The sequence below is a fragment of the Dermacentor albipictus genome, chromosome 8, assembly GCF_038994185.2.
Source record: "Dermacentor albipictus isolate Rhodes 1998 colony chromosome 8, USDA_Dalb.pri_finalv2, whole genome shotgun sequence".
NCBI lineage: Eukaryota > Metazoa > Arthropoda > Arachnida > Ixodida > Ixodidae > Dermacentor > Dermacentor albipictus.
This window is the reverse complement of record NC_091828.1, coordinates 57,261,043-57,383,760: the sequence shown is the minus strand read 5'-3', so window position 1 is coordinate 57,383,760 and position 122,718 is coordinate 57,261,043. Positions and strand designations below refer to the sequence as shown.

The 122,718-nt window shown below is 47.4% G+C and overlaps 2 protein-coding genes and 1 long non-coding RNA gene across 3 annotated transcripts; all 3 read right to left on the bottom strand.

Annotated features, from left to right (window-relative positions):
- Nucleotides 1-14,255: 14,255 nt before the first annotated feature.
- On the bottom strand, nt 14,256-67,310 carry LOC139048441 (sodium/iodide cotransporter-like). Its single transcript, XM_070522828.1, has 7 exons — nt 67,228-67,310; nt 65,811-66,201; nt 58,382-58,447; nt 55,779-55,830; nt 34,979-35,046; nt 18,679-18,730; nt 14,256-14,391 (listed from the first exon to the last, which is right to left on the bottom strand). The coding sequence occupies exons 2-7, from the start codon at nt 66,150-66,152 to the stop codon at nt 14,279-14,281; spliced, it is 693 nt and encodes a 230-aa protein (XP_070378929.1). The 5' UTR covers nt 66,153-66,201; nt 67,228-67,310; the 3' UTR covers nt 14,256-14,278.
- LOC139048440 (uncharacterized) lies at nt 40,506-47,687 on the bottom strand. The gene is made up of 4 exons (XR_011507704.1): nt 47,286-47,687; nt 46,191-46,295; nt 43,376-43,519; nt 40,506-40,615 (listed from the first exon to the last, which is right to left on the bottom strand). It is a non-coding gene; the product is annotated as an uncharacterized lncRNA (long non-coding RNA).
- LOC139048793 (uncharacterized) lies at nt 48,285-53,092 on the bottom strand. Its single transcript, XM_070523447.1, has one exon. It carries the CDS (start codon nt 53,070-53,072, stop codon nt 51,756-51,758), a length of 1,317 nt encoding a protein of 438 aa, XP_070379548.1. The 5' UTR covers nt 53,073-53,092; the 3' UTR covers nt 48,285-51,755.
- Nucleotides 67,311-122,718: the final 55,408 nt, after the last annotated feature.

Genomic DNA, 122,718 nt, shown 5'->3' with positions numbered 1-122,718 from the left:
TACAGCTCTTCGATGTCCACAGAAAATGCCGTGTTCGCTGTTAGCACTCCCGATCTCAAAGCGTCGATCACTACCCTTGAACTGTCAATGCCGAATGGGTCCTCAGTGGCAAGGGCATTCAAGGAACGTTGCAAGAACCTTCCAACAGGCTTCTGCCATGAGCCTTCTTCTGTCACTATGGTTCTCATAGGGAAGTCAGGCTTGTGAGTTTTTACAGTGAAAAAAGCGGAAAGTACATCACCCTTGCTCTTCTTAACAGTCTTTTCTAACAACTCCAGGTTAAGCCTTTTTAGCAGCTCCAAGGCACTTCTTTTCACTTTTTCTGGTTTTACGCACACAGCCTTGAAGTTTTTGCTCAAAGCTTTTCTAGCTTTCTTAGTAAACGAAGTATTCGGGAGGACAACAAACCCACCTTCCTTATCGGACTGCAGAAGTCCAAGGTCATTGTCCACGCAGAAACGTACGACAGGCCGCATGAGCTTTTCCGTGGGACCACGGGAAGGTCCTGAATGCTGGAGTTGTTCGATACCCTCTGATATGCACCTTTCCTTCTCCTCGGAAGGCGCTTTTCGTGACATCTCCCGGACAGTGGCTAGAAGCTGGTGACCACGCAAGCTCGGTGCCAAGGCGAGCTTGGGTCCCTTGACCAGTAGGTCGTGCACTCCAGCTGGAACCGTAGCGTCGTCGAGGTAGATGACGCGTCCAGTACCCGGGTTTACCTTGCTCCGCTTCGGAACATGACGAAGCACGTCACGCCAAAAGGCTTCAACCAATAATCCAGCTCGGTGGATGTGTTGACGCAACAAAGCTGGTCCCAAACAGGAATCATGACCTTGAAGGAACGTCAGCCTCAGCCAGTCTTGCCAGTGCCTGACTTGTCTCCATGTCTCCGAAATTAGAATCTTCACAATCCTCTTCCAGTGTCCCTCAGATGGCGGAAGTGCACCGAATAGCGCTATCACATCACCGGGTGGAACACCTTTCTTGATGCACTTGGAAAGGTATCGTGCCTTGATCGTGTAGTAAACTATGCCGTCCACGCACACGCTAGTACGGACTCAAGAAGGAAAACAACGTAGGAAAGAGCCCAAGGAACAAGAAAATGAGTTCATGAGAGTGGCTTGTTGGGCTAGTTGGTACATGGTTATGCTAGGAGAATGCCAGCAAACTTTAGAGTAGGAAAACATCGAGAGGCAGACATAGACAAAGAGACAGGAAGGTGGCTGGACTAACAACTGAACTTTATTCATGAAAACGACGTCCCCCAAGTCGCCTTGTAAGCTTGCAAAACTTTGCAGTAGGGTCTCACAGCACAGTTCGCGAAAGAGTACGTGCACTACCAAGCATGTTGTGAAGCACCGCACGTGCGACACATGTGTAGTGTACAGTATCCCTTTGACATGTGGTAGAGATTATATAGGACAAACCGGTCGCTGTGTCAATGATCGCATGCGTGAGCATGCAAATCTAATACCCACAGGCACAGGAGGTAATCTTCCGCTGCATTGTAAGGAGTGCGGTTGTGATCCTATCTTCAATGACGTTTCAATCTTGGCGAAGGCGAAGACTCAGCAAGAAAGAGAACTGATTGAAGCCTATCGCATCTATAAACTTGGCCCCGAGAAGTGTGTAAGCGCCCCATCTGTGTTCCTAACCAAGAAAGAGCTTTTATTTCTTGATAACTGTAGACGTGTATAGATAAGGTGTTGACCGTGTTTTTGTTTTGTTGTGCCTGCGCATGTTCAGTACGGACTTGGGGGACGTCGTTTTCATGAATAAAGTTCAGTTGTTAGTCCAGCCACCTTCCTGTCTCTTTGTCTATGTCTGCCTCTCGATTTTTTCCTACTCTAAAGTTTGCTGCCATTCTCCTGGCATAACCATGTACCAACTAGCCCAACAAGCCACTCTCATGTACGGAATCTACGCTTAGGGAAAATGAACAGGATTGCCCGTTCCTAGGAGCTGTGACAACATCGCAAATGGCTCAGCATCAGCGATCCGACGCGGAGTTATGCCTGCTCATTGATTACCTAGAAGGACATCCTGTCGACATCCCACGAGCTTCTGTCCGCAGCTTGCCGTCGTTCGTCCTGAGAAATAATGTCCTGTACAAAAGAAATTTTGAGCATAGTGCAGAGACATTTCTGCTCGTCGTATCTTCAAAGATACGACTCGAGATATTGGAAGCATGCCACGACGACCCCTCAGCAGGACATTTAGGAGTGAGCAGAACATTCGCTCGCATCCGCATGAAGTATTACTGGCCAAAGTTACTGAATTCTGTGCAACACTACGTAAGAATCTGCCGGGACTGCCAAAGACGTAAAATACCGCCACTCAAGCCAGCAGGTCTCCTACAACCAATGCAGCTACCGGAAACTCCATTCGCACAAGTGGGAATGGACTTACTAGGCTTCTTTCCCACATCGTCATCAGGAAAGCGTTGGATCGTAGTTGCAACTGACTACCTAACTCGATATGCCGAGACACGGTGTCTTGCCAAGGGAACGGCCAGTTAAGTAGCTGATTTTTTCGTCACTAACATAGTACTACGGCATGGCGTTCCTAAAGTTCTCATCACGGACCGACGTACCATATTTACTGCCCATTTGACACAGGCCATCATGAAATTGACGCACACCAGTCACCGAAAAACCACCCCATATCATCCGCAGACAAATGGGCTGACTGAACGGCTGAACAGAACGCTGACTGAAATGTTGTCAATATACGTGGCCATGGAGCACTGAACATGGCACAGGATACTACCTTACGCAACGTTCGCCTACAATACCGCTGTGCGACAGACGACTCAAATGACACCTTTCCAACTCGTTTTTGGCCGGACCGTCACCACAACCTTAGATGCAATGCTACCAGTAGATGAGACCTTCGAAAATGACAATGACGTCAGCGACTTCACACAAAAAGCCGAAGAAGCACGGCAGCTGGCGTGACACCGCATTCAGCAGCAGCAGCAAACTGACGCGGACCGATACAACTTACGACCAAGAGACGCTCAGTATGCACCTGGAGACAAAGTATGGGTGTGGACTCCCGTATGGATGCGCGGCCTGTCGGAGAAGCTTCTTCGTCGTTATTTGGGCCCGTATAGGGTAATTCGCCGAATTAGTCCATTGAACTACGAAGTTGCTCCAGAAAGTCAAGTAACCCGATGACAATGGCGGCATCGAACAGAAATCGTTCATGTCGTCCGAATGAAACCATACTACGACAGGTAATAACTGCTTCCGCCTACAAACATCGCGAGTTAATGACAGTCTAGAAACCACCGCCTTCTGTATGAGCATCGGACGATGCGCTCTTGGAAGGGGGACAATGACGCAAGGTGATTTCAAATTACGCGCGCCAACCACTTCCTGCGTCCGTCCAGCTGTTTACTGCTACCTGTGAAAGATAACGGTAGTACAGCGGGCAACACGGGCTCGCAAGGCACGTGCAAGCGGAGCAACTTGCCATCAGCGCGGGACACGAGGAAAGAAGAGGTGCGGGTATCTTGCAAAAAGACTGTGGACGTTCTAGCGTGGCTCTCGTTTTGCTGTTTGTCGGGCACAAGTTCGCCCAAGGTAAATTGATTAAAGCAGCGTCACTCAGCTGCGCGTTACAATATTGTTTGCGGGTAGCCTTCAGCCTTCGAAGCACCTCGTGGGCAAGTTCTCATGTTCGGCGTCACCATTCTTGCAGCTCCACAACGTAGCTGTACGTTCTTTATGTCTCGTTATGTAGTTGACTTCCCGACCATAGCGCCTCGAGGTTTAGTCCACGTACGTAGCGACCATATAGCAAATCAAAAGGCTAGAAGCACAAGCGTGTCTGTGGGCCTTCCCTGTATACAAATAACTGTGGGGCTAAATGTCGGTCCCAGTTTTTCAGGATTTCTTCACACATTATCCGCATCATTTCTTCAACGTTCCGTTAAAGCGTTCCACTAGACCATTCTCCATTGGATGGTAAGGCGTGGTCGGTAGCTGTTTAAAAGAGAGCAGACGGCTCAACTCTTCCATTAGTTGTGAGCTGAATTGCGTACCTTGGTCGGTTGCTATTTCTCGTGGAATTTCAACCCTGGAAAACGTCTCAAGCAATGCCTCGGCAATTCTTTCAGTGGCGATGCTTGGCAACGCAACCGCGTCTGGATACCGGGTTGCAAAGTCCACCATACTTAGAACATATCGGTTAGCACTGATCGATGTGGGTGACAGGGGTCCAATGATATCGATAGCGACACGCTGGAAATGCGTATTTATGATGGGCATGTTTATAAGACGTACACGTCCTACAAGATGTTTTAGGACGGTCCTCTGACAAATGTCGCAAGACTTCACAAACTGCGTGGCTTCCGCTCCAACACCAGGCCAGCACATTTATGAAGTCCTATTCGCCGTCCTTTATCCATTGGTGACCGGAAAGTATGCCTTCGTGCGCGATCTTCAGGACGGATGCTCAAAGGACCTTCGGAACAACCATCTGTTCCACTTCTCTCTGTGTTTAGGGCTTGTAACACCGACAGACAAGTCCATTCATGATTACGGAACGGCAGGGGTCGATCTTGTCGTTTTAGTCTTGCCCACTTCAGCGAAGCAACCACTGAGGCTTCGATGCTCCTTTTGTATCGCCGCCAATCTGTCGGAACCAACGTCCAACGGGTTTGGCATGACCGCTGGCTGTTTTGGTGATTATTTGCCACTGAATCGTGATACGGCTGCCATAGCATCGTCGCAAACAGGATCGGTGTTATGCTTGCATTGTGTTGTACAGCCAGTACGTTCTTCAGGCTTTAGCGCGGCTTCGTTTCCAGGCAACTCGAGAGAGTGGCAGACACCGTTGATATTGCCTAACACAACACCATACAGAGGCCGCTACATGCATACGACATGTACTGTGCCCTTGAAGAAGGGGCAGTCAGTATCAACTTCTGCTTCTAGAAGGTATTGAGCACAACTGTCCAATAAATAAACAGTCCGTGATTCCCCAGTAAGCTTCTCGGATGGAACAAGAGCGCCTTTTAGAATGACAGTGTCGCAACCTAAATCTCTGAGAACGGTCGCAGGTTCACCTTCCAGACAGCCTGGCTCTGCAGGCATTCGTTCTGTTCGAAGCTTCGGGCCGACGGGGCTGTCCACAGTCGAACTAATCTTGTCACATTCGGCGTCTTCAGTGCCTGTTGCAATTCGGCACTGTTCGCGCAGAGTGCTTTCTTGCGTTGTTTGGTCACGTTCAAAACTGAACACAAAGCCTCGTTGCGGTCCTCCGTGTTTTTGGGAAAGCTCTGCGGCTTCTTCCCTTTCACATTGCGCACGGATGGACTTCCAGTGGCTCCTAACCAACAAACAGACGGCTTGTGGCCTCGTTTATTGCCTGTGAAGCAATGGGGCTTTCCTTGAGCGCTTGTTGGCTCTTCTGGCGCCGCCCCACTTTAGCCATATGTGCCTCTAGCCACACATGTAAAGCCTTGGGCTTCAAGATAATGATACACTGTTGCGGCTAAACTGCCCAAATCCTTACAACCTCGCTCCTTCAAAAATACCGCAAGCTTCTGGTTGCATCAACGCAAAAGTTGTTCCGAGACGACCCTGTCTTTCAAGGCTTCATATGTCCTTTCGGTTTTGGCCAGCTCTTGCCAACGATCAAAATAACCAAGCAGTCTACCTGCAAATCGACACCCTATTTCGCCATTATCGGGTTTGGCCTCTCGGAAATTGATTCGGTAAACCTGAACCTCCGAAGCAATGTCGGCTTAATACCTTTGACAAATAAAGGCCGAATGTTACTGTAATGTAGATAGCGGAGTCACGTTTGTTGACGTGCGTTGCGGTGAAGGATGGTGCCGTGGATGTTTAGGCTTGTAAATAACATATACTGCGACTAAGTACTATATCATACACTATACAAACGGTATGATGCCCGCGTCACAAATGAACTCAAATAGATGTTACACGTTCTGGCTGTCCCTACGCTACAAGTCCTTGCTTGCGCTCATGTACAGCGTCGATCACACTTGTCTAGAGTGGCCCGAAGGCTGCTCCGCACTGCGCCTGCGACGCCTAGCGACAAGCACCGGGTTCGAGATGTGTTGGCCGATAGCGCCACGCGCGTGGAAGCTGCGGCATTCGCGGGCGGACAAGATACAGGCCTGCGTGATTTGCGGGTCGCGAGCCCCGGCTTTTTAGCACTGGACGAGCACTGCCAGCTGAGCGGCGAACGTGACACGCTAGAATGCTGCGGCCTGTATCTTGGCCGCTCGCGAATGCCGCGGCGTCCACGCGAGTGGCGCTATCGGCCAACACATCTCGAACCCGGTGCTTGTCGCTAGGCGTCGCAGGCGCAGTGCGGAGCAGCCTTCGGGCCACTCTAGACAAGTGTGATCGACGCTGGACTCGTCATCTTCAGAAGGTCGCGCAGGTGGCGGCACGATTTGGTCGCTGAGCAGAACGTAGCGTGTCGACTTGCCAAAGTGCTGGGTGAGCGGTGGTGGCGGACCGAACGTTCCGGAACGGCAATAGATCGAGTCGACCAGGAACAGTACTGGCCGGGAACAGTCGCAGCTCGGTGGTAGCCGCACTGGACACGACATCCGCAGGAGCATAAATGGGCAGGAGGCTGCACAGTGGATCACCCGGGTAGCCCTCTCGAACCCCGACTGCTCGAACACCTTGCAGAACCAGTCTTCTTTTCCCTGCGTCTGCTGCGCTCGAGCCTGCCACCTCCTCTTTCTTTTCTTTTCTTTCCCTGCCGCCACCCACTCGTGCTCTCTTTTCATGCGCGACGCGCCGCACAGGTCGTCACTGTCGTCGTCGTCTTCGTTGTTGTGTTTCGCTACAGTTACGTACACTTGCGCCATGTTAGCATACGGTCACGATCACCAATGGAATTCTTCAAGAACATAATGGCAACATCTTAAAATAATGATTATAAATGCGTCTGTTACTGTTACATATGTGCATAATAAAGCGAGAGTGTAAGGGAGCCCGTGTCGCAGAAGATCCACCGCTGTTGCCCGGCGTCCGGCGCTGTTTCCGAAAAGATTTTCGAACCACGCATACCCAGGCGAAAATACATGGAAAAATCGTAAACTATGACTTGCGCGCAACCTACAATCATGGTAGCAGTCGGATTGTAATTTGGCTATGCAAGAAAACATAATTCCCTTAAGCACAAACTCAAAGAAACCCATTTTTCTGGGTTTCTACCACTCACAGACCAGTCGCGGCGTGCGCCATTAGCGCGTGCCGGCGCGCGCGTGTCTCGGGGCCCACGGAGCGGCGCGCCCGGTTCCTTGCAATACCTTGAGCTGGCACTCGCCTCCGTCGCATCGCGGCCTACACAAGAGCCCGCGTTTCTACGAGAAGGCCCGCCTCCGTGCAAGGCGTTCACGGCCAGCGTTTCCTGGTAAACATTACAGTTACATACGCCCCACTTTCCGGGAAGCGTGAGAAACAGTCAGGTATCTTTGAATGCTATCGAGTTCCACACTTCAAGGCGATGATTAAGCATCCTCCAAGTTTTGTAGAATCCGTGCAGCAATAGCATACACATGAAAAGAGTAAGCAAAAGAAACCTTGGAAAGAAGAATGACCAGCGCGCGTGCTACCGCTATGATGTAAATCTTGCAGGTAGTGATCCCTGAAAAAAAAAAAGCCTGAACTATCAACATTGAAAAAATAGGTAACTTACCACACGACCGCTGGGCGCGCTAGTAAATAGATACCAGCTTGCGGGTCTCAGAGTTTATCGAAAGGTAACGCTACTCTAAAGGCGATGAAATTACTTGCTTGTTTTCAATGTTTCCTCGTTTCAACTATCGGGCTCTTGCATTGCCAAGGGGGCGCTGCGAAAATGGTTCTAAAAAGCGCCCTGTATCCTGAACTGGGTAGTACCAAGCTCGGTCGTCTTCTTCGGGAAGCACGTTTCCAATATGGAGCAGCCACTTTCGGTTTTGTTGTACCACGGCTTGTGGCGAATATTGGGCGCCGAAGATTTTTTCACGGGTGGTCGCTGCGTAAACTCAATAAATTATGCAAAGCCGCATACGTGTACGCCGTTCAAGAAGTACGCGGCGAAGTTTTAGCGCGGTGTCAACCGCAAGTTAAGCGAGTCGCGTACGAAGTTGAACTGCAGCTAATGTTTGCACGCTGCTAAATTCAGGCGCACAAACGCGAGGAAATGCTGGCTATAAATGAATTCACAGCAGCGATAAGCAGGCGTGATGTGTACGGAACTGCTTGAGCGCACGATGGTACGCGCCGCGACGACAGCGGTCTTTCGACATGCCGGGAAATCTTTCTGCAATCTTTGCTGACTGCATGCCGCTAGACAAGTAGTTGTCGTAGCGCAAGCTTTGTGTGTGACACCTTGTGATATCTACCTATGCTCTGATGTAGTGATGCCACACGACCCCGTGACGTCATAGCGTTTTCTGTATAAGAACAAGCCGTTCTTGGCAATAAAGTTAGTTGCCTTTCTGCTCCTGGACCGTTGTCGCTCTTCTGAGTTAGTACATCTGGCGACGAGGATGGGATAGGACCACCGTGACCTGGCCTACTAGACAGCATCAACGAACACGCGGCGGCTCAACGAGGCCACACTACTACCGGAGGCGTCGCTACCATAGGCTAGCAAGAGATACGGAATCCAAACAAGTAACACTTTTACTTCTTCTACCAAGCCATGTCTCGGCTCGGCAGACTGGACGAGTACGACCCTAAGGTTCAGAACTTCGAATCTTATGCAGAACAATTTGAGCATTACGTCAGGGCAAACCAGATGGCGGAAGTGAAGAAACTGCCTGTTTACTTGACAGTAATTGGTCCAGAAGCATATGAAATTCTCACAAACTTGGTTGTTCCATTGCTACCAGGAGATAAGACCTTCGCGGAAGTAAAGGAGCTCTTGCAAAGCCACTACAGCCCGAAGACGTCTGTAATTGCAGAAAGGTGCAAATTCAACTGCCGAGTGCAACTTGACCACGAAAGTGTCGAAGACTTCGTAGTAGGGTTGAAGCACCTAGCCCGCAAATGTAACTTGGGGCCATTTCTCCTGGACGCTCTACTGGACAGATTGGTAGCTGGGATCCGAAGTGAAGAAACGCAGAAGGCGTTGTTCACGGCTGACGCACTCACGTTTGAAAGGGCACGCAAAATAGCTTTTGACAGCGAATTGGCCGCCAAACAAACAGCCGCAATAAAAGCAGGAACCCGCGCGGAGAGCATATGCGCAGTGGAAATGAAAACTAACGAGCATCAGCGCAGCGACCGTGACCAAGCGAAGGGTAAAAGCTCGGCGCGAAACAGGACCAAGAAACAAATGTTACCACTGTGGCAAGACACACGCGCCAGAACATTGCTGGTCTAAAAACTACTCGTGCAAGCTATGTTCAAAAGTTGGACCCCTTCAAAACATGTGTCGAACGAGCAAAAGTGAGCTGAAGGCACATGTAGTAAGGGAATCGTCAGACGAAGACGAGCACACTCTGTACAACTGCACAGTCGACACATCTGCGAAGAACGGTTATGTGGTGACTAAACGTGGAGGGCCAGAAAGTGTCATTGCAGGTGGACACGGGGGCCGCAGTGACAGTTGTACCTGAAAGTGTGTACGAAGAGAAGTTTGCGCATGTGCATTGTGAACCACCTCGGGTTGTTCTAAAGACGTACACAAACGAGAAAATGGACGTTATAGGGCAATGCAATGTAACCGCCACCTATGAAGCGCCGAATGCAGTTTCACCGATCGTTGTTGTGAAAAACCGTGAACGCGAGTTACCTATATGGCTGGGAAGACCTGTCTTAACAAGCTTCGGCTGAATTGGAAATCGCTTCGCAGTGTGCGCAGCGAAGACAGAGTAGATGAGATTCGGGCAAAGTTTCCAAACGTGTTTTCGCAATCGCTGGGTGCTATCAGGAAATTCGAGGCGCAAGTTGTTTTGCAACCGGGTTTTACGCCGGTGTTTTGTAAAGCATGCCCGCTTCCTTTTTTCCTTGCGCGAAGAAGCACAAAAACGCCTCGCTGAGCTCGAAAGCCAAGGCGCAATCACGCCTGTGAGTAGAAGCGATTGGGCAACTCCACTGGTCGTGGTCCCAAAGAAACAAGATGATCAAATACGCCTTTGTGGTGATTACAAAATCACTGTAAATCCGGTACATAAAATAGACCACTACCCACTACCACAACCAGAGGAATTGTTCACAGCACTGTGTGGAGGCAAAGTATTTTGTGTCCGAGATTTGTCATCGCCATACCAACAAGTGGTACTGAGCCCGGAATCAAGAAATATTCTGACGGTTAACACACACAAGGGGCTCCATCAATATAACAGACTTCCTTGCCCCTGCTTTGTTCCAGTGCATGATGGATAAGGTTTTGCTTGGTATTCCGAGTGTTGGTTGTTATATTGATGATGTCATAATTGCATGCCAGGACGTGGACGATTGACAAAAAACGCTCGAGCGGGTGCTAGGCAAGCTTCGGAGAGTAACATAACGTTAAAGCTGGAAAAATGCAAGTTTTTCCAAGATTCTGTCTCTAACCTTGGGCTCATGGTCAGCGCCGATGGCATCTACCCGACAGAAGAGAAAGTGAAGGCAATCCTGCACGCTCCGGAGCCAACAAATGTAACCGAATTTAGAGCATACTTAGGGCTGCTCAATTTTTACAGCAAATTTATGAAGAATCTGTCATCTATAGCAGAACCAATGTACAGATTGTTACGGAAGGGAGAACGATGGCTGTGGACGAAGCAGTGTAGTAATGCTTTTAAAGCGACGAAGCATCTGCTGGTAAACAGCCATGCTCTTACCTACTACGACGCACGCAAGCCGCTCGGGTTGCAATGTGACGCGTCTGCGTACGACGTTGGAGCTGTTATTTTTCACGTGCTACCGTACGGAGAAGAGCGTCCGATAGCCTTTGCTTCACGAACTCTGACGTCAGCTGAGAAAAATTATGCTCAATGTGAAAGAGAGGCCCTAGCGCTTATCTTTGGGCTTCAAAAGGTCCACAAGTTTCTTTTCGGTAGACAGCTTATGTTGTACACAGACCATCAGCCACTCGTAAGCATCTTGGGACAAAACAGAGCGACACCGTCGCAAGCAGCTGCGAGATTGCAAAGATGGTCCTTGATAATGTCCGCGTACCGGTAAACGCTCAAGTACCGCAGAGGGGCTGAAAACGAAGTGGCTGATGCTCTGTGTCGTCTACCTCTACCGTCTTGTCGCAAATCTGAGAGTTCGGAATCCTTTTCCGTGTTCGAAAGCACTCCGCTGAACTCTTCTGACGTAGCTAAGGCCACTGCACGGGATGGCAAACTGCGCATAGTGGTCGAGTACACGCGGTATGGTTGGCCTTCAGAAGTGCCTAATGAGCTCCAGCCATACTACGTTAGACGTCTAGAGCTATCACTCGAGCAAGGTTGTGTCACGTGGGGCACAAGGGTGATCGTGCCCGAGGCATTGCAACCAGCTGTGTTGTCCTTGCTACATGAGGACCACCCAGGCACCTCAAGCGTGAAAATGCTAGCTAGAGGCTTCATTTGGTGGCCAGGTCTCGATAAAGCAGAAGAAGATTACGTACGAACCTGTCGGGTTTGTCAAGTCGCGCAACCAGCCGCACAGCCTGTACCACTACACCCTTGGCATTATCCGTCCAATATTTGGCAAAGGCTGCATGTTGACTTTGCTATGAAAGGACAGCTTAACTTTCTAGTCTTAGTGGACGCGTATTCTAAATGGATTAAAGTATGGCTAAGGACCTCAACCGCCACAAGACAAATGATTTCCAAACTTCGAAGTGTCTTGGCGGCGTACGGATTTCCCGACGAAATTGTAAGTGATAATGGGCCGCAATTTGTATCATAAGGGTTCGAAGACTTGGCTAAGAATAAGATAAAACGTACAAAGAACGCCGCCCTATCACCCAATTTCGAACGGGGCAGCCGAACGTCTAGTCCAAACAACGAAGCGTGCATTGCTGAAACAGCTGCTATCAGATGTCTCGCAAAACCGAGAATCGGTGCAAACCGGGTCAGACAGCTTTTTGATGAGCTATCGGAACACGCCACATAGTGTGACAGGCAGCACTCCTGCGCAGCTCTTCTTAATGAGGCAACCTACGACCAAGTTGTCATTCCTCAAACCGGATTTTAAGCAAGATATGCTCAACAAAAAGCTGAACAGCAAGCGGCAGAAAAATAAGCACCGGGGTACTGAACGTGGATTCTTAGTGAGTGACAAAGTGTTTGTTAAATGCGTTCGTGGTGAAAATGTGGCTTGGGAAGACGCCGTAGTTACTCGGATTGTAAGCCCAGTGACATATCTTGTGAATGTGGCGGGTGAAGTGCGCTTTGTGCATGCTGACCATTTACGTCACACACAAAGCTCGCGCTACGACAGTAGTAATGCCTGCACTGCAGTAGCGGCCCTGTTTCCCTTTAGCCACTGATAAATAACTGATGCGATGCATATGAGCTCTCAGTAACGTACGTGCGAATCGCGCTGCAGCGCAAGCTCGTGCGCTACTCACTTGATGTATCTTTTAATGACAGCGCTCGAACGCCGATGTGCGGCAATCAATGCTACCTTGCTGCGCTGCCTCAACGTGCTCAACGGTCTTGAATCGTGATTCACCAGCCATGCCTGCTGCTATGTTGCTCTGCTGTCGGGGCTGTAGTTGCACGAGACCAAATTTTAGAACGCAGATAAGCAAGTTTCAAAGCAGGCGAAGCATTCAGCATGGCGCGAAGTTTCGCTTAACCAGCGCGACAAACTGCAGCTAGCCAGGGCGCCTGACACTCCGCTTCGTGAGGCCTTCAAGGAAAACGGTAGAATCTGATGTTCTAATTCAAGCCTTCTTGTTCATGGCAGCCTACGATGCAGCAGTATCTACGGCGACGCTTTTTTGAGGCTGCAGCTCATGAGCTAGGTCTCTCCGGATCGGCGTCCCCGGCTCCTTCTGCTTCCAGCATTACGTCTCACGTAGAGTCCGTTTTCGTTTAGCTATAGGCTGCGGCGAACTCGCAGCGTGGACGGCGTGGTCTGTGAGAAGTGACGAGCTTTTTCGCACTCGCAACAGGGGAAAAAAAAGGGCGAATCGATGCAAAACATGGGCTAGAAACGCGTTTCCCTACAGCCAGGGCTCAATACTACCCAAGCTGGTACTACCCAGATAACATTTCGCGCGCCGCCACCAGGCGCCGCTACTATACCTCAAACTCCAGCGAGGGACGCCCATTTTGGGGATTATACTCATGCAATACTCATGCAATGGGTGACCAGGACCATGTCAGGATCTTGCCTTTTGTCTTGGCGCCCTCTTTTCGTTGAAAAGGAAATAAACTTTCACTTTCAATTCCAACTAAATATATGTTACTAATTATAACTCTGTTTAAACACGACTTTTTCTTTTCTTTTTGTTAGTACTTTTTGTTTAATCGGCATTGACGCAGCGCTGTATAACTGGGTATAAACACTGCAACCGAATTCACCAGTACATGTTTGTCAATCTTAAAATCAAGCCCCGCAAAAATTTGTCGTCGTCTATTTTCTGATACATTCCAAGTTTCCCATAATGAATTTGCCCGTATAATTACATGCTCTGGAGTATCTAATTAATCATAAACCCTACCTTCCTCAACCCTCTGCTGACGTCAAAACTATTTAGTTGTATCTCATGTTTAAGATTCTGATTTCGAAACACATGATCCATAATAGCGGTTCGTAATAAGAGTCCATTTTTGCATGGCAACCAGCGAGTTTTAGCTTTCGCATAACGTTTTCTTATTGAGTTGAACTGGCAGTAAGACGTGCCAGTTGTCCAGGTGCAAATAGTAGCGTCATTACTTTTTAATCTGTCGCAACCTGTTTTCAAAATCATTAGGCAAATACAGAAAATAGGAATTAAAAGTGCTATCTTCAACGCCTCTCCAAATTTTCTCCGTGTGCCGCTACTCCTCGCTCTCCAGACAAAAACAAAAAAGAAATCACACACGAACTCGATCGAAAGAGCAAAAAGAAAACGCAACAACAACAAAGAAAAAAGAGCTAGTCACATTTGGGCATGCACTATGCGCTCGCCAACGTGGACTTAACAGGTGGTCAGTCATCTACTTACACTCTGCTAAAGACCACTATATTAGACGAGCGGCGAATTCAGCTTCCTTTCTTCAATAAGATATATTTACCTATATTCTGGTTTATGCAGTTATTTCAACTAAGGAACATATTGGGCACGCAATGTTACCTTTTGGCATCTTTGAGTGTTCTGGACGCTAGCAACCTCTGTGCAACAACTTGGTCAAAGCATAAGCGGCACATTGCTGGAGCCGCTGCACCGAAAATATAACTCCATACATTTTCTTCGCTGGTAAAGTCCAGGCTGTATCTGTTAAGGCAAGCAGATTTCAATGTCATGGCTCAGAATGACTTCCTTTTTTTTATTGTGATAGCAACTATACGGACACGCCTCGCGAATTTTTGCCATTGTCGAGGTGGACGTTGTCCATATTAATTGTTCCATATGAAAGATAGACGCTGTATTATCGAAACACCAAAGTTGTATTATCAAATTCTATGTACCTGACTGGTTGATTCCTCAGAATTTTCGCAATAGCAGAGTGCAAAGAAAGGCCTCAATGCATTTCGTTTACAGTGGAGGCATTTTAGTCTAAACCGTTAATGAAAGAGCACTGGCCAGTGCTATTTACGAATTGAGGCCACTATTCAGACAACTCTCTTTCCCTAGAATTGTTCGTAAGAGGAAATTCGCACTAATCCTGATGCTTGACATATTATTAGCTAAGTTGGCCGGCCAATGGTAAAGCACACTTACGAATGAAAGGCTTTGTGAATCGGGCCCCTGATATTTCACTGGGCGCTGACCAATCTCGACAGCTTCCTGCCGGTCTCGTCCAGTCTCCGCTCGTGCAGCATCGAGGTGCACCGCATGAAACGCCCCTGACACGGCTCATGACGCTTGCATTCTCAGACGCCTGGTACCTGTCAGGGCGCTGTTTCTCATGTTTAGCGGAAGTTGCCTTGCGTGCTACTTCGAAATTTGTAGCACCCGTATAGAGACACAACACCTTCCGAGGAGTTTAAACAAAACGCGAAACCTGGATATCGCTGTAAATTCGTCGCCCTTCCGACAAAATGGCGAACTTTTTTTATTATGCGAAGCACATTACGAGTGCTCAACCCAGCTCCTCAGGCGCGGCGGTGTCGCCTTCAATACCACGTGACACCGTGACGTCACGACAGAGGAGAAACGATGCTCCAATTCGCGCCGTCGCTCGCGGCGTCGCCCCCCGCATCGGACGCGGTGAGCGTCGAGCAACGTAGCGTTCGGCGCGACAACGAAATGTGCGCCTGAGCTAGCGCCGCACGCCTGAGCCGACGCCGACGACACCGGCTTTTCTGCGACACGAGCTCCTTAACGCTGTCGCGTTAAAATAAAGGCTAGTATGCTTCGCATCCTGGGCTTAACCTTAGCTAAGCCACAGCCATTTTTTTATTTCGCTTGAAGTTTATTGCGTCATGAGAGACATGTCTTTCTAAAACTGCAGTATTTCTGAACACTGACGCAGTGCCACTGAACTGTTTCTCCTTTCTACATTTCGGTGACCTAGCTACGAAACTGTGAGGGAATAGCCCTACCGGGTTTGAAAAGGCGCATAGAATGAATCTCTTTCGGAAGACGCAAGTTTTGAATGTGAGATATGCAAGTGCTCCGAATTCGTTTCATACACAGAAGGTGGGATTTAAAACCAGGTACAACTCAGACAGGCCGCCATTGGAAGCTGAACCTGGCAACGTTTAACGTTAGAAGGTTATCTAGTGAGGCGAGTCTAGCAGTGTTATTGGAGGAATTAGAGGGTACTAAATGGGATATAATAGGGCTCAGTGAGGTTAGGAGGACAAAAGAAGCATATACAGTGCTAAAAAGCAGGCACGTACTGTGCTACCGGGGCTTAGCGGAGAGACGAGAACTTGGAGTCGGATTCCTGATTAATAAGGAAATAGCTGGTAACATATAGGAATTCTATAGCATTAACCAGAGGGTGGCAGGTCTTGTTGTGAACCTAATAAGAGGTACAAATTGAAGGTGGTACAAGTCGATGCCCCTACATGCGGTCATGATGACCAGGAAGTCGAAAGCTTTTATGAAGGCGTGGAATCGGCGATGAGTAAAGTCAAAACAAAGTACACTATACTGATGGGCGACTTCAATGCCAGGGTAGGCAAGAAGCAGGCTAGAGACAAGTCCGTAGGGGAATATGGCATAGGCTCTAGGAATAGCAGAGGAGAGTGATTAGTAGAGTTCACAGAACAGAATAATATGCGGATAATGAGTACCTTTTTCCGCAAGCGGGTTAGTCGAAAGTGGACGTGGAGAAGCCCGAATGGTGAGACTAGAAATGAAGTCGACTTCATACTCTGCGCTAACCCTGGCATCATAGAAGATGTAGACGTGCTCGGCAAGGTACGCTGCAGTGACCATAGGATGGTAAGAACTCGAATTAGGCTAGACTTGAGGATGGAACGGAAGAAAGCGATACACAAGAAGCCAACCAATGAGTTAGCTGTGAAAGGGAAACTAGAGGAATTGCGGATCAAGCTACACAACAGGTATTCGGCTTTAACTCGGGAAGAGGACCATAGTGTTGAAGCAATGAACGACAATCTCATGGGCAGCATTAAGGTGTGCGCAATAGAAGTCGGTGGTAACGCCGTTAGACAGGAAACCAGTAAGCTATCGCAGGAGACGACAGATCTGATCAAGAAACGCCAATGTATGAAAGCCTCTAACCCTACAGCTAGAATAGAACTGGCAGAACTTTCTAAGTTAATCAACAAGCGTAAGACAGTGGACATCAGGAACTATAATATGGATAGAATTGAACAGGCTCTCAGGAACGGAGGAAGCCTAAAAACAGTGAAGAAGAAACAAGGAATAGGCAAGAATCAGCTGTGTGCGTTAAGAGACCAAGCCGGCAATATCGTTACTAATATGAATGAGATAGTTCAAGTGGCTGAGGAGTTCTATAGAGATTTATACAGTACCAGTGGCACCCACGACGGTAGTAGAACAGAGAATAGCCTAGAGGAACTCGAAATCCCACAGGTAACGCCAGAAGAAGTAAAGAAAGCCTTAGGAGCTATGCAAATGGGGAAGGCAGCTGGGGAGAATCAGGTAACAGCAGATTTGTTGAAGGATGGTGGTCAGATTGTTCTAGAGAAACTGGCCACCCTGTATACACAATGCCTCATAACCTCGAGCGTACCGGAACCTTGGAAGAACGCTAACATAATCCTAATCCATAAGAAAGGGGACGCCAAAGACTTGAAAAATTAGAGACCGATCAGCTTACTGTCCCTTGCCTACAAAGTATTTACTAAGGTAATCGCAAATAGAATCAGGAACATCATAGACTTCTGTCAACCAAAGGACCAGGCAGGATTCCGTAAATGCTACTCAATAGACCATATTCACATTATCAATCAAGTGATAGAGAAATGTGCAGAATATAACCAACCCTTATATATAGCTTTCATTGATTACGAGAAAGCGTTTGATTCAGTCGAAACCTCAGCAGTCATGGAGGCATTACGGAATCAGGGTGTAGATGAGCCATATGTAAAAATACTGGAAGATATCTATAGTGGCTCCACAGCCACCGTAGTCCTCCACAAAGAAAGCAACAAAATCCCAATAAAGAAAGGCGTCAGACAGGGAGATAAGATCTCTCCAATGCTATTCACAGCATGTTTACAGGAGGTATTCAGAGACCTGGAGTGGGAAGAATTGGGGATAAAAGTTGATGGAGAATACCTTAGGAACTTGCGATTCGCTGATGATATTGCCTTGCTCAGAAGACCAATTGCAATGCATGCTCACTGACCTGGAGAGGCAAAGCAGAAGGGTGGGTCTGAAAATTAATCTACAGAAAACTAAAGTAATGTTTAACAGTCTCGGAAGAGAACAGCCGTTTACGATAGGTAGCGAGGCACTGGAAGTGGTAAGGGAATACTTCTACTTAGGGCAGGTAGTTACCACGGATCCGGATCATGAGACTGAAATAACCAGAAGAATAAGAATGGGTTGGGGGGCGTTTGGCAGGTATTCTCAAATCATGAACAGCAGGTTGCCACTATCCCTCAAAATGAAAGTGTATAACAGCTGTGTGTTACCAGTACTCACATATGGGGCAGAAACCTGGAGGCTTACGAAAAGGGTTCTGCTGAAATTGAGGACGACGCAACGAGCTATGGAAAGAAGAATAATGGGTGTAACGTTAAGGGATAAGAAAAGAGCAGATTGGGTGAGGCAACAAACGCGGATAAATGACATCCTAGTTGAAATCAAGAAAAAGAAATGGGCATGGGCCGGACATGTAATGAGGAGGGAAGATAACCGATGGTCATTAAGGGTTACGGACTGGATTCCAAGGGTAGGGAAGCGTAGCAGGGGGCGGCAGAAAGTTAGGTGGGCGGATGACATTAAGACGTTTGCAGGGACAACATGGGCACAATCAGTACATGACCGGGGTAGTTGGAGAAGTATGGGAGAGGCCTTTGCCCTGCAGTGGGCGTAACTAAGCTGATGATGGTGATGATGACAACTCGAAGTGAGCTATTATAGAAGGTGATGTCTCAATTTTTGTCCACTTACCCTGCGATATATTTCCTGATGTCCAGGTCATTGAGTGGCTGAATTGCGGCACCTGGTGACATAGAATCAATTATTACCTTAGCGACAATGGTTGCTGGGGCACAAAGGATCATCAGGAACTGCGCACAGTCGGTCCAAACGACACCTCGAAGTCCACCCTTAAAAGGAAGCAATCGTGCGGTGTACAAATAGCATCAATTTTGTTTTTCGTTTCTTAAAATAATCGAAATCTTCAAACTATTAAACAAGCAAACAGGCTGCTGAGCACAAGGTTGCGGGATCGAATCCCGGCCATGGCGGCAGCATTTCTATGGGGGCCAAATGCGAAAACGCCCGTGTAGGTGTACGTTAAAGAACTCCAGGTGGTCGAAATTTCCGGAGTCCCCGACTACGGCGTGCCTCATATTCAGAAAGTGGTTTTGGCACGTAAAACCCCATAATTTTATTTTTTTAAACAATCAAACTCTTAAAGGAATCAAATTGCATCGGTGGCACGGTGCTTAAGGATTCAGAGCTATGTATATATGTTTGATTAGATAAAGTAGTTGTGAGTGACAAAAAGATTAACGGAAAGGTAGGTTGGCGAGCAGCTAAATACCGTACAAGATTTTACCAATATCTTCGCGATATAGCGATCTCCTATTGATATCGCAGTAACTTAATAGCATTTTGTAATGAATGGTTTAAACTTTCTGCGCTCATGAGCTCAAGCATGAAACTTGTAACGCCTACATCTGCTTTATCGCTCGCCAATGTTAAAAGTGGAGGTGCCCGGTGCAGAAAAACATTCTACCAGAGTTTAATAAATCAAGAGTATCAAACTTTCATTGGAACGTAAAATTTTTGAACTCGCTCATAAATATTTCCGCTTAGGAATGAAAGGGCTGTAATTCAAAACAGTATAAGGAAACGCCCTTTGTGTAGCCAGTGATTATTGAAATATATAAGGCGTATAATCGGCTTAAATAAGAACAAACATTCCTTGCGATACTGAAGCAAATCTACGGTTTTGTAATTCAGTAGTACTAAAATTTGTTTTTTTGAAGCATGAAGATATGAAGAAAGTACGAAGAATAAGAGATCTGTGCAAAATTGAAGTAGGCATATATATATATATATATATATATATAACGTCAGCACAACGCCACTATACCCCCCCCCCTCCCTCCGAAGAAAGAAAATGAAGATTCGCACATGTAGTTATTGGCAGTTTTTGTTAAACCTTCGAAGACATTCCGTGCCTCACCAGAACACATGAAAATCGTTACAACCATCAAGAAATATCTCGGCTGGTTGCTTGGCGCCTCCTGGCTCTTCCAAGCTTCATTGAAAATTTCGTTATGAATTTCAGTTCGAGTATTTTATTGCGTCGGCATTTCACCGGTACATCCGCAAGGTCTACTCAACTCCTGCAAGCTCGGCCGGTCTTCTCTCGTGCCCGAAGCGCTCATTTGAAAATCGCCCGCAAGTTCATCAATGCGCAGTCAACAGCTCTCACTGTTTTGTGCCACAGGTATCACATGTGCATGTCATTGACAAGCATTGCACCAACGCTCCGAACTCGTTCAATAGCATGTCTTCCAAGTCGGGACGGCGCGCGCGGGCTTGGGACAATCCGATATAAGCAGGAAGTTCACCAATGCATTATTTCGCGCTAGTTGATTTGCCGTACTAAAGAAAAACAAAGACGGACACGCTAATGCTCACAAAAAATGCGCTGCTTTCCAACTATTCGTATGAGGAGAAACTCTGCTCTACGAATGCTAACCCGTGAGTTAATTGGTGGTGTTAAAATCCACGCTTTGTCCACTCTGCGTAAAAAAAAAAGGTTGCGGTTCCTACCGAAAGGTAGCGATGGCAAATTATTAGACACCTTTACAAGGTAAAGATAGTAGTTTTATGCCGAATAAACTTGAAAACATTAGCCTAATAATTTAATTGAGAATCGTAGTACCAGCGGCCACAAGCAAACATGAACACAGCACACTCCGTGAGCGCGGACATTCTCTGCAATGTGCTGGACGCTGGTATGAGCAAGTGCGGCAGTACTAGCGAACAAAGCGACCTTCGTGCGGTCTATCGCCACACCTCAAAAGCGGCGAGAACATAGCGCGCACAAAGATATGAGCCGTGTGCAAAACCCTTTCAACACGCGGCGCGCGTCCACGCGCGGCCACCCAATGTACGCACTTGTTGGCGGAGTCGAAGACCCCCCCCCCGCCCCCTCTTCCCTAGCTGCCTCCCCACTTTCTTCCATATATGGCGCGCGAGATTGAGCCACGACCGTCAATTCCTTTTGCGCCCGACCGAGAAATGCGCAGTAGCTACCGGAGCACAACGCCGAACACCCGCCCTTCCTCCCGCCCCGCCATGGTTTTTCGCGCGACGGAGAGATCGCCGCTAGGGGGCCGTGACGAGCGGACGTGTATCACGTCGGCTCTGTCTTCCTGCAGTGATTTCTAGCGGCAAATGTTGACGGATCGACCAGAGCTGGTTAAAATCATCAATCGGAAGCTGCGAGGACTCTGCGGACACCAGCGTTTGGTCCGTAAGTGGATTTTTCGCCACCTTAGAGCCACACGTCTGCCAGCCGTGGTGCCGACGCGCTAACACGAACGCCGGCCACTAGGCCTAACGTGGGCTAAGGCTTACCGAAGCCCCCGGTGCCGCCGCGTCAGCTGTGCGGCAGCCAACAGAAGGAATGAATATCACCGTGGAAGGTCGCAGCGCCGAACAGGGCGAGCTCGACGCCCCGGATTGGATCACAGTACTCAACAAATGCAACCTCGAGGAGAAATGGGCACGGAACGCCAAGCGCGTCTCAGAAGACACCCCACCACCATCAGCGAAGCGCGACGGCAGACAGCAAGCGGAGAAATCGATCGCCTCGAACCAAGTCAAGCTTCCCGAAAATGGATGGAGAATCATTTTCCGCCCCAAGGGAGGCATGGTAGTCAAACAGTACGATGGACCAACCCTGACCGAAGCCATACATGTAACTGCGAAGATTGAATGGAACAAGGCGTGCCAGCTCGTCAAGAACGAGAAGCAAGGAATTTTGGTCTTCTTCACCCCCAGCACGGAGGCAAGAGACAAGCTCCTACGCCTCACAAACCTGGAGATTGAAGGAAAAGTGCACGAAGTAACCGTTCACCTGGCAGTACCCGACGACTTCTCGAGAGGCGTCATCCACGGCATAGGACTAAAGACCTCACTGCAAAAGATCACGCAGGGGATAGCAGAAGATGAGGAGAACTCCAAGGTGCTGGAGATCAGGCGACTAGGACAGAGCAAGACCATCATGCTCACATTCGCCACCAAGGAGGTACCGAGGAAAATCAAATGTCTAGGTGCCATCCTGAACTGTTATTTGTACAAAAAAAAGTACGACGTATGCTATAAGTGCGGAGACCTGGGACACCGTTCCGACGTTTGCGAGAGCAAGGAAGAGAAATGCAGAGGCTGCGGCATCCCCAACCCAAGCGAGGGACACGACTGCAACCCCACCTGCAAGCTGTGCGGCCAACCGCACCCCACTGGCGCCAGAACCTGCAAGGGGATCTTCAGAACACCATACATCGTTAAGAAACGACAATGGGAGAAGCTGCAGCAACAGGAGGAGGAGGAGAAGAAACTACCAGAGCATCGCAGCCGGCGGGACGCTAGCAAGACGCGGGCCACGAGCAAGGAGCGCCGCCGGTCAGCATCCTTTCCGAGGCTACCACAGCAGGCCACCCCCACCCCGCCAAAGAAGCAAGGGACAACAACCATCAAAAAGGTAGGCTGGGAAGCGGGGAATTCCCATGACTCTGACATAGTGAGGGAGCTCAAAGAGCAAATGAAACAACAACACGAAATGATGAAACAGCAACAGGAGCAATGGAAACTTTACCAGGAGCAAACAGTAGCTCAGATGCAGGAGCTCCGTAATCACGTTATCGAGTTGCAAAGGGAGAACACTGAGCTCAAGGCTCAACTCATTAGAAAACCGGCAGCGCGTCAGGATGCCATGGACGATAAGTCGTCCGAATCCGAGCAAGAGGTATCTGCACCACCAAAGAAAAAGCGAGTTAAAAAGACCGCTTCGGGCCTTGAAATCGCAGAGGGCAGGGCAGAAAAACTTGAGGTAGACATGCAGCAACTCAAAGAGGTAGTACAGCAGGCGGCCATAGCTACCCAGCGTAACGCGGAGAGGATAGACCAACTCTCAGCCCAGCTCAGCCAACTAGTCATCCCAATGGGAACTCGACTCGATCAACTGGCAGAACAGCAAAACCAACTCCTTCTGCGGTTGAATCATGGCCAGACTCAACACTAGGGCAAACACAATATGGCAATGGAACTGTAGGGGCTTTATAAAAAAAAGAAACGTTCTCCAAGCCTACCTTGCGGGATGCGATGGTCCCGACATCATCGCGCTGCAAGAGTGTGGGAAAAACGCTAAACTCAGCGGATACAAAACATACCCAGGCCAGTCGCCAAACACTCAGACTGCTACCCTGGTGAAGAGAAATATCACCGTCATACAGCATGAGGTAGGATGCACGCAGATTGACTATGTGTTAACGGAGATTATTCCGCAGAGGCGGAAAGAACGCAGCCTGCTAGTCATAAACGTCTACAGCTCTCCTAAACTAAGGAAAGGCTGTGGCTTCAGGGAGCTCTTTGCCAAAGCGCAAGCATTAGCACAGGGTAAGCAGCGTCTCGTAATACTAGGGGATTTTAATGCTCCCCACCAAGCATGGGGATACCACCACTCCCAGATAAAGGGAAGGGAATTATGGGACGCTATGATAAAATGCAATTTAACACTCCTCAACGATCCGCTCGCACCGACAAGGCAGGGGAACAGCGTGTCATTCGACACCTCCCCCGACCTGGCCATGGTCGGAGCGGACGTTGAGGCTACTTGGCACAACACGAGAGAGAACCTAGGCAGTGACCACAGAATCATAGAGATCGTTGTCCAAAACGGAGTAAACATCAAACGGGAGAGAAAAACCCTAAAATCTATCAACTGGCAGTCCTTCCGAACCAATGGAGCGGATTGTGGGGCGATCACCGACATAGTTGAATGGACCAATGGCATCAAGCGGGCGTGCAAAGAGGCTGAGGAGGAAGTAGAATTAGGTGAGGAACAAAACTGGGTTGATAGCCACATGAGACAGCTGTGGCAGATGAAAAACGAAGCAGAAACCGAGCTAGCCCAAAAAAGGGGCAACCGTAACCTGAGAAGAAGAATAGCAGCTCTCAACAAGGAAATTGAGAGCCATGCCCAAACCCTAAATAGACAACACTGGAACGACATCTGCGATAGACTAGACGGTCAATTAAGCTCCGTCACCACCTGGAAACTATTGAGACACCTCTTAGACCCAGACAACACCAAAGCTGAGACCAGGAGACAAATGCAACGACTAACCCACAATTTCCAGGGGTCGGAGGAGGATATGATAAACCAGATTAAAGACAGGTACATAGGAGAAACAAACACCGAAACATTGCCCGACTACAGTGGCGAAAACAACGAAGAGCTGGACCAACCAATCACCTTAAGAGAGGTCCAAGCTGCCTTAAACAGGCTCAGCGGAAAAACCGCGGCTGGCCCAGATGGGGTCACCAGTAAGATGCTTAGAAACCTCGATGACAACTCCCTCCAGCAACTGACAGCATTCTTTCAAAAGTGTTGGGAACGGGGGGAGATACCCGGGGAGTGGAAGACAGCAAATCTAGTCCTCATCCCCAAATCAGGAAAGGAACTCAAACTTGAGAACCTTAGGCCAATATCGTTAACCTCCTGTGTAGCCAAGCTCATGGAACACGTCATACAGACTAGGCTCAACGATTACTTGGAAAGTAAGGAACTCTACCCAGACAGCATGATTGGTTTCAGACAACAACTGTCCACAAATGACGTCATGCTACAACTCAAAGAACAAGTATTGGAACGGAAGACTAGCGACTCGAGAGTCATAGTCGGACTGGACGTCAGCAAAGCATTTGACAACGTCAAACACAGAGCGATCCTGTCACACCTCAGTCACCTAAATGTTGGAAGCAAGCTATACAACTATATCAAAAGCTTCCTCACGGACCGAACGGTGAACATAGAAATCGGGGGCACAATAAGAAAAAACATTAAGCTAGGCAACAAGGGAACACCGCAGGGATCAGTGCTCTCCCCTACCCTGTTCAACATTGCAATGATCGGGCTGCCAGAACGACTCAGAAAGATAGAAGGCCTCTGCCACACACTCTATGCTGACGACCTCACCCTTTGGGTCGACAGAGGGGGGAGCGATGGCCAAATAGAAGGCACCCTACAAAGGGCAATATGGGAAACGGAATGCTATCTGAGACCCATAGGGCTAAAATGCTCGCCGGAAAAATCGGAGATGCTCATCATGGGCAAGCAGCAGGTCAATATCCAGCTCCTGGTCAACAACACCCCGGTACCAAGGGTGGACAAGATCAGGATACTGGGTATGTGGATACAACAAAATGGGAGAAACACCGAAACAATTAACCGACTAGAAGCCACGACCAACCAAACATGCAGGCTTCTCAGGAGGATAGCAAACAAAAACGCGGGGATGAAAGAGGCAAACCTACTTAGGCTCGTTCATTCTTTCATCATTAGCAGAATCACCTACGCTATCCCGTACTTAAAAACAACTAAAGCAGAGAGAGACAAGGTAGACATTCTCATCAGGAAAGGTGTCAAAACAGCACTAGGTTTACCAGCATGCACATCAACCGAGATGATTCTGAACCTAGGAGTGTCGAACACCCTAGAGGAAATGTGCGAGGCGAAACTCACGGCACAATATATCAGACTAACTGGCAGCAAAACGGGCCGATCCATCCTCAGAAACCTGGGCTATCAAAACCCAGAATCACGTGATAGGATAACCGTCATCCCCAAAGAAATTGCTAACAAGTTAAGAATAACCCCTATCCCAAGAAACATGCACCCCATACACAACAAGGAACGCAGGAGAAGCAGGGTCCAAAGACTCCAAGGCTCCCTCCTCCAAAAACAAGGGGTAGTGTACACCGATGCGGCAGAATACCCAGAAGGGCATTATGCTGCAGTAGTAGTGAGCGACAAAGGCGAGCTAGTCTCTAGCTGTAGCGTACGACACTCTTCACCAGATGAGGCAGAGATGGCGGCGATTGCCCTGGCAATCACACACCTATCAACTAGAATAGTCATCACCGATTCTAAAACTGCAATCAAAGCCTATGACAAAGGTAAGGTTTCCAAAGAGGCCGGCAAAATTCTGCAAGCAGGCAAGGAGAACGTACCTAACGACCTAATTAGGATAATATGGGCACCCGCTCATAGTGGACTCACAGGGAACGAGATCGCCAATGAGGTCGCCCGAGGACTCACACACCGGGCCCCAGCGCAGGCAGATTACTTCCTGTCCAAAAAGCGAGAGTTAACCACATACAGAGAAATTCTAGAACACTACAGAATGGGGAGGAGAACTCTGCCTCCCCCCCATAGATCTCTCACAAAGCAGGAAGAGGTAATATGGCGAAAACTGCAGACAGGTACCTTCCCAAACCCGTATATTCTGCACAAATGGCATCCCGAGATGCACTCTCCAAAATGTAAAAACTGTGAAGGCACAGCAACGCTAAATCACATGCTTTGGGCTTGCCCAGCACTAAACGGCCTACATGGAAACAGAGAGTCATGGGAATCCTCCCTCCATAGCCAGGAAGAGCAAGCCCAAAAACAGGCCATCCGTCAAGCCCAGGCCGCCGCCGGAAGCCAACTGATTCCGGCCGACGTCTAGGGGGGAGGTAGACGGTGATAGGGAGAGCTGCGTCTCACCCGATCACCCATACTCTCTGACGGGTGTAAATAAAGTGCTATCTCTCTCTCTCGCGCGCGACGGAAGACAGCGCGTTTGCTCTCCGCTTTCTCCTTCGCGTGCGCCAGGTTCAGCCGCGATCGTAGGTTTCCTTCACGTCCTTTCACTCGCACGTACATCAAACGACGCGCAGCGACGGTGTCATCGCCTTGGGACTTCGTATGGAACGCCACGCTGACGGCAAAAATGCGCTTGCTGTGTCCATATAATTGCTTTCGCAAGAAAACAAAAAATTGGCAGAAGCCCTTAAGCCTGCTTACGTGTGGGTATGCGGAAGCATTTATTCCCATTGGTGATATGTCTTTTTCCGCGCATTCCTTGTCCGCGCAAGCTCTAGCTTGTCTTCTAACTATGCCTTGGTAAGGCCAAATCAAAATGCACCAAGCGTCTCAACGCGCTCGCTCGCCCGCGCGGAGTGCATAACCAGAAGGACCGCTCTGCGCCGTTCAATTGGTCATTAATGCTGTTTAAAGCGAAAGCTTCACTTGCCGCGAACTTGGGATTATGCCGTGGCCGTGCTCCGAGGAGGCACATGACGTCACACCGCGTTCCTCGTCACAGCGCGTTCCTCGGCATTGCGCTCGCCTCCGCTTGCCTCGCGAGCTGCGTCGCATGCCTGATAACTTGTCGGAGGATTGAAAAGGAGAGCTCGCGTGCGCCGCAACCACAGTTGAGGCGGCAGTATGGACGGCGACAATCCTGATAAGCAGGAGGAGGCCTGGAATCGACATCGGAACGAGATGAAGAGGCAACAAATCGCCGAGGAAACAGACGAACAGCACGCCGAACGACTGGCTAAACCCCGCAACATAGCTAGACAACCAGAAAAACCTGGACTCGCAATCAAGATTAACCAAGGCTAACCATGCTATGCCTTAGCTTTCGCTACGTATATCCTGGCATAGCCGAGCTAAGCCACTGCAAATTTTTCATTTTATGCACTCATTTTATACACGCATGACGGGACGTGAGAGGGCGCGACGTGTCCAGTGACGCACCTGACCATTACGCACAGACATATGCCTGACCTTTAGTCAGGCAGACGTCTGCCACCTGATGGGTACAATAACGCAGGTACTGGGCACACCTGTACGCATCGGGAACCGCGTAACTGCTTTGGCGTTGACACCAATGCTTCATCACAGTCATTCGTCTTGCTTGATACTTTAACCCATATAAAACGAGTGTGATCTATGATCACAAACTCTTCTGAGGCTTGTAACCAAACTGAAAGTAAAAAAAAAATTGAAAAGCTGCTGTGGGGTGGGAGTAGAAGCCACGTGGAACGGCTGTGCTCGAAAATGCTCTCTGCTGGAAACAGCGTATTGGCCCCAGGCCGAGGATCCTCGAACCCGTTTTTGACCGAAGATGCAAGTTACAAAGTTGTCCTCCCACGTCTGCCAACCGGTAACGATGTTTTGAATTCTATTTTCCTTCATGCGCACTTGAGTGGCAGACCATACCGTGCTCCTGACTTCCGAGATGATCTGCTTGAGGATGAGAATACTTCAGATATAGTAGGTGTCGGACAGTATCAAATGAGCCATGTATGGATAGTTACTTGCGCTAGTAGTGCGGCAAAACAGACTCTCGTCGCCTGTAGTGAGCTCCGTGTCAAAGGGCTAAGGTGCATGGTAATAGATCCGGAGACTAAAAACATCAAGCTTGAATTACTATTGCTTCTACCTCACCTTGAATCACGTCGGGTTGAAGAGGCGTTCCAGGCCTATGGTCAGGTGAAGTCGGTGGAGAGAGAAGTATGGAGATGCACTGGTACGGAACAGTAGGTGACGACAAACCGGGAGGTTTCCTTGGTGCTCAAGGACACTATCACCATAAGCTCAATACCGCACATTATGTCCATTTATGAACACCAGTGCCTCGTACTTATCCCCGGTAGGCCTCCGCTGTGCCTTCGTTGCAAGCGTGTGGGACACGTTCGGCGGCAATGCAGAACACCGAGATGCTTACAGTGCCACCGATTTGGTCACTCAGCGGACGCCTACGTGTCCACCTACGCCAATAAGCTTCGTTCTGGGCAATATAGCGCAGCCGAGCCACAACTGGGCCATCGCATAGATTCTACAGAGGTAGTAGATGCCACCGGTAGAGACTACAGATGGCATTACAGATGAAGACCAGGAGTCCTTGAAGCCAATGCCAAGCAGTCACAACAGCGCAAGTAATACTAGCGAAGCTACAGGCGGCGATGACTGTTTGCCCACCTGGCCTAGCAAGCCTTAAAGAAAAGCCCCCGCATGATAAGGAAGAAGAGGAAGAGCCGATGGATTTAAGTGAGGCAAGGAAGCGTCCGGCACCATGCAACGACGAACCAACTGAAAGTGCACTACAGGGGCCCGAAACAGTGTCTCCTAGTGCTCAGCGAGCTCCCTCTCCTGGTGATAATGTGTCACGCCGGTTTTATTACCGTAGTTTTATTACGGTTTTATTACCGTACCGTAGTCACGCCGGTTTTATTACCACAAAGATGTCCAAAGGGAGCAAGACCACAGATTTAGCTGTGGCCAAGGGCGATGAAACACAAAAGCTTTAGGTGAGCAATATGGCCACCGCCTTCACCCTCCCCTTATGTGTAGCGACACTCAACGTACCTGGACTTTGGAATATAAGGCGTCAGCAGCAGTTACTATACGTGAAGGGAATTACGGTCACTGACCAAGCCCGATAAATAATCTGACGTTTCGGAACCGCGTACGGGTTCCTTGTTCACTGAGTTGGACAGGAAGTCGTCGTCACTTATATAGCCAGCACCTGACGTAATGAACGTGCGTAAACGGCAGGCATAGTCCCTGATGTCCGCTTCATCGTAGCTGGCGTCGATTGAATGATTAGAGATTCTAGCAGCCGTCGGGATGACACGTTCTTTTCTTTGGCAACAACAGTGGCATTGTCCCAGTCAATCGTGTGATTATGTTCCTACGCATGCTCGGCAATGACGTTCGTCGTGTGACTATTATTTCTTACGTGACGTTTATGTTCCTTGAGGCGTCTGGAGAACTTCCCTGTTTCACCAATATATACTCTGTGGCAATCAGCGTATGGTATCTTATACACAACACCTGGGAATTATTCCATAGGTAGTCTGTTTTTCACATTCATAAGCTGGTTCCGGAGCTGGCTGGTCGGGATGTGGGCAATGCGAAAATTGTATTTTGAAAATACGCGCGACAGTGCCTCGCTCATTCCTTGAACGTAAGGGATGGTTGTACGTGCACAGACTGTCGTGTTGTTCTCTGAGCTTGGCTCTAATATCCGCTTCGCGGTCCTGCACATGAAACGACTAGGCTAGCCGCTGCGGGTTAGTTCACGGTGGATCGTCCGTAATTCCTTTTTCAGTGCATCTTCGCCTGAGCAGACGCGTACGGCGTGAGTTATCAGGGACGACACTACGGATGTCTTGTGGCCGACAGGATGACAAGAATTAAACTTGAGGTAGCGACCTGTGTGTGTAGGCTTCCTGTACCCCGAGAAGGCGAGAGCGCCCTCATCCAAACGAACCAGTACATCAAAGAAAGGCAACGAGTTGTCCCTCTCGTGTTCCACACTGAATTGTATGCGTGCATTTTGGGCGTTCATGCAGTCCAGGAAGCGTTGGATGTCTTGTCTTCAAAATACAGAAACAGTCATACACGTAGCGGTAAAAAACGTTAGGTGCCGGGTTGAATGTGGCCAGCACTTTCCCTTCCAAGGCTTCCATTACTAGACTGGCCGTGGTGACCGATATTGACGCTCCCATCGCCGTGCCATGCGTTTGATGATAAAGGCAGCCACCATAAGAAAAATAGGTGTTGCTTAGACAGAACTGCAGCAGCTCGCTAAGTTCGGGGACGTCGAAGGGCCTGCGACCAGGGAGACCACTGTTTTTTTGTAGGGCTTCTTTGCACGTGGCTACTGCCAAATCCACTGGGACACTAGTGAAAAGCGATGTGACGTCGAACGAGACCAAGGCGTCATCTTCACTCAACGTGATGTCCTTTATCTTTGCTACAAATGCGGATGAGTTTTCTACGTGCGTTGAGGTCTTACTGACAAGAGGGCTCAACAATTGGTGAAGGTAGCCCGATAGTCGGTATAGCGGTGATCTGGTGAAGTCGACGATAGGACGAAGTGGGACGTCAGGTTTGTGGACTTTCGGCAGGCCGTAGATTGCAGGGGCTGATCCGTTCGTGCAGAGCAACACGAAGACCATCATACGTACGCTGGTCTCGAAGACTACCATTATCATCGAACGTATGATGGTTTCGAAGACTTTCATACGTACGCTCCTCTGGCTTATGATCCTACAAGCAGACTACAAACCAAACTCCAAAAATTGCTGACCAGGCTGTTCAAGTTGATCCCTCCGCACCACGTGGGTCTCTATCACCGTTCGCTCCTCACCTCGCTCGACAAGGTCTATCTTCCGAGAAGAGACTACTCAAGTCCGTAGTGTGGTGGCTGACGTCAGCGACCTTCCGAGTCGGGGCCGTTGACGTCAGTTTTCCCAGCGTAGACTTGGTGATCGCCCTTGCGTCGTCCTCGAGGTGGTATCGCGAGCAGAGAAATATCGCCGCGGTGAGGGTCAGCGTGACTGCCGCTGCGATGGGCCCGGTCTGCGCTGCTGTTCAAAGAATCTGCGATGTCGGGTGGTTTTTGGCCGAACCTAGGTCGAGGTGAATCGATAGAAAAGCCCCGCAGTCCGAGTCGTTGGTAGGGGCACTCCCGATACACATGACCAGCTTCGCCGCAGTGGTAGCACAGCGGTCGTCGATCGGGTGCTCACCAAGGGTGCGATCGGAGATGGTTGTTTGGCGCGTTCGTTCGGTTACCGGCGCGCGCGATTGGCCTACTCCGCGCCGACGTCGCCTGCCGCGGGGCGCCGCCCCGTTTTTGGCGACGTCAAAATGACGACACGCTCCTGTCAATCATCCGCCTACCGAGCATTTCGTCCGAACGCGACGGGAGTTGAGAAGTTTGGAGCGATCATACGGCTTCGCATGGCGCGTCTGGTGGATTGGATTGGATCCAACAGGCGGCCTTTTCGGCTGCGGAATGGCACGAATGGCACGTTTGAATCCGATCCATAGTTTAATTCTAGAAAATGGCGCTTGCGTTGGAAACTTCGGTTGTTTCGCTGGCGTTTCTAGAGGAAGGAGGAGAGTGGGTGGCGGTGCGAAACGCGTTCGAAGAAATGGCAGAAAGTGAATTCTGGCGTCGTTTTTGTTTCTCGAAACAAATAATTCGTTGGTTGTACAGAGAAATCGACAACATCATCGGTGCCAGCGAGCCACTGGGATGTTGTGGCTGCCTCTTGAAAAGTGCGCCACTCTTCTCATCGTTTTTTTCTTTTTCCTTCTCGCTGTGCGCGACACCACCTAGGGACGACGCAAAGAACCTAATAGTTATAAATTGTAGTAGTCACACGTACTGCTATTTGAAAACGTGTTTGGGCTTGAGAAGAAAAAATACGTTTTTTTAGACAAAGATTTCATTCAATTGGAAGACGAGAAACATTTGGCTTTGTAGTATACTGTTTGCAAGCAGACGACAAACGACGGAGGTAAACTTCCGGGGAGGTGACCGCTTCCTGATTAGCTGCTCTCTCCGCCCCGCTGTCACAAATTTTGCATACTGCAACTTTGTGACGTTGCAGCAACTGAACAGAACGCGTATCGAACAAAATATCTCCGATCGCGCCCCAAACCTCTGATTTCCTCGCGGGTGTTTGACGATCGTCGAAATACGGTAGCGGGGCTGTCGGAGCGGCTTGCGCCGATTGCAACGCGACTGGCGCCACCGCATAAGTAGGTGCGAAAGCGTGGACGGGGCTCAGTAATGTTTCTGCGTACGTCTTGCGCCGGGATTCGCTTGGCAGAGGTGGTGCTTCACTGCTGGAAATAGATGCCTGCAGTGCCTGCTGTACTTCGTTGCGTACGACGCTGACGAGGGAGCTGACTGGAGGTGGCGCGGTACCGGGGTGCCTCTGCAGCTCGTCGCGAACCACTGAGCGAATCAGCTCGCAAAGCAAGGCGATGTCCCACCCTAAGCCTACCGACGTATCCGGAGTGCAGGCGGCATTTACTTTTCGGTTGTACAAGTTCGACCATTGCTGAAGGGTCTTCTCCATCGCGGTGGCTTCGGTGAGGAACTCCGCAACAGTCTTGGGCGTATTCCGAACAAGATCGCCAAAGAGCTGCTCCTTTACGCCTCTCATCAGATGACGCACCTTCTTCTCTTCCGACATGCTCGGATCGCCACGCGGAAAGAGACGCGTCATGTCCTCCACGCACATCGTGACGCTCCCGTTGGGCTTTTGGACGCGTGACTGAAGGGCCCGTTCCGCTTTTGCTCGGCGATCGGGGCTCGAGTAAGTCTCCAGTAGCTTGCCCTGGAACTCAGGCCAGGATGACAGGGCACTTTCGCGGTTCATAAAGCACGTGCGAGCACCATCCTGGAGGCTGAAGTAGACGTTCCTGAGTTTGGCGTTGTTATCGCACTCGTTAAACGCAGCCACGCGCTCGAACTCTGCCAGCCAGTCTTCCACGTCTTCAAATGTGTCGCCATGAAAAGCCGTCGGGACTTGAGGGTTCAGCAGCGTTAGGTAAGTTGGTGTCACCCGTTCCGTAGAAGTCGCAGTGGTCGCAGTCACGACTTTTTCCTGCAGGTTTCCAAACTCTGGGGCGAGGCCTCGGATTCGCCGGCTTGTGCGGTGAACTGGAGTCAACTCCAACTGTGGGGCGAGGTTCTTGCTGCCCAGTGGGGTCTCCTGCATAAGTTTAGCGTACCCAGCAAGCTCCACCAAACTGTCGCGTATACCCTGCTGGGGTATACAAACTGAATCAGATACAGGCGGTTGCGCTTTACAAAAACGCAAGCGGCGACGCACGATGCCGAGACGAACCTCGTTCTCCTCTTCTTCAGTCTCTTGCTGCGCCACACCATGTGGCGCTATGATCCCGTTCCTGAATGGATTTCGCGTCTGGACGCTTGTGTTTGTTTGCCAGAATTTTGAACTGTCATTGGACTGCATACTATGTGTGAATTTGTTTCGTATGTATGTTCATATGTATTGTAACTGCATTGGTTTGACACTACCGAAAATTCCATGCAATAAAGAAAGAAAAAAAGCCGCAGTGGCGTTGGTGAAGCGAGCTCGTCTCGCGTCCCGGAGGCCCTGGTTCGATTCCTACCCACAACCCAATTCACCAACTTTTCTTTTCAAAGCCATTCTTCATTTACAGGAACCTCCCTGCGAAAATTTGCGTCAATATGAGCATTTCTTTTTTTTTTGCTGTTTTCGACGTACGTCATTTTCGATACTATCATTCGGTGATGATCACTATCGACTACGACGCCGTGTATTCGCGTAATGGGGCATTTCACGTTTTCGAACTAAAACAGATATTGAAAATTATGCTCTTGCCAGCTGCATTCTCTGAAAGCGATTGCGGAGCCTGCAATGCGTCCCAGTCACCATGGTTTAGACATAACCTATTGAAGCAGTAAACATTCATCATTTAGCAGACAGTGAGCATTGCTCTTTCTATAACTGTTTGCAACAAAACTGGTTTTGTGGAATGGCAATGTACGCACGCCATCTTTGACATAATATCATACCTTCATATAGTACTGTAGTATTGAAGATGCTGTAGGACGAGTTTTTTGTGTGATATTTTCTATGTATATTCAGTGAATGTATCGACGCCTTGTCATAGTTGTTTTCTATGCACAGAACTAGTGTATTTAATTTTATATCAAGATGTGCATTTGGTATAGACGCGTATTTTGTTATATATGCACAGGATGTGTGTACTGCTATCAGTAAGAGGGAGCCAAGGCCCAGTCAGGCCTAGCTCCTCTTGCCTTGGCTTCCCCTTTCGATTATAATAAACAAACATCCAAATCAAAATTGTTAACATTTCAATTAGATTCGTATGAAAAATGGGTACGTTTCTCGAAATAAGCAGTTCAAGGTTATCGCCTTATGTTGTTCTATGTTGGTCCTCTTCTTTTTTATCGGTACTCAGTTTCCGAATAGATCGGAAGACAGGGACATGCACAGTAAAGGAATAAGGCACAGAACTCTTCACAAAAAAGCATACCGGCAAGCATTTTGCCGTCTCCGTTCATTTTTTATCTAACTGCTTTCCATCAAATAAGCAATATGATTACTTCGTTTGTGCGCCAGAAGTATGCGTTTAAATAGGAGTCTCATTTATTGGCGCATAAATATTTACGTGCTAAACACGTCAGCCCAGTTAGGAAGCCCAAAATTTATGTTTCCGCTGATACAGCTAACTCTTCTGTTTGCTAGCATCTAATACGCTAAAGAAGGAAACGCACTACTGCTATGTAACTGTTATTCAGCAGAGCTATAAATCTATTCTGGTAGAACCAGCCCACGGAGGTCTTACCAGTGCTGTATAAACAGTTCCTGATAATCCGATTGCGATGTTGCACCAGAGGACAGGTGCATGGAACACTGAAAAATAGTTGGAATGCAATTCAGTAAGAGCAGCGACAGTTGTGCAGTGGGACGACCACACAGTCTGGTACTTACAAAGTCACCATCGCAAAAGAAAAAAACTTGGAGCAGAACGCATCTCGCGATGACTGGACAGTAATGCGTTAGGGTAGACTCAATATAGCGACTAAATGTAATGCTCTCGTGGAAACCAATTATGCATAAGGCATGCACAGCAGCGGGACTACTCTTTCTCGCTTCCCTTAAAACACTCGGTGCTATCAAGCGACGCCGCCGCGAAGCCTGTGCGTGACCTCCGACATGCACAGCGCGCCGGTGCGTTCGAACGCAAACAAACACGTCATGCGACAACCGGTTTCTTCTCTCGCGCTTCTTTCTGGACACGCTGCGCCATCTAATGGCGCTGATGAGAAGTCCGCGCAGGGCCTGTGAGAGGACAAGCGTTGCGTTCCGGTGCCTGCGAACGCTGAAATCTGTTCCCTCGCTTGTCGCCCATTCAGTGGCCCAAACACAGTGACATATCTTGGTGAAACGTTCGATGAAGAGGGGCACATACCCAGTGCATTCAAGGCGCAGCTCATTGAAACGTTGGCATGAAAGGCATTCATTCTAAAACCGGCACATACTCGGTGGAATCCTTCGGGAACCCTTGAGACGTGGGTTCCATTCCGCTCAGCATCGGAGAAATTTAACGGATCTTTTACGTCATTGTAGACCGGCACATTTCCAGCGGCACATACCTAGTTACCCAAATTCGCGTCACAGACATTCAATCAGGAGAAGCACACACCTAATGTCACATGCCCAGCGACGCAAGCTGGCGTGAGAGATACATTGAAGGACAGCAATGACCGCGTGGTGCATGCCCAGTGCTCCAAGTAAGCGTCTAAGAGTCTCTTCGAACAGCTGTACGTACCCAGTCTACCATCTACAGTGACACTGGTCGGGGTGAAAGAGGTTCACCGAAGAGCGGCAGTTTGCATACATCGCGACATACTCAGCGAGGCAAGTGCGTCCGATGGTTGGTATCAAACCCTGTTACCTCAGTCCAGCAGCCGGATGTGCTGCACCGATTGGATCACGCACATGCTCTGGGAGTGCGGGTCGACATAGCCCCAAGTTAATCAAGGAGAAGTGGGACACGCTTCTGCTTAGCCCCGCTCTAGAAAAGCCAATTCTGGCTGTGCGGCGTGCCCTCGACCGGGCCGGTGGGCTAGACCTGCCGGTCCCGACGTAGGACCAGCCGGGTGTGCGACGAGTTCGCGTCCTCGCAACACCTGCAACAAAGTTTCTTCACTCAACCAGACAGACAGACAGACAGACAGACAGACAGACAGACAGACAGACAGACAGACAGACAGACAGACAGACAGACAGACAGACAGACAGACAGACAGACAGACAGACAGACAGACAGACAGACAGACAGACAGACAGACAGACAGACAGACAGACAGACAGACAGACAGACAGACAGACAGACAGACAGACAGACAGACAGACAGACAGACAGACAGACAGACAGACAGACAGACAGACAGACAGACAGACAGACAGACAGACAGACAGACAGACAGACAGACAGACAGACAGACAGACAGACAGACAGACAGACAGACAGACAGACAGACAGACAGACAGACAGACAGACAGACAGACAGACAGACAGACAGACAGACAGACAGACAGACAGACAGACAGACAGACAGACAGACAGACAGACAGACAGACAGACAGACAGACAGACAGACAGACAGACAGACAGACAGACAGACAGACAGACAGACAGACAGACAGACAGACAGACAGACAGACAGACAGACAGACAGACAGACAGACAGACAGACAGACAGACAGACAGACAGACAGACAGACAGACAGACAGACAGACAGACAGACAGACAGACAGACAGACAGACAGACAGACAGACAGACAGACAGACAGACAGACAGACAGACAGACAGACAGACAGACAGACAGACAGACAGACAGACAGACAGACAGACAGACAGACAGACAGACAGACAGACAGACAGACAGACAGACAGACAGACAGACAGACAGACAGACAGACAGACAGACAGACAGACAGACAGACAGACAGACAGACAGACAGACAGACAGACAGACAGACAGACAGACAGACAGACAGACAGACAGACAGACAGACAGACAGACAGACAGACAGACAGACAGACAGACAGACAGACAGACAGACAGACAGACAGACCCCCGAAAAGTGCTTGATGTGCCCACATAATGTAATGCATTAAGATTGTGATTCACTTCCTATTCGAACAATAATATAAATAGCATTATTTGCCCACTTATCCGTTTTGAGCCCATGCATCTAGTCTGTTATGCCCACGCAGTGTCCGAAGTAGCCTACCGGCTTGGGTCACTAGGTACGTGCTCGGGGTCGTGATGCATCATAGTCCTTTCATTGTCATCATTCTAGCTTCCCCAAGTTATTCAAATGCTTGGACCACTGGGCCTGTGGTCCGCTTGTGGTCGTGATGCCTTCGCGGTCATTGCATCGCCGTCGTTCCAGCTTTGTCATCCGACACTCGTCATGCCGTGGTCGTCACGCCATCGTCGTCATACAGTTGGTGAAAATTCGTTGTTACACTAACATAGTTATACAGTCATGGTAGTCGTGATTCCAGCTTAGTGGCTCTAGTCTGCTTATGCGTCCGTCGTCAGTCTTGCTACTCCGACCGAGTGGTCCAAGCTCTCTAATAGCTTGGGCCACTAGGTACTCGTATGTATTTGGGGCCGTGATGCTGCCCTACTCGTAGCGTCGTCGTCATTTCAGCTTTGTCATCCGGCTCGTCATGCCGTCGCCATCACGCCATACTGTCTGTCTGTCGGAGTACTGTCGCAATCGTTTCATCATCATCGTTATACCGTCGACGGCCGGCTCGCTTTATGTCGTTGTCCCAGCGTTGGCGTCAATGCAATCGTCGTCACGTTGTCGTTTCACCATTGCCATTACTTCAGTATCTTCATCCAATTCTCGTCATGCTGTGGTCGTCATACCACCGTCGTCGACCCATCAATGCTATTTCTTATTTGTTATTCTGTTGCAATCATACTGTCTCATTTAGTCGTGATCATGCCGGCGTTGTCATGTTATCGTCGACATTGTGTCATCGTCACACAGACGCTACTATGCATACGCTGTGCAAGTGCCATCGACATGCCGTCTTGGTCGTGCTTTCGTTGCCATTCTCGCTTCTTCATCCGGTTATCGCCATACCGCCGACGTCAAGCCATTGTCGTCATGCAGTTTTCGCCATCTCATTGTCCTCTGTAGTTCTCATGTTGTGTTCCTTATCCGATGGTCATAAATGAAATAGCGAGTATCATTTTTGTGATATGGTCGTCATTATACGCCTTTCACGTTTGATCGATATCATGTCTTCGTCTTTCTATCGCCACTGCATAGGCGTCATTCAGCCGTCGTCATTCCTTTAAGCTCACGACCAAACTTGACAAGCGAGTGCCATAGCAAAGTGCGACGATATTGGAGTATGTGGCACATAAACGAAGCAACAGATGTATCAAAATTATCACTACACGTGTTTACTAAACCTGACTTGAAGTCTAGTATCCTTCGCTACTTTGCTAAATGGCTATTCGCATTACCATCGACCGTCATCGTGACATGAGCTCCGCCGTAATATTTTTGTTGCGAAATGAGCCTTGCAGCAGATTTCGCCTACCGTTCTGAAACTGAGACTTAACCAAAATGTGATACTGCTATGTTCTGGAATAGGAGTAAAATGATTTAGCATTCCAGCAAGAAGGCCGCGCGAATAAATTGATAAATTATTTTAAGCGTGCTCACGTGCGGCGAACAGTCATGAGGCTCACGCACGATGTTGCTTTCTTACTGTTCGACATTAAACAGCCATGCTACCACGGGTGGCCTAAATTATTTTGGAGTGTCCCACTACGGCGTGCCTCATAATTGCAGTTTTGACACGTGAATGGCCAGAATTAAGATATTTCACACAAGGGAACTCATGATGTCATGATGACAATGATCAGCACATATGTACCAGACTTCTACGTGACGAATTACATGTAATGTTCACTGTTGTCAATAATGGTGTACGGTTTGTGTCCAAGGAAAGATACAGGTGTCTTCAAGTTTTTGAATTTGCCAAACTTCACTTCCCTGGTTTGTCGAAAGTATTGTAATTAAACACTTCGGGAATAATGATTTTGAGATAGGGTATACACCAGCCCTTTCCTTAGAAAGTACTGTATGTGATTCCCAAGACGGCAACGAAACATGGAGGAAGAACGCGGCAATATTATTTTGCATAAATTCTTCAGTGTTTCGTTCCGACCCGCTAATAGCTAATTCCGCCAATAACTGCGTGCTATTTTCTGTGACCTGACTGTCAGGCACTGCCAGTCAAGCCCTCTGAGACTTTGGCAAGCCTGCTATCTGTATTTTGTTTTTCTTTCTGCGCAATAAAGATTGTATTGTATTGCGTGGTATTGTATTGTATGTATCCGCACCAACTCAACCTAACAGGTGCTCTTATGAACCTAATCTCCAATGCCGTAGAATAATCAAGCGCTGTCCCTACTAGAAAATCCTATTTGTTTTCAAACGGGTTTCATCAAATAGGGTTATGGAACGGGACCCCGTTTGATCCTGTTCAGTCCTGACCTGTTTAAATCCTGTTTATTCCTGTTTAAACCTGACCCGTTTAAATCCTGTTTAAACCTGACCCGTTTAAATCCTGTTTGATCCTGACCCGTTTAAATCCTGTTTAATCCTGACCCGTTTAAACCCGTCCTATCTAAGCCAGACCTGTTTGCCCCTGTTCAGACCTATATTTTGCTGCAATCATACCTGGTCCTTTCAGAATGGATTGATGTTGCTTAATATAATTTACTCTTAAACCTATTTTGTACATTTGTGTATTTGCGATCAGCATTGAAGAGAAGTAGATCTGCATTATGTTTGCAACAAGAATGCCACTTTCACATGTAGGTTTGCCTGGCACATTGCTTGATACGAAGATGAACACAATTTTCGGCATAAATTGATTAGCACTACCAACACTGATGTGATACATCATGAACAAGTTTTGTACGACCCACGAGTACGTTCTTTATGTATGACCTACAAGAAAATGCACCCTGAAGAAGACTGTACCTCATTTTCATATTTACTACAAGTATGCAAATGTAATTCTTGCAGATTAAGTATTTGTTCGATTACTTGTACTCGTTTTAATGCAGTGCTTTTCGTTGTAATGGTTTGTTCACAAATCCACAGTAAAGCGTAATTTTGGGGTGAAAAATGTCAGGCAAAGTATTGGCATGTACTTGTAAGTGAAAAAGACAAGTATACTTTACGTAGGTATTTCTGTACACCAACTTGAGCTTTCATTAAGCCTGAAGTCATCCGGCTTAAAAAAAAAGCATGTCATAAATGTCCCAAGCACTGTTTATTGGACCTTCTAACGGTATTTCGATGCATCCAGTCTGCCGAGAGAAGACCGCTGGAGTGGGTTGCTTGGGTGAGAGCGAGCAGGGCACCTGAAAAAGTAAAGCCAATAATTTATCTTGATTCATGCAACAGGTTGGCACATAGGCAAATTCGCCTATGTTTCCACAGATAAGAAAGGTTCAGCATTCCGGTCATAGGAGATAATGAATAAATCTTATTGAAAAATATGTGGTTTCATGCAATGCCTATGTTTCAAGGGAACATGAATTACTGTGGGAGAATAAGCTGTCATAATTAGCAGGCGATTGAAGCAAGTGTTATAGGAAAAAGATGGACACATCGCTTGATTAGCAATAATTACTAGTATTGAAGCAACAGAATACAAACATGAAATACCTTTAAAAACAACACCGACAGGTTGAGATAATAAATTATTCAGAAACTAAACCCTTCTGCCAGCAAAATACCGTAGTGTACTGGCTTTGACATTGCGCTGCTCAGGCAGAGGGCATGGGGTTGAATCCCGGCCACAATGGCTGCATTTAGATGGCAGGGAAATGCCAAAACCCCTATGTAAGGTCTATTGGGTACACGATAAAGGAGACTAGGGATCCCGCCAACTTGAAGTTATAAAAACCGGGGTAAATTTCGAGATAAGCAAACTCACAAAAGTAGAAGGCCCTGGCCATGCGAAGACCATATAAAGCCTTTTAAGGTAGGTGCCAGCAGCCGCAAAATTTCTTGCAAAAGCGAAATATAGCAGAAGCGGTATTTTTCCGTAGATCACTTTTGCAAGGTATTTTACAACTTGACACCCGACATGTTGGGCATCTACGGGCAACAGCAATTCTTGCACAGATCATAGCAAACACTGTTGCACCTAGGTATACATAGACACATAGGTATAGGTACAGTCGCCGACTGATTTTCCGGACTCCAAAAATTCGGACTTGATTACTCGGTCTGCTTCACGGCACCGCCATTCTCCCCATGGACCATAATGTATAACAACTTCCGAAAGTTCGGACGCCTTGCAACCTCTCGTCTGGTTTTTCGGACACTCCTTGAGCCAACTTGATCGAGAGCACCATGCACCGACTCTGACCGTTGCATCGTTCTACTTGCTGAACGACATTTTTGTTTTGAACAGAGCCTCCTTGCTGCCCCACGAAGTGGCGCTACTGCAAATCCCTGCTCATCATCATCGTCTCTGCCTGGTTTGTAGCTACAGCAGTTCCGGTCTCAGCTTAGTATGCCATGTCAAGACAATCCAGCAGCTGATTTGTTTGTTTCTTCGTGCACGACGCTGCGAGTAGGCCAGGTTTTTTGTTTGTGCAACTGATGTCGGCGTGACGATGTTTGATGAAGCAAGATGGGCCAATTCATTCCACTAATATCTAGAATAGCTACCTGTAAGCACCACCTACCTTTCAACAACATTTGCAAAGCAAAAAACCTCATCCTGAAAAGTCTGCACATGAAGACATCGGTAGCAACTTCAGCGTGGGGCCTCAAGATAATTCGGCAAGCCAAGAAATTACTGACAGCCCGAGTGCAAGCATGCCAACAGGAAATCAGTGGCTGAATAATGCACCTTCTACCAATTGGTAGACAGTGCATTTTCGCAAAGCCCTAACTACAGCAGATCATTGTTCAGGAGTTCCCGAATGCACAGCTCTATGCCATTTTCACACCGACTCTAGGGAAGCACCTCTGCACAGTTGCAAGAAAAAAAGCTAGATGCCCCAAGAGAAATGAGCCCACTCAAGCCATGGAAGTTGTGTTTACCTTGTCTTCCTACAACTACTCAAAACCTAGGACTGCTGTTTTGCACAAGGGAACAAACGTCAACATTGGTGCCTCGCCCAACACAAGTGGTCTGCGCCGTAGAAGGTGCCATCAGTCAGCCCACAGATGAGGCCCACACCAGTGCTGTCAGTGTGCTGTACAAATTGCAGAAGCAGAGCCTACAAGCTTGTCTGCCTTAGTGTGATCGCACCAATGAACGAAAACTAACGAATCAAGTTTGTTTCGTGCCGAGAACAGTTGCCTCATGCTGGCTTGGTTTGTTGTGTAGGCATGTAAATAATGAAAAGGCCTGCATCACTATCTGAGAAAAAAATCATGTAACAAAGCACGTACAGTACACAGGTGCAGTGTCTGTCACATACCATTTCGTGCAGTAGAGGCTACTTCGGATAAACCGGCCAATGTATAAATGACTGGCAGCGTGACCAAGCAAACTTGATGCATGGGTCAGTTAGCAGTGGTAGTGCACTGCTCTCGGCGCACATGCACCTATGTTTGAAAACTGCTTGATCGTGACAAAATATAAAGACAAAAGCGCTGGAGATATCTGAGGCTTTTCTTATATGTATGACGAGGAACCTAGCGCTAGCTCCTCATGCACAGAATTACTAGACAGTGAGACTGCTTCTTATCATTGTAAAACAAGTGTCACGCTCACCATGTGATGCGTCCTTTTCGTTTCTGTGCGAACAGCATGTATTCAGATCTATTCTCCCCCTTTCACCTTTTGCACAATATCACTGTGCGAGCAATAATACTGAACTGTTAGTAGCACTCTGTCCTGTTGCTTCCTTTCTTTCCTTGTGAATTGTGTGCTAAATAAGGCTTTTTTTGGTGAAAGAGTGCTAGTTGAACGCATAAACTAGCGCCATGGCACTTTGCAATACAGGACTGTTATAATTCTCTAAAAATTTGTCCATGCAGAACAGTGTCAAAAGAACACCTTAAAGAAAGAACATGAGTGTATCTATCATAAAGACCAATCCTTGTCTTTTTTCCTTAACATAATTTTCAATACCGATATTGAAGTACAAGCTCACCATATTATATCACCTTGTCAATGAAGCAAGGCACAAGGTGCCCAACTGTCGCGGGACCAACTTGGATGTGGAGATCAGCGCAGATCAGCAACATAGCATGGTCTGCTTACACTTCTTCTCCAGGTCCAGCCATACCTACAGCAGCTATAAAACAAGTGAGCTTAGAATCACAAGCGAAACAATATAAAAAGTGACACTGAACAAAGCAACTTTCGTTAAGCATAAATAGGATCGAAATGCTGACATTATGCCCATAAGTAACTTCACTTTGAGCAACAAAGCATCCAATTTAAGAAAGATTATATGTATCAGCTATCTATGTGAGAAAGATTAATCGAACGCCCTCTATTTGCCATACCCCTCCCCTTATGCATGGATGTCTCCCTGACTGAGTGAGCTGATCCCAGGTATAGTGTAATTAAAGGTTGCCACTTGGTGGGCCAATCCCGATACCATTGCATGACTTGTACAATAATTTTAATGTGTTGTAATGCTGGCCATCCTGCAGGCACTGCAACATTATAGCACCCATAAGGCTAATGGTATTACCTGATAAGGTTAACTAATAGGTGTCCCCAGAAGCATAACTCGGCATGTATACTCGGAGGCCATTATTATAAGAGAAGCAATGGCAGAGGTGAAGCTTTATCCTGTGCCATATGCAAAATGGCCGAGCACGCCCAGCTTCTGGTTACATTCTCACTTGTGACCACTGCAACAGGCTGACTGACATGCGTAACCAGCAGTTTGTAGGACCACATTTTCATAACCTGCAATTTGTTTTACATCTGAAGAGATCAACCTCAAGCTCCATGATGCGCTGCAGTCAAGAAGCATTATAAACTGGCAACATTTAAATGCTATGCTGCATGGTTTGTTGCATGCTTTAGGAATTTACTTATTTATTATACACATAGCTCATAGGCTCCAGTTGGAGTATTGCATGAGGTGGCAAGAAAACAAATTCTGAACTAACAAGGAGAACATTCAACAAAACAAGTCAGACCAAAGAAGAAAAAATAACATACTCTCATAATGGGACTATGTATCTGGCAGCTAGCTTCTAAAAAAGACAATTAGGAATGTTTTACTACTGGTAGCGCTTTAGGGGATGGAATGTAGAATTCCAAGCTTCATACACTTTTAAGCCATCTTTCGTGGCTTTTTGTTTTGAACTCCTATTCTCTGTACTATTATAGAAATGAATACCCCCCTCCAAAATAAAACAAAGAAAATCATGTAATGCACAGTAATGTAACACAATAATGTAATGCACAACAGTGAATACTTAGAAAAATGTAAATAAGAACATGGAGTCTATGTGGGCACACATGTTAGAAGTCTACATGAAAGCATAATAATAAAGGTGGGCAAAGCATTTATGCTTTTGTCGGGCAACCTGCATCAAGACATACAGGTAAAAGGATATGCATGCCTCACAACACAGTCCCTAAAAATATCTGTCACAATACAGTGAGTAGGTATATCATGCATATCTACAATAGCTCCTAATTATATTTAACTCAGAGGGGGCTACCTATGTAACTTGATCAAACTGAAGGTGGGCCAAATTCTAAATATACGATTCAAGTAGACAGAAAATGGACGTTATGAAAATGCATCTACAGCAAAAGTGTTGTACATTATGTCATACCTGCCAACCTGTGAACATAATATTTTGTAAAAATGCTGCAGACACTAAATTCTTTGTTGGGGACATAGCACACATTATTTTAAAGCTTGCTCTCAGCACCCCCATTGTTGCATACACACACACATTATTAATAAAGGGAAAATCGCACATCTACCCGCTCGTAGCAATTGCTACAAAAGAAACCCGTACGGATTCCTCGAAAGGAAAGCCTCACAGTTGAAAAAAAGAAACCGTCCAGGTCTGGGACTCAAACCCGGGATCACCGCCTTTCCGGGACAGCCGCTTTACCATCTAAGATAACCAGGCGGCTAGCAGATGGCCGGGCCAAGTCGAATTTGTCGACAACATGAAGCAAAGGCAAGGGTCTGACGTAATAGTTCTGCGGAAACGCGCAAGGTGTAGAGAAGTAATTAATAAAGGAGAAAAAATATTACGTCAAACCCTTGCTTTTGCTTCGCGTTGTCAAGTAATTCGACTTCGCCCTGCCATGTGCTAGCCAGCTGGTATTCTCAGATGGTAGAGTGGCTGCCTCGGAAAGGCGGTAGTCCCGGGTTCGAGTCCCGGACCAGGACGAATTTTTCTTCAACTGTGCGGCTTTCCTTTTGAGGAACACATACAGGTTTCCTTTGTAGCAAATGGTACGAGCGGGTGGATGCCTGATTTTCCCTTTATTAATTACTTCTCTCCACCACGTGTGTTTGCGCAGAACTATTACGTCACACACACATTATCAACCATTATTTAACTTGTCGTGCAGCACGAAAAGCAGCAGCGAACTTGAAACCAGTAACTGACAACATTTTTTTTTTATATTACAGAGCTTTACGCTGCTTCAGGAATTTATCTGACTAAACTTCCTAAAAGCAAGTGCCCCTCTGATGTTCTCGTTAGAGATATTGCATCGCTAATAATAAAGCAGTACAAGTACCATTACAATTAATTTTTTACATGCATTTTAACAATGTCATGCCGTCAATCTCTCAACAGCTTTAAAACATCTTAACCAACAGAACTTCATTGTCTTTCTAAAATGACATTCATAAAATTGTAAAATGAGCCCACATTTGTAAACCCACGAAAAATTCAGGAGAGTTTCCAAACATGGATGATACCAACAAAATCTGCAGCTCGTGTAAGTGGCAGCAACTACTTTGCACACACCTTGTCACAGCATGCACATCAGGTACTTTTCCGTGCTGTTGAGGCTGCAGAAGTGCCGCAGGTGCATATGTGGAGGTGCCTCTGGTTCACAAAATCTTGCCATCCCTAAACAATAATAAATACTTATTTATTGTAATCCCTGCTGAAACTACAAACTTGTGATATAAAAAGATCACGTCATATTTTGAAAAAAGTATCATACAACCAGTTACATGAAGCTGCAACTGGTTGTGCAAATATCTGATTGTAACATCACAGGCGGTTAAATAACACGTAAATCGAACTGTAGAGAACGTGAATCTACTATGAAAAGGTTCGCACAAACGTACAGCTGTATAACGTGAAATGTGAATTGTACTATCAAAAAATTCCTTAGGACATGAAAAGCGTTCCAAAACCTAACTTGTCTATGCGGCGCAACAAAGCACTACTCCCAAAGGACGATGCGCTTAAAATTACAACAGGCCACCTCATTTCTGGAGGGACAATACAGAAAAGAGAAAGATTTTTCGATTAAAAAGAAACATTGCTTATGTAATTTCGGCTTCTCTGCTAGATCGGAATCCTTTACAAGTACACGAAAACACACAGGACACTAATACACGTCATCTGACGACACTCTATAAACAGAAGAATTTCCATACAAGCTAAAAATCTGGCCATGCGTCGACGAAGAAATCGGGTGCCATCTCGCGCAGCTGTTAGCTGTGACGACGACACATCGACGTACTACTTCTAGAAATGCCTATACCATTTCTTAATGAAAAATTATGTACACAAACAGTAACTTTCTTTGCTTGAATTTTTGTGCCCATTTAGATCAAAGAACCACCCGCGCTAGCGTGCTTCATAGGTGAAAGTAAATAAACCACAGATAGAGCTGTTGGTAACATGAACACGTTTTAGGGCAATTTCCATGGAACTTTTTGCTAAATGTGCACTGCGACATGAAGAACAACCATTTGAAAAGCACATTTATAATTCTTGCTGCTTTACAAATCCGGATCCGGTTGTTGTACGGATCTTGCGATACGTACAACAACGCACACTTCACGAACCATAGACAGGAAGAATGCGCGCAAGCGCCGGACTTACCTTTCTAGGCGTACTCGGAAAACGCTCCTTTTAGTGTCGCAGGTGCCGTGGCATCGACTGCACCAACGGTCCTTCCGGCGCACACACTGTTGAATTGCGGATCAACTACAGGATGTAAGAGCACAACTTTCACCAAATTCTTCCGTACAGCGCGATACGATGCGACAGTGCCAGAGGAGGAGATCCTGTTCATGAGCCCGGAACAAAGGAAGCGCGAAGGGTCATATCTTCGACATCGGCGCACCACACGAAGGATACTGCGGGCTACATTACGCGGTCCCAGGGGTTTTGTGATTCTAAATGCATACAAAATGCACCACAATTTCTCTCGGCACAGCGTACACACGATTAAACAACTACATCGGACGGCGTCAATGCAGCAAGCATTCACATGTGGCGACAACTGAGGACGGCAAAATAATATCACCTGTAACTTTACCGGCGCTCCCTGTGCTGCCATCTGTAGGCCGCCACCGAAAGCGACCGTGCTTTCGGTGATCTCATGGATGGTGACGGCGTTGTATTTCGATGTTATGCGAGTCGTACAGCGTCTTGCACGACGTGTTTCAGCAACGTTGCTTTTAATAGAGAGGACAGCAATCTGCGTACACGCCGTATAGACGTCTCACCCACTTGAAAAACACAACAGCAAATTTTCAGTCTGTCGTATTTTGGGACGTTGTGACTGTCGTTCTGTGCTCTGTAGTGTGACGCCCTGTAGTCGAAAATTCTGTAGTTCCTGATCAATATTTAATAAAAATTGACAGAGGCCAGTTTAAGGATATGTAAAATTATTAATACGAAATAAAATAAAAAAAACAAAGGTAGAAAAAAAATGCCTTTCGCCAAGGATTCGAACCTAGGACCTGACGGTTCCGAGACAAGCATCTTACCACTGCACCACGCCGAATTTTTTTTTTTCTTTCTTTCATGGTATTTATTATAGTTGCATTCAACTAGACGTTCACCAGTTCTGCATAGTCAGAGAATCGAGGGCACAATGAAAGTCACACAGAAGAGGCAGCGTTCATACTGTGAGTAGAAACGTTCGTGTCACTTTAGAAGGGTGGCAAGGATAAGCACCTCACCAAAATAGGGTACCAGTCCGGTTGCACACCGAGTCCATCATAAACCTGCTTTAGGTGTAGCGTCATTTGGATGAAATTTGCCCTTGTAGGTACAACCGTTTCGGCGTTGCGGTCCATCATTCGCGTTTTCCACAAACTGTGCATTCCCATCACAAAAAACATATCGAAAGGTGCACTATTATCAGAGGTTGGCAGCAGGTATCGCACAGTATGAGCGTTAATCTCAAAGTCTTTCTTTAAAGTCCGTTGGAGGACATCCCAAAAAAGGATGGCGTCGGTACAGCTAATAAAACAATGTTCAATTGTCTCTGGTACATCACAAAGGCGACAGTTAACAGAAGAGACAAAGATACCCTTTTTTTGTAGCCATGCTTTAACCGGTATGGTTTCACTATGAACTTTATAAAAGAATGTTTTGCAGCAAGGGGATAAATACATTTTGCGAACTCGCTTTAGCACATCGTGGCCTGGCAATTTAATGTATATTGATCGGTAAAGTGGAGGCGGGAATAGCATGGATAGTAAGTCTTTGTACAACGTTTTGCGCGACACAGAATACAAGTATTCAGTGGAAAACCGAACTGTCAGGAAACGAACCGCCAAGTAAACTTCTTGCATGAACCCCCACAAGCATAAGCGCGAAGAAAAACTTGAAGAAACAACTAAATCAGGTAACGCATTAACAAGTGTGACTTGCATGTATGAAGGAATTACAGGATGGGAAGTATCGCGAAAAAAGAAGAAACGAGACACTATCTGCCGCACATAAAGGTGTACTAAGCCCAGCCCACCTTCGCTAACAGGCCTAAAAATGTTGTCTCGCCTCATGGGCTCAAAAGTTGAAGACCATACGAAGGTCGCAAAGATACGGTGAAAGCGTTGGATGTATAGCCTAGCACAATGGATAACTTGCAATACATAGAAAATTTTTGTTGCCAAGAACTTATTGCAGGCTTCGGCTTTCCCAAAAATAGAAAGTCGTTGTGGAACGAATGTCTGGGCGTAACTTTGCAGTACCGAAACCCGTTCTTTCCAATAGTGTGCGCTTAATTTATATGCGTCTAGCGGCACGCCAAGATACTTTGGCGGGACATCAGTCCACTTAACGCCTGCAAACTGTTCTGGTGTATAGCACCATGAGCCAAACCATAAGCCTAAACTTTTTGAGGAGTTCATTCGCGCTCCTGATACACTGCCAAATTCTTCTATTTTCGATACTACTTTTTCAACACTGGACTTATCCGTGCAGAAGAACGCTAGATCGTCTGCGTAAGCTAAGACTTTAACTTCATTACCCAGTATATTGAAGCCATGGATGTTACTCGACTGAATTACGCTTAAGCATAGCGGTTCCAGGTAAAGGGCGAATAGTAGTGGGGACATCGGGCATCCTTGTTTTACTGATGAGCAAATAGAAATGGGTTCGGAGAGTTGGCCATTAATAATTAAACGAGTAGTACAACAGGTGTAGCAAAGCCTAACGCCTTTAAGCACAATGGAGCCAACATTGACATGCTCCAAAAGAGAAAATAAATAGGAGTGGCTCACACGATCAAAAGCTTTAGCAAGGTCTACCTGGAGCATTGCAAGCTGCTCAGTGGAACCATAACAGTATTGAAGAAGGGTACGGGCGATATGTATGTTGGTTTGAATTGATCGGCCCCTGATTCCACACGTCTGATGGGAACCAATTAGAATTGACATCGCAAATTGCAATCTATTAGATAGAACTTTCGCAAAAATTTTGTAATCCACGTTTGACAATGTGATTGGTCGATAGCCTTCAACAGAACGCAGTTTCTCTTTATCTGAACTTTTGGGAATTAAAACTGTGTGGGTTTTGCAAAAAGACTGCGGAAGGGCGCCAACTTCTAAACTTGTAATAAAAATATCCAATAATATGGGGCTGATAATTGATTTGAAAGCTTTGTAAAATTCACTTGAAAGTCCATCGGGGCCGGGTGTTTTCGACAGAGGCAGCTGATCAATAGCTAGCTCAATTTCTTGAATCGTAAGGCTACCACTGATGACTGCACAGTCATCATCCTGTAATGGTTTTACAAGAGATACAAAACTCTCTAAAACTTTTGCATCGTGATCATTCGGAGGGGCACTAAACAACATAGTGTAGAAAATTTCGAACTGAGAAATGATGTCATTAGTATTTGTTAAAAGACTACCCTCGGAGTATATTTCCGGAATTACTTTGGAAATACCGTGACGTCGCTCGTCAAGTAAAGCTTGACGTGTTGGTTGCTCAGATTGCAGAGCGCGCATGTTTCGAGATCGAATTCGCGCACCTCTGTAACGCAGTGCGTCATACTTTTGTAACTCACATTTAATGTTTTCTATGTCAACAATGTAAGTGCCTGGCATTTCGCATTCAATCTCATAAAGGCTACATAGGCTCTTAAGAAGCGTTTTTTCTTCATACTTTCTATAGAATGATTTCACCGATCCAATTTCTATAGCCACTGTACGAACCTCTTGTTTAAAGAGTTCCCAAGCAGCAAATAATGGCAAGTCACTAGACAGAGAATTGGTTAGAGCCATGCGCACGCGATTAATAAATTCCTGATCATTTAGGAGCTCAGAGTTAAGCTTCCAGAGTGCCCACTGTGGTCGGAAATTAGTTACAAATTTTTCACCAATGTTTGCAATAACCATACAATGATCAGAGAATGAAACGGGGATAGTAATGCAGGATAGTCCTCGAGAGAGGATTGATGAAGAAACATAAATCCGATCAAGGCGGGCGTAGGAATGACCTTGAATTCTTGTATAAGAGCGAGCTCCCTGTCCCGACACTCCTATATCAACGAGCCCTGCATTTTCTATTATGTTAGACAAAACTTCACCACTCCTGTCCCGCTGAGTGTTATGGCCGCTTCGATCGTTCGGATCGCATACACAATTGAAATCTCCCATTAAAACAATGCAGCGATCACAGTCCAATAGACTAGACTCAGTATCAAATAAAAGAGCTCGTTTTGCAGCGTCATTAAATGCATAGGCGTTGACTATGCGCCATGGCACACCCTGCAACACAAAATCACAACATATATATCGACCTTCAGTGTCGACATGATAACTAAAAGCTGAATAAAGTAGGCTCTTTTTCAGAAACAGGAAACAGCCCGCGGATAAACCAAGAGCGTGTGAAACGCAAACATTATACTCAGACAGAAAAGGTCGCAAAGCCCTTTCTGTCTCGTCGTCACTCTCAATCTTCGTCTCCTGCACGGCGACGAAGTCGAGGCGCTTCCTAGACAAAAGCCGGCGAAGCTGCGCCTGTTTCTGCAAAGACCTAAGGCCTCGTACGTTCAAGGTTGCGAATTGAAGTTGCTGGGACAGGGCCATGGTGACTACCAAGTATTTGGACCTAATGATCTATGTGATCGGTCCTAGAGGGCAACGGTGAGGCTCCCTCCGAAACCCCACCAGGCCTTCTGGACCGTGATCGTCGGCACTTTCCTGAGTGTTTCGATGTTTTGCGGCGACGTGCTTTTCTTGTGGTACTGGTCGTCTCGCTGTCTGTGCTTGATTCCGATCTGTTGGTCGCACGGCGCTTCGGAACTGAAGTATCCGCGTTACTTCGGCTGTCCTCTGCCGGCTCAGTGCACGTGTCGAGTTGCTTGGGTGCATCAGATGAGTCATTTCCGGCTCCCTCATTCGCTTGCTGGGCAGCAGCTGGCTCCGTGGTAGCGGGTGCTCCTTTGGGTTGTTGCTTCGGTTGGTCATCTTTCTCTTCGCTACTTTCTTTATTCACGGGCAGTTGGCATTGTTGGCAGTTGGCAGTGGGCAGTTGGCATTCACGGGCGATGGCATTGTGACTGTCTTCAACAGGCAGAGGGGCCTTAGTGGCACAGCGGGTCTCCGCTGAAGAGGGAACGTCTCCCGTCGCGTCAAGAACCTCCGTAATGTCCATTATGTGTTCTTGCAAGCTTTCATCCGGAGGCTTTGTTCTGTGTCGTAACTTATCGGCGTATGTTACGACACATTCTTCAGCTGTGTGACCAAAGCGCCGGCAGGTTTCACAACGTGGGGTTCTGCAGTTTCGACGAATGTGCCCCACCTTGTTACAGCGCAGACAAAGTGGGGGCCGGCCTGGAATTAATACGAGACTCTGCACTCCACAAACAGGTAGTAGATGTGGAACGTCCCCCACGCTCACTCCATCGGCAAGAGTCAACACCACGTCCCGATTTAGCGTACGCATTTGTTCCATCTCCGATACTCTCCAGCTTTCTGCTGAAATAGACTTGACTTTCCCGTAAGCCTGGAGCGCATCTCGTATGTAGTCGTCTTCCAAACGCTCAGGAAGCCACAAAAGCTTCATTTTAACTTCCGTGGGCTCAGGATCAATGACGACACAGCGTCTACCTTTTACGGATAATTCCCCGCATGCGACTAGCTTTGATTTTGTCATCCCTGATTTGCACGTCACCATCCACACGTGCGACATCTGAAATTGTCCGATGGAACTTATTTCCTTCAGGTCAATAACGGTCCGAAGGGCGTCTCTGAAGTCTTGGGCTCGGTACGGTCGACCACTTAAGTCAGCATGCAGGAAAACGGAGTCTACAACCAGCTTACCGGTAGGAAGACGGGGTAACACAACACGGTAGTCATTGCTGCTGGCTGAAGCCTGAGTAGCACCTCGGCCAGGGGCCGATAAATCCTTTGAAGCGGAGAACATGAGAAAAGCGACCGTTCGGAACGCCGTCTTCTTCTTTCTCCACTGCACTGCACCACGCCGAACATCACTGCCAGTACGTTTAAGCTATGTCAAGAGTGTAAATTGCTGTCTGGGTTGCTGTTTACATTTGCATTTTAAAAGCCATGATGCGCTTTCACTTCACCGCGTCAACTGCCGCATCTCGAAGAGATGAGCAAAAGCGTTGTTACCATCGACAGGTACATCGTGGAGTGCTAGACCATCGATTGTGCTGTAACGATATCCATATTTCATACGAAATTCAGAAATAGACGAGGGTGACCGGGGACACTGAGGGTTGTTACTGCTAATTTCGACAGTTGTCTCTTGCTCTTTACACTTTTGAGCTCGCATATAATTCGTGTGTTCAATGCAATACAGCTACATAAACACTCGTGGGTGAGTCTTCATCTCGACAGAATACTGGCTTCTCACGGCAGCGCTGTACCAGATTAATGAGACCCGAGCGAGACAGCTTTTCACGCAACTTTGTGGAACAATCCAAAGCTTCTTTTCCGCTTCGCATATACCTGTGCAACATTTCTGGGAAATTAACTAATGTGTCAGGGTAACCGCACATGCAAGTCCACAGGCCTGTGTGCCCCATCTTACCAAATAAAACAACGCGGATACGCAGCCATTCCCGCAGATGGTATGATTTATATCAGCGGCCGATTTTGAGGAGGCCGGTAGGGCCAATTGGTAGGGCGTTGCTGGTGCCGCGTCGTTACGGCACAATTATAACAATTGGCAACGTCGACTTTAATGCCGGTGTCGGTGCTATCAGTATTGCCGGCTTCTTAGAAGCACGATTGAATACCGCGCAAGAAAAAAAAGTACAGTGTACACCACCGATGCGAAGCTGACATTTTAAAGGGCCGCGACGGAAAGTGCTTCTGTTGCGACTTCACAACTCTTGGCCGTCGCGACCGAATGTTTCTGTTGCGACGTCAGAATCGCTGTCGTAACGTCAGAAATGTCTGTCGCAACTTCAGAAACGTTAGGAACCTCTGTCGTACAACAGAAATTGCTGTAGTTGCAGCAGGAATTCCTGTTTCTTTTTCAACTGGGCAGGACCGGGAATCGGTTTGAAATTCGCAGCTAGCATATCGCAGTATGGTCTGTGAATGTTCCGAGGTAGTCACGCAATTTCTGTAGAGCTTAATAATGACCCCAATTTAGCACTAGTGGCTGAATTGTCAGGATGTCGAACAATAAAAAGTTCCTCCCCAGTTCTATTCAAGCATTAAACTCGTATGCATGATACCATCCAGTATGGTTGCCACAAAGCTCCAGAATAAACCAGCTTTTGTGCCAAACAGGCGACCCTATATGGTGCCACTGTGTCCAGTATAAGCCAGTTTAGTTGCAAACAGGGCCCCTGTTAAGACCCGTTTCTGCTTGAACTGGTCGTGCCTATAGCTGCTTGCATGCCAAACGGGACCCCGCTCAGCCCTGTTCATGTGTGAACTGGTCCAGTTTATACCTGTTTGCATGCCAAACGGGACCCCGTTCAGACCTGTTCGTGTGTGAACTGGTCCAGTTTATACCTGTTTGCATGCCAAACGGGACCCCGTTCAGACCTGTTCGTGTGTAAACTGGTCCAGTTTATACCTGTTTGCATGCCAAACGGGACCCCGTTCAAACCTGTTCGTGTGTAAACTGGTCCTGTTTGTACCTGTTTGTTGCTAAACAGGTCCCTGTTAAAACTAGTTTAAACCTGTATAACCCAGTTTGAATTTAAATAGGATTTTCCAATAGGGCGTGCTTCACAGAAGACCCTGATGCTGACTAACCATAATACCCTGCGTAATAGCTGTATATGTAACAACACTGCCCTACCTTCCAGCGCGCACGTGGACCAAACTGGCTAATCTCCCTGCATTTCGCTCATTTTATTTCTCCTGGATAAAGTTTCAGTGACGCTGCCAGATGCCTTCACAACAAAAGCTAGGGACGACGACCTACGAAGTTTTATATTGCAATTGCTCGCGCCGATGAACATTATCAAGGGCTGCCGAGGACGCACTGAAACTGCCAAGCCAACTGGTTCTTTTTGCTGTATCTGCGCAATGCTGATAAAGGTTCGTACGAAAGTCACATACAAATTTTCGATTACTATTGATAAGTTACTCAGTTTATTTCTTGGGGCGCTAATTGGTAACTGCGTTCAACCATATTTTTGAATGGAGTAATTGCAGTCGGTTACTGGGCTTTTCTGTAAAGTGTAAAAGCCAGATATGTACACATGTTAACATACCCGATGAGCAAAGCCAGTCCGACTGTCGGATTCGAATCCTGTACTCTGAGCACACGAGTCCGTTGCCGTACCCATTCAACCACGCAGTTCCCAGGCTCCCGGGTAGGCGGGAAGATGGTTACATACAAACATAGATATTAAGACAGATAGTTGACCTCCTGAAAGTGCGTGAAGTACCTTATGTCTGTTTTTACAGAAATAATAACGCTGCCATAAAAAAAAGCTCCTATAGTAAAATATCTAGGCCTTTACATTTCGTCAGATGTGCCATGGCACCAGCATTTACTTTATCTTTTCTAACTTTTTAGTAAGAGTGGTAAGTGTAACCATATTTTATTGTTATTCTCAACGGCCTGTGCTATTCCCGTAACAGGCGTTTGGGCTTCGTTAATAATAAAAAAAAACACGTGAAATAAGATGTACTCTACCTGCTTCAAGTGCCAAGGACGCTGCGAAAATAGAGATAGCACCGACACTTTGCTGAAAGAAGCAAAAGGGAAGATGTTTCAAACGTATGCATTAACGTGCTTCGGTGAATAGCACAATTTGCGCGATAGTAGGGCTACTTTTACACTCGCCGTTACAGTGCGCTACTTGACGGCGTGCGCATCGCGGTGACGTAATGGCTTTGGCGTTGCGTTACTGAGCCCGAGGGCGCTGTATCAAATCCCACCTACAGTGGCAGGCACATTTTGACGGGAACTAAATAAAAATACACCCTTGTACCACTCATTCAGTTCACGTTACAAAAACCCAGTTCGTCAAAATTAATCCCGAGTATGCCTCTACGGGATACGTCATGATCATATCGGGCTTTTGGCATACGAGTCTCACAATTTATTTAAACTCTACGGCCTGCGATATTGACCTGCTTACATTGTAGGAAAACACCTTCAAATGTACTTCTTGGGCCTTTCGCGAAAAATAGCCTGTAAAGCGCTGCGCCAGGTCAACTAATAATGTCTCCAAGGAACCAGAAAAAAAAATGAAAGTGTAGTGTTAACAAAGCTTCCCCAGTAGTCAGAATCTTCATCGTCTAAATATCTGAAGGAAGGCGATAATCTTAGTTTCTTGTAACTTTCATAACTGCTCGTCGCCTATGTACTTTATCGTCACTATGCGTTCTAGCTCTAAAAAAAATGTCGGTTGATCATTTTCCAAGAATACACGTAATGTGTGAAGGAAGGCAAACTTGTCACTGTGCTGTGACGTTGACTGGGCTAAATTCGTCAAGCCCACAAACACTTTGCGCAAGCAGACCATTCAACATTTCGATAAAGGCTGGAAACATCCGTCCATAAAATTTCCACGCGTCCTGATTACAGGTAAGTTCTAGACGCACAACGAAACTATAAACAATCTTGCTGCGAATGCGAAATTCCGTCGCACATTCCGAATTTTAAGCCTCCAATCTTTACAAGAAATGAAAGCACTTTGGCTCTACAATGATGCATTTGTACACTCCTGACGACATTTATTGACCCCTGTAGCCAGAATATAGAAGATGAGAAATCCCCGAGCATGAACAATTTGCAAGTATAGCACATGCAGATGGCACGCAGTAGAAGAAACAAATACATAAAAGGGTCAATGCCATGGGGGGATGTAATCGGTCAAAGACTGCAAATAGCCGGATGGAATCTGCATAAGAAGTTACAATTTTTACAGAAGCCCGTAAAACAACTATGAGCAGGACTGCGTCTATGGGTGGATTCGCACGCCGTGCCCAAAATAATTTCTAGCACTACGTATATGTCTATGCTAAAACACATTGATTGTAATGCTGAAAATGGCAGATGTTCAACGAAAACTATGCATAGGTAGCATATATGACACATTTTTTAGCCAGCATTGTTTCATGGCCTCTATAAATTGCATTTGGAAATGTCGTTTATACCTCGGATGCTTGACAATATGTTCGACACTCTGGCAGAAATAGAAATCAGCCTTAGTTTGCGAAGAGAAGGCACTAGCGCAAAGGAAAGAAAGATTATTCTACACACCCGCATCCGAAGAACGCTTCATATTGCATCCGTCCGCCATACTGTTCTCACGGAATACTCCAACACTATCAACACATGCCGGTTAGGTGCTTTTAGCAACAAGCAAATAAAATTCCTTGTTGCTGCGTGATCTTCTTTTCTGGCTTCTGTCTTATTGCATGAATTCATTGACACCTCGTTTATGCACGGCTGCCACATCATGTTCATGCGTAATAGTGGTTACTATGTCACATTTCATAAAGTGCCCGAAATGTAAAATATTTCTAGCTTTAAGTCTGCAACCTATGCGTCTGTGCTAGTTGGTCGAGAGCACAGCGTAGGCACGCTCACTACGCTTTCTCGTTATGCCCGTCGACATCTTCTGCACATTTGCTTACGTTCACCAAGAAACTGTTCTGTCATCGGGTTTACTCCCCTCTTATATGCACATGGCGGCGGCAGCAGCAGCAGCCGCCGACTTTGTGCGGACACTTGTGGTTATGATGTGATAAAAGACCACAAGGCAAAGCATCGGTCTTAGACTCAAATGGTCCTGTATTCGTATCTCGCAACTATTGTGCTCAGTGATTGTTTTCCGTTTTGAATTTTGCCTTTCACCTGGCCCGTTACAGACGGTGTCCCGGAATCGGCGCCTGATCAATGGCCCCAGCATTAAGCAATCAGGCTTGCCCTCATTATTTATCTCTACCAGACAATATGGCAGTTTCTTTAAAACATAAAAGCCTTGTTAAAACGCTCCAATTAATGTTTAGAGTCCGCATGCCACAAATAGTGCGAAATGACAACGTATAGCTCGCACGATATTCCTACTCGTGGGTTTGGAGACAGCGGGGGAAAAAGGGGGGGGGGATATGGACTTCAGTAACCTGTCACTAAAAAGTGCAAGTTGCCCTTAAATCACCCGATTTTTATTTTTATTCGTCATTGCTTTTATTCGGATTATCCACGCGCTGCAAGATTCTGTGCTGATCGTAGGAACGGGCACTACGAAGCAGCATTGTAGTCATTAAGATCTTTGTTGTACTTACCGTTAAAAAGATGTAAATAGCACATGCAGTGAATGATATAGCGCTGTTGAAGCGCATACGGATGTACTGCGGAAAGAGAAATCGTAAAGGATAGCGTTAATACGTGTTCGATACGTTGACTATCTGCGTTCGTTGTTTGGCATGAGAGAGTGCCCATGTTCTAGCACAACGAATAAAGACGCGCACATACATTGAGTGTAGGGGCATAAGAAACATTAAACTATCAACCCCAGTTGTTCTTCCGGAAGCGATAGTGTATGTGTACATGAAAGGAATCAGTAAAAGCAGTGCAGACCCACTACAAATGCGTGCCAGACGAAACACGCTGCAGATATTGTACCTCCTTTTGCGATAAGGATGACGAAGTTATGCTACCGAACACTGAAGAGTCAACTGAGAAAAATTTATCTGGTGTCTCACTTCCGCGCCGCTTTTTATCGAAATGCATGCGACCAGAATACGATAAAAACATTGTCTTTCAATATGACTCCACAGTAATGTATTCGCCTCTGGATTCTGCAGTTCTGCTAGCGTTCTATTGAGCTGTAATGCATTATGAATGATGTCTTCTGTACGGAAAAGTTATTTACTCTGATCAGACATTACGTTCACCAGAATACATTTTTACACGTTGTAGCAGTTAGAACACTCGAAAGCAGCCTTAGGAAGCTTGAGCAATTATTTGAAGCCAAATGTTTGCATAACACCTGTACTATTTCGGGAACATTACCCTAAAATGGCCAGCTTAAAAACCTGAAGCTCGAACTTTATCAATCGATAATCCTGCACAAGAAATAGGTATCGCATTTCTGTACACTATTTCTGTTAGGATATCTGTAGCGGAAAAATTAGATATGCGAATTCAGAGCTTGCGTGAAGTTACTGCATTATTTACGAGGGTTCTGCAAAAGTACTACTTCGGAATTCGTTGTATATTTCAGAACAGTGTGTAGTGTACCAATTCTGTTTAGAGACTTTTGGTATCACTTTTCATTGCTTACTTAGAGTTCTATTGGTCAACCAATACCAACTCGTTCAGTTCTCTGTTTTGCTGAAGAGCTGTAGACTTGATATTTTAGACATTTATTATTCTGTGAATTTCAACAAATTTTCTGAACACTCGCTGCCTATATAAAAATGACGCTTGCTGCATTGTACTTATATATTTTCTTTTATTAGCAACAAATCATATGAAATTCAGTGCACTGGTTTCCGAGACAGACAATTTCTTCATTCTGATGTATTCACATGGAAGCGTGCAAGCTCAAACTTCCTGTTAAGTTCATTCACAGATTCGTCACATACATAGATAAATATTAGGTATGCATATAAATAGAGAATTCAGCTGACTAGTGGCATCTCACGACTTTGAATGCCGTTTTTTTACAGAAGATAATCACAAACTTAATGGATGGATGGAATAACTTTACTGGAAGGTTCTGCGAGCTACGGGGCGCAAAGCCCCATAGAGAGGGTTACTCCCAAGTTGTGACTGGGAGTTGTAACTCCCTGGCGGCATCGTGGACTCGCTGGACAGCCCAGAGCTGCTCCGCCAGGTCCGTGCTGCGTAATGCTTCTTGTAGCCTGCCGTACTCGTGATTCTTGTTTGCGGGGGTCCGACCAGACGGACAGAGCAAATGGTGCACGTCTAGTGTGCTATGGTAATTTTCGCAATATGAAGTGTAGAGCTCAGGCATGTAGTGATGTAGTCTTTTCTACGGGGGGTACGTGTTGGTTTGAAGCATTTTGAACGAGAGGGCTTGAGGCCGGGTGAGCTGATTGTGAGGTGTGCTGTATATTCTGCGATCTAGATAAAAGTGCTTTGTGATCTCGTTGTATGTGGAGGGAGAGTCCCGATTCTCGCTGGGGTGGCCACGACCACAATAGGTGGCGTCGCGGAGGGTTAGGTCTCGCGTACTCCTGTGAGCCATCTCATTGAGATTGGGAGGGACGTCCTCGATCTATCCGAGGTGTGGCGGGAACCAGCAGATGGTGTAATGCTGCAGTGGTGCGGATGTATTGACTATTTGTAGTGCTTCTCTTACAACGGCTCCTTTCTGAAAGGCTTTCGCGGCCGAGCATGAATCGCTGTAGGCGTGGGTGGTGGTCGGATCTATGAGCGCGAGTGCGATGGCCACCTGTTCTGCTATCTCGGATTTGTGGGTCTTGGCTGAGAGAGCGTTTGTGACTTGACCTAGCTTGTTGATCGTGGTTGCAACGAAGGCCTTCCTGGAAGGGTACTGCGCCGTGTCTAGGAAACAGGCTAGGATCTTCTTATCATGTATTTCGCGCAGGATGAATGATCCGCGTGCCAGCCTTCTGGGTTGATGGTGCGCGGGGTTTATGTTCGCCGGGATTGGGCGAACCGTGTAGGAGTTGCGGGTGTCCGTCGGAACGCTTTGGTATAGAATCTCGATAGCTGTGATGTTATGACCCAGTTTGGCTACGATTTCTCTACATTTGGTTACAGAGAGTATGTTCAGTTGAAGCCATTCTTGAGCTCCGGCGATTTCTTCAAGTGCATTGTGTACTCCCAGTTGCAGCAGGAGCTCTGTCTCGGTGTTGTTGGGGATTCCCAGCGCTAGTTTGACTAGCTTCCTCAGTTGCACATTGAGTTTGTGCATGGCCGCATGTGTAGTGGTTCCTGTGTATCTGTGCATGGCCGCCTCGTGCGTGAAATGGCATAGCGCAAAGGAGTGTATTAGCTTGAGCATATTTTCTTCCTTAAGGCCATGTTGTCTTTTTGCTACGCGTCGTATGAGATTCAAAGCATTAATTATTCTACTTTGTCATGATCTTCTCCACTGTCACGGCGTTAGAGCCGTTGCTGTCAATGGGCATGCCGAGGACTCTGATTTTGCTGACGTGTGGAATGGTTCATCCATCTTTTGTTCAGAGAGTGATGGCGTGTGTGTCTCTGATTTTGCTCTCTGGCTTGGGACTGCTTCTCGATAGTTTGTAGACAAGGAGCTCCAACTTCGCGGGCGAACGTAGCAGGCCTGTGGGAGCGAGGTATTCCTCGATCGCGTTGATCGCTTGCTGTCGAGCTTTTTTAGTTGATCCGCGGCTACCTCCGGGTATCCAGAGCGTTACGTCATCTGCGTATATGGTGTATTTTACGTTCTCGATTTGATCCGGTCTCTTGCCTAGGCCGGCTAGGGCAAGGATAAAAAGCGTCGGAGAGATGACAAAACCTTGCGGGGTGCCTTTGCTGCCCTGCTTGTATTTCTGGGACTTGATTTCTCCTAGGCGAAGGGTGGCCGTTCTGTCGCTCAGGAACGATATTGTATAAGCGTAGAGTCTAGTGCCGAGGTCGAGGTTAGAGATCGTCTCCAGTATGTAGTCATGTGATAAATTATCGAAGGCTTTTTCGAGGTCTAGCCAGGGGCTTACTCTCGCGTCTCTCGTGTCTGCGTCAATGATATCGTGCTTCAGGAGCTTCATGGCGTCTTGGGTGGATAGCCCGGGTCAAAAGCTGATCATTGTTGCGGGCTAGATATCTTTTCTTCAAGATGTTTCGAGAGCCTGTTTATGACCACGTGCTCGGCTACCTTGCGGACGCAACACCTCAGCGAGATCGGTCGGAGCTTATTGATGTTGGGCGCCTTACCAGTCTTTGGGATGAACACGATGAGGGCTGTTTTCCAGTCTTCGGGCAGTGCTCCGTTCCTCTGTGAGGGTTTCGACTGAGCTTTCGTCGAGGTTTTTAAGTGCCTTGTTAGTTACGCCGTACGGCCCACGCGCTGACTTGCTGTTTAGGTTCTGAAGCGCCATGCGTAAGTCTTCGATTGAGAAGTCCAGCTCTAGATCTCGGTTGGTGTTGCCGCGACATGTTTCGGCGGTCATGACTACAGCATTTTTGGCCAGCGCGTGGTACTTATCGGCGAGATGGTCGATGAGGTAATTTCCCGTGATAGTCTTGGGTTTCTCGTGCATGATCCTGTTGAGCGTGCGACTCTGGTCCGTTTTGGTTCTGGTTCTGTCTAAAATGTGTTTGCGCAGGTGCTACGTCATCTCGCTGTTCATGCGACCGTCCGCAGCGTCGCACACTTCGTTCCACTGCTGCTTATATAGTTGGCTGCAATATTCTGCAATCAGGCGGTTGAGGGAAGACATTCTTTTCCTCAGCCGTCGATGGGGTCTTTCTTCTTTCCATCTCTTGGTGAGCGATTGTTTGGCTTCGAGCATGTGAGTCAGTCAGCTGTCCAAGCTTTGAACGGGGAGATCTGTTTCTATTTCCTTCGTGGCCGCCTTAATGTCGGCCTTTAGTTTCGAAGTACATTGTTCCATTGATTCTTTGCCTGTTCGGCCTTAGTGTCTTAACTTGCGGAGCTTGTCCCAGTCGACGTACGTCATCTTTCTGGGTTCTCTAGATGGGGTGTCAGTCGTTGTCTCAACAATGTTATGATCGCTACCCAGATCCTCGAAGAGGTTGTTCCACTGATAGTTTGGAACCTTCCGGACGAAAGTGAGATCCGGCGTTGTGTCGTGGTTGACCGAGTTAACCGTTCTTGTGGGGTATGCGGCGTTTGTGATGAGCATTAGGTCAAGTTCATCGGCGTCGTTTAGTAAGTCCTTGCTTTTGGCCCTGCTGGCGACGTATCCCCTGGCCTGGTTAGGGGCGTTGAAGTCCCCGGCCACGATCATGGGGTTGTCGCCGGCACGGTTGCGGGCGAGCTGTAGTATTTGCATAAATTTTTGTGCTCTGTGCTTGGGGCTGCTGTAAACGTTTATGATAAATTTATTCTTGGCGTTCTTGGCTCTAAGGAAGACTTCCGTGAGAATGAATTCGCAGTTTCTGCGGTCGTGATTAATGTTGTGTGTCGTGTGGGCTAGCTTGTTGCTGACCAACGTGGCGATACCTCTGAATTTGTGTTGCGGTGATGTAGCGGTCACGTCATAGTCGGATAGCGAGGGTGTAGCGGTATTTGTCTTTTGTAGGAGAATGACTTGGGGTTTGTCTTCTTTGGCTCAAATTGATTGCTGCACGGGGGGCCTTTTTGCGGACATAGACCCTACAATTCCATTGCCAAAGGTTAAACGGTTCAGTTTGCGCAGCCATCTTTGTTGGCGTTGGGTGGCCTTTGTGAGGCCACGTTGTTTCTTAGTCTATCGAGTGACAACGCCCGAGGTAGCTATCACAAACTTAATAGTACTCCTTTGATGGAATACAAGCAGTTGATTCCAAGGTGACCAATTTGATAAAGACATCAGTATTTTTTAACAGCCGCATCGGTCACTAGCGTGGAAATTGCAAGCACATACATTTTTGAACAAGGTAACAACTAGCGATGAAGGTAGAAGGGCATTGCAAGACACGTCACTGTATCAAACCGCTGCGAAGATTCAGTAACAGTCTGTTCTATCAAAGATGCAGGAGATATTATGCTTGAAAAACTTTTGGCCCTTTATACGCACTGTCTCAAGGCTTCAAGATCACCAGAGAGTTCGAATAATTCACACATCGTACTTGTAGCGGTGCGACTATCACCTTCAGAACCGGTCAAAAAGAAGACCGCTCACGTGCAGGTAGCGCGAGACCCACTTAGTAAACACTTTTCGGCCCACATAGTGAACCATAAGAAGCGAGACGCTAAATATTTAAATAATTAAAGGCTCATTGGTTTGATTTCAGTATTGAATAAAATATTCATCACGATAATTTTCAACGGAATCAGCCCAACATATATTATGACTTCAATCAGCCAAAAAAAGAAACAAGCAGATTTCAGGAACTTATATTCTACAATGAACGCGTCCACGTGATCAATCAGAAGACTAAGAAATCCGGGGAATGCAACCAACCTCTCTTAATGGCTTTCACAGATTACGAAAGGTCATTTCATTCAGTACAGATACCAACAGCCGTAGAGGCATTGCATATTCAAGAAGTACAGGTGGTATACGGGAACATCTTGGGAAATATCTATGAAGATTCCACTGGTACCTTGCTTCTCCACAAGGAAAATTTGAAGATTACCTATCAAGGAAGTGGTCAGGCAAGAAGAGACTACCTCCCCAGTGCTATTCACTGCACGCTTAGAAGCTATTAGAATGGGAAGGCATAGGAGCGGAGATCAACGGCCAATATCTTAGAAACCTTCAATCAGATGGCATTGTCCTGTTCAGCAACACTGGGGATGCATATCGTCAAATTATTAAGGACCTTATCCGAGAAAGTGTAAGAGCAGAAGCCACTGTAGCGCCAAGAACCACGGACAAAGAAGAGGACAGGACAACACGGGTCCTGTCATGTCCGGTCCTGGTTCTTGTCCGTGTTTCTTTGCGCTACAGTGACATCAGTGCCTATCAAAGAACACGCCCAAGAAGTTATACTGTGTAAGGGCGGTTTTGACGATGAATATTCAGAAGACAAAGGTAATATTCATCAACCTGGTAACACAACAAAAATTCATGATTTCCAGTCACCCTCTAGAATCTGTGCAGGTGTACGTGTATGTAGGTCAAATACTCAAAGGGGGCTGTGATCCTCATAAGAAAACTTACAGAGGAATAAATATGGATTGCAGTGCATACCGCAGCCATTACCAAATCCTGACTGGGCGTTTAGCACTGTCGTGGAAACGAATAGTGTACAATCACTGCTTTCTACCAGTGCTAACATATGGGATAGAAACTTGGGGTAGACCGCGCAAGGAGTAATGGGGCGAAAAATTCTTTCTTTAATGTTAAGAGACATGAATGAAGTGGTGTGTATAAGAGAGCAAGCGGAGATAGCTGATATTCTATGTAAAGATTAAGGCTAGAGGATGGCGCTGGGCAAGGCTTGTAAGGCGTAGCGCACATACCCAGCGGACCATTAGAGCTGCAGCTTAGGTGCCAAGTGAAGAGAAGCTGAGTTGAAGATGGCATAAAATTAGGTGGGGCGATGAAATCAAGAAATTTTTTGGCACATGTTGGAATCAGCTAGCGCAAGACAGGGGTAGTTGAAGATCACTGGGAGTTGCTTTCGTCCTGCATTCGACATAAAGATAGGCTAATGGTGACATCGCTTATATTGGTACAGCGCTTGAGATGACACAACGCAAACAAAATGAGCTCAACTCAATGCTTTCGCAACAATACACCTGTCCGTGTATTATCATTACTATTATAATTGCTATTATTACTGTTGTTATTGTTTGATAGGAAGACACAGACATACAACGGATGGACAGGGAAAACTTCTGAAAAGAAGCATTCATGCTCAATTTTGAAGTAAAGCCTAACCTCCAAAAAGCAGGGCTCCGCTGAGCGAGTTGCTTTTGTACCGTGATGAAACCACTGAATACGATTTCCGGCACTGCTCTTGTCGAATGTGCCGGAGCATAAGTGATATATGTGACAGCATATCGGTCGTTTTGCCGTCTATGAATTTTGCACTGTTCGCAAAGAATGATCTATTCAAGAACAAGTGAACGCCGCTCACCTCGAAGATTGAAGTAACCCCAAGGTCGTAGATTACGGGCACAAATACGCGCGTAGCCAAAGGGAAAAGTAATAGAGGCGTCCCCGCACTCCATAGCACGTGCCAGCCGTACGCGTAGTAGTGGGCAGGCAAGGCGACAAGCCCCGTCGACGAAAGGATGGATGCCACGGTTGAAGCTGCCAGAGGAAGCATCATGAGCGTCCGACTTCCGAGAAACACTTCAACCGCTGCGGAATTCGAACCACTATGTCGACCATGTTTTTTCCGTAAGGAGAACCAAAGACCCAGGGAAAGGTTTGCGAGGACCAGAACTCCGAACAGGACATATTCCAGGACGTTCATCGCCGAATAGGTCTCTTTCCTCCCGTTCTCAAAGCCTGTAGCGTCCTTCCTGCAGGATGCACTCGGATGTTAAATCACTCTGCAAAGAGCAAAACTTTCGTGACGCTCTATGCTCACATCGCACAATTCTACTTTTCTTGGCACTTAGCGCACTACCTTTTACGCTCAGTCCAACGGCTTATACTAGATTAAGAAAAAGAAACTCGTTTTTATTTGGAGAGAACGAATACGAATTATTCATTTGTTATTCTAGTTCTAAGTACAGTTCCAAAGAAGATATGCTATCTGCAGGTATTTAGCATGCATATTGAATTGTCTTGCGTAAATAAAAGACCTAATACAAATGCATAATAATAATAATAATAATAATAATAATACGTTTAGCAAGATATACCAATTGAAAAATTGAACAAAATTCTAAATATACAGGAATACGCGACCGTGTGAAGAAATAAATAGGCTAGTAGCCGTAATAAAATAGTGCTAAGTTCCACTCAGTATCATTATATATTGGTGTTCTCCCAATATATGCTGTTACACTGTCGGTACTATAGTGCGGGCAACTTCTAACCTTATTTCGCAATAGCGAAATAAATTATTCTGGTGTGGTTATTGTAAACTTAATAAATTGGGCTGTTTCATTTCTAGACTCTAATACTGCTATGCATTGAAGAATTAGAATTCCCAGCTAGATTGTTTTAAAGCCTATGAACATCCAAATATCTCACGAAATTGCATTCTTGAAAATTTACTTCACTTTGCCTCGTGAGTGTTTATCGAATGATAATCCTGTTGCTGAATCAGGTACAGGTTACCCGCTAACGCAATGAGAAATGCTACTTCGTATGGCATAAAAACTTTAAACATGCACAATGTTATGTCATAGTACTTTGTTTACTACAATGGTGGAATTGTTCAGTCAGCTTTAGAAAAAAAATGACCCTACAGAACCAACTGCATCACCGACTCCTTTCGATAAACGACCGTTTTTTAAGTACAAAATTCTCTTTTTTTCTACTCGCACATTCGATACAGAAGAGTCCCACACATTCGAAGAAGAAAATCGCATACGTACCCAATTACACCCTCAGGCTTGTTCGTCGCGTATGTACTAGGCTTTATTTAGCATTCTATCGTAGGAGCAATGTAGTGTCATACACTCATCACGAACGCAGTTCGTATTTGTACTGCACCGCTACGCAGGCTAGCCTTTTCTCCAGTACAAGAATTAAGCTCAAAGAGAGGGGAGTAACGTGGGTGATGACAACAGGGCGACTGGCAACGGAAACAGCTGTTTCTCGTTTCTACGTTGTTGAAACGACCCCGCGCAGTATTCCAGGGAACTAGCAATGCACGCAGACTGGCTGCACCTCTTGCGAAATTATCGCTCCTTGCCGGGCAGGAGACGCGTATGGGTGGTGTTTGAAACATGGCGTCCATGACGTGTTTCCGGCGGCGCGATTGCATGCGGCGCCTGCTGTTAGCCAAAGCATAACCTTCAAGATTCCTCTTTTTACTCGGTGGGAGCTGTCGCTGAAGCGTGGATTCGGATATCGCCTTATAGCGAGGTCAGAATAAATTGCGCCAATTGCGCGAGACATCATCCACAGGCCTGTCATACCCCACATTCGTATTTCCGCTGTTAATTATCGTTTGCGCATGCTCGACTAATTTTCACACTCTACGGTTTTATTCAACGGTATGCCATTTCTCGAACGAGCGACGCATGAAAGAGTATCTGCTGCACAGATATTCACCGCTGGTCGTTCAAGGGAAGCCTGTGGTGCGAGCCCGCGTATCGACAATGCACTGCTTGAAGATTCCGAAGAAGACTAGATGCCATCGTTTGGGGAACCCTTTGTATTGTAATAATAAACTGTGTAAAAGTTTATGCAGATCACTAAAGCTTGCCCAATACCAGCAGTAAAATATCCTCCCTGCTTGAATGAACACATCACCAACACAACAATCTAGGTTGCAAAAAAAAATGCTTAGTGACTCGTCGTTGAGTATTCATAACCACGTGCGAAAGTAACATGCATCAATCAACCCCGTGTGCTGTATAATTAAGCTGCCGCTATCTCTCATCTAGAACTCGTCATGTGCCTGAAGATAACTGCAAGGCGACGTCAAAATAGTGCATTGTATCAGTACTTGCCTGCCTGTTGTTCGTACGGTGTGTCTGCAACGTAAGTATGTGCATTCGCGAAAGAACATCAACTGATGCAAAAACCTGCTTTTCGTTGTAGGAGTTCAGAGCTTCAGCGTAAATGTATTGCGCAACTCGAAGAAATGCACAGTCGCACTTCACTCGTTGTCAACCTTTGCAAGCACAGTTTCTTTTGCTGAGGCAACGTCGCCGCGTTCACAGGTAAAAATACCATATTTCCGTTGTCCGGAAGTTCTCCACCCGTCACATCCACCGCTCGCGCACAGAACACCTGAACACTTCAACAGATATATTCGCTGCCGCTACTCCCCATCCGCGCTCCCCGCCCCCAGCGTGACTCGCGCGTTTTAGAGGAAGCTTTAGCTCGGGCCCAACTCTGACGCGGCCTATTCAAATGCATGTAAAACGCAAAAACGTTTTTCTGAGATAACCGCTGGACCGATTTTAACGAAGTTTGTTGCATGTGAGAAAGAAAGTTAAATTATAGTGACTGTTGTAAGCGAAATTTTGATTCAGGTCCTGAATTTTGTTAAGACATTTTAAATATTCGAAGGTTTGAAAAAAATAGAAGCCTGCACGCATCCGCAGCATAGGCGGCGTTCGCCCTTGAAGGGAGGGGGTGTGTGTACAATAAACAAGGAACCAGAAAGCTAGATTTCGTGCATAGCGTTCGCCGTCAGCGTTTGCGGGTAAACATGACGGCTACATAATCTGTGTTTCCCGGGAAGCCTGAGAAGCACTTCGAGATCTTTGAATGCTCTCAAGTCCCACTCTTAAAGACGAAGCCTAAGCATCCTCCAATTTTTTATTTGTTGCTCCGCTCGCCTCCAGAATGGAATGCCAACTCGCCCAATAAACCATCCTTTTGAAGTTAACACTTTTGCGGAGCATTTCTGCTCAGCTGTGAATCTTCTTAAGCGATATGTCTTTGCAGATCCGAACCCCTGAAATAACGGCGCCAGTCATTCTTGTCATAAATGCCCCTCGCAAGAACACCAAGCCGCCCTCCTTACCAGTAGGAAGCTGCTCTAGTTTCTCTTCAGTAAAGCAATTGACAACCTTTCTGAGATAAACTTCGGCGCTTCCCTGAGAACAGCTCTTCAGCATGTCTGCGCCTTCAAAAATGCACCTTTCATACTTCGGAAATAAAACGTCAGAATTTCTGGTGCAGATTTATTAGAGTGGATTTGGGATATTGAGCAAAAGCACATGACGGTAGTCATTTCTTTTTCCCTGTTCCGGACCTGCGAAGACGTATCGCCTAATTATACTGCAGTAGCCGACTACTGCAGTAGCCGACTACTGCAGGGAGTGCAGCAAATACAGCACCGCCATCATATCCCTCATACGAGTACAAGTTGACGATGTGAACAGTTTCAAACTTCAGTATTTGAGACATTCGCAGCGTTAAAGACTCAAGAAGCACAATCGCAAAAGAAAACAAAAGAAACGGCATGGGACGTCCGCGTTCCCGATATATGCAAAGTCGCAGCGCTATCGTGGCAGTCACAGCGATAGCTAAGGGTTGTCATGCGCGTCTGAGTGGCAGGTGGAAGAACGAGCGCCCATGGCAGGTGACGCGTGTTCTATGCTGGGGTTGGGCGCCCACCTTTCCGGTCTCTGCTATGCCGGATGAGGTCGCGCAGCTACGTAGTTCTGCATGATTTCGTTTTCATTTTTATGTGCCATGAATAAATGCGGGAAACCCATTCCTCACAAAGAGAAAGATTTGCTAGGCTTCGCGTAACTGAAAAATGACAGGCTATCGTAATTTAACTGCAGAGGCGAGTGGGATAGTTTATCCGGAAAGCTCCCACGTTTTATAAGCAACGCTTCATGACTTCTAACGTAATTTTGGTGCAAACAATACATAAATAAAAAATAAATTGTCCCCTTCATACTCAACATATATGCATCTCTGTTCTGTCAAATAATCACTTGTGCAATTGTGAACAAAATTCGTGCAACACCTTATTTAAGAATGGATATAGCCACGTGAAATCGATTTGCGGAATGCAACCTGCCTCTTCATTGAACTTCACAGGTTATGAATATTTGTTCGATTCACCAGAGATATCAGCTGTCACGGAGGCATTGCGCAGTCAAAGTGTGAAGATAGCATACAAGATATCTTCGAAAACAACTATTGGGATTGCACTGGGTTCATAAGCCACATGGATCCAGTGTAAAAAAGGTGCCAAGGAAAAACACGCAATCGCACCTTTGTTCTCTCTATGTCTCCCAAGAACGACAGGGCACGCCCACGGGCTGAAGAGTGTTCAGTAATCCCTTTGGCAAGCATCTTGTCAACCTAGCTCTGCATAACTTGTCGCTCAGAGGGCGACACCCGGTATGGGGGTCGGCGAGTAGGTGCTGCATCGCCGGTATTTATACGATGCTTCACGACCGTAGTTTGACACAAAGGGCGATCGTTCAGGTCGAAAATGTAGGAATATCACTCGAGGAGGCCACGAAGCTCTACTGCTTGTTGGGTTGAGAAGTCCAGTGCAATCATCTGTTTAAAGTCGTTGTCGGGGCTGCTGCAGAAGGCGCAGAATGAGCTTTGGTCGAAGACGGCGCAGCAGAAATGTGGCACTCGTGCGTCGGTGACAATGTGGCGAGAGACATGCCTCGAGGAAGTACTTGTGGGCACTGTCTGAAATTTAGGATGGGAAGACATGACTGATTGGCCGCAACAGAAACGATGGTGTGCGGGAAGAGACGAACAGTGTGAGAAAGCAGGACTGAAGTGGCGGGAGTAAGGACATAGTCTCAGTCAGGTACAGGTGCGCAGGCTAAGACAGGGATGCAGGTTGCTGCAAGCGATGGCAGACGTATAAGATCCGCGGAACAAAGCTGAGTTGGAGCATAAAGATGAAGGTCAGCGGAAACAGGCAGGGGCATGTCAAGTTGTACAGCACCTGCGGAACAGTCAATCAGAGCAGAATTGGCGGCCAAAAAGTCGTGTCCGAGAATCAAATTGTGAGGGAAACGTTCGAGCACACTAAACAAAACGGACGTGTGGCGACCCGCGACACGGACACGAGTAGTACACATTCCAAGCACAGCCGGAATCCCACCGTCAGTGACCTGAAGCAGTCGAGTCGGAGCAGGAGTAAGTACTTTTCTCAAGCGCGTTCAAAGCTCCGCACTCATGATGGAAATTTAGGCTCCAGTGTCGAAGAGTGCTGCAACGGGCAAACTATCCACATCCACGTCCAGAAGGTTCCGATTAGTAGGCAGGGTCAGCAGAGGAATTTCAAGCCGGGGTTCTAGAGCAGCGTCACCTCCAGGAGCTGCCCCAGTTTCCCGTCGGAGAGCGGCGACGGTAAGCATCGGATGGAGAGTCACCCAGCTGGGGCGAAAGGGAGCGGTGACTATGTGCTGATAGCGAGTGACTGGTCGCGGTGGCTCGAGCGCTGTCAGGTGCATCTTCAACCTCGGTGGAGAATGATGGCGGGGGAGGATTCAGTGGGGAGTGGTGGTAGGCGGGAAAGCTCGGTCAAAAGTGGGCTGGCCAGGAACTTCGACAGTGGCGAGAGATGTGGCCCACACGTCCACAGTAAAAGCAGATGGGTCTATCGTCATGTGTGCGCCATTCGGTCGGGCTGCGATAGCTCGGATACGGACCGTATTGGCTCCGGCAAGCAGGGGCAGAGGCAGCAGGCGAAGCAAATTCAGAACGGCTGGCGTGGCAGATGGACGGAAGACCCACATTGACAATTTCTTGGCGAATTACCGTCTGAATGAGACACACAAGCGGCCGGGAATCGTCAATGCACTGCGTCACTAGCGTGGCAGAAGACGCTGCTTCGATTTCTCGCCGTACGATACGTACGACGTTCTCGCAGGAGGTGGGCTCACGCGGTGGACAAATGTCTTCGCACGTCGATGAAGGTGCGGTATTAGGTAGACGCGTAAACTGTTGAACTATGCGGCTACTCTTCGCGTCCTTAAAGCGGCGACATTTGTTAATGATCTCATTGACCGTTGGTATGTTCTTGTAAACAAGCAGCTTAAATGTGTCGTCCGCGATGCCTTTTAAAACGTGCCTGACCCTGTCTGCCCCTGCCATATTGTTATCCACTTTGCGGCAAAGAACGAGGACGTCCTGGATATACGCAACGTAAGGTTCAGTGGACGTCTCTACACGGGTCCCAAGGTCCTTCTTCGCAGCACGATGGTGGCCGACAGGCTTGCCGAACAAATCTGTGAGCTTCTATTTGCACTGGTCCCAACTCGTAATCACTTCTTCGTGTGTTTCGAACCAGACCCGTGCTGTTTTCTTGAGGTAGAACATTATTTTGGCCAGCATAAGCGTGCTATCCCACCTGGTGTGTGCGCTGACGCGTTCGTAATTATGCAACCAGTCATCGAAGTCAACGTTGTCGATCCCGGAAAACATGCCAGGGTCGCGAGGCTGGGCCAGGATGACCGTCGGTGGCGATGACGGGGCCGTGGTTGAACTCTCTCCTTCCGATGACATGGCGGCCAGGTTACGTCCGCTGCGGAGCTCCGTTTTGCGCATATGATTACCGCGCACCTCCACCAATCTTACGGGAAGGAAGAAGCGTGCGTCTATTTACAGATGGTTTTTAATGGCTGAGCCAACCAGCGTAGAGCAGCCATAATACTAACCTCTTCTTAGTCGTCGCCAAGGGCACCAGCATCGTCCTCTTCCCGCATTACCGACTGTGACAATATATATATATATATATATATATATATATATATATATATATATATATATATATATATATATATATATATATATATATATATATATATATATATATATATATATATATATATGTACATATGTGTGTGTGTGTGTGTGTGTGTGTGTGTGCATGTGCGTGCGTGCGTGCGTGTGCGCGTGCGTGCGTGTTGGTATATGCACCGTTATGGATATGTTTTGTACCTCTGCAATGCATTCTCCTATTTTTGTATTCGCTGTAAGTGACCATTAAAGAAAGAAGCAGGCATCCCATCAAGCTTCTGTTGAGCAGCTTTTGCTTTCTTGCCCTTGAATTTTCTTTTTTATTTTCTGTCTATGTAAAAGAAAGCCACGAGAATGCGAATTAAAGTTGACATAATGTTGACAGTTGTCTATAAACATCTAAAGATGTGCAAAATGAGCGCTGAATGTTCAAAAAGGAAATAATTTGCCATTTATAGCATTCTGCTTTGTATCGCGAGGTAACGGTAGATAGACAGATAATGCTCGAAAAAAGGAGACATGTCCGCGACGCATTTGTTTTGCATTTACTTCAGGCACAAATGACTTGTGGAAAACGCGGACAGCAGTGTAGGATACTGATCCCGGAGAGTGCAAACATACCAGCAGCTGCCACGACTAGATAACGTCCGCTCAACATCTGTGTATTGAATAGAGCCGGTGTGCGTGCTTTTTTTGTGCTCTAGCGCGATGCCTTCCCAGTCGTTGCTGTTGTAATGCTTCTGAATCATTCTAGCGTATACCCATATCGCGGCATGAGCTATGAATTGGATAGTTAGGTGACATGGACAAGAGAAGGAAAACATTTTTAAAAAATCAGTGGTCAAATATAGCTAGGAAGTCTATTGTGAGGGATGGAAAAAATTATCACCCACTAAACAATTTAAACAGAGAATCAATTCAGCGGGGCAATCGATTGTTCTCAGAGAAATATTTCCAGCTGCGGAGGAAACAAAGTAAAGTCATACACCGGCACAAACAGGAGGGAGGTAGTGAAGAGTCACTTTTGAATGCGATCGCGGATAGATACCTTCCTATAGGGCCGACGCAGGAAGAGGATTACCGCAGATCTAGTGCGCGACGGTAGAGGAACTGGACGCGCCTTTCAGAGAATCAGAGGTCAGGGCGGTGATCTACAATTTAAACAGCAGATCGGCTCCGGGACCGGATAACGTTTCTAACATGCTTTTAGCAAACCTGGACGATAAAGCAGTGGAACTACTTACTAAGGAGGTCAACAGGGTATGGGAGACAGGACAGGTGCCTGACGGATGGAGGTCGGCTATAGTGACACTCATCCCTAAACCAGGAAAACCTCTTCATTTGGACAACATGAGGCCAATATCACTAACCTCGTGCATAGGCAAGGTAGCGGAGCACGCGATCTTGAACCGGGTTTCCGGGTACATAGAGCGCCAAAACCTCTTCCCACATAATATGGTTGGTTTTCGGCCCGGCCTATCGACGCAGGAGGTTATGCTAATGCTAAGGAAGCAAATCTTTGATAGCGGCACCCGGGACGTGAGAGGGATTCTCGCCCTGGATCTCACTAAGGCGTTCGACACAGTGTTTCATAGATACATTCTGCAAGCCACGGCCGGGATAGGCCTGGGAGTCAAATTCCAGGCCTTCGTCAGGTCCTTTCTCCTGAATAGAACTGCTACTATTCAGGTGGGGCAGATTCGGTCGAGCGTGTACGAATTGGGAGCTCGGGGTACCCCTCAGGGATCAGTCATCTCGCCACTGCTCTTCAATATCGTCATGAAGGGTCTATCAGATAGGCTGGGCGGCCTCCAGGGCATAGGTCACGCACTTTACGCAGATGACATCACGATCTGGTGCCCAGGGGGCTCCCTCGCTGAAATGGAGCAAGCTCTACAAGCGGCCTTGGACGAGACGGAGGCTTACCTCGCGGACACGGGTCTCAAGCTGTCTACGAGTAAATCGGAGCTGTTGCTTTACAGACCCGCAAGGCAAGGGGTTCGGGGTCTGACACCCCTCAACCAGCTACCCGTGGCATTATACGCGAATAATGGGCAGAAAATTCCCAGAGTCGACTCAGTTAAGATCCTAGGCCTGCTCATAGACGCGAGGGGCTGTAATGCCAGAACAATTACCCACGTCACAGCTAAAACAGAGAATATGTTGCGGCTAATTTCTAGGGTGTCCAACCGAAAGAAGGGGTTAGGTGAAGACAACCTCCTTCGGATGTACAACGCGTTCCTCATGAGCCATATTAACTATGTGGCATCAGCTCTAGTGTGGAAAAAAACGGAAAAGACCAAATTAAATACACTCATGCGCAAGAGCATCAAGAAAGTGCTAGGTTTGCCTCTTGCCACGAGCTCCGACAGGCTAGATCAACTCGGTATGCACAATAGCATAGACGAGATCATAGAGGCACAGGTCACTGCCCAGGTGGTTAGGCTATCGTCGACCCAAGCTGGCAGGCGAATTCGCGACGAGGTTGGCATGGCTCCTAGGATAATGGAGGACCGGCGTATAACATTGACACGAGAAACGCGGGCAAAATACCTGGTGAGGCCCTTCCCGCGGAACGTACATCCGCAGCATAACGAGGGTAGACGTAAAGCCCGTGCACGAGCCATATTGAAGAAAGTTAGGGATGACAGAGACTCCGCGGTCTTTGTCGATGCGGCGCAGTACGGGAACATGAGAGTGTTCGCGCTGTCGGTTGTAGACGGGCGGGGGGTGCTTCGGTCCTCGGCCTCGGTCAGAGCGGCCACCATGAGTATAGCAGAGCAAATTGCGGTTGCGCTGGCCTTGAGTGATCCAGAGCGTTCCTACATTTACACCGACTCGAGAGACGCAATCAGAGCTTTCGAGTCGGGTAACCTCGCACGAGAAGCGGCCTCCATTTTAGAAAAAAGGGCTTGCCCCGGTTTTCATTATATCACGTGGTTCCCCGCACACATGGGGACGAACGTTCTCGAGGGATTCCCAAACCTCAACGAGCTTGCCCACGACCGTGCGCGAGAACTAACGCGCCGCGACGGTCTGGAGGCTCCGGAGGGGCAGGAAGGGCCTCAGTTGAACGATCCACTCCTCACATTTAATGAAATCACTAAACATTACCAACTTGGTCGGAGAATTTATCCTCTGCCTCACCCGAAGCTCAGTAGAGGTCAGTCAGCTACACTTAGAATGCTGCAGACGGCATCTTTCCCGTCGCGGGGATTCCTCAGTAGGATGTACTCGGATGTGGACCCTAGTTGTCCTGACTGCACTGAAACCTTTTGCTCAATGGCTCACATGCTCTGGCGATGTCCCGCGTTGCCTAACGACTTCCTCTCCAGCGAAGCCGGATGGGAGGAGGCCATCAGAAGCACGGTACTCCGAAAGCAAGCCCAGGCTATCCAGAGGGCCCAGGAAAGAGCAGAGCGTCACGGCGTTCTGTCCTTTACATGGGCGCGGCCAGCGGCTACAATGGCCTCCCGTTAGGAGGTCCTGAAAGTAGCTCCTCAGGACTAAATAAAGTTCGTTGTCTGTCTGTCTGTCTGTCTGTGGAGGAAACATTTCTGTCAATGAAACCAAGAGGCTCCCAAAGACCGAGTCACAGGCACGTATTTCTTTATACACACTCTGCAAAGGGGAATTTGTAATATTTCTCTTATCACAGTGAAGCGTCTACAGGACAAAGCTAAATTGCCTATCTCTTCTTACTAGACTTAGAATGAGCAAAGTGGTGAGAGAACCAGTTCAGGCCTGTGTGGATAGAAATTTAGCGCCGGTCAGTCAGAGCACGGCCCCCTGATGGACACTTCCATTTTTCATTCCTGCCAAACTATCTGCCCCAGGAATACAAATATCATGACCTATTTCACTCTGTACGAGTGGACGACCAGCGACGCTGTGTAGCATATGACAAACAGATGACGCAGAATTTTGAACAACGATACGAACACATTTATTGTCTTGATCGGTGGTCATCGTGACGAAAGGTACGCACACATTTATTTGTGTAAATCCTCGTTAGTTCGTGTTATACATTCGTATTTCATTTCGTGATATATTGAGGCAGTTCATTTCAGACCGAATTCACCACACCGACTGGCAGTGGGCCAGTGCCGTTATCGCCTTCACAGAGCCAGAGGGGGAGGGGAGCTTATGGTACTTCAGCCCCCCCACCCCCCTCGCCGAACTTTTTCCGTGCTGTCATGTACCGCCGACCAAAGCAACCCACTGCACCAGAAATCATTCTGGATTTTTTCTAGAATGTCTTTTTCACGCTTGAAAAGACATCACGGCGCGACCTCGGGCCGGATTTCATGGCAACGCCCATGCACCTGGAGTCCAATAACGCAAGGAGCTCCATCCGAGCACAAAATTTCACGGGCGTTCTATGGCGAGCGGGCTTGTGGCGGCGCCTGGCGGATGCCGCGGGATCTACGGAGCGCATGGATTTCTATTCCGAAACTTTATTTGTATGATGTTCTCATAAGCTTTTGATGCGAAAGATGCGGTGATATTTACAAAGTGGTGCAGTAGATTTTCAATTCCATAACTTCATGGGTGCATTGACTTTTCTTCAAGTAGTACATCGGACCATACAGCTGGACAAACGAAGCCAACAAACTACCACACAAGTTTACAAAGCACGCAGCGAGGTCTGGTGAGACGAAGTGCTGCGGTGGCTCGTTTGTGCTGTCATGCCATAGAAAAAAAATATCATCATTTTTTCCCCAACGCCAAAGCATGCATGTCAAGACACTAAAGCTAGCAAAGGTAACGACGTTCTTCTTTATGTTTTTTTTTTACTTTTATTCTAATTCTGGCTACCCGCGGGTCGCCAGAGCCAGCCAGAGCGCATGCGTTTTTCTCGTGTTGCCCTGACCACCCCGCGGCGCACTTCGGAGCGCGATCGTTTTTCTCTGAACGAGTGGATTTTGGCCTAGCTGACTGGTCGATGCTTTCTGGCTAGCAAGTGAGAAAAAGAAGCTATGGTCATCGCCGCCATCACTCTGGGTACTCGACGGATTACAACGCATTCGGTTGAGGGCACTGCCTTCAATTCGATGTTATCGCAACCTCTAGGGAACGTATTTTGTCTGGCCGGTGTAAGATACCGAGAAGTATGCGTGTGGTTCTCTGTTGACCAAGAGTCTCAAGTTTCATCGATATTCCTTCAGAAGCCACATTTGGTGCCCAACAAAAAAAAGACGTCGCTGTGGCGCAGCGAATTGTCGCATGGTGAAAGTTCGATTTTGTTACTTCTTAAAGTAATGGGTCACGGGACTCTTCAGTTACCGGATACTTTTATTATATTATGGCCGATGGCATTTATATGGACACTACAGGCACATTCCTAGCGTCGCCGTCATGACGCGTATAAAGTCTAAGGGTGATAACATCGTGCGAAGCGATAACATACAGCATGTGTGCGATAAATACAGCACGCGAAGCATGCTGTATGTGCCAGTGAAAGCATGAGAGGGGGGGAATAGATGAGCCGTGAATGGTGGTGTAGTCTTGCGTGCGCAAGGGAGAAATGGATGGATGGATGGACATTGTGAACGTTCCCTTTATTACGGGGTGGTGAGTTGCGCCACCAAGCTCTCGTTATTATATTACCTAATGCTCTAGCTATGTTAAAGAAAGAAAGAAAAAAAGTAAGAAAATAACATCAAATTCCCCTAAACAAGCTTTCTGAAACTCGATTGAAAACTTTACTTTTTGTAAGGCTTCGTTGCTCCTCGTTTCCCTACTTTTCTTCCACCAATCTTTCAATCGCATCTAATTCTGTTGGGAACACTTCTCCTTTTCCCCTGCTCTCGCTGAACCCAAGTTCAAGGAGGCCAGTGGTGCCTAACTCGACCGCTAGACAGATATCTTCACATTCTAATAAAAGCGGGAAGAAAGCGCGCCCCCTTCCGTCACGCGTGATGCATAGGAGGGAGTTCCAGTGGGGGCGAAAAGAAGTGGAAAAGAAGTGGGAAAGAAGTGGGAAAGAAGTGGAAAAGAAGTGGAAAAGAAGAAGCACCAGCAGTGCGCGTGTCCTTCGAGCAAGGCCTCGAGCTCGAGCCGAGCTGCGTTCGATCTGCACCCTGGTGTGCCCAAGCTGGAACTTATTTGGTGGTTTGGCTGAGTTTTGGGTGGATTTGACCTAGTTATCTTCCTTATCTTATTTTTGTAGGACTTATCCGTGATTGAAGCAACGCTGATGTCTAAAAACTCTCCTGGGCAAGGGCCCAGCCCTTGGTCAGCCTCCCTTTGCCCTGATGATTTGCCTTTGCAAGCTTTCTTCCGCAGCGGTGTTAGCAGCATCCCTGTCGTGCTGGTGCCCTCGAACGGTGGATTCATCCGGCTGAACAACCCACAAGCTGTTCAGGCCGAGCTCCAGGCCATGATGCGTGATTTCCAGATGATAAGTGATGTCCGACAATTTGGAAGAGGTGGGATAGTCTGGAGGTCATCAGATTCGACCTGTGTCGCAGACCTCCTAAAGTGTAAGACTTTCGCATCTGTCCCGGTGAGTGCGTTTATTCCTCCTCATCTAGCATGCACGAAAGGCATTGTCCGGGGCGTAGACTCTCGATTGAGCCCAACTGAGACTCTGGAGAAACTGTCTGATGCTGGCGTCATAGCTGTATACCGGTGTAACCGACTGGTAAATGGAGAAAAAGTTGCCACAGAATCAGTCATTGCTACCTTTGCTGGCATGTCCTGCCCTTCTGAACTGAAAGTGTGGCCACTTATTTTTAGAGTGGAACATCTGGCTTCCCGCCCACTTCAGTGTCGGAACTGTTCGCGTTTTGGCCATAGTGCAGGAGGCTGCAAATCAAATAAACGCTGTCGCGCCTGTGGTGCCGATCATTCTCCCAATGAGTGCAAAGCTGAAGCCGAAACTTGCTGCCTATGTGGAGGAAACCATGCGGCTGACTATGCAAACTGCTCGGCTAGAGCTAACGAGATACAGGTACTCGAAGTAATTGACAGGCGACGATGTTCGCGGCGAGAAGCTATTGCAGTCGTCAAGGAAAGAGCCTTTGGATACGCTGGCGTCACTGCAAGGCAATCTACTTTACAGGAAGACAACGTGTCGAAACTCATTGAATCGGCCGTAGAAAAAGCAATGACGAAGGCTATGCAACATATTGTCACAAGTGTTACCGACTGTCTTTCCCAAGTGTTTACTGCGAAGGTGACACAGCTATTGCAAACAGCTGCAACACCAATCACCAAATCGATTGCTTGTGCTGCAGAACAGGTAGCCAGTTCAGTCCTAGTGCCGAGTACCACATCGGACCCAACATTTCTTTGATCCGATCCTGGTTCTTCGCGTCAGTCAGACTCGCAGGTCGACATGGAAACAGGTCATGATACCAGGCCGCAAAAACGAACTGGGTCTCTAGTAACTGCTTTTTGTCCATATACCAAAAACAAAAAGGGTAATTCAATTTCTCATTCTGGCATCCAAGAAAGTTCATTGCAAGGTTAGTCGCTGAAGTAACTATATCAATTAGATCATCGCCATAGCTTTAAAAGTGCTACAGTGGAACTGTCGTTCCCTGTTTTCTGCTTCAACAGACTTACATTGCTTAACAACTCATCTTAATCCTGCTTCAAAATCTTAAATGAAACCTGGCTTACTCCTGAGAAAAACTTTCATTTTAAAGATTTTCGATCTTTTCGATTAGATCGCCTTTCACAAGGAGGTGGCCTAATGATATTCTTGTCATCTAAATTCTGTCATAAGCCGAAAATAGCTTTCAAGTTAATGTCTCCGGATTGTGAAATTTTGGCAGTGCACCTTAGCATCCCAGGCTACCGTACATTTTCAATTATAAATGCTTATTTCCCTACGGGCGTACACAGTACGTACCAATTGGATAGTGCGCTTGCCAGCTGCAAAAATGAAGTCATTCTTACTGGTGACTTCAACTCGCATCACGTGTCTTGGGGTTACAAAACAGATTAAGGTGGGACACGTCTGTGGAACTGGACCATATAAAAACCTTTCGTGCCTTACTATCAGTGGACCTACATTTGTCCGCGGACAATCTCGCTCAGTATTAGATTTGACGTTTTCTAGCACAAGTGCCACTGTGACATCTTGGACAACGATTGATTTCTGTACAAACAGTGATCATGTCCCGGTATACTTTGAAGTTGCATGCCCTTTAATTTCAGTTGAACGACAAGGCAGAATCTTTGTGAATTGCAAAAAATATAAAGACTGCTTGCGGTTCACCATTGTGTCACTAAGTAATAGTAATGGTGAAGAAATTGGCTTGAATATTTGTTCAGAAATACAGACGTCCCGAGAAAAGTCTGAATTTGTAATTGAGACAGCTAAGCGTTCCTCATCTAGCCCCTGGTGGAACAGCGAGTGCACACGAGTTTATAGAAGAAGGAAAGCTGCTTGGAAAAAACTTCTACATAATCAGAGCCCACAAAATTGGACAGATTGGACAGATCTAAATCCAAAAACAAACGTGCTTTATTTATTTACCTTCGTTTTAGAAACAAACTCCCAATGAGCATTAATGTAGACTCAATTGTCTATACCTCACAGGAGATGCAGGACTCCTTAGAACTACTGGCTAAAGGACTGGAGAGTCGGTTCGCAACGCGCCTCCAAACTTCTGCCTTTTCTCCTGCATTCTCGGATACAACGAGATATCCTATTCGGAAGTAGCAAATGTTATGCTACAATTGCCAACTACAGCGCCTGGCCCGGACGGCGTAAAAATGCAATGTTAAAGATTTTGTTTCAAGAAGCTCCACGTGAGCTTCTGAAGTTGCTAAACTACTCTGTTAGTAACGCATGGATTCCAGAAGATTGGAAAATCGCGAAAATTATTCCGTTACTTAAAAAACAAGGTGCAGGGTATACTATCGACAACATCAGACCAATTGCGTTGACATCAAACATAGTGAAACTTATTGAAAGAGTGCTTCTCGGACATATATTAGAGTTTATTGACGACAATCGATTGTTGAGTCCGTGTGAAATTGGATTTCGATCTGGCTATTCAATATGGCACGCGCATGTAGACCTTGAAAGTCGCATTAACATCGCCAGACAGAAAAAACAATACGCGGCTCTAGTTACCGTAGATATATGTAAAGCCTATGACAGCATTGAACATACAATTTTAATGAATCGGTTACAGAGCCATTGCTTTCCAGGCTATATTGTAGCATGGGTGCATGAATTTTGAAAGACAGGGAGTTCTATTGCTTTCGAAGCGGCTATTCTTCCTGTAAATGGAAGCAAACAAGAGGTGTGCCTCAGGGATCGGTACTTTCACCAGTATTATTTAATATTTTACTGAGCAGAATCCCCGTTCACCCAGCTGTCAGTACATACGTTTATGCTGATGACATTGGCTTTTTTGGTATGGCTAGCGACATATACTCGCTTGACGAAATACTGCAGTCGTATATAAGGGACCTGGAAGGCTCGCTGGATTGCTTACACTTAAACCTGAATGCTAATAAGTGTGCTGTCCTTGTTTTTCCTGTTAAAGACCCAGTATACATATCGCTTAACTATCATCTCTAAGATATCTCACAAGTAGAGTCACTAAAATACCTTGGAGTTATTTACAACGGAAATCTTAACTGACGGCCGCATATTGAACATATTGCGACAAAAGGAGCTCGTTCAATGGGCATTTTGCGCAAGTTGAGCAACCGGAGAACAGGTATGCGAAGAAAATCCCTCTTGATGGTATATAAGATGTATGTTCGTCCGGTGTTAGAATTTGGATGCGTTTTATTCTCCGGTGTTCTTGCATGCAAGCTTCGGCCGCTAGTTTTGTGAAAACGAGAGGCGCTACGTCTGTGTTTAGGCCTCCCAAAATACGTTTCGAATGCCGTATTATGCCTGGAGGCAAGAATCCCACCCATAATATGCCGATTTCGCCTTCTGACAATTCAGACTTTCCTAAGGCTATATGAATCCCCATTAAAGCGCCTTCAAATTATTTTCCTCTCTGATCCAGAATTATTTTTTTCCTATTCATTGGCCTAGGTTTCATAGACCGCAGATTATATTTGTGCAAACATTACTTGAGCCACTAAATTTGGAAATTCGCAAGGTGCTTCATGATAATACGCATTCAAATCGCCCAGAGATCAGGTTCAATGAAATGTTTCCAAACCACGCGAAACTACTCCCTTACGGCATCTTAAACGCCATGTTGCAAGACCACCTCAGCAACCTAGAAACAAACGTTATCATTGCACCAGATGCCTCACAATGCGAGGAAAAAGCCGGCATTGGAATATTTTGTCCTGCACTCGACTGGTCTTTTTCTTTAAGGTTGCCTGATATTGTGCCTATTTTTCTGGCCGAGTTGTTAGCAGTAATCCTAGCTTTACGTAAATTAGACCGAATTATTACAACGGCTGCCATTCTGGCTGACTACCTTCCAGTATGCTCTTGCCTTACCGCAACTAATGAGTCACCCATGCTAAAACTATTTCACTTACTAGTTCCAGCCCATGTGCAATGTGTTCATTTGATTTAGGTGCCAGGGCATAAAGGTTTGTTTTTTAATGAAACTGCTGATTCACTGGCAAGTGCATCATTATCCGGCCCTGTTCTTCCTATTCTACCAGTGACAGCACAGATCATGGCGGCATGATTTCGGATGCGATCAATAAGATTAACCTTATCAAACCCACATTTGACTGCTTCTCCAGAGCATAAGCACCTGGCATTTCCTTGGCATAGCGAATCCTGTGACACAAAGATGCTTGAGGTCGGCCTCACCAAATTACGCTGCGGCATACCCTCGCTGAATTTCTATTTACACAGGTCAGATTTGGTTCCCTCCCCCCTCTGCTCTTTTTGTAATGAGGAAGAGACGATACACCACTTTCTTCTATCTTGTCGCCGCTTTACTGCGGTTAGAAAAAAGTGGCTGGAAATACCTTTTCGAAGAATCGGCCTGGACTTGACAGAACTTGCAATTCTTTCGTTCGGAGCGTCCACTTTGAGATTCAGCCACAGGGATGCATGCTTCGCTGTACGAACATTCCTTACGGAATCTAAACGAATGTCCTGCTAAATTCCGTTCTTTTTGTTTTTACTTTTAAATTAATTATCACTCATTCAATATGACCTTCCTGATTTTATTTAACATGTAATTCTGCGCTATTCAATGCTATTTCAATAGCTATTAGGAAATTTACGCTCCATAAAAATTTCGAATAATCCGCCCATTTCTTGGCCAATCCCCGATCGTGGGTAGGAGCCACACGCATCACAGGCTACAACAAGAACAACAACAACATCGCTGATTATGATAGTTTTGCTCGCACAGATTTGTTCACGGGCACGAAAAATGCGCTGAACGCTGGCGATAAACAGTTTCGCTGTGAAAGATGATGGTAATCCGCAGCGCTAGTCAGTGCGAAGTCTGACACTGCCTGCGTGTTGACATGCCTTCGAAAGCGAGGAGCCGTGACATAAGCAGACAAACGACAATATGGAAAGATCGGACCGCCTATAGAAGCCTTGGCTAAGGAACAATTGTGTTATCTTCTTTACAGGATAGGCACAGCGGGGAGGAAGCCAGACAAGCCCTTTGCTGGTTTAAAAAAGGTATTCGACGCCGTAGTCGCGTTAAACTTGCTTCCGTTTTAGGGATGCTATGCTTTATACCTACAGCTTGGGCATGTTTTATTTTGTTTTATATAACTTGTCAGGCAATGAAAAAAAAATACCCTTCAACAGCGGCTATGTTTCTCAACAAAATGCAACGAATGCCCTCATTGCGCCCTCAGTTACTGCGCCCGCACATTTTATAGCCACGAATGAAGGCACATGAGACACAGTTGTGATGTTCCGGCGAAGAAGAAGAAGACAGAAGAGACAAGAACAGCAGGGGGAAAGAGAAAGAAGTGATCAAGATGGATACCTGTAAATAAATGAGTGTATTTTAACTCGTACTTGATATTTGGCGCAGCCGACCATGTGGCTCGAAGTAACGTTGGCAAGAAGAACAGATGGGCAGACGACCGTGAAGACCTACCAGCTTGACGGCGAAGATCCAGTGCTTCTTCAGGAATCAGCGACTTCATCGGAACTGCTTCGCATCATCGCTGAGAAGAGTCAACTGAACGAAGCAGCCCTCGTTGAGAAAGGTGTGGTAAGAATCGATGCTTCTATGTCTGAATTTGAGGTTATGTTTCCGGGACATTCAAGGATAGATTCCAAGAACGAGACTGAGCACTCGCATAACGCCTTGTTGCAAGCGCTGTTTCAGCAGCAGACCACGCAGTATGAGCAACAGCGACTGATTTTCGAAGCAGTTAGCGACTCACTAAGAGCACAGAAACCACATCAAGAAGAGTTCAAGCCCGATAGTTTCGATGGGGTGTCTAATGCCGCCAACTTGTGGCTCAGATTTTATGAATATGCATGTGCGCAAAACCACTGGACGTCATTGGACGACAAAGTGTGTAACATGCGCCGTTTTTTATCTGGCAATGCCAGAACATGGTGGGACATGCGAATCGCAAGTCAATGCCGTGATTCATGGCAGAAGTGGAAAGATAGTTTTCTTTCTGCTTTTGAGCGAAATCCGGTTGACAGATGGGACGACGCATTAGCTTTCAGACACAGAGAAGGGACAGTCATGGATTATTTTTTCGAGAAGAGACGTTTACTCTACATTGCCGACCCTAATCTACCAGACTCTGCAATCCTTCCCCTGATAATTCAAGGCATGACTAACGAATCGCAAAGAGAGGTTTGTGTACACCGTCCAACCTCCACGGATGACTTACTTGCTTGCCTTAAGTATGTGTCCAGTGATTTTCTGATTCACGGTCCAATCAAAAGGCATAGTACTCTACCACTGAGCATTGACGCACATGGCGAAACGGTAGAATATTTTAATACCGAGTCCGACCAATGTGACACGATGGAAAATGTATACCTTCTGAAGTCAAATCTCCTATTTGTTAAAATGATGGTAAATGGAAAATGTCTGGACTCCCTGGTTGATACTGGAGCATCTGTAAGCCTGGTAAATCAGGAAATCATCCAACCGAGCAAGGTTTATGAAGGAAGAATAGTTAGTGTTCAAAGCTATGATGGAAAAACTAGAAGGTTGCAACACTGGGCAGAAGTAGAGGTTGAATTTGGTGGACATCACCTAAAAGTAGATGCCCTTGTCATGCAGGGTGTTGATTTCCTGTTTCTTTTATCTCGGCCTGATATGAAGCGATTGAAGATGAATATTTCTTGGAGAGACGAAGTGACTATTGACGGATCATTTAAGCCTAACTTGCGTGGAATTGAAAATTCACATCGAAGAGTTAGAAATGCTGATGAGATACTGACAAATTTTCCCGAACTTATTTGTGTTGAGACGTACCCGCCAGCAGCAGATGTCTTCGAGGTACCGTTTAAGCTTCGTGACGTCACAGTAGTGCGTAAAAAGCCGTACAGTCTTTCCCTCGAGAAAAAGACCTGGCTAAAGGCCGAACTGCAGCAAATGCTAAATGCCGGTATTATAAGGCCATCAACATCCACTTTCGCGTCACCAGTCACCATAGTACCGAAAGACGATGGCTCATTTCGCCTTTGCACAGATTACCGGCAGATCAACGGCCAGACTGATTTGTTTCCTTTTCCCATGCCCCGAATAGACGAGATCATCAATGAAACTGGTGGATCAAATGTTTTCTCTCGGATCGACCTCTGTAAAGGATACTGGCAGGTGCCACTACAAGAAGATTACAAGCAGTACACTGCTTTTGTAACACCTTTCGATGTGTACGAGTACAACCGCTTACCATTCGGTTGGAAGAATTCTGGAGCTTGGTTTCAGAAAATGATGAATGGCATTCTTGATGAGTTCCTGGGAAAGTTTTGTAACGTATACATTGACGACATCATCATATACTCACGTACAAGAGAAGAACATGAAACACACCTCTCGTGCGTGTTAGAAGCCCTCAGCAAGTCAAAGTTAAAGATTAACAAGAACAAGAGTGAATTTTTTCAGACAAATGTTGTCTTTCTAGGAAGAGTTTTTGACGGCAAAACTAAAACAACCAAAGAGGAGTCTATACAAAGGATGAAGAAGCTCGTCAAGCCATATGACCTACACTCACTCCGTGTTTTCCTCGGACTCGCCGGTCATTTTCGTGCGTTCATTAAGGATTACGCTGCAAAGACAAGATGCCTCACCAAGCTGACGCAAAAGGATGTGCCATTTATCTGGAGTGAAGAGTGCGAGAAAGCGTACGAGTACCTTGTTGAAGCTATATCGTCGGATCCTGTGCTTGTGCTACCTGACTTCAACAAGCCTTTCGAGCTGTGTACGGACGCTTCACAATATGGTACAGGGGCCGTTCTATATCAACGAGACACAACGGAACAGCAAGGACGCCAGCTCAAGGTGATTGGCTATTATTCTTCTACGTTCTCAAAAGCTCAAGAACATTACACGACCACAGAAAAAGAGGCTCTGGCTGTTGTGATGGCACTCCGGTATTTCAGAAGCTACATAGAGGGTCGTCATTTCCGGCTTTTCACTGACAACCGAGCGTTAACCTACCTCTTGGGATTAACCCAGCCCAAGGGCAGAGTGGCGCGTTGGATCAGTGAAATACAACAGTTCACTTTCGATGTAAGCCATCGACCTGGTGATAAGCTTCCTGACGCAGATGCACTTTCCAGGCTTCACATCACAGAAGTGAGAACATCTGATCATGAACATGTTTGCAGCTTGTGGGAAGGCACCGAAGATCTGACTTGCAATAATGGCAAATTTTGTGTGCCAGGAACTTTGGTGAAAAAGGTTTTGAAGCTGTACCATGACAGCCCAGAGTCAGGAGGGCATGATGGATTCTGGAAAACTTATTGGAAGATAAAAAGTCGATTCATCTGGAAAAATATGAAGGAAGATATCAAGAACTACGTGCAAACATGTCACCAGTGCCAAATTAACAAGGCCAAGTATCGTCCAAGAGGGAATCAAATGGTCATCGCCCATCATTCCCAAGTCCCATTTGAAGTAATTCATCTAGATTTTGCCGAACTAAAAAAGCGAGGAGAGGGAGTCAGTAAGACTCAGGCTTTCCTTGTCGCAATAGATGAATGCACACGCATGGCTGCTGCAAAGCCAGGAAAGGAAGACGCCAATTCTGTTTTGACGTTACTGGAGCGGAATATGTTCAAGAACACCAAGGTAGTGGTCTCCGACAACGGGCCAGCTTTCCGCAGTAAGAAGCTTCAAGAATGGGCCCGTGATAGAGGAATTGCCCTGAGATTTGCCACACCCTACCATCCAGAAGGAAACGGCCTAGCTGAGAGGCTCATTCGGGATTTGAAAACATTCATCGCAATTTACCATGATTTCCATGGAGGATGGAAGTGTGCCTTGGAAGCAGCAGTCAGGCACCACAATCATTCTCATACCATGGGATTAGGATGCACGCCTAACTTTGCTGCATCAGGCGAAGCAACTTGGCTACCGGCCGACTACGACCTTGGAATCGTTGGGAAAGTAGATCTGCAGGAAAGGCGCAAAACAGAAGAGGAGCTTTCACGCTACAGATCAACAATGAAGAGACACTTCGATCTGCGACATAGCCCAAAGATGCCTGTAATAGAGCCTGGCGATACAGTTTTAGTCCGGAGGAGTTTAGATGGACCGAAGTCCAAATTTTCTGGGCCCTACACAGTGATAAAGACCGTCAAGCAACAAGGAATCTTGAAATCGCTACACTATTTGGGACCGGAAGGAAAAACTGAAATAGCAACAGTGGGAAATGTCATACCCTATCATCCCAGGAGGGATGAAAACCGAAGTCCGGGAGGATGTGATGTTCCGGCGAAGAAGAAGAAGACAGAAGAGACAAGAACAGCAGGGGGAAAGAGAAAGAAGTGATCAAGATGGATACCTGTAAATAAATGAGTGTATTTTAACTCGTACTTGATATTTGGCGCAGCCGACCATGTGGCTCGAAGTAACGTTGGCAAGAAGAACAGATGGGCAGACGACCGTGAAGACCTACCAGCTTGACGGCGAAGATCCAGTGCTTCTTCAGGAATCAGCGACTTCATCGGAACTGCTTCGCATCATCGCTGAGAAGAGTCAACTGAACGAAGCAGCCCTCGTTGAGAAAGGTGTGGTAAGAATCGATGCTTCTATGTCTGAATTTGAGGTTATGTTTCCGGGACATTCAAGGATAGATTCCAAGAACGAGACTGAGCACTCGCATAACGCCTTGTTGCAAGCGCTGTTTCAGCAGCAGACCACGCAGTATGAGCAACAGCGACTGATTTTCGAAGCAGTTAGCGACTCACTAAGAGCACAGAAACCACATCAAGAAGAGTTCAAGCCCGATAGTTTATGAATTCATTAAATCCTCATTATTCCTCACGAAGATACATGTACGGCAGAGAACATGCGGGCTGTTATATTGAGGTCAAAGCTGAACAAGTGCGCCGGCAAAAATTTTAGGTCAAAGGCAATTCAGTCATTAAAACGGTCACAATTGTAACCGACTGGAGGCGTATGCCACAATTCTGTGGTTCTACGATACAAGGATACGCTAGCGTCATTTAGTTTATTCAGCCTCGTTCAGGTCACAGGCCCTGATACGGGTAATGCAGCCCACATATCATCCACAGAGCTCACCCTTTCGCAACGAATCCTTTCTTCCACTTCTTTTGGCACTTATACGTGCAAATTTGATCTACATTAGGATATTCCTGCGCTATTTATGATAGCCCCGTCAGGTCAATATCATAGGCACTCTTGAATTGGTCCAGAACCGATACTAAAACTTATACGTAATGGAAAAACGTGGCAGTTTTGCCCAAAAGGCGAAAGATCCATTCCGATAGCAAATTAGCAGACAGCTATAAGAAGTAAGGATAGTGTTTTATCGGCCGTATAAAAACATTTGGCCTGCTAACTAAATTACCAAGCATAATACCACGCGCGCGCAAGCAAACATGAACCCATCTCACTCGATGACCGCGCACACTCGCTGGCAAAACGCTACAGTGACAAAGCACGTTTGCAGCTGCGAGGGAATTGAGCTTCGTGCTGTCTGTCGCTTCAACGTGAACTAAGTGGCGAGAACACAGCCCACACGAAGCTATGAGAACTCGGCGCACTCGGTCGCCATCGCAGAAGGTTTCAAGATAGGGCCCGCGCGGCCGCGCCGTGCCCGGATCCTCCCAAAGTAGAATACCCCCGGCCCCCTCACCCCGGTACCTTGCGCGCGACGGAAGACGACACGCTTCCTTTCTGTTTTCTTCTCTTCCAGGCGCGAAATTGAGTCGCCATCGAGGGCATACCTTCGCACGCTTTCGCTTGCACATACAGTATGCGGCACGCGGCAACGATGTTATCTTCCTCGGACTCTACACCGAACATCACGGCGACGCCGGCAGAAATTGGCGTGAATTGCTATGACAATAAAAAGAAGTCCATATTTAAATTCATACGGCTACGGCTGATTGAGACAAAACGCTTCGCAGTTGAATAATTGCGGTGCGCCAGTTGTTTTCTTGGCGCCGCCTAAGTTAGCTGCGCTATGTTTACGTATCAGCCGCGTTGACAAGAGAGTCGCATGGCAGAAGAAACTCACCGCAGTGTACGTAAATTTTGCTACTGGTGTTGCATATCAAATATCGCTGTCGTGTGGAAAGACCTATGTGGATCAAAGCGAACCTTGCGTCAACGAGATTGGGAGCACCAATTATATACAAAAATCACCGACCAACCACTCCGTACTGATGGTTAACCAGCGAAGCTTAAACGAGTGGTCCCGATGTTTATTACTGGGTTTAACCTGACTGTTTATTAAACGACGGCTTAAAGACTGCCAGATCCTCGTTACGGAGTTGCTGCTTGCACTGTGCTGCACGAGCCTGTTCTCGTGCCGGGGCTTCATCGTCGGCACGGCGTAGGCGAGCTCGTTCGCGGTTCTGCTCGCGGCATTGCTGATCGAAAGCTGCCTGCTCCACATGAGTATGTATGACGCGTTGCCTACCCATTTTGGAGCCGGAGAGAAACTGCTGCACGCGCGCTCGGCTTCGACGGAGAGCAACGATGTCACTACTGGCGCAGCCAATCGTGCGCCTCTCTTTCTCTTTTTTTTTTCATGCGTGTGCATGAGGTTGGCCCGGAGAAGTTTTCGGCGTACAATGACAGACGGACGGACGAATCGGCTAGCCATACACAGCTTCGCTGTAAAATTGGCCTCGTCCGAGGATCAAACCAGTGGTACCAACATCCTTCCGAGGCGGACCTTATACCACCTGATATCACCACGGGGCTAGCATTAGCAGAGCGATGTTGGTGCTCTGCAGCTCGAAGAGGACATTAAAGAAGGATTTACAAGTGTTCGCATGCCCAACTTTTTTTAATATTTGTCGTTGCGTTTATCACATGCGCGATCAATGAGGGTCGAAAATAGGTAAACTGAAAATAGGTAACGCGAAAATCGAATGATTGATTCACGGCTTAAGCAGGGCCGCTTTCGCACGCGAGACATTGAGACCACTGGGCACGGAAACAGCTCCGCAGCGGAAAATATTGAAGTCCAGGTACAATACGCTACGTTACTGCGATATAGGAGGTGAGTGTTTTACAATGAAGCTGTAGAACTCTACCTTTCGATGGGTCTGTCGTGTTCGTAGCCAAAGACTCCAGAGGCGCGAGCCACGCGTGCCGCTGGGTTCCTTGCAGCACAAGCAGAGGGCGCTCGCCTCCACGTATTTGCGGAAGCCGAAGCACCGGTCGTACGGGGGAAAGCAAGAAAACAACCAGAAAGCTCGCCTTTGGGCATAGCGTTCGAAGCAAGCATTTAGCGGTAAAGATTACGGTTGCGTAAACTGCAGTTGCCGGGAAGCGGCAACTGCAGTACACGAAGCAGGGAGTGACGTAACTACACTTATGTATATAAAAGAATAACCCGCCTAGCAAGTGGTTTGTTTTGTGACAGTGCTATGGGAAGGCCACGTATAGTGAGGACTACTGAAGAGCAGCGTATACACGAGGCGCAGCAAAAGTATGGTCAAGTGAATTTCTCTTCCTTCTCGTCTGCTCCTTTTAGGTGCACGAAGAAGCGGCCAAGCCAAGTCGCAGGCCGTTGAAACGTCTTAGGCTAATAATTAGGTAAAGTGCATGTGAATGTGGCCTTGTGTATAATTTCAGGGAACGTCGCAATGGGTAATCGCTCTAGTTGTCGTTTACAGCTTAGCTGTCTAATCACCCTCAAAGCGCAGGTTCGAGACAATTGAATGCGAAAGTGTTATATGCCTCTTGAAGCGGAAAATCCGGCGGCGTGGCCGGAGATGGTACGAAAAGTCACGTGGTCACGGAGATGCGGGTCGTGCCACAGCTCGCGCGTTCCTCGTCGTCTTCTTGCACAGCTGACACGAATGCCACTCATCATGCAAACGTTCCCATAATGCTGGCGGCACTGGCGCACTGCCCGTCGGTGCGGTGACATCGGTGTGCTCTGTTGTGTGGTCTGATGGACGAACCTTGGACTTCTAAATTAATACCTGCGCCCGGGTCCTTTGAACGTCCACGCATGTACGCGAACGAGGCCGAGACACGTGATGCGAGAAATGATACAAGGCAACGTGAAAGCCATACCATTACGTTTCGTAAAACGAGTCGTTATCGGGAATACGTCGCGAATTCATTCATTCATTGGATCCGTTAGTGCCCTTGATTATTTTTAAGTTTTACGGAATTTTTCAAAATCGTCTCTGCACATAATTCTAGTCCTTCAGCGAAATTATACAGAGGTGAAATCGCATCCCCAAGAAAGCCATACAAATATTCAGTTAACTCAAATATTCCAGTAATAAACTTCTTAAATAATTACCTTACGGCACATATTGCAATTTACTAATTGTAGCCGATGAGTTTGCTAGGCACGTACTATTGGAATAAATTTCCAGAATGCCACCAGTTTTGAGATATGCGCCATCAATGTCACTGTAAAGATGCACTGCTATTCCACTTACTTTTTAAATAAACCACTCTTTTAAGAAGGAAGCACAAATATAACTGGACCGCCCATGTATTTTGTCCCACACTATGGGAAAATATATCTGGAAACTGGTGTCTTCCTGAAAATCGATTTCAAGTGGTCACCTCTTGTAATCTCACCGGCTGCAATTCCTAAATTGTAATATGTGCCGTAAAGTAATTTTTGAAGAAGTTATTCAGTAAATTCTCGTTAATGAGTTGAAGATAAGTTTGGATTTTTCGTTATAGTAATGTCCGCGTCTTGGAATAATCCAGCTCGATATAACAATTATGCTATCTACCACGGGCGATTTCTAAATGTTCCGTTGGCCTCAAGGCGATCGCCCCCATACATTATGGGCAAGCTTGTCCACTCGTATCATAGCACAATGCGTGGATGTGCAAAGTAGCATTAAAGAACGTATACACCGGCCATGTTTTTTAACAATATCGCGCGAGCGTCGACCTCATGGCGCGTCAGCGGTTTTATAGTTGCGCGGGGTAGTTCGATTGGCGGCAGTAGGCTCACACGCCGGGAGCTTTCTAGCACGACTGCCATCTGCGGTGCTGCTCACTTCGTGACTGCGCGTCGCCGCTGCAAGGGCGCTAACTCGGCGAGCGGTCGACATTCGCTCGACAATGCAGGTGGTGGTAACAACATTATTTCATCAACAGAAAGGATTTGGTTTACTTTAATGGGCTTCCAGGGTGCGTGAGATGGCCGTCAGTTCCTCTAGTGCCACCTGTTATGGTCGTGAGGCCCTGTCTGTCGGCGACATCCAAAGCCGAACTGACGGCCTGCAGTTGAACCGCAGGGTCCGAGCTGGACACCGCATCCTCCCACTCTTGCTCGTTAAAGAGTTGCCATTCTCTTTTCGGTTTTAGATTGTCGCAGTCGAATAAAATGTGTTTTAAATCTGCCTTTGTGACCACGCAGAGCTTACATTGGGGGGTGTAGACTCCTGGGTAGGCCTTTGAGTATATATAGGGGTTGGGGAAGGTGTTAGTTTGTAGCTTCTGCCAGGCCACTTGATGTTTATTAAGGCTTTTGTCCGGCGGCGGGAGCGTCCTTCTATTGTTTCTGTAATATAATATGTCGTGGTAGGCGGTCAAGATCTCTCTGGCCGACCTCACGACCGGCTCGCCCACTGCCCGGTTGACGAAACCTCGGGCTAAGTTGTGGGCTGCCTCGTTCCCAGGATGCGACGCGTGGGCCGGAAGCCATATGATTCGAATGGGTCTGGCATTGAAATTTTGGGGTTTTAGGATTTGTTTGGCGGGCTTGTCGACCCTCCCTTTTGCAAAGTTTCGAATGGCTGTCTTCGAGTCCCTAAATATCATGTTGGCTTCAGTGCTTATAATGGCTAGGGCGATGGCCGCTTCCTCCACCTCGTGTGCCTTTTCGCTCCATACAGAGGCGGCTGAGATTGGCTTTAGATCTATGCCCACGACGCCTATCGAAAACGCATCGCGATCACAGAGCTCTGCGACGGCCGTACAGACTGCCTCCTTATGGTTTGTATATTGCCTGTGGAGGGCTTTGGCTCTCGCCTTCCTCCTTTCGGCGTGGTGTCCGGGATGCATGTTTTTCGGGATTGGATCTATTCTCAGATACTTGTGTATGTCTCTAGGCATTTGCAAGGCATCCGTCGCTATGCATTCTTGCCTGATACCCAAGGTCCTTAGAGTGCGTCTTCCTGTGGGTGTTTTTGTTAGCCTGTCGCACTGTGCGATTCTGTGCGCATCAACTAGCTCGGGAAGCGTGTTGTGTATGCCTAACATTAGCGCCCTTTCTGTTGATGTATACTTAGGCAGATGAAGAGCTGCCTTGTATGATTGTCTAATGAGGCATTCAACCTTGTTCTTGCCCGCTGCCTGAAGTTTGAGATAGGGGAGAAATTATACTATACGGCTGAGCACGAAAGCGTGCACTAGCCTCCTTAAATCTGTTTCTTTCATTCCCTGGTGTTTGTTAGCTATTCGTCTCACGAGCCTGTTGGTTTGCCCAACGCATGCGACTAGTTTGTTTAGTGTAGTTGTGTTTTTCCCGTTGTTTTGAATGTACATTCCCAGGATTCTTAAGGTTTGTACTTCTGGAACTTTTGTACCATCAACCCTAACATCAAATTGCGCCGGGGGATCGTTTTTCTTAGGTCTGTGTCTGATAACTAGGAGGTCGGATTTTTATGGCGAGCGCGTTAGTCCAACTCTCCTGGCATATCCGGTCACTATATTCGTTCCGGCCTGTAGCGTGCTCGCGATATCACCTTCGTTTCCCCTGACTGTCCAGAGGGTGATCTCGTCTGCGTAGAGTGCCGAGGATAAGTTTGGTATGGCGGCAAGAAGCTTAGCCATGAGTAGGAGGGTTATGTTGAACAGAAAGGGTGACAGCACTGACCCCTGCCGTGTGCCTTTGCTTCGTAATTGTGGTGTATCCGACTTGATGCTTGCGAATGTTATTTTAGCCGTTCTGCTGGTTAGAAAAGCCTTGATGTATGAGTATATTCTCTCCCCCACGTTTAAGTCGGAGAGAGCATTTATGATGGCATTGTGGGTGACATTATCGAAGGCTTTGGTGAGGTCCAGTGCCATTATTGCTTTAATTTTGGTGTTATTCGGTGTATTTATTACCTCTTCCGAAAGCCTCAGCATTATATCTTGCGTAGACAGGTTGGGCCGGAAGCCTATCATGGTGTGTGGAAAGAGATTGGGCTTGTCCATGTGGTCTTGTAATCTAGATAGCGCCACGCGCTCCAACAGCTTCCCTAAGCATGATGTTAGGGATATGGGTCTGACGTTGCTTAGTTCGAGTTTCTTGCCTGGCTTGGGTATCAGAGTTACCTTGGCGTGTTTCCACGTCTCTGGCATCCGCTCATATTTCCAGCACTTGTTAAAGTACTCCGCGATCCCCTGAATCGAGATTTCTTAGTATTTTGTTCGTCACCCCATCCGCTCCTGGAGCGGAGGGTGTTCTAAGCTTCTGCATGGCCGCCTCTACCTCTGTTTCCGTTATGTTTTCGCCAAGTTCGGGGTTGGGGTTGCCGCTGTAGTTGGGAAGCGTGAGGTTTTTCGTTGTGCATAAGCATCGGTTTTGTAATTCCGTTATAATTTCTTCGTCATTAAGTGGGCTTGCATGAATTATGCGTGCTACATCCCTCTGGTGAGCGGCTCTGCTGTTTTCGTGGTCTAAAAGATGTCTCAGAAGATGCCATGTGTCTTTGAACCCCAATTTTCCGCTCATGTGATCGCATGTTTGTCCCATTGTTGTTTTACTAAGTTTAGAGAATGACTTTCGATTTCTCTTTCTAGTTTGGCTATTCTAATTCTAACTTTTCTGTTGTGTTTTTGTTTCATCCATCTTTTTTGTAAGCTATTATGTGCCTGCCACATGTGTAATAATCTGCTGTCAGGGGATTTGTTTTCGGCTGCTATCTCTATCGTCTTGGTGGAGTGCTCTGCGTCTTCCAAGCATTTGTGCATCCATTCATTTAGGTTTGCAATCTTCTTGCCATCTGCGTTACCTTGTCTCCTTTCTCTGAATTTATCCCAGTCTACCACGCATGTCACCCTTCTTCTTTCCTTCTTGAGCGTACTGCTGGGTGTAATGGTCTCTATAATGTAATGGTCGCTCCCTGGGTTTTCTTTAATAATAATAATAATATTTGGGGTTTTACGTGCCAAAACCACTTTCTGATTATGAGGCACGCCGTAGTGGAGGACTCCGGAAATTTTGACCACCTGGGGTTCTTTAACGTGCACCTAAATCTAAGCACACGGGTATTTTCGCATTTCGCCCCCATCGAAATGCGGCCGCCGTGACCGGGATTCGATCCCGCGACCTCGTGCTCAGCAGCCCAACACCATAGCCACTGAGCAACCACGGCGGGTGGGGTTTTCTTTCGTGTCGTGCCATTGTGCGTCTACTATGCTTTTCCAAAGGGTCAGGTCAGGGCATGTGTTCGTTTGCACACTGTTCCCTATCCTAGTTGGCACTAGAGGATCTGTCAGCAGCGCGTATCGTTCGTCCTGAACATGTTGCCAGAGGCTAGTTCCTTTCTTTAAATTTCTTCTGTAACCCCATGCCATGTGTTGTGCGTTCATATCTCTGACTAATATTAGCGGATTCGTTTTACCGATTTTTCTGGCTTCGTTCATGGCTTTTATTATGGGGTAGGATTCCGTATTGGGGGTGCTATGTATGTTTAGAATGAAGAGTGGGGCCTCGCTTCTTTTTAGTGGGATGACCTCTATCATGAGGCAGTCTGCACCGTTCGATTGAATTTCGTGCTCTATTGCCGTTAGATTTCTATGGACCAAGAAGGCCGTGAGTGGTTTTTCTTCCTTGCCGTTTTCATATGTTTTATAATCCCGTAACTTTACTTTTTTTCTGGTTTCTTGTAGGGCTATGACATCTGGGATTTTTTTCTTTTTCAAGGTTTTGAATGTGGAGCTCTAGGTTCTCCCACTTTCCGCGGAAGCTCCTACAGTTCCATTACCATATTCTTATCTCCGTTTGGCCCTTCCCCATAACTGGCTTTAGGGATAGAGATGGACTGCGCTGTGGTGGAGGTCATGGGTCCTGGGACCCGAAAGAGTTTGCCCATCACCTTAACCAGTTGTTTGTCATGTTTCTGCACTAGCTCTTTTGTAGCCTTCGCTGCGTTTTTAAGGACTCCCACTTGTTCTACTAAGGTTTGATATTGTTCTGTGGTCTCGTTTCTGAGAGCTGTGAAGCGTGCTTCTATGTTTGCTTCAATATTGTTTTGCCTTTCCTCAATTTTGTCTAATCTCGTTGCCACTGTTCTTAATAGGCTCATTACTTCCTCGTGATTCGGGTTTTCGTGATTCTCTGAGTCTTGCATAAACCTCTTTTTTGCCGGTGGCCCTCTTGCAGGTGAGGGTGCCCTCGAGGAAGCGTTTGACGGGGGGAGGGAGGCCTTCCGCGGTTCCTGTGTTAAGATCGCGGGTTGTTAAGCAATATGTGTTTTACTTTCTTGCTGCTGTTGCGTTATTGCCTTCATTAGTTCCTGCATGATTCTTTCCGGTTTGCGAATTATTGCTTTCAGTTCTTTAATTTAATTACTTTCGTGGGAGGATTGCGGCGTCTCGCTCACCTGATGTGGTGCTCCTTCCCGCCAGGCGTTCGGTAGCGCCGGGTAAGACTCCGAGCGGTCTCGTTTTCCTCGGTCGTTACCCTGGGCTAGGTTTCTCGATCTGCTTCTGCCTCGCTGTTGCTGCTGCTGTTTCGGGTGCGCACGTTGCGCTCCCTGTCCCTCTGGTCGCTGAAATTCCACTTGAGGCTTGCCATTCCGTTTCCTGTTTCCCTTGGCGAGCGGTCTCTCATATCTGATCTTGCACTGGTTGGATCCCGTGAAATGTTCTCCCTTGCACAGGATGCGCTTCGGCGTGCACGTTGGCTCGTCTTGGACCGGATGCTCATCGCCGCAACTGTAGCAAAGGTTTCTTCGTTCTTCCGGACACACGTCCGAGCGATGTCTCGGTCTTCTACAGCTGTAGCATGCTTCCACTTTGGGTCTGAAGAGGTAGCAGTTGTAGATTCCCCCGGCGAATCGATTGGAGTCCGGGACTCTCTTGGTGTTGGCGAAAGTGATGAGCAGGGCTTTTGATGATTTTCCCATCCTTCTTGGGTCCACAATCTCTAGCTGTGGGTTCACTTTAACGATGCCGTCCATGATCTCGGCGTGGCTTTGGTCTTCTAGAACGTGATACACAATCGCCTTGATGCCGTTGTCCGGTGCCGCTACGTAGGCACACGTCGAATAGACTTGGTCTAGGATTTTGATATGTTGTACTTCCGTGTATTTCCCTGCGCGTTCGATAGAAGGGGTGCTCACGGTAAAGGAGTTGTTAAAAGGATTGATCCTTATATGGTCGTGTTGCTTGATTTCCCCAAAGTTCACTCCGATGGCCAGGCACAGGGCGTACAGTAGTGTAGTGGCCGTGTAGTCTCGGAACCGAAGTCCGCCTCTCGGCCGGTGTACGATCTAGTAGTCGTTCTCTGGCAGATGCTGGAGCGGCTTCTTTCTTTATGGGCGGTGTCTTATCGATGGGTTCACCCCACTGGTCTGGACGGCCTTGCCGTTGGCGACCGTCGGTGTCATAGCTGGTGCCTGTTGGGCGTTGGCGTCCCCATGCTTGGGGCGAGCTCGATCATAGGCTTTGATGGCAGCCTGTATCCATTGGCTTCGGTCTTCATATTCCTCCGGGGTGATTTCTTTTCCGTGTACGGCGTACTCCATCGCCACAGCGTCGGTGACGGCTCGAGGGGCCGGCGGCGATGCCGATAGCGTCCCTAATCGCGCTAGGCCTGGAGTAGGCCCAGTTCGACTAGTTGCGGCCGGTGAACGAAAATACCCCCTAAAGGGGCAAAAAGGGGTCTTGCTGGCCTCGACAAACAGCGGCAGTGTTCCAGGTACTCTTCGTGACCTTGTGGGAGCAGGACCGGGTCTTCTAGTACAGATAGTCGCTCGGAAAAGACCAAGAGCTAGGGAGCCCATACGGAACGCATCCGCATGACTCCTTAAAAGTTGGGAACCCTCGACAACGCAAAACAAGAAATGAAACGGTGTACGCTGAAAGTGCCTTCGCTGCATTTCAAGGCTTTCTTCAATTCGTGGTGAGCTGCCTTATAGCGTAAATAATGCTGCCAGAAGTACGCATGCTAGATATAGAATGTTACATTGGGCGGCTCTAGCTTACTGAACATGTGAATGGTTGTACACGGAGAGCTATTGGTGAAATGTGGTACTGTAATTTAACAGGATACACTTGTATAGTAACCACGAAAACGCAACAAATGCCTGTCTCGGTCCGTTCATGGACATTACCACCCCCATCTGAACAGAAAGCTTCCACAACAGGATGAGATATTCCACCGGACGTTGGGGTCAAGATTTATTGCAAATAACGCGGCCGCAACCATTAATGATGACAAACACCTGGTGGTACTGTTTTCACTGACAATCGTAAAAAAATTGCTGATCCCTCTTTCGTATGAATCGCCCATAACACGAAAGTGAATGGTGTCTTCATAGAAGTATTACTGTATTACATAGCGTCGAAACACTTTTAATCTTTAAACACTTCAGCAACGAAGATGCATTTCTTTACTTCATTACTTCTTCAAGCTTACCACAGCATTTGTACTTTCCCACTACAACATATTCGCCCTGCTTCATACATCTCCCAGCGCAATGATGATCCATTCAAAGTATACCTACCCCATTGCAGGACTAACTTGTTGAAATTTTCTCCTTTGCTTTTAGCTATTACACTTTAGAATTAACCGCTTAAAGACGATGCGTCTATCGAAAATTCTGATGTATTTCGTGCCGCTGTATCTTCTGTAAAAGCCTGAGATTTTTCTTGTTTTTATGTTATCTGTGAGTGTCCAATAATGCCCCCCCCCCTTATCCAATACCTCTGTGAAGTCAGTCTTTAAGGGTACTGCAAATACGTAAAGTAAAAAAATTGGAAGCTTATCAAGGTTAAGCCCAGTGGATGCGAAGCATCCACTGGGCTTAACTGGGCTCCTTAGCGTTTGGAGGCATCTTGACCGCATACACGCCCGGCGCAAAGACGCTGGCGCGGTTGCGGGCACAGAGACTGACGCGACGGCGGGCGCGCGCCGCTCCATCCCTGGCGTGACGTCACTTACCACGTGATGCAGCGATGGTAGCGCCGCCGCGAACCGAAGCGTGGAGGCCTCCGCCAGGCGACGTCCGACAGCGCGATATGAGGCCCCATCTGCAGCTGGTGTAACGTCATCACGTGACGTCACATCATGTGAACTCACTTCAGGGTCAATGGTGGCCACCGCCGGGAGGCGACCGACGGCGCGATATGAGGCCCCATCTGCAGCCTGTGTGACGTCATCACGTGACGTCATGTCACGTGATCCCACTTCAGGGTCAATGGTGGCCACCGCCGGGCGTCGCGCGAAGGCCCCAAACCTACGTTAATATGCTTCGCATAATAAAAAAAGTAGTCGCAGCTTTGGTGAAGGATAATAAATGCAAGACCAGCGGTTTGTACAGCGTCTATCGCTATAGCGTAGGAGCATTTTGGCCCGGCTCGGCAGTGTCTTCAGCAGCCCGATAACTGGCGACGAGCTCAGCTTCACGAATGTGGGAGGCATTGAATGAGAATACGCATGAGAATTCTTGGTGGAGCCCGGCATAAAATGCTTTCGTGTTAAAAAGATGTGCAGATCCAATGCGCACGTGGAAATCTACGTGAAGCGAAAGCTTTCGCGAAGGAGTTGCTATAAAATTGCACATTTCGTTTCCGCGTCTTTGGCGTAGAGGAAACTGACGCACGCATGTCATTTTGAGCACCCGTGCTATGCAATAGGATAAAATCTATGTTGGCCCGCGTTTCTTTACTCGCTCGCATTTAAGTGAACATTTGTCTGCCGCTTCGTGGCCGATCCAATGTTGTGGTTATGTGCCTCAATTTGTAAATTACAATCGTCCATCAACACGCGGCGATCATTTCAAACGGCTTGTCGGAGTTGGCACGATATGTACCATTGCGCTTGTTGGCCAATACCCCGCTGTGGGCACGTGTCATTGAGACCACATGCGTCAGCGAACTCGCGCCAATTTCCTTCGTTCCTTCCCTCCTCTCTCTCCCTGTGATCTTTGTTTTCCCCTGTCCCATTCCCCCGGTGTAGGGTAGCCAACCGGACATTATTCTGGTTAACCCCCCTGCCTTCTACTTTTCTCTTCCCTTCTCCAAAACGAAAATGGGAAGAATTGGAAGATCACGTACAGTGCGCACGGCCCAAGAACAAGCCAAGTACGAGGTGAGTCGTTGACGGCAGAGACGTGACTATAACCAACGACAACGTGCCCCTGCGAAAGCGGAGAATGCGGCCAATGACTTTGCCTCCGAAGTACGTCAGCGAGAGGAGCTGCGAGGGTATAATGATCGGAATCGAGCGCAAATTACCGATGAATATCGTGCACTGGAGGCCGATCTTAAGCGTCAAGCTAGGTCGTTCAAGTCTGCGTCTAAGTGGTAGAAGCGTGACCTGCCACCTCTTTCGACTTTCACCGGCGCAAATTCCAAATTCACGATAAAGTTTCTGGACGCGGAGTTTAGCCATAGTTGCTCGGTCTATAGTCGACAGCTTCACCGGCTAATCCGCCACCATATGAATGGTTCGGCCCGAATTTCTTTAGTTCGCGCCAAAGCGATTGGTCAGGAAAGCCACAAAAAGCGCGTTTAACACAAATAAATGGAATTTGTCTTCCTGACCTCGGTGCTGGTCGTCCGTTCTTTATCCACCAGTTGTGGTTCTGCACCGAGTACGTAACAGCACTCATACTTGCTTAAAGCAGAGGCCATCAGCATTCAGCAAAATGAAGCGAAGAGTGCCCGCTCTATTTCGAATCATGCATACAACAAAAAGAGCAGCATACGCCTCAATAAATACCAAGCTCAAAACAAGCATCCACACCACATAACTGATAGGCGCGTGTGATATATATCCGAAGCACGTAGCGCTCCCAGCATAAGCTTCCCGCTAAAGATTACTGCTATGCCAGCTGCCGCGACGACGCTAACTTGCGACGTGGGGTGTGACGTCCCTAGCGTTTCGTATACACTGTAACCAGCCTAGCAACTGATTTCAATGTTGCTGCAGCAGCGCTAAGGGCGGCGGCTTGCTGTAAAAATTACCGTTACTCCAATTTCTACTATTACTTTAAAATAGCACTATTACCGTTACTCTAAGCCTATAAAGCATATTACATACCCCCCTCTGCAGTTGTAACAGTGGTTTGAACAGCTTCGCTAGACATCCACTTTCGCAGGGCTGGCATGAGTTTTTTTTTATTGTCAACCTTAATGTGCCGGCCAGTCTAGGTTACTTGAGCGATGCGAAACCGCCACACGTCTATCATTAGGCAGAAAAGTGCCAGCAAACGTTTGTTGAGTTGCACTAACAGTACAGAACGTAATTCTGATAGCAAGTTGAATATGGTGGTAAAGAATGTAATTAACTATGAAATGATATAAAACCATCTAAATAATTGAGTGCCCGAAGCTTTGGGTCAGACGACAAAGCAGCCTTCGTATACGCAGCTGAATACCCCCACAGAAATAGCTACGCAGCAGAAATCGTAGATCACACCCGAAAATCCCTTACAAGTGTATCAGTTAATACCAAACTTTCCGAGTCAGCAGAGGAGGTAGCCATTGCACAAGCATTGGTCTCCACGAATGCTCAGTACATCATTAGCGATTCTCAAGCGGCCATTAGAAATTATGGAAAAGGTAGGATCTCTCCTGAGGTATGGCGCATCACCAGAGTCAATGAAGAAAAATTCTCCAACCCAGAGAAGAACGGCAGGCAATTGCTCTGGTTCAAAGCGGATACGACTCCATGGATTCCCGCAATCGACCTCGACGAGGTAGCACACCGCGAAGACCGAGGTCTCACTCGCCGAAATGAGCAAACAGTGACATTCATCGGTCGGGAGAACGCGGAGGAGGAGATCTGGAGAGAAAAAGATAGATTAACAAGATTAAGCGATATTACCAAATTCTATCAAAATCGGAGGCGAGTATTACCACCACCTCACACTAAACTGAACAGAGCTCAGTCCGTTACTTGGAGGCGATTACAAACAGAAACTTATACGAGACCCGTGCAACTAAAAATGTTCTACCCCGATATATACGAGAGCGATACGTGCAAGCTGTGCAATTCTGTTAGAGCCACCATTCAACACATGTTGTGGGGATGTGAAATACACCAAAATCTCCCCGCAAAAGCTAATGGCGCGGTGGTTAGCCGTGCTGCTCAGCTCAGAACTACAAGACCAACTTTGGGCGGTCCAGCGAGCCAAGGAAGCCGCAAGGGAGCAGCAGCTCCCCGTGGCTATCTGGCGGCCCCAGGCCTCCCAATAGGCGGAATCCAAATAAAGCTATCACACACACACACACACACACACACACACACACACACACACACACACACACACACACACACACACACACACACACACACACACACACACACACACACACACACACACACGCATACACACACACACATACATACACACACACATACACACACACATATACACACACACATATCCACACACGCATACACACACACATACACACACACACATACACACACACACACACACACACGCGCGCGCATACGCACGCACGCACGCACCCACGTTCCACTTTCTGAAGAAGGATGACCAGCGAAGCTGTGTATGTGGAACCCTTAATGGCGAACTGCCCTTCCACCGCGCGCTGGTCCGGTTTTGCACTATGTTCGGGAACGGCCACGTACGGGGAGGGCTTAAAGCCTGCTTCACTTCCACCGCGGGAAGGCCCGGTAACGCACTATTGTCACGTGGTAGTAACGGTCAAGAAAACAGTAGAAATAGCCAATGAGCGTTCGTGTACGCAGCTACACTTAACATTTTCACATCCTTATGCGTGTAATGCAGGTGTATTTATCTTTTCACTCTTGTGAACACCCTTGGAACAACTTTCTTTAACCGAAAAGGGTGTTCTATAAGAAAACACCCTTGGCACACTCCAGTCTCTCTAACTGACACCCTAATTTTACGGGAGTAAGTGAACAAGTTTACAGTATATGATAAATGAACATTGGTAGTTTACGCTTTGATATTGGCTATAGATGAAACGCGTGCTACGTACCTGCGATTGAATTAGGTAGCTGCACTGATTAGATCGGGGCATCTAGGCACCAGCGCCCTGACTACTGTTACGTTTCGCCTATGACGCGCGCTGTAGCCGGCGCGGATTCAACGGACGCCGGGGCTTCGTTCAAAGCGGCGGACATTTTGGCCCGTTCGGAGCGGCCGCGACGCATCCCCGCCGAGCGCGTCCCGGCATGTTTCAGTGCCACGTGTCTTCGTGTGTGCGTGTGTGTGTGTGTGCCCACGCTTGTCAAAGCGTGGCAGCTGGGGAGAGGAGCTCCCCCAGTGTGAAGCGAGGAGGTCTGACCGGCGCCGGCCCGGCTGATGCGTCACCTCCTTGTCTCTACATGTCTTTCAGTCCGTCCGTGCCTCGCTGTCACGTGGTGTCGTCCCGTGACCTTCCTTCTTGCCCGCGACGCCAAGAGTATAAGAGCAGCTGCCCCCGAACGCCAGGAGAGAGGCTCCGATTTCTTCTGTTGAGTAACGTGCTCTCCCGTCTCTCTACTTCGGTCGACCTGACCGCCCGCTCTTTGCGATGCTAGAATAAACAAGTTCTTCTGTTAGCAGTCGCCTCATGCTTTGCTGGGACCTTCGGATGCTTCCAGTGTGCCCCAGGCCGCCAGGCCAACGCTACCCTTGGGGCTTGCGACCCAGTTGCAATAACGGGCGTCAGCACTGAGGTTCCAACAGCTGGTGGCCGCGCTGAGATTCCAACAGCCGGTGCCATCGGTGCGGATAAAACAGCTGGTTGCTAGCGGTGAGATCGCGACAATGGAGGCCAGCGGCGAAGATATGCGGTTGACTGTATGCTGAGCAGCACAACGACCATCCGGGAGCAGTGCAACGAGCCCTGTGTGATGACTGGTTGCCTGCAGCGGAACGACTGCGCTGAATTCTTGGCTGCGAGGTTTGGTGAGTGCGGGACTTTCTTCTTCTGAGTTTTGCCAGGCTTTTGTTAGTGTTAGAAACAGAGCTGGTAATTGTGGTTGTCGTTGCTGCCGGGTTAGTTTGCGGCAAGACAATAGTAGGCAGCAGAGAAAGCAGCATACAGAGCAGCCATGGATTTGAAGTCGTTGCGCAAACCGAAATTGTTGGAGCTTGCAAGAGAGTTGGGTCTGGATGTCTCAGACGAACTCAGAAAACCAGAACTGCTAAGGGCTATTCTTGAGTTAGGAGCTGAGGATGACGAGCTGTCGGAATGCCTTGAGACCATTGAGGAGAGGGAGACGGCAAAAAGACAGGAACGCGAACTTAAAGAACAGCAACAGCGAGAGCAACAAGAGAAAGATGAGCGTGAACGTAAAGAACAGATAGAACGAGAGCAGCAAGAGAAAGAAAGAGAGCGCGACCGTCAACACGCTTTCGAAATGAAGCGTCTCGAGGTAGAGATGGAACGCGCTCGTAATGGAAGTCAGGCACACGGTGCCGGAGAACGAGTATTGTTTAAAATGACTGACCTGATGCGGCCGTTTAAGCTTGGAGAGGACATTGGTTTGTTCCTGGTTAACTTTGAGCGAACGTGCGAGAAGCAGGGGTTCTCTCGGGAAACGTGGCCACAGCGCTTGCTCACTTTGTTACCCGGCGAGGCGGCCGACGTAGTCGCTCGCTTGGATAGAGAGGAGGCAGAGGATTTCGACAAAGTGAAATCGAGTCTGCTAAAAAAGTACAGGCTGTCAGCGGAAGCGTTCCGTCGGAAGTTTCGAGAAAATGAGAAAAGCAAAAGTGAGTCGTATACAGAGTTTGCCTACAGGCTTATGTCAAACATGCAGGAGTGGCTCAAAGAAGAGAAAGCGTTTGGTGACCACGAGAAAGTTCTGCAGTGCTTCGGGCTAGAACAGTTTTATAGTCGCTTACCTGAGAACGTGCGGTACTGGGTCTTGGATAGGCCAGACGTTAGTACGGTGGCTAGAGCCGCTGAGCTAGCCGAAGAGTTTGTGACGCGTCGGGCTCGCGGAGCTAAGGACGGTCAAAAGGGTGAATTTGGCTCCAAGTTTGAGAGGCCGAAGTTCGCGCCCATGAGAGCAAAGGGGGACACACGTAGTGCGGATGCGAGTGAAAGCATTCCGACCGAACGTAAGGAGACGGCGGCAGCCGAAGCCGAACGCAGAAAGCGGTTCGAGACGAGGCAAGCGCGCGTGTGTTATACGTGCCAGAAGCCGGGTCACTTTTCGGCGCAGTGTCCGGAAACAAAAACAAAAGTAGTGTTTTTGTCATTATGCAGCACTGACGAGAGCATGAAGCTTCTCGAGCCTTACATGCGAGACCTCCTCGTGAACGGGAAAGAGTGCCGAGTGCTTCGCGATTCCGCAGCTACGGTGGATGTAGTTCACCCCTCTTACGTAGAACCCGATATGTTCACGGGCGAGTGCGCATGGATCAAACAAGCCGTGGAAGCTCATAGCGTGTGTCTGCCCGTAGCAAAAGTGCTTATTGAAGGACCTTTCGGAGCACTTGAGACGGAGGCGGCAGTGTCTTCTATGCTGCCCCCCCCCCAGTACCCGTACCTATTTTCGAACAGGTCCGATCACCTCCTGCGCGAGAAGGGGCTTTTGTTTGGTGAGGCTAGCGTTCAGGCCTTAACCAGATCGAAGGTTCGGGAGCTCGCTGCAAAGGCGGTAGTTGCGGGGCCGACGTTGTCGAACGATGAGAAAGGGTCAGAAGCACAGCAAGCTGATATTCAAAGCACGCCCGAACTGAATAAAATTGAGCCTGTAGCGTTAAAGGCACCAGATACTGGAGAGGAAATGCCCGACACGGGAAAGTTAGAAGAGCTATCTGAAGATTTGCTCATCGCGCCTACGTCAGACGGACTTAATAGGTTGCTAAAATTCAGCGTCAGCCGGTCGGCTTTGATAGCCGAGCAAAAGAAGGATGGCAGCCTAGAAAACATACGCTGCATTGTCAAGGAAGGTATCGCCAAGAAAAATGCTCGCTTTGTGGAAAGAGGTGGGGTCCTGTACCGGAAGTATCTAGACCGCAGGGGAGTGGAGTTCGATCAGCTGATCGTGCCTCAATGCTATCGTCAGGATCTGTTGCGCTTGTCGCATGGAGGTTCGTGGTCCGGACACCTAGGAGTTAAGAAAACTAAGGACCGTCTCTTGCAAGAGTACTATTGGCCAGGGTGTTTTCGGGACGCAGACCACTTTGTGAAGACATGCGACACCTGTCAGCGGGTGGGCAAACCAGGGGACAAATCGAGGGCGCCGTTGAAGTTGGTACCTATCATTACGGAGCCTTTTAGACGGCTCGTTATTGATACAGTGGGACCTCTGCCGGTAACAGCCACGGGGTACAGACACATTTTGACTGTGATCTGCCCAGCGACAAAGTTCTTTGAAGCAGTGCCGCTTAAAGAACTCAGCTCAGTTGAGATAGTCAGTGCACTACTGTCCATATTTCTGCGAGTTGGTTTTCCTGCGGAAATCCAATCAGATCAGGGCACAGTGTTTACTAGCGCTTTGACGACAGCCTTTCTCGAAAGGTGCAGGGTAAAGCTGCTACACAGCTCAGTGCACCACCCCCAGTCGAATTCCGTTGAGAAGCTCCACTCCGTCATGAAGCGCGTGTTGAGAGCATTGTGTTTTGAACATCAAACTGACTGGGAGCTGTGTATGCCTGGGGCGATGTTTGCATTACGGACCGCACCGCATGCGGCTACGGGGTTTTCGCCAGCTGAGCTGGTGTATGGTCGCTCGCTTCGGTCTCCGCTTCGCATGCTTCGAGAATCGTGGGAAGGCAGGGGCGACGACCCAGTCGTGGTGGAGTACGTGCTTAAGCTCCTCGAACGCTTAAGGGCACAGGAGTTGTCAGGTGAAGCAATGGCATAGGCCCAGCAGAGGGCCAAAGTTTATTATGATCGGACAGCCAGGGCCCGTCGTTTTGAGGTGGGCGATGAGGTCATGATATTGCGCACATCGCTGAAGAACAAGCTCGACGTGCAGTGGGAGGGCCCAGCACGAATTGTTCAAAAACTGTCGGACGTTAACTACGTGGTGAGTCTGCCAGGAAAACGGAAAGCACAGCAAGTTTACCACTGTAATCTGCTCAAACCCTATAAGCAACGGGAAGCAGTAGTGTGTATGATGGTAAACGCTCCCGAAGAGCGTCCGGTCGAGCTTCCGGGACTAGGCTCAGTGACGAACAGGGAAGACACCGATCAAGTCATTAGTGACTTAATCAGTAAAGCACCGCTTTCGCCTGAGCAGAAAACCGAACTACACCAGCTCTTACAAGAGTTTCAAGGTCAGTTCTCTGAGAGGCCTGGTAGGACTTCTGTCCTTACCCATGATATAGAACTTACCTCCCCAGAGCCAGTACGATCGAAGGCGTACCGGGTGTCACCCCGCCAGCACGATATTATGGAGGCTGAGGTAAAGAAGATGCTACAGCTCGGTGTTATTGAGGCGGGTGAGAGTGATTATACCTCCCCTTTGATTTTAGTTGAGGTACCGGGCAAGGAACCTCGTCCTTGTGTCGACTACCGCAGGCTAAATTCCATAACTAAGGATCAAATTTATCCGATCCCTAACATCGAGGAGCGCCTTGAGAAAGTTAGTAGCGCTCAGTGTATTTCCACCCTAGATCTTGTCAGGGGTTATTGGCAGGTTCCACTTACAGAAGAGGCTAGTAGGTATGCGGAGTTCATTTCACCAATGGGAACATTCCGTCCTAAAGTGTTGAGTTTTGGTTTGAAGAACGCGCCATACTGTTTTTCAAGCCTCATGGATAAAGTGTTGCGGGGACAGCAAGAATTCGCTTTACCGTATTTAGACGACGTAGCGATATTCTCCGCATCCTGGTCTGAGCATTTGGCACAATTGCGGGCAGTGCTAACACGCCTGCGCGAAGCGGGCTTGACAGTCAAGGCTCCCAAGTGCCAGTTAGCACAGGCCGAGGTTGTCTACCTCGGTCACGTGATTGGTCGAGGTCGTCGCCGCCCCTCTGAACTAAAGGTGGCCGCTGTGCGAGACTTCCCGCAACCGCGCACGAAGACCGATATTCGGTCGTTCTTAGGTGTCGCCGGCTATTATCAGAGGTACATCCCCAGGTACTCTGATATCGCGGCTCCCCTGACGGATGCTCTAAGAAAGACAGAGCCGCAAACAGTCGTCTGGGACGAGACAAAGGAAAGAGCTTTTAGCGCCCTAAAGAGCGCCCTAACAAGCCAGCCCGTGCTACGATCGCCCGACTACACAAAAGGGTTCGTTGTTCAGTGCGATGCTAGTGAGCGAGGCATGGGCGTTGTACTGTGCCAACGGGAAAATGGAGAAGTAGAACACCCCGTCCTGTATGCTAGTCGTAAGCTGACCAGTCGTGAGCAGGCGTACAGCGCCACCGAGAAAGAGTGTGCGTGTCTCGTGTGGACCGTTCAGAAATTGTCATGCTACCTAGCCGGCTCGAGGTTTATCATTGAGACGGATCACTGCCCTCTCCAATGGCTGCAGACCATCTCTCCCAAAAATGGCCGCCTCCTGCGCTGGAGCCTCGCTTTGCAACAATATTCCTTTGAGGTGCGTTACAAAAAGGGGAGTCTCAACGGTAACGCCGATGGCTTAAGTCGAAGCCGCTAACGTGGGAATCAGCCTCAAAATTGTTTGTTATTGTTGTTTTTCTTCCTGAGGCAGGATTTTTAACATATTGCTTTTGTGTAGTGTTTCAAAGTGATGATGTGCTTTGTAGTGCAATTTTCCGATTTGTGGACGCGTTCTGAGTGCTGCTAGACTACTGTAAGGAACTAGGCAGTAGTATAAAAGGGGAAAGAGCCTGGCATGGCTTAGTGAGGATTGTGCCGTGCTTGCTGACTGAGCGGCTGAGTTTCGGCGTAGTTCTAACGCTTGCTGGGAACGAGAGAAAAAAGAACTCTCCCGAAGTCACTTTGCAGTGTCCTCTGTGAACCTGAACGTGAGAACGAGGCCTTCTCGGTGCGCTGCGCTCAAGAAACGCCGAGGGACGACCGACTTCGGTAATGAGCATCATCGAGCGACATCCCTCCGGACAGCGGATGCAGTCCCCTGACCATCGGGATCTCCTTCCCCCGGCGGGGCGGTCTGTTACGTTTCGCCTATGACGCGCGCTGTAGCCGGCGCGGATTCAACGGACGCCTGGGCTTCGTTCAAAGCGGCGGACATTTTGGCCCGTTCGGAGCGTCCGCGACGCATCCCCGCCGAGCGCGTCCCGGCATGTTTCAGTGCCACGTGTCTTCGTGTGTGCGTGTGTGTGTGTGTGCCCACGCTTGTCAAAGCGCGGCAGCTGGGGAGAGGAGCTCCCCCAGTGTGAAGCGAGGAGGTCTGACCGGCGCCGGCCCGGCTGATGCGTCACCTCCTTGTCTCTACATGTCTTTCAGTCCGTCCGTGCCTCGCTGTCACGTGGTGTCGTCCCGTGACCTTCCTTCTTGCCCGCGATGCCAAGAGTATAAGAGCAGCTGCCCCCGGACGCCAGGAGAGAGGCTCCGATTTGTTCTGTTGAGTAACGTGCTCTCCCGTCTCTCTACTTCGGTCGACCTGACCGCCCGCTCTTTGCGATGCTAGAATAAACAAGTTGTTCTGTTAGCAGTCGCCTCATGCTTTGCTGGGACCTTCGGATGCTTCCAGTGTGCCCCAGGCCGCCAGGCCAACGCTACCCTTGGGGCTTGCGACCCAGTTGCAATAACGGGCGTCAGCACTGAGGTTCCAACAGCTGGTGGCCGCGCTGAGATTCCAACAGCCGGTGCCATCGGTGCGGATAAAACACTACGAACAGTGGTCAAAAATGAAGTTTCCCACAAATATTGATTTGGAACGGATGACACTAACGCGCCGAGTTTGCATAGCCAGATATCTGCATAAGGCTTCGCATGATGAATGGCAAAATTTTTACTATGGTATCACTGAATACTTAAAGGTGTGCAAGCAGTTACATTGGGAATGGTTAGGCGTGAGGGGGCTGACGGTAAATAGCTCACCAACTTACGGTTTGTAGATGACATTGACATACTCAGCATCGCTGCAGACTGTTTGCAACAAACGTTTAAAAAAATAAATTATGGGGTTTTACATGCCAAAACCACTCTGTGATTATGAGGCACGCCGTAGTGGAGGACTCCGGAAATTTCGACGACCTGTGGTCTTTAACGTGCTCCTAAATCTAAGCACACGGGTGTTTTCGCCCCCAAAGAAATGCGGCAGCCATGGCCGGGATTCGATCCCGCGACAACGTGCTTAGCAGCCCAACACCATAGCAACTGAGCAACCACGGCGGGTTGCAACAAACGTTTTAGGACCTTAACGAAGAAAGTGTAAGAGTCTGATTTAAGGCTAGTGTGCAGAAGAGAAAAGTAATGTTCCACAGCCTAGCGAGAGAACAAAATGTCATGATCGGCACACAGCCTGTAGCACCTGCGCAGAAATACGTTTATTGAGGTTAATTACTCGCAGGGGACTCTGATAAAAAGATTAACAAAAGTAAAATATTAGTTGGAGAGCTTACGGCATGCATTACTTAATCATGACCATGGAGCTTACTGCTAATCATTGCTTTCTACCGTTACTAACATATGGGGCCGAAACGTGGAAAGTACCAAAGAAGCTTGGGAAGACGTTGAGGACGGCGCAACGAGCCATGCAATGAAAAATGCTAGGCTTGACGATAATAGACGGGGAGACAGCGATGTGGTTAGAGAGCGAACGGGGATAGCTGATATTCTGGTTGACATAAAGGAAGAAGTCCTATGGGCAGACCATGCATTGCGTAAGGGAGAGAACCGCTGGTCTACTGGAGTTGCAAAATGGGTGCTAAGGGAAGGGGAGCACAGTCGGGGACGGCAGAGAATAAGGTGGGCGTGATGGAATTAGAAAAGTGGAAGATACGCGGAACCAGTTAGCAAAAGACAGGGGTATTGGAGATCGCTGGAGAAACTTTCGTCCTGCGATGGACATCAAAATGATGTCACGATATCATTGCAAGATTCGAGGCATGTCATTCAAGGTATGTCATGCATGCGTGCCATGCACGTTCTGATAGGTCGATTGCATCGATTGCGGTGGAGGAGTAGCGGAGTAGCCAAAAGGGGCATGCCGGAAACTTGTAACGCTTAATAACAGTAATTTTTTTGCTACTATGGCACTGGCCCATCTCCTTACCCCTTCACGGCCAAAAGGGACCCCCCCCCTCCCCATCGCACGAAAAGTTTAATGGCTATGCCATTGTGGGGAGGGGGGCGTAAGGTTACTCTAGCCAGTTCCCCCTAACTTGTCAGCGGAAGCGGGGGAGGGGAGGGGAGCTGCCGTGGGGCCGCAAGCCATAGGCCGCCCAATTACCTGCTGCATTTCCTTCTGGAGGAGAATACTGCTCTAACGTCATTATAAACTAGGACTCATAGTGGTTTGAAGGGATGGGACAATTAAAAAAATACTACATACAGCCATCAGCAAGTCTTAGCTTGAGCAGGTCTTTGGTAGCTGGTCAAGAATCTCGTAACAAGAAAAACATCGCACCGTTCCTACATGCATTGTCAGCTATGGATCACCACCGACTGCACCTTTCCGATACAACACACAGAAACTACTCCGGGAGTTTTCTAATGCCATCTTCGACTGGTCGTTTCTGAGCGCTCTGGAGCGCTCTTGCGAGCGGCGTTGTCTTCGGCTGGTTGAAAGAGGTTGCCCGCCCAGCGTTCGGCTGGTTCTTCTCGATTGCTCTCCTCCACCTTCGAGCGCTCTGAGGCGCTCCGAGCCCTGTCGTCGGAGCAGTCGTCGAAATTGAAACGTCATCGCAGAGCCGCGTCGCTGCTGTTGGCGACGGCCCACCGTAACCTAGGCAACCTAGGCCACTGCGACGAACGCTCGTCCCGCCGGCGCGTCCGCCGGTTTTCCCGGCAGCGCCGGGAGCTTTCGATAAGCGAAACATCGGACGTTGGTAGTAGTCACGTGGTTTAGCATCTGCGATTGCCTCCTCCGAGAGCGACTCGCACGTTTGGCTTGCGCGCTCGTCCTCTACCTCTGAGCTCGGGGAACGCCGGATCTGCCCGACTCTGCTTCGGGGGATGGAAGCGACCAGCCGAAGATAGCATAAGTATGCGTAAGCATTGTGACTCATCATCATCTACACGCAGTCCAATGCCCTTAGCAGTGTTGTGAGACTTGATCGGACGAGTATAAGCGACAGCGCTGCGGCGACACGAGCTGCTGTGGTCGGCGGCGCAATGTGAATGAAGCAAGCAAAGTACTGCAGGGGGCGGTGTCAGGTGCGCTGATGACGTTTCGTTCATTTTGGAGCCGTTATCGCTCTATAGCGCTTCACCCATCCGCGTCGAACCATTATCAACTGTTCTCCGGCGGCGTCTGCTTGTGGCACGGCCGCGCGAACCGTATCTTGAAAGCGAACTGCAATGCGGACAGATGGTGCCCACTGCTCAAAACTTCACGCGCTATGTTCTTGCCGCTTACTTCGCTTTGAAAACAGACGCGCGTACACCTATCTCGAAAGTGATCTGTGGAAAGGGCATAGTTCTGCATGTGCTGAGAGCTTCGCGAGCGCTGTGTTCTCGCCTATCGGTCACGTTAAAGCGAGATGTAGCACGGAGGTGAATTCACTCGCTTCTGCGGGTTCTATTTTGAAAGTTATCGTGCAGTACAGACTGACGGACGGATATTTTTCCTTGTTGGGCAAGTCTATAAATGCTTACGTTACAAAAAAATCCAAGGCCGCTATTTTGTAGCGATGCCTTAGACCTTATTCTATGCTATTCTTATCATCTACCACACACGGCTGCCTGATTCCGTTGATAATGTGGGCAGACCATCGCTCTGACCACTGGCCAAGCGCGCAAAGCCTGAAAAAGCAGAGAATCGCAAAAGGCACCGCTACGAAATACCGGTCCAGGGTCCGCGAATTTTCCGGTAACAACCAACACCAACCTACTCCCCCGCCCCGCACTGATTATGCCGTCTTGTTCGCCTCCTCCCCACTCCCAAGAAAAGGGACACTACGCTTCAATCTCAGTTGAAGGAACCATAATGGAGCCCTAACAACGACAAGAACGGCATTTCCTAACGCGTTGTCCCATGACCTGCGAGATTTGCATGCGAAGCTAGCGCGCGCGAATCTGGGAGGCCATAATTGACCGCTTTATTGCATACAAAGACAAAAAAATAATGCTAAGCGACACAGTAAAAAAATGCAAACAAACAGGTGATCTTAACGATACTGTTTGTGGAAAAGAAATATAAAAACATAGCCCCAACACACGCCACTAAAGCCACCACCACCGGCATAACGTCGAAGCCAACAGTTGGCAGTATTCATTCGCGCTTTTCCGCTACACCGTTGCTTCGTCTCCGCAACGAGAGCGGCCATCTTCTCGCGCCTATCGTTTTGTTTTTCTGCAAGTCCGCGCACGCAGCTCATCGGTGGATGCACGGCTGAACGGCGTCGCATTGCGACCTGTGTCATTTTCTCGTGTTCGCCCAATTGGTGTGAGACATGTCGCATGTGAAATGTTTGATAGAAGTGCCTCACGTCCAAGTGAAGCGGCCGTACGGGGGCTATGGCGGCATGCTCCGTTCACGGAAGCGTCGACGGGCTTCCGGCATGCGGATTTCAGATACGTGCAAATGCGTTTCGGCCTTCTATTGAGCTCCGGGGCAAAGCGTGCGATATTTCATGTGAAAGATATAGTGCCCGTCATCAAGGTGTGAATTTCGAGCGGCAAACGAGAACTGCGGCACTTACCGCACACTGCGGCTAGTAAGTCCGCGTGGAAATTGTTTTACGTTGTCGTAATATATTGCTGTCAGTCTAACCTGCGGATTGCGAACATCTAGCCCATTGACTTTTGCTTGTGGCAGCGATAGGTATGTAAATGGAAGCGGTAATAATTTTCGAGAGCAAACAGTTGCTTCGCTGGATGTTTGGTCGTGTTCATGGCGTTATCAAGGCTAGAAAACTAAGCGGCTTGATGGTGCTTAGTTCCAACTCCGAGGAGCATAACGTTGGCGCTGTATGCGTTTGTTTTCCGGGCCGCGAGTACCACTTTCATGCTTTCGTTGAATGAGAGTGGTAGCTGCTACATGCCGCCTGTGCAGAATACAATAAAACCAATTTCCTCACTTTCATACGTATGCAATGTGACGTAACAAAATTTCCAGCGTTTCATTCGGATAGTAAATATCCAGTATAGTTTCGTACGAACCTCAAATTCTATCTTAGCTTAGTAGGCGTGAGACAAGGGAAACTCGCATTCCTTTTTGAACCGCACCGCGCATGGCAGATGCCTCACCTGGTATTTGACAGTAGCTTCACTACGTGAGTCGTTCTATGCGCAAATATAGCCCGGTTAAGTATCTTATTTTCAACCGATTACTATCCCCGAGTACCGGACGATGCCAAACATGTTGCGAGGTGTAGGAAACGCGGGAAATTCTAAATGGTGTGGCTGCAAGTTCCTGTTTTTACGTTTCTTGCATTCAAAGCCAACTTACACAGTATCACTGATTCATTTCCATTTCTGCTGTGCTTGACCAATCTAATGCGACAACTGTATTTGCGCTTTAATGTTCTCCTTTTATTGCGTATTAAGCTTAGCTGCCCGAAAAGGCTAGAATTTTGTCATTATCCAAGTGACGGAATATTTCACTGACGGCCGTGTGTGAAACACACAAAGTCACAAAGCTGATAGCAAAATGGTGAGATGTTTCTTTGATAGAATTTGAACTCGACGTTCGGTGAGGATGTCGATTGACCTTGGGCCTGGTGACAGCAGACCCGACATGGCCAAAGTGCAGCTAGTCAGTCGCCGAATGGCCCCCGAATGGGCCATCACCATCAGAGAATGAAGCAGAGCAGGTAGGGGCAATTTTCACTTTGGAACAGAATACTGACAGCTGCCTTTTCTTTAAAACTAAATAACATATTTACAAAAACAATCCTTTCTCTTTGCGCAGCCTGCGTATAATTTCGTTTTTTGCTTGTTATACAGATCTTCGGAAAGCAGTTCTTCTGAACCCATTTTGCATGCACAAATAAACAAAGAGTGGACTTTCTGAAGAAATTGATGCACGGAAATGTGCATTCGGTACACACACAAATACAAACTAACCAACAAAGTTTAAGCGGTAAAAAAATCAGGTTTGTAAGATTTTCTAGCATCCTAACCCTCGGCACACGGAACTACATAACAGCAACAGAGGTGCATGCAGAGAAGTGTTTGTAAATGTTTGCAAGGTATGGACATTGTCTAAGAAATTGATATTATTTACTCCGAGCTTCTTGGTGCCATGGCAGTGCAGTAAAAGCTCAAGATGATGTCCTGCTCCCAATAAAGTACCTTTACATTCTAAAATTAAATTATGGGGTTTTACATGCGAAAGTCACAATCTGAAGTTTTGGTCACTTGGCCTTCTTTAATAGGCACCTGAATCTAAGTGCATAAGCGTTATTGCATTATACCCCCATTGGAGGGCAGCTGCCATGGCCTAGATTGAAGCTGTGACCAGAGTGACTGGGCAGCATGGCACCATAGGAACTGGGCTATAACTTCAGGTCAGGATGAGAAATACTGCTTAGAACAACCAAATCATTGGCTCACAAGCACTTCGCACTAGGTTAAAGGAGTATGGAGTACTTACAGCAACCGTTTATGTACCAATTTTTTTTTTCAGGCTGTCGACTATTAGGGTGCGAAGCGTCAATTAGTTAAAACCACCCTAAATTACACAACCATCTCAAAACACGCACCATGTATAGAAGTATGTGGACATGAAAATGGAGTCAATTCATGTCGCCGGAAATGGAGGTGGCAGTCACACTATTTCATGCATTTTGCCTAATACGTAATCAATAATAATTATTCAATTTTTTAAAATATTATTCTCAAAAATGTTTTTCTCAAGCCTAAAAGAAACAGCCAAATGGCGGTCAGTTGCAGGAGTGGTTTGTTGCGCGGCACATCTTGCATGCACTCACGGGCTTATTAGAAAAAAAATGTGTATTGCACCTACTTAGCAGTAGAAAGCTGGATTGGGAATTTTTCAGGATGCTCTACGATTTCCGCACTGACACTTGTGCTTTGAATGCTATATTTGAGCAGTTAAATAATCGTTAATAGCTAATTACCTAATTACGCATAACGCAAAAGTTAGTTTCACTTGCTCAAAATGATGGCAAATGACATTACCTTAGTTCTGTCCAGCTACGTGGCACTTGTGGATATTTAAAGCTTGCAAAAGACACACAGACCACCACTTACAAGATATATATAGAAGCTGCTAAATTGTGTGAGCTAGCCATGTGTAGCGAATCATGAGAAAGAGCCATGTTTCTTTGAGTTAAGGTCAGGATCAGATTTACATGCTCCACACCTTGCATCAGTGTGTTCTACGCCAATAATAGTTTAGCTGCCACATCAACAATTTTTCTGCACATGTAAGCTCATATACATGTTTCAAGTATATTGCCTCGTGTTTCCAAAATAAATCATCCTGGCACTTCCTACATTATGTCTTCATCTGTTGCTGTGCTAAATTTTCAACATGCAACTGCGCAAATTTTCATCTAGGTTTCATATTTCCTCGTTGTTTGATGGCTTTATTTCTGAACAAGTTGTTTTCTTTAAACCCTGTTGCATACAGCAGTACTCAGCAGTGCTGCCTAGAGAGGAAATTCATTTTATGCGAAGCATATTACGAGGGCTCAACCCAGCTCCTCAGGCGCGGCGGTGACCATGAAATCACGTGACACCGTGACGTCACGACAGAGGAGAAGTGGCTTTGGCTCAACTCTTGCAAGACGGGCTGGGTGGGAATCGAACCAAGGTCTCCGGAGTGTGGGACGGAGACGCTACCACTGAGCCACGAGTACAACGCTTCAAAGCGGTACAAAAGCGCCTCTAGTGAATGCGGTGTTGCCTTAGAAACGCGCTGTTTCTAAGGCGTGCGTCTCTTGCTCAGGCGCACATTTCGTTGCCGCGCCGAACGCTGCTTTGCTCGACGCTCACCGCGTCCAATGCGGGGCGCGTAGTCGCTGCCCTGTAGCCCATTGTCTTACACCCCTTGGCGGGTCGACGGGAACGCTGTCGCGTTCCACTCTTGAAGGCGAAGAAGTAATGCATGAGTTGTTTCTTCGTCTAGCCGAACCAAATATAGCCAAGCAACAGCAGTTCACCAGGCTAAACAGTGGTTCAACAACTAAAATAAAGGCTAGTATGCTTCGTATCCTGGGCTTAACCTTACCTAAGCCACAGCCATTTTTTTTTTCTTCAGATTGGCATTAATACACCTTGCCTGGGCAATGTAATGCTTTCTACGCAACACGGCCGTGCAATAATGTTTTATATTGCATTCCAGCATCATGAAAAAGTTGTTTACTTACCAAATGATAATATGTATATGTGTTGAAAGTAACAGAACTGGAAGAAGTCAGCAGATAATGAGGCCAAGGAAAGCATACAGGAACATGTTTTAAGTTTCTTTATATGAAGTATAGAAATGATAAATTTAAGGGAAATGAAATTGGATGAAGAGACATCCACGTGTGGGTGGAGAACGAACCCATAAGGTTCACATTACGCATGTGATATACTAACCACTGTGGTACTACGGCCGCGTTCCAGCGTCGACAATCTGAGGGGCCATTGTGGACGGTTGAATGCTGTCTTGGTAGCACAGTGATTAGTGCATCCTATGGCTAATGCAAAGGTTGTAGGTTCGTTCCCCACCCATGGCTGGTTGTTTTTTTGACATTTTCATTTCCCTTTATCATTTCTACATTTCAATAGAAAATTACAAATAGGTCCACGCGCGTTCCCTGGCTTCTTCCAGCAGTGATTATGAAAAATTGGGACCCCCACTTCCCTTTCTTCTCATTCGGAAGAACAGGAGCTTAATTTTAAATGTAATGAATTTACCTTGTACAGCATCTCACTGTGGACTCAAAGAAACCTTATCACAGCATGTGTATTACTAAGTGAAGTTTTTGTTAAGATGACATAGCATTGGACCTAATTAGTAGCCTTTGCGTACAGAGATATGACTAGTCTAATAAATAGGAGGATATTAAGAAGCACTTATAACATGGGCTGATCATGTGGTTAAAGAAACGTTAATCTAACGTGATTTCATGCGTAAATGTCGCCCCTGCAAAACATTTGGATCATCTGCATTGGCATTGTTTGTAGAGGCCACTAATACTGCTTCAACTGAAGTAGCCGCGTGGCACATGATTCATCGTTTCTTGCTGAGTCAAGAATATCTTATCTGCATATATAAGGAGCATATGTCATGCTCGCATGCTGTTTAAAGGCTGCTAATAATAAAATTGCTTCGCTAGCCTTCCAAAGATTCCTAAGACGGTTTCAGTAATCTATGCTACTCGATCGTAACTAATTTACCTGAGTGAACTTTCCTCACAGTTAGGTTTGCAATGTTTATGCAAAATACCACACTTGCCTACTAGACATGTGACTGCACTACACCTTGGAATTAATGACCAGTAAAATTTATGGGACAGCCAAAGTTAGTTTATTACTCCAGAACAATATGCCATGCACCACACCTGCTGCATAAACATGCACTACCTTTCTTACAAGTGCAGGGAATGCTGTGAACCCGCCCTGTGCAAAGCCTGTAGTAAGTAAAACGAATCACAAAGTGCAGTTGCTGCGATGTTGAACTAGTGGAACGCGTAGTGAAATGCAGCACCTTCTGAACTAGATCAGAAAGTGCAAGTGAATCGGGTGATTATGTAGTCCCAGAAGTTGAGTGATTCTGCATTACAATCACGTAACATACTTTATGATGCATTTCCATTTATTTTTCTAGTTATTAGGAATCCCTTTTGCATTGTTGGGCAACACTACAGAATGCCAAGATGTTTTCGAGCATTTACTGGTAGCAAACATGTCAGAACTTGTTCTAGTTTCTGGACTGCCGCTTTACCCTTTAACCCCCAAGTTAATTCCGCACAATTGTACCAAATTTTTTATGTACTCATTTTTTCGGTGACATTCTCATTCTAAAATTATATTACTTCATTGGTCTCTGGTTAGAATTAACACAAAATAAAAGCTGCTCTTGAGGGCAGCTTTCCCTCAATGCGGACTGTAACTCATCTTTGACAGTCAAAGCAGCATAACATCGGGCAAAGAGAGTGTGACTTCTCATTGGCGATATTGCTACTACCTGTAGCCACTAGTACAGCTTGCGATCAAGGGTTAAGGATGTGACTTCGTTGCTGCCAAATTTTAATTCTGCAGCTGTTACACTTGGGTGTAGCGTATGTATGTACGTGTGCATGCAATAAAATGACTTCATGCTAAAGCAAATCAACGGTAGTGCAGAGAGGTATAAGCCATTTTTATATATTTGCTTTGCAAAGATGCGCTTAGTTTATCTTTTGCAGTATAGACTTCGCGCTCTTTGGCCAAAGATACTGCTGTGCTATAAAACCTATCAATTAATTGTCTTTTTGCAGCAGGAGGTGCTTATCATTCTTTTTTCAGGATCACTGCGCCATTATTAATTTGTTTTCTTGAACTGTGCGCTTCCGACTAACAGGACTGCTTCTCATCTGAGGTGCTCCTTTTTCAATAAAACATGTTGAGGTTGTCTTTGTGAAACTCGATTTCTTGCCTCAAACGAGCTTGTACAAACTGACCAACCTGATAATTCAACCTAGTTATATATATGTTGCGGTTACGAACCCTGATAATGAATGACACATAGTACAAAAAGTTTACGTATTAAAACAATTTATGAACTTTTTAAATATCATCTAAACTTAACCATACTTTTCACTACAATGCAGGGAGAAAAAGTCCCGGTAACAGCATGCATTCATTATGGTGGCCCAGACCTTGTGTATGCAAGCAACCTTCTTCATGTGGACCAAGAACTACTCTTCAGTGTCTCGCAGACTTCCATGTGAAGCCCTCAACATTCTCGTCTCAGTGGAATGGCTACTCATTTATGAGTGTGTCCATCACCATGTCTGCCAGTTCTAAAGCTTCTGAACCCCTTTAAAGAAGCTTAATGATTTTTTTATTTACTTTTCACTGTTGGCCGTAGAATCTGAACATTTTTGGTGCTTCTAACATTTTTACCTGGCGCAAAGCAGTGCAAAAACTTTTATACCAGTGTTTAATGTATTTAAGTGATGGTCACTCTAATGCCTATCTGGTTTTGTTAGTGTTTGAGAAATTTGAATGTATGATGAGGTAACAGCATTTGAATTTGTCGTCGTGGCTCGTTTCAATGAGCTGCTAGCAAATAAGACGCAAAACTTACCACACGCCAGTTGTAGCATTTTTGTTTTCATGACTACAGTATGCACGTTTCAAAAGATTGACAGTGGGACAAAAGCATCCAGAACCTAATTATCCTAGGATTGTCATGTCCGAGTAAAAAAGAGCGTTGGTAAACAATAAGCGCATATTCACTTGAGCTTCAAAGTACTGTCATTCATGACTAGTCTCTCCATATTAAATCAAGCTGACAGCTTACAGCCCTGCAATGACTCATGCCTCATACATAATGGGAGCATATTGGCTGCAATGCGTACAGGTATATTGGATAAGAAAATAGCTTGCAGCCAGATTTTCCACACAATTGATGGCTGATGGCTTTTTTTTGTCGCCTTCATGTTACTACCATGTATTCAGTATTCATTTAGATGCAAAAGACACTACAAGCTTTGAAATACCAAAGGGCACTTGCATTTCAGGGGACAAAGTGTCCAGCATACCTGTCACGAAACGTGTTCTAGGGGCTGCCTAGCCTCTATAGGTAAATACACACCAGATGCTATGTGTGCAATGTACAATTGAAGTATGTGCTACGGGCTGTACTGGCACTGTCTGCTGATAATTCGTGGTTCTAGAAAGCTTGCAGCTGAGCATCTGCCACCGCACTGAAGGAACTGTCCTAATTTATTTTGTCGATGTGGTTGAAACTTTAGGAGCTGCAATGAACAGTTGTGA

What these genes read in the sequence shown, in the direction of transcription:
- LOC139048793 (XM_070523447.1), bottom strand. Translation starts at nt 53,072, where the DNA reads ATGTTCTCCGCTTCAAAGGATTTATCGGCCCCTGGCCGAGGTGCTACT.
- LOC139048441 (XM_070522828.1), bottom strand. Translation starts at nt 66,152, where the DNA reads ATGAACGTCCTGGAATATGTCCTGTTCGGAGTTCTGGTCCTCGCAAAC. An exon ending in GAACTGTTTATACAGCACTG is followed by an intron (nt 18,731 to 34,978) that starts GTAAGACCTCCG and finishes CTATGTCACCAG; the next exon opens with GTGCCGCAATTCAGCCACTC. An exon ending in ATCAGGAAATATATCGCAGG is followed by an intron (nt 14,392 to 18,678) that starts GTAAGTGGACAA and finishes TTGCCTTAACAG; the next exon opens with ATACAGCCTGGACTTTACCA.